We start from the raw sequence: 121,896 nt of genomic DNA, 5'->3' as shown, positions 1-121,896 counted from the left end.
CAATTTTAATGGATACATGGGTTGTTTTAAAAATGTTGTGTTTTGTGGTTTTAGATTGTACGCCGCAGGCAGGTTTTATCTTGTTCTGGATGATTATGTAAAGCGCTGTGCAAAACTTATGGCGCTATATAAATAAACTTCAATAGTAATAATAATAAAGTACAATGACTTACTGTGAATCCAAGTTGTTAGAATGAAGCAGCACAGTCTGGACAGATGTGCGACAAGAATGATTTCTTTTGCGCGATCAGTGCTGTTTAAAAACCGAGGCCGGCTATTTCTCACAAGAGGAAGAAGTTGCAAACTCCAAAATGACCTCCCGACCCTGAAAAACAGAATCTATGGGAAAGAGAAATAGTTGTGCGCTTTTTCATATCTGTTTCACAAGGGAACATACTGTTCCGGCATGCCCTGTGCATTAGCATTAAGCTGGCAAGGACTTTGCACATAGGCTTTTAACAAACGCTGCCTGGCTTTCCTTTTGTGTTCCTTGTTCACACAGCGTCCACCCTTCCTTGAGAGATACCAAGCGCATGTTAGGCGCATAGCCCCAAGGTTAACATGCTCAGGCACATACCAGGAAAGGGCTGGGGCTTTTTTGGCTAGCGCCATGCAAAGAAAGCATGTTCCAGTGGCTGCAAGTGGCTGTGCGCTCTGTGCATGCGCGAGTGTGCGAGCATCTTTGTGCAACTGAAACATGCACACACCCAGTTTTGCAACAACAAAAAGTGGGAAAACTCCTGAAATGTTGAAGAATTACTTTATTTTTTACCAAAACGAAAAGAAAAGTCGATAAGCATCTCCTTTTCTATGCTTTTACTTTGCAGAGGAAAGCAAGGAAGTCATAAAAGAAGACAATGATAGCAAATAGTTGTACGGTTTAGATGTATTATTAGTATTAATATGTATGTTAAAATGTATTTTTTTAAAATATGTAAAATGATTGTCTGAAAATTGTCAAGAAACCCCCCCAAGAAAACATGCACACTCCCCATGCATAACAACACAGCATCTATATATCTATATAACACAGATATATATATGTCTCCTTGCTTGGGAAGGGCAAGCAGGAGATATAAAGTGGGGTAAAGCGATACCCGGCTTCTGCGGAGACCAGCTTAAGTTGCCTGTTGCAACAGGAGAAGTTCACTCCGGGTGTCCCTTGACTTCAGCAATGCCTCCTTTGGCATTTGACCTGGCAAAAGGGCAACGGATCGGAAGTTGAGAGAGAGAGAGAAAGAGCAATGGGAAGCCCTTGCGTTTTGTTTTGCTGCTCAGGCCGTGTCTGCACTGCAGATACAATCCAGTTTGACACCGCTTTAATTGCCATGGCCCCATGCTATGGAATCCTGGCATGGTTTGAGTGTTGGGCTCCGGCTCTGGAGACCAGGGTTTGATTCTCCTGATCAGCCCGGAAGCCCACTGGATGACCTTCTCATGTCACACTCTCTCAGCCTCAGAGGATGGCGATGGCAAACCTCCTTTGAGCAGATCTTGCCAGGGGAAAAGAAACAGGATAGGTTTGCCTTAGGGCCATCGCTGTAAAACAGAAGCCACTGGAAGGTAATGTGAAGAAGTCAAAGGCTTTTGTGGCCGGCATCCATAGTCTTTTGATGGTGTTTTGGGGCTCTGTGGCCAATGTTCCAGAAGAGTGTCTTCCTGACGTTTCGCCAGCGTCTCTAAAGATAGTCTATGGCATTTCTCTCAAGATGCCAGTCACAGATGTTGGCGAAATGTCAGGAAGACACTCTTCTGGAACATTGGCCACAGAGCCCCAAAACACCCTCAGAAAACTAACACTGAAAGGCACACGACAACAGACTGTAGTGTTGTTGGAATGAAAGCAGCAACATGACTGCAAACAGCAAAAACACACATATACAACCACTGGAAGGCACACAACAAACTGTAGCAGTGCTAGGATTAAAACTGCAACGTGATTGTAAACGATGAAAATACTTAAATCTGAGGGTGTGTGTTTGGACTGTTTGCAATTGTGTTGCTGTTTTCATTCTAACAATCCTATACTCTGTTGTTGTGTGCCTTCCAGTGGGTTCTCACTTATGGCAACACAGAGATCAATATGGCAATATAAAAACCACACCCCATATATATATATATATGTGTGTATGTATATGTGTGTCTGTGTATATACAGACACAAAATAATAGTATACACATGTGCATACACTATCTGGAATATATATGTGTATATGTGTGTGTGTGTGTGTGTATATATATATATATATGTTCATGTATGTGTACATATGCACACACACACTATCTGGAGTGTGTGTGTATCTGAATATGCATGAATACATAATACACACACACACACATACATATATATATATATATATATATACACATACATGCATATGCTATTGAATGTGTGTGTGTATGAATATATCAATACATAACCTAATGTGTGTATTTATATCATGTGTGTGTATCAAGTATATGAATATGTAACACAGACATCATATTTATACACAGAGGCATATACTATCTGGAATATATAGATATGAATACATAATATGTGCATGTATATAGTGTGTATTATATATATATATATATATATATATATATATCTATGTGTATGTATATTGTATAATATCTATCTCTCCATCTATATGTCTGTCTATATAATATACGTGTATCTTTATATATGTGTGTGTGTGATATATGCCCATGTCCATATCCATATCTATGATCTCTCTCTATGCTGTGACCAGGCCCACACTCTTAGGATCCGGAGGAGCTCTTCTTCCTTTTCCAGGCCAGACCCCCTAAACCCTGGGCTCCTCTCCTTTCGGGGCTGAGGAGGAGGAGGAGTGTGCCTCCTGGGCGAAGCGCGCGCTCTCCTCCTCCTCCTCTTTCTGCTGCTCGCTCCCGACCGAGGCGCGCCCCCGAGGCCCGCTTGGCTCCTCCTCTTCTTTGCCGGCCGGCGCTTCAAAAGCCCTTCTTCTCCTTCTTCTTCTTCAGCCCCAGCAGCAGCAGCAGCAGCATCTGCATCGTCGGGGGGAGGCGGCCTTTGGAAGCGCGCAGCGGGCGGGTCGGAGGAGCCCCGCGGCCGCGTGCTTGGTGCCTGGGGCCCTCCCGAGAGGCCGGGCCTCCTTCTGCCTCTCCGGGGCCCGCTGTGCGCCCTGCGCCTTTCGACGCCCGAGGCGGAGGCGGAGGCGGCATGGCGCTGGGCGGCGAGGGCCTGAATCGGCGCCCCTGCTCGTCCTCTGGCCGCCCTTCCGCCGCCCAGGAGCCCGAGGAAGAAGGGCAGGGCATGCTGGGGTCCGAGGGGGCCGTGGAGGGGCGGGAGAACGTGGCTCTGCGGCGGAGCATCACACTCTCCAACGGCGTGGCCATCATCGTGGGCACCATCATCGGCTCGGGCATCTTCGTGGCGCCCACCGGGGTGCTGCGCGAGGCCGGCTCCCCGGGGCTCTCGCTGGTGGTCTGGGCGGCCTGCGGGCTCTTCTCCATCGTGGGCGCCCTCTGCTACGCCGAGCTGGGCACCACGCTGGCCAAGTCCGGGGGCGACTACGCCTACGTGCTGGAGGTCTACGGGCCCCTGCCCGCCTTCCTCAAGCTCTGGGTCGAGCTGCTCATCATCCGGCCCTCCTCCCAGTACATCGTGGCCTTCGTCTTCGCCACCTACCTGCTCAAGCCCCTCTTCCCCGACTGCCCCGTCCCTGTGCCCGCCGCCAAGCTCCTGGCCGCCCTCTGCGTCCGTGAGTAGAGCCAGAGGGAGAGCGAGAGGGAGAAGGAGAGGGAGAGGGAGGGGAGAGGGAGAGGAGGAGGAGAGGGAGAGGGAGAAGGAGAAGAGAGGGAGAGGAGAGGGAGAGGGAAAGGGAGAAGAAGAGGGAGAGGAGAGGGAGAAGGAAAGGGAGAGGAGAGGAGAGGGAGGGGAGAGGGAGAGGAGAGGAGAGGGAGAGGGAGAAGGAGAGGACAGGGAGAGGGAGGGATGGGCAGCAGAGGGAGAAGCCTCTTCACAGGGTGGGAGGGATGGCAGGAGTAGTAGGAGTAGTAGTAGTAGTAGTAGTGGGCTGCCTGGAGGGTCAGTAATCAATCCTCAGCCTTCTCTGCCCAAAAGTGCTGGCGGTGCCTCACCAAACTACAAATCCCAGGATCCTGTAGGACGGAGCCCTGGAAGTGCCACCATTCTCCCGGCAGCCAGCGCCAGATGCACCGCAGGACCTGCCTGCCTTGCCCTTAGCACTCATCTTCTGGAGAAAGGGGTACCTTCTCCTCCAAACTTGGGGGACTGCAGCTCCCAGAATCCTGCAGCCGTCTGCCAGGAGAGTTGTCAAAGGAAGGCCTCTGAGGCTGGCTGCTAATCATGCGCATCTGGTTCACATCCGAGGAAGTGGATGTTGGTCATGCTGCTTGCAGGAGTCTGCAGAGTTGGAGTCCACAAGAAAGGATGCTTGGCTTGACTGGGCTGAAAGGAGTTCCACAACTAGCGCAGCCCTTGCGTGTTGAGCATGTGCGAGAGCGCCTTTCCATCCTCACCAAGTAACCGCAGGTTGGGAAGAAGTAGGACCTTCAAGCCAAATACTCCTGGACCCACCAGCAGAATTGGGGGAGTGTGTGGCACAGAAACCGACCCAACCTTTAGATCTTGTACTTGCCTTCTATAAGGAGTAAGTCTTGGAGGGAAGACTCCCAAGTGTAGCCTAAAGGAAGGCTACTCAAAGTCTTGGTCCATGGACCAGTAATGCTCTGAACTGCAAGGCATTGGTTGCAAGTCTGTGCAAATCTCCAGGGAAGGCAGAAGGAGCTGTGGGCACAAATGTGGGCACAAATGTGGCCCAGTAGGGCACAAAAACAGCTAGTCCACCAGATAGCATGAGAAGCATAGAAGGCAGGTAGGTACTCAACATCCTGGACCATAGCCATATCTGAAGGATATGACAGTAAGAGGGTCTGTTTCTGTGCCAACGGACGGTTTCGGTCTCTTTCTGCTGTCGTCTGTGAAATAACCAGAATGTTTTGCAACGAAGAGGAGCTGCCAGGTTAGTGCAGTTTAAAAAGGAAATGTCTTGATGGGAAAGAAAGAAACATAAGAGGGAAAAAAAACCTCTGTTGTGAAACTGGGGCAGGAAAGTCAAGATGGGTTATAGGTGTTTCCGGACACGTGTCTAGTAGTAGTAATGCTGCAAGCGGTCTCATCTTAAGGGCAGACCTGTTGCAAAACATGACCGACTCTTCAATAGGACTGGCAGGGCTCCCTTGTTATAAAGGATGTCCCTACTTTGAGAATCAGAAAACATGTCTCTTGTAGGGCTGTCAGGTGTCTCTTTTTATAAGAGATGTCCCCTTATTTGAAGGTTGGGAAGCGTATCCTTTTGTATAGACTGAACAAGATGCCAAAGATAAAGATTCCTGTTCTTTTGAGTGTGGACAGTATGTTAATTTCACAGAGGAACGTAGGTTGCTCAATGGGCTGGAATTAATACTTTTGTTAGGCATTTGGCTAGAACACAGCCTTCTTCGTAGCTCTTTGCTGCACAAAGCTATTTTGAAAACCTGGCAATACAGGTTCTCTGGAATTGGGAAAGACTCCAAAATTGCCCAGGTGGGCGGCTGAGCGAGTGGCACCTTTGCTTTCTGACGCTTTGCCCAAACTTTGTTTCATGCACAAAATGATTTTTAAATATTGTGTCTAAAATTATGTCCAGGCTGTGAGTATAAACATCAGTGAATTGCGTGGGTCCCGTCTCCAAGTTGTTTCATGATGTATGTGCAAATATTGCCAAATCTGAACAACTCTGAAATCCCAAAACAGTTCTGGTCCCAAGCATTTCGGAGAAGGGAGACTCAGCCTGGATTACTGAGAGCTGGAAACAAACAGGGCCTGAAGGGAAGAAGCATTAGTAAACTACTAGGTCTATTGCTACCTGCTGAGCCAGCTGGAGAAAGAATGTAGGTTGTTTGGTGTTTTCTGGAAAGGCAGATTGGTCTAGTGCCTTAAAGCATGGACTGCATTCTCCCCCTTTGAGGAATCATCTTGTATGTTCTGAGTTTGTTCCTATGTAAAGCTGTCCTTCATACCGAAAACCAGTTGGATTCCTTTATTGATTCTGCCCACAACTAGCAAAAATATAACAGTGTGAAGTGGTTAAGCCCTGGCACTTAGAAGGTCAGCCCTTACCCTCTTTAGGTCAGTTTTCAGAGAAGGAGCTTAGTCCACACTCATTCTGTCTCAACCTGTCCTACCTCCCAAGGCTGGTGTGAGGCTGGAGAGTGGCGATGTCAAGCCCCTTCAACTCATTGCTGGAAAGGCAGAATGTAAACATGACAGATAAAGATAGCAAACCAACTATGTCAGGATTTGGGGTACAGTGATGCTGAACATACTTTCATTGGTGCCCAATGGAGTATGCCTTCATCTTGTGAAGAAGGGTGAGAAGGATGTGTTAAATAAACTTCTTCTTCTTGTTGTTGTTGTTGTTGTTGTTGTTGCAGTTGGCCCTCTATATCCACAGATTCAAGCATCCATGGCTTGAGAATATATATATATATATATATATATATGTTATTCCAAAAAGCAAACTTTGTTTTTGCCATTTTATGTAAGGGATATCATTTTGGTATGCCTTTGTATTTTATGGGCATTCTCCAGATTTTGGTACCCAAGGGCATCCTGGAGTCGAATTCCAGTGGATACCAAGGGCCCAGTGTGTTGTTGTTGTTGTTGTTGTTGTTGTTGTTTGAATGGGATCCCAGTTCCACTCAACTCGAAAACTTACACTACAACTTTTCCCACTCAGTTAGTCCCAAAGATGCTACAAGATCCCTTTGCATACTGCTATTCCAGACTAAAATGGCTGGGTCTCTGAATCCCTTTGCCATGGGCACATAAGGGAGGGGGACTTGTCCTCCCATATCAGAATCTTATCCTCCTAATGAAATCTTCCTTGAGCCCAAATTTCTAGCATTGCACCAAATTAGATATTATTTTAAAATGACGTTCACACCTAGAAGCCTTCGTTTTGCAGCGTCCTCTTTCCTTGGGTCACTTGGCCTGCCTCTTTTCTGAACTGTGTTTCCAAAATGCTCACCTGAGATTTTAAGTTATTGCAATGCTAGAAATTTGGGGACTTGAGGAAAGTTTCTGGAGAGGGGCAGAAGTCTTATTTGGGGGGCGATATTCTCATCTTTCTCCCCTGCCCTATAGCTTCGCCCCTGGATAATATGCAAGGGTTTTTTCTAGATGTTTGTCTATCTCTGCTCCAACCTCCCAACCCAAGTCTTTTATCAGTTTTCAAACCATTTTTGTATCTTAGAGAGGGCTTTGTTTCTTGGAGAGGGGGACTGTCCTCTTCTATCTCCCCACTTTGAATTTCCAGCCCAGATGGTGTTTGTCTGGAGGCAAAAGGTGCAAAGGAGAACCTTGGTCCTAAGAAGTTAAAAACTTTGACACCAGACTCTTTGTTATTGTTGTGTCCCTTCAAGTCATTTCTGACTTATGGTGACCCTATGGCAAAGCTATGATGGGGTTTTCATGGCAAGGTTTGTTGAGATGGGGTCTGCTTTTGTCTTCCTCTGAGGCTGAGAGAGTGTGACATGCCCAAGGTTACCCATGGCCAAGAGATTCGAACTCTAGCCTCCAGACCTAGTTCAATGCTCAAACCACTTACAGAAATTGAAACCGATGCGCTTTAAATTAATTAAGCGGCACACATTTAAACAACCAAAGTTATATTGCTAAAACACAGGTCAAGCAGTGTTTGGTTTGGTGGACAGCACCAAACTCCTCTTCTTCTTCTGGTTTATTTATACAGGTATAGCGTCATCCATTTTACATAGAATAAAACATTTATAGCTGTATAAAATTCTAAAATAAAATAAACACACTACACACAAAACAATGCAGAATAAAACCATATAGTCAATATAGATAATCAAGTATATTAAAGATATTTAATATAGTATTTATAAGATACTTACATTCCATAAAAACATTTATAAGACACTTTTATATGTGTGTGCATGGTGTGCCTTCAGGTGCGTTTCAGACTTATGGCAACCCTATTGCCTTTGCCATCCTCTGAAGCTGAGAGAGTGCGACTTGCCCAAGATGACCCAGTAGGTTTCATGGCCAAGCCAAGATTCGAACCCTTTCTCCAGGGTTATAGTCCATTGCTCAAACCACTACACCATGCTGGCTTCTTGGAACATTTGCATCTATATAATGAGTTATCCTGGATATGGGACCCAAATCCACACACAAAATTCATTTATGTTTCCTATTCACTTTATATCCATTGCCTGAAGGTAATTTCATGTGCAAAAGTTTAAAGAATTTTGTGCATGAAACCAAGTTTGTGTACACTCACACTCTTTGGAACAAAAGAACTGGCAAAACCACTGCTGAGCATTTCTTACCTAAGAAAACCTTAGTCAAACTACTACACCATACTGGCTCTTGCATTCCTTTAAAACAAACCCACAACTTTGCTTAGCATCCAGTAAGTTGCCAAAAGGCCAAACCGGTGCTTGCTTGGGTATCTTTTCTTCCCATTTTTCTCAGCTCATTTATGGGCTTTTCTTTCTTCCCTTGTTGGAGAGCTGACCTAGTAGGAACTCAACTTTGCTCTCCTCTCTTCCTTTTCAGCTTGCTGGGGAGGATTTTTTCGGCAGCACCCAACAGCTGTCAGCTCTGGCTTTGCAGATAGCCTTGGGCAAGTCTTGTTGGGTGGATGGGCGGGTGGCATATTTCATGTGCTCTCTGCCTCCTAGGAAACGCTTAAAAAGGTCCCTTGGCCAGCGTTTCTGGAGGCAAGACTTGGCACCCTTGTCCTTTGCCAGCCCAACAACGGCTCTACCCACGTGCCTCTTGGCACTGACCACGCTAAGAATGAATGCTTTTCTTGCAACTTGCTTTTATGCTCCCAGATGGAGCAAAAGGCTCTCTTCTCCTTCCTCTTTTGCTTTTAGGACTCATCTGCACTGCAGAAATAATGCAGCTTGACACTACTTTCACTGTACAGTGGGTCCTTGTTATCCGCTGGCATTTGTTTCCAGGATCCCCCGTGGATAACCAAACCTGTGGATTCTCAAGTCCTATTAAATGTAATACTATAGCAAAATGGTGTCCCTTATATAAAATGGGAAATCAAGGTTTGCTATTTGGAATTTATACCTTTTTTTGAATAGTTTCAAGCTGTGGAGGCTCAAATCCTTGGATAAGGAGGACCAACTGTCCTTTACATTTCTCCCTGTTAAAACTAATTTTGTTAGTTTCGGACCAACTTTCTAATCTGTTATTAGAAATTTTGAATTCTGACCCTGTCCTCTGGAGTATTATCTATCCCTCCTCATTTAATGCCATCTGCAAATTTTATGTCCCCTTTTCCATCATCCAAGCGATCGATGGAGATGTTGAACAGCCCTGGTCCCAGAACCCCACTAGTCTCGTCTCTCCAGGATGAAAAGGAGCCACGGATGAGCATCTTTTGGGTTTGGTCGGCCAACCAGTTGCAAATCCACCCAACAGTAGCCTCATACAGCCTGCATTTTACTAGCTTATTTGCAAGACTACCATGGGGGGACCTTGCCAAAGGACTTACTAAATCAAGACAGGCTGCAGGGCATCCAGGTTGGGGAAAAGCCGTTGCCCCAAACCGGCTGATCTGGAAAGAGCATGAGATTGTGCAACGTTTGGGCTGCAAGCCTCCCTTCTTTGCGGGAACAATAAACAGGCCTCAAAGAATAAGAGTCTGGTGCGGTTGTGATGTCACGGCCCTTTCTCTTTTCTTTTGCAAGCTTAATTACTTGTCAAATAAAAATGCAGGCTCCCTTTGCCTCCCCTGGCCTTTTTTCTCTCTAGCCGTTGAGGTCAGGGTTGTCAGATTGAGCAATGTCCAAAACAGAGGAAAGTGGAGGGGGGGGGGCGTGAAGGCGGGGATGGGATTGCCTTGATATTTTGCAATGGGTGACAGGGAAGGAATAAGAAATGGGGCAGAGACGCTGGTTGCATCCGCAGTGCAGAAATAATCCAGTTTGACCCCAGTTTAGTGCCGCAACAAACTGCACATTCCAGAATTCCATAGCATTGAGCCACACCAATCAAACTGGGACCAAACTGGATTATTTCTGCCCTGCAGATGCAGCCATTGAATGGGGGCTAGGATGCTGGAGCCAAGCTTAATATATAGCATCTGTTCTTCCTCACTCCATGGTTTGTTTTTATGTCCTCTACAAAAGTGAGAGAATAGTGCATATATAATATCGTCTCCCCTCCCCTCCTCTGTAATATTTTGGATGTTTTCCTACCTTGCAGGGTTGTTAAAACTCCTTTCATAGGACCCACTGAAGAAATGTCATAAAAGGGCATTTCTTACATTGACTTCTGTACCTTAGCAGATGAGCATCCCTTAAAATGAGCCATAGTTTGGCTTGTTGAATTTATTGCAATTTGTGGCTCCATCTTTCTTCCACAAACTATTGTTTGTTAGCTAGATGCAGGTTGGGTCTCCCTTTTCCGAAATGCTTGGAACTGAACGTGTTCTACATTTTGGAATATGTGCAAATACATAATGAAGTCTAAACAGGAAATTCATTTATTTTATAAAAACACCTTATATTCATAGTGTTGGACTGCGACTCTGGAGACCAGGGTTCGATTTTCTGCTCAGCCATGGAAACCCATTGGGGGTCCTTATGCAAGTCACACTCTCTCAGCCTCAGGGAAAGGCCATGGCAAACCACCTCTGAACCAACCTTACCATGAAAACCCCATGATAGGTTTGCCAGAAATCGGAACGGCACACAACACCCACGAAATAAATCTGATAGGTACCATTCCTGTATGCTTTTAATTGTACTGTTTTTAATGTTGTGAGTCGCCCTTAGTCCCAGTTTGGGGAAAGGGTGGGATATAAATAAATAGAAGAGGTAGTAGATAAATAAATACAATGATATCCTAGTTGTCAAGTGTAAGACTTAAGTACCATTTTTTGCCCTGAAGCCCTGCCTTATCAATAGATTTCTGTTCTAGGAGCTGGGTGAGATTTCCACATCTCTTGAACCCAGCTTTGAAAGATGGGTCAGCCTTTGCCCAGGATGCTATTGAGACATCCCTTGTGTTGTTGTGACCCGCTCCCTCCCATTGCATGATGTGGGATTATTGCTATGGCCATTGATTTTCCTGTGGCTACTGATGTGGGATTGCTGCCATGGACATTGATTTTCTTGCGGCCCCTGCCATTATAAATGCATGTGCCTCCGCTGCATCAGCGACAAGCCCCAAGTTCAAGATGTTTGGAGAGAGTGAGCCATGAAATGCTATGGGAGACACTAAGCATGTGCTAGGGCCAGAGCGGAACCGTGTGCTGTTGCTAGGCAACCCCGCACGGGTTCCGTGTTGCTCCTGGATTATAAAGGGATCAATAGGAGGCAGTGGCGCAGTCGCTCGGAGGCCACGCATGTGACCTCTCTGCTCAGCTTGCCGTCTTCTATTTTTATATTTATTTATTTTTCAAGGCTTCACCGGCTCCTCTCCCTATTCCCTTGCCCTGCGGGGTCTTTTTACCTTGGAAGAACCCTTGCAACCATTTTCTCAGGGAATCCCCCTGCATTTAAAAAATACATATACAGTCAGCCCTCTGTATCCATGGATTTTTGTTTTTAATCCATGGATTCAAGTACCGCGGCTTGAAACTATTTTAAATATATATACATTCCAAAAAAGCAAGCTTTGATGTTGCCATTTTATATAAGAGACACCATTTTACGATGCCGTTGCATTTAATCAGACTTGAGCATTCACAGATTTTGCTATCCATGGGGCTCCTGGAACCAAACCCCAGCGGATACCAAGGGCCCACTGTATATTTATATATCTATGGTGTACTGTAGCGGATTGTATGATTCTATGCATTTAGAGACTGGGGTTCAATTCTCAGCTTGGCTGTGGAAACTCACTATGGGTGACCACTGTATTCAGTGGGACTTGAGCATTCACATGCTCTCAGCCTCAAGGGAAGGCACTGGCCAACCTCCTCTGAACAAATGAATCCCATATGCAAAAGTTGTTATATGTAGTATAATTTTACAGGATATTGTGTTAATGCTTTCTGCATAACAAAACAAAAAATAACGAAAGACTGAAGCCATAAAAAAGCTATGACAACAGATGCAGAAGTTCTTTAATATAATTAAGCAAAATATTTAACACAAAGGAGCAGAAGGATGTTAAAAAATTGTAAAGACTGTGCAATAAGAAATAACAGTGTAAATAACATATATTGCTTATATTTTTTTAATGTGTATAAAAATAAAGTTAAACAAAACAAACGAATTTCATAGGTTTTTTGGGCTCTGTGGCCATGTTCTAGAAGAGTTTATTCCTGACGTTTCGCCAGCATCTGTGGCTGGCAAGATTTTTATTTATTTATTTATTTATTTTATTCATATTTCGTCTCTGAAGATGCCAGCCACAGATGCTGGGAAAACAGCAGGAATGAACTCTTCTAGAACATGGCCACATAGCCTTAAAAACCCACAAAAAACTATGGATTCTCACCACGAAAGCCTTCAACTTCACAGTGAATTTCATGGGGTTTTCTTAAAGGTGGTTGTGCCAGTTCTTTCCTCTGAAGTAGAGCCTACTGCACTTGGGATTCATTAGCAGTCTCCCATCCAAGTGCTAACCATGGATGACCCTCCTTAGCTCCCAAGATCAAGCCATGTATGTGAGAGCGTGCGCCTTCAAGTTGCTTGTTGACTTGTGGCCACCCCCTGGTTTTCTTAGCCAAGGAATGCTTAGAGGTGGGTTTGCCATTGTCGCCTTCTAAAATGCAGCCTACATGAAATGCTCCAGGTATTTATTGTTGTTGGTCTCCCACCCAGGTACTAACCAGAGTTGGTCATGTTTAGCTTCCAAGATCAGGTGGGAATCTGGTACCTTATGCTTGTGTGCGCATGTGTCTTCAAGTCACCTGTCAACTTATGCCAACCCCATAAATTTCAAAGGGTTTTCTCAGGCAAGGGGTGGAAGCCATAATGAAAGTTCAATGAAATCTTGCATGGTATATTTACCCTTCATTCAGGTTTCTTCCATTCCCTTCCAGTTCCTCAAATTCCATCAATTTCTAGAACTCGTTTGAAGGGTTTTCCAGTAACAGCTGAGAAAGGGTTGCATTGTAGGATGGAGGTTTTTGGCCCTGTGTCTTTGCTGTTTGCTATGCCAGCGTGGCGTAGTGGTTGGAGCGTTGGACTAGGACACTGGGTTCAAATCCTGGTTTGGCCATAGAAAGCCATTGGGTGGCTTTGGACAAGTCATACTCTCTCAGCCTCAGAGGCTGGCAATGGCAAACCCACTCTGAAGAAACTTGCCAAGAAAACCCCAGAATGAGTTGAAGACACGCAACAACAACATTGTGAACTGCTCTGAGTCCTAGTTCTGGGGAAAGAGCAGAATATAAATAAATATAATAATACTGTAATAATAATAATAATAATAATGCTGGAGCATCCATCTCACTGCCCCATTCCTTTCCAGCCCTCTGTCTTCCCCATCCTTTCCTAACCAGCTTTTCAAGGGACTGTGTAGCCACCTTCCTTGTGCCGACTTTGTACCTTTCTCAAAGCAATTCCTTCTGTTTATATTTCTTGGCCTGCTTTCTCCTTTCTTTTAAAAGAACCTTTTTACAGTCCCATAAAGCCAGGATCCCAATTGTACCCATAATCTCCCCTGTTTCAAAATCCTCAAATCTTGCAGTGAGCGGTGGATTTAACCGACCATGTGCAGAAGGGATAGATAAATATTTGCCTGGTTTCCAGGGAGTGGCAATTCTGCTTTTGACCATAATAGGGGGTCCTGATCTACTCCTCTGCCGGCACAATAGTTCAGAGCTGCTGCTCTCCTTGCAGCAGAACGATAAAAGTTTTTTTGCAGCAACGTACCTGTCTGCAGAAACACCTGTGCAGGGAAATGATGCGAGAATGTCTCCTGCAAATGCAACAGTTACCCAAATGTTGACTTCTTTGCTGACATGTCTTCAGCTGAGATTCTTGGAACAAAGATGGGGAACCTCTGCCAGCCGGAGAGCCAAATGATCTCAGAGAAATTTGGGAGGCTGTGTTCCAGTGGTAGGCAGGGGCAAAGGCAAAGGAGGTGGAGGCAGAAATACCTGTCTATTTTAACTGCCAAGAACTAAGCTTTAGGATGCAGTGCCACTCAAAGTGGTGGTTCATGGGCCAATGCTGTTGCAGTGGCCATTGGCTGCTGATTCCTGGTGAGTTTCCAGAAAAGAAAGAAAGATAGATACGGTACCCAACAGGCACAAATCATAGAATCCTATTGTTGGAAGAGACCTTAAGGGTCATCCAATCCAGCCCCATTCTGCCATGCAGGAAGACACTATCAAAGCAAGGCTAAAGCATCCAGGGATGGTTTTTTCTTTCACCAGACCCCACTTTTCTTATTGTTTCCATTTTGGAATTTACAGATCTACGTGTTTTTTTAACATGCTGGACAACATAGTACAGGTAGAGTGGTTTGAGGGTTGGGCTATGACTCTGGAGGCCAGGGTCTGAATCCCAGCTCGGCCATGGAAACCCACTGGGTGTTTTTGGGCAAGTCGTACTCTCAGTCTCAGAGGAGGGCAATGGCAAGCCACCTCTGACCAACTCTTGCCAAGAAAGCCCTATGATAGTTTCGCCTTAGGGTCGCCATAGGTCAAAAACCACTTGAAGGCACACAACAAAGGGTTGCATCTGCACTGCAGAATTAAGGCAGTTTAACACCGCTTTAACATCCATGTCCCAATGTTATGGAATCCTGGGATTTGTAATTTGTTGTGGGACCAGGGCTATCATGGAGAAAGGATAAATACCTCACCAAACCTAGGATTCCATAGCCTTGAGCCCTGGCTGTTAAAGCGGTGCCAAACTGTGTTATTTCTGCAGTGCAGATGCAGCCTAGAAGCTGGAGGTGCCCTTTGTAACGCAATGCTATTCAGACCCATGTTCGAAAAGTTAGGCTGACAAAAAGAAATGCCTTCCTTTGTTTGTTTGTCCCTTTGTTTCTTCCTGAGCGATGCAGCTCAGGAGGCCCCTTGGAGGCAGTCTAATGAGATTCAGGATTGAATTTGATTAGAAATCCCCCCATCCCCCTGTTAAAAATCCTCCATGCCTTCAGAGCAACCTGCTTCCTAGGGATTATAGTGGTTTAGAAACTGGGTCATGAGTGTGTGGAGGCAAAAGGTAGACTTGCAGGGAGCAAAACAAAGCCGACGTGTTGAGAGTTTTATAGCAAAAACAGAGAGAGGTGAGGAGGAAGTAATGGGATCACGCACACCTTGGTGCAGCTTGCACCTGCCAGGATAAGAGCAAGCATCCTCATCTTGGAAGCATACCTTCAAGAGAGCCAGCATAGTGTAGTGCTTTGAATGGATTCCTTACCCACAGATTCAACTTCCCTATGTCTTAAAAATTATACACACACACACACCTTTCTTTCTTTATTCAAAAAAGCAAACCTTGATTTTGCTATTTTATATAAGGGACACCATTGTATATAAAGTGACTTGAGCATCCGCACATTTGGGTATCCAAACTCCAGCAGACACCAAGGGCCCACTATGATGATGATGATGATGATGCTAATGATGATAAACCCCACTGTATTTAATGGGATTAAATACCACAGTGGGCCCTTGCTATCTGATGGGTTTGGTTCCAGGACACACACACCCCCCCCCCATGGATACCCAAATCCGTGGATGCTTAAGTCCCATTATATACAATGGGGCATTTTAGTTTATTTTATTTTCCCTCTGAATACTGCAGGGCTCAGTGGATAAGATCAAATTGACTCCTTGCTGGAAGATGACACTCTGAATAAATGCCTTAAATTACTTTGCAAATATTCCCCGGAAACCCTGTAGGTTGCAAGGGACGGCAAACAAAACAGACAGGTAAAACCACTGACAGAATACATGGTTGGTGCCGCATACACTTATTCTGAGTAAGAACACCTATAGATATAATTGACACAATTGGTCCTTTCTCTGGGATTGCACATCTTCGCGTTTGTCCATGTAGATGGAAGATTTTGGGGGAGATTTTTTAAGCAGAGCAGGTGATGTGACTTGGCTAAGATTTCTTTGAGCAAGTGATGTTGCAGGTCAAGGATGCTCTGAGCCAGTGGTTCCCAAACTTTGGTCCTCTGCATGTTTTGGACTTCTGCTGACAGACGTTCGAGCCAGCATGGCCAACAGTCAGGAATTTTGGGAACTGAAATCCAAAAACCTTGAGGACCAAAGTTTGGGAACCACTGTTTCTAAGCTCTGGATTCCTCCCTTAGGTGGCATCTGGAGTTTCCTCCAACTCTGCCGTTCTGCCATTTGGTTTAACTTGTTGCTCAGCAAGCTTCCAAAATCTATAGGCTGCAAAACTTTTAGTAAAAAAAAGAGAATTGAGATTGTCATAAAGCCAACATCTGTACCCCTGTGGTTTCCCGTTTCTGGTGTGGCATTATGGCAGGAGGCCAAGCCAACGGTGCTTGCCTTTTCCTCTTGATCCGAAGCGTCTTGCTTTGCAATTCTTCGAACGGCCCTTGCTTCATTTGCAAGTCTCAGTTGTGGTTGCCATTGTGTGTGTGTGTGTACCTTCAAGTTGCCTATTGACTTAATGCAGCCCCATGAATTTCAGAGGGTTTTCTTTGGCAAGGGATCCTCAGAGGTGGTTTTGACAGTTCTTTCCTCTGAAATAGAGCCTCCAGCACCTGGGATTCATTGGCTGTTTCCCATCCAAGTACCAACCAGCAGTCACCCTGCTTGACTTCCAAGACCAGACAAGATCTTGCCATTGTCCTCCTTTAATAATAATAATAGTAATAATAATAGATTTTATTTATATCCTGCGTTTCCAGAAGGATCAAGGCGGGTTACAATAGAATACATAAATAAATACATAACACATACATAACTAAAATTACATATCCCCCTTAATTCTTCATCCACTTGCTTTTCTCTTTGACCCCTTGTCAACATGTATATATGCATGTGTGTCTGTGTAATTTTTATTTCATTACATTCAATGGTGTGTTGTTGTTGTTGTTGTTACAGTGGGCCCTTAGTAACTGCTGGAGTTTGGTTCCAGGTCCCCCCATGGATGCCAAAATCGGTGCATACTCAAGTCCCATTACATTCAATGGGGTATTATTATTATTATTATTACTATAGTAGGCCCCTGGTATCTGCTGGAGTTTGGTTCCAGCACCCTCTGTTGATACCAAAATCCATATATACATTCCAGGACCATCAGTGATGTTCAATGCTGTATTATTATTATTATTACAATGGGCCCATAGTATCTGAGTTTGATTCCAGCACTCTCCTTGGATACCAAAATCCATGGATGCTCAAGTCCCATTATATACAAAGGTGTATGTTGTTGTTGTTACTACGGTAGGTCCTTGGTATCTGCTGGGTTTGGTTCCAGGACCCTCTGTGAATACCAAAATCAATGGATACTTAAATCCCATTAAATACAGTGGGGTTTATCATCATCATCATCATCATAGTGGGCCCTTGGTGTGTGCTGGAGTTTGGACCCCTATGGATACCAAAATCTATGCTCAAATACCATTAGATACAATGGTGTCCCTTATATAAATTGGCAAAAATCAAGGTTTGCTTTTTGAAATGAATATATATATATGGAAGAAGGTTGAATCAGTGGGTAAGGAATCCACTCAGACCACTACGCTGTGCTGGCACTCTTGAAGGCATGCGTGTGACACACATTTCAGTCTTTCTTTTGCCACCGGAGTGCTTCAGTCGGCTCCCAGCCTTCTTAATCTGGTTCGGCGCAGTGTTTACTCATGCTTCTATCTCAAGCAAGAACTGCTGCCTCCTTCTCACACTGACACACAAACACATACACACCCCTTTGCTCCTGGGCCAATGGGCAATGCACGCAGGGGATCGGCAGGAGTAGCGCATGGATGATGCAATTGTGCTTCCTCCTTGCGTCTCGACTGCCTTTGAGTCATCTGGAAACCGTAGGAGGAAATTTAATCACTCCTTCGCCTCCATTCATTCATTCATTCATTCATTGAACCAGAGTGCCCAGATGTCAAGCATGTCAGAGGGCAATTGTGTATCCAAGGGTGTTATTTTTCTTCCCCACCTACACAAACACACACACACTAATTGCATCAGAAAGACGACAGATGCTGCTTGCCTTCAAATCGCCTTTCTTTTAAGGAACTAGGCCCTGGCACCAAATGATGCAACCTTGCTTCCCTATTTCAAATCCTGGAATGCCTCCAGGGATTTGGCAAAAGAGGGGCAGGAATCATGTATCCCCTCCCCTGCCCCTATGGTTGGATTGCAGCTCCCAGCAGCCCTGGTGAAGAATGGATTGAAAGAAGAGATTGGGTTGAGTCTTGCTGCAACATTAGGGTCACATGTGGAACATACAATGGTAAAACAGCCATGGTGGATCAAACTTGAAGGTATTCTGTTAATGAGAAACCTTATGGAAATCGGGGATTTGTAGTTTGGTGAGGCACCAGCGCTCTTTGGAAGAGAAGGCAAAAGAGCTTGTAAAACCAAGATTCCATAGATGAAGCTGCAGTACTTAAAGTGGGGTCGAACTGCATTATTTCTACATTGTAGATGCTCCCTGAGGCATACCTGTAATTTTATAGTCTTGTAGGGACTTGGTTTTGAGAGTGTGCATTCAGTGTGACATCTATTTGGAGCCCTGGGATTGCAGTTGTACTAGGGTTGCCATCCCTGAGGACCTCCAAACCGGGAAAAATGTAGGACAAGGTTTAAAAAATGTAGGACTTTTTCCCCCCTGGCAAAAAAAAAAGGTCCTACATTTTTAAACCTTGTCCAAGGCCTCGCTGGGGCCTGGGAGACAGCATCTCCCAAGCCCCAGCCAGGCCTCGGAGGACTCCGCGATCGCGGAGCTGCCTCCAGAGCCTCGCTGGGGGGGAATCCCAGGGGCGGGGCCAAACCGGGGCGGGACCGTGCGGACCCACCCCAAACTGGGAAAGTCCCGCCCCCAGGCGGGATATGGCAACCCTAAGTTGTACCCATGAGTTTGCTCCCACCCTGCCTTTAAGCTGCATCCGCACTGCAGAAAAAAATCAGTTTGACATCACTTTAAGTGCCATGACTCAGTGCTATTCAATTTTGGGATTTGTACTTTGCTGTGGCACCAGAGTGCTCTGACAGAGAAGGCTAAACATGTCACAAAACTACTGTTCCCAAAATTTCATAGCATTGAGCCAGCGCAGTTAAAGTGTTGTCAAATGGGATTATTTCTGCAGTGCAGAGGCAGCCAGACACAGAAGGTGCTTGCAAAGCGTTTGCACCAGAGATGAACTGACATTTCTCTCCTTGTGTTTGCTTTCCAGTCCTGCTCACAGCGGTCAACTGCTACAGCGTGAAGGCGGCCACCCGGGTCCAAGACGGCTTTGCGGCGGCGAAACTCCTGGCCCTTTCCTTGATCATCATCCTTGGTTTTGTGCAGCTGGGATTGCGTGAGTGTGTTTCCTTCCTGCTTTTCCCAAAGAGGTTGGAGGTGGGTGGGGAAGTTAGTATGAAATTTGGGTTTAGACAGCTTTAAAACTGTGTGCTTTATTCTTGCCTGCTCCAAGTTCCAAAAAGGGCAGCGTGGATAGAATCACGTCTCATTTTTATTCTAACGCCCCTGCAAGGTAGGCTGGCCTGAGCAGCAAGTGGCCAGAGATGACCCAGGGAGCTTCATAGCTGGATGGGGACTTTTCTGCTTTTCATTTTCATGGCAGAAAATGATTTGCATCATTTTGGGATAATGGGATATCCTATTTCTAGGATAATGTTTGCAACCGTTCTCCCATTTCTGGAATAATGTGTGCAACCATATTACTCTTATTTCTGGGATAATATGTTCAATATCACATCGCCTGTTCAGTTCTATTCAGTGCATCTCTTCCCCTTTGTTCTTAGTTTACTGAAATATTTCCCCCAAAATTTTCAGCACTGGAAAAAACACTACAGTTAGTTCTCTGCATGCAGCAGCCGAGAGGAATTTTGGAAAACCTCTTCCTATATTGACGGCTGAAGGGGAATTCAGCATTCAGTGCCAAGTCCCAGCTGCCAGTGACATGCAGTGATAGATTGTGGTTTCGTGTTACATGTAAACACAGTCATCGTCATTGTTCTGACCTGGTTTTACTCTTTTCTGAGGAAAGATTTAGCCAGGAGGAGAAATGGACTATGTCTTATAGAAATCAAGGAATACAGGGGGCCCTTGGTATCTGCTAGGGTTTGGTTCCAGGACCTGCCGTGGATGCTGAAATCTGTGGATGCTCAAGTCCCATTGCATTCGGTCAGATAGTATAATGGTGTCTGTGATATAAACTGGCAGAATCAAGGTTTGCTTTCTGCAATATATGTGTGTGTGTGTTTTTAATATTTGTAAGCCACAGATGATTGAATCTGTGGATATGGAGGGCTGACCGCACTACTCTTAAATTCCCTGAAGGGATCCGATCCTCTCTATCTTGGAAGCTGAGCAGGGCCAGGCCTGGCCAGCACTTGGATGGAAGACTGCTGACAAAAAACAGGTGCCGGTGGCTACTCAAAGTGGTGGTCCCTGGACCAGTACTGGTCTCCATGCCCTTGTCTCTGGCCAAGTTTGCAGGGAAGGAAGCCAGCCAACCAGTTAGTTAGTTAGTTGGCACAAATATAGTGCTGGTTCCTGGCATACTGGGAGGGGAAACTGCCAGCCTTACATGGCAGACATCCTGAAAGCATTGCTGAGGGTTTTATTTCAGATGCAGATAATGGCAAGTCACCTCTGAGTTTTCCTTGTCCGAGAAAACTCTATGAAATCCACGGGGTAGCCATAAATTGACAGGTGACTTTAAGGCACACACGCATGTATTCGCACCTGTATTTCCTGACTTTGCAGGACTTGAGCAGGGCACTTGGAGGTCCTGTATCCAGAGGATCACCTTAACTTGATAGCACTTAACAACAGCGCTCATCCAGACCTGAATAAGAGGGAATTCCCTGTTCTTTTCCACCTAGGGACAGCTATCCAACTATAACTTCCTCAGCTTGTCATTGCTGGGGATGTGATGGGACTATCACAAGATGGTAACTTGCCACCCCTAAAACAAATCCCTCTGCAATCCAACTCCATCAAAGGATCCGTAGCTGTCCTGAGTTTTGCAAGACCCAAACAGGGCTGTTGATGACTGAGGCTCCCAGAAGTCTCCCATTCATAGGGTTGCCATAAATCAGCAATGAAGGCAGGGGTTTAGATCAGATAGCATCTAGGGTTCCTTCTGACTCTGCAGTTTAGTAATTTTGGTCATCCCTCTGCGTCTCCATCGTTCTTTTGCACCTGAGCATACCGCTCATTCAGCAGGGGATCCAGCCGGGCTGTTGTCGCTGTTTTTCTTGGGAGCAGATTGGAGGCCAGCCGGTGTTTTGCTTGGGCCGCGTTCTCTTGTTTTCAGCAGCCTAGCAGGACTTGTTTGGTGTGAAATAACACGCCTGCCCCTTCGGTTCCCCTTCCCGCCCCCGCCTGCTGGGTATTTGGATATCTGGCAGATGACTGACGCATGTGTGCATATGCGTGCATTTGTATATTTGTGTGTGGGCATACGTATGCACCATTTATGATGAGCCTGCGCCCCCTCCTGTCCTTTCAGGGTAAACTAGAAAGTATGTGGAATTGGGCCCTCCAGTGTATGCAATCTTTGGTCCTCCAGATGTTTTGGACTTCAGAATTCCTGACCAAGTTGGCTGGGGCTACTGGGAGCTGAAGTCCAAAACACCTGGAGGACCAAAGTTTGGAAATCATGACTGACTGGGAGAGAGTGTCTGCTCTGCATGCAGAAGGACTCAGGTTCAATCCCAAGAATCTCCAATTCAACAGATCAGGTAGGAGCAAACAATGGGAAAGGTATTCCTCTGCCTCTGAGAGCCATTGTCAGTCAGGGTAGACCAGTGGTTCCCAACCTTTGGTTCTCTAGATGTTTTGGACTTCAGCTCCCAGAATTCTTGACTGTTGGTCAAGTTGGCCAGGGCTTCTGGAAGCTGATGTCCAAAACACCAGGTGGACCAAAGTTTAGGAATCACTGCTGTAGAGGGTCAGAGCTTGAAAATGTTATGGGGGGAACTCCACATCCTAGAATCCCCGACCATCTTGGCTGTCATGAGATTCTGGAAGTTGTAGTCCTCCCCCAAAGTAACTTTACTGTGGAGGACAGATATTTGTAGAAGCCACTAAGTGGTATTTTCTGGATGGTCTTTGGTTTTGGTGGGGATGCTGCTGGCTTTGTGCTGTTGTTTTGTTCATTGTATGTGTTTGTGTGTTGCCCTTTTGCAACCAGAAGTCATTCTGCTGTTCCTCTTTGCAGTGTTTAGTTTTAAATAAATACATAAATAGATTTGCTTTTTTCTCTCTCTTGCAAGCTGCCTTTGAATGCCTTTGGTTTTTAAAGCGACTTGGAAATTAGTTAATTAATTGGAGTTTGAATTAATGATGATAATATAAATAATGATATACAGTCGCTCCTCCATTCTCACGGACTTGAGATCTCCGGTCTTGAATATTCACGGAGGGGTGACTTCTGTTAATATCAATGAGGCACCCAACCCGCAACTCATGCCCCTCGCATGTGCTCCATTCAGGCCTATGGGGCTTGAATATCAGCGAGTGTCCATTTTCGCAGGGGTCCAGAACGGATCCCCCATGAAAACGGGGGGCCGACTTATGTAAATAATGTAGATAACACTTAAATTTAAATAATACCCATAATCATTTTATACACACATACATATGCAAGACAGATACAGGTTGAGTCTCCTGTATCCAGAATCCCAAAATCTGAAATAGTCCAAAATCCAAAATCATTCACATGCATAGCTGAGAGAGTGACACCTTTGCTTTCCGATGGCTCAATGCACACAAACTTTGTTTCATGCACAAAATCATTTTAAATATTGTGTATAGAATTACCGTCAGGCTATGGGTATAAGGCATCTATGGAACTTAAATGAATTCCATGTTTGGACTTGGTTCCCATCTCCAAGAGATCTCACTTTGTATGTGCAAATATTCCAAAATCTGGAGGGGAAATCCGAACTCCAAAACGCTTCTGATCCCAGGCATTTCGGATAAGGGAGAATCAGTCTTTACTAGCAATAAAGAAAGACATAATGTGGAAGGAAATATTCAAATTCCAGGGTTTCAGGGCATTTTTCTTAAACCATCTTTGGGGGCGAAATTGGGGTCAGCTACTAATTCAGCCCCACCTTCTAATTTCGAAGCTTGCATAAATGGAAGAATTTCCCTCTTTTTTCAAATAGCGTTTCAGTGTTTTAAAAGAATAAAGCTAACTTTATTACTTGTGTTTGCTCCCTCCGAATGATGGAGCCCTCGTGACACAGAAGTGCTGGGAAAGGTCTTGCCATCAAGGATGCGGTGGAGGTGTTGGCATAAATCGCACTCGGGCCTTTTAAAACGTTTTCTTGATGCAGCAATAAAGCCGTTGGGAATGTTTGGGGGAGGAAAAATACCTCCTTCTGTGAAAACAAAACCGAGGGCATGAACCACTGTGGGGCAAAACAAGCGGCACTTATTTAGGAACAAAAGAATGGAAAGGAATTTTTCCTCCTCCTCTTCTTCTTTCCTTCCTTCTCTCTTTCTCCCCCACTTATTCTTTTCCTTCTCTTATTTTTCTTTCTCTCCCCCCGCATGATCCTTTGCTTGACCTTTGAGAGAAACCTCCCCAAACAAGACATTTTTTATTAGGGCTGAAAGGCAGGATGGATATATATCTCCCATCTGTTTTGTTTCTGGATCCTAACTTGAGAAAGTGATTTTCGGGGGGAGGCTACAGTTCCCAGCATCCACATGGTGGCTGGGGAGTGTGGGAGTTATAATCCAGAGTATCTTCTGCTCTGAAGGGTCTGTTGTACCTCTGGATATTAGAGTGGGACAAAGAAGAGGAGGGGGACCATAAAATCAGATAATCCTTATTCTTCTTTTTTAGAAGAGACTACCCTCTGAGAACAGAGCGCAGGCCAATAAATCTGGCACCTTTCATGTTTTTATGTCGCCCGAGTTAAGGAACTTCTAAAAGAAACATTTACATGGAAAAATTTGTCTTGGCAAAGGCATAAAAGAAAATTGCCCTGAAGCTCTGGCCACCTCTGTTGGACATCTTTGAACCATTTCTCTAACTATGGCCTCATTCCCACTTACAAATAAATTGGTTTGCAATCTGAATTGATGGATAGGTTCAACAGCGGAGCGTGGTTCACACTACATTTGCTCTGATCGCATTTTTTCCCTGTAAAATAAGCCACTTGTGGTTCACATTGACGAATTAATTGATTCAAAATGGACCCACCCCCACTGTCTGAAGGTCAAATTTAAATCGATTCTGATCCTCATCTGGTTCACACTTGCGCGGAATTGATTTATCCAAAAAGATGCGGGGGGAAAACAGCATCAAAAAGACGTGGGTTAAATGGGTCTAGCGCATGCCCCCCCTCTCCGAATCGCTTCAGTGATTGGGTTCAAGTGGGAACCAGGGTCATTTGAACCAGTTCAGACTAATTTGCGATCTGGTTTAAAAGGTAGTGGGAATCAGGCCCATAAGTGAGTCCCTTCACCTCCCCTCCAGCTGCTATTAGACCCACCTTGTAGGAAAAATCCATATAGATGGGGTAAGTGTACCTTTTTAAAGTAATGTGACTGGTCAGGGGATACCTTGGTTATCCCCAGTTACCTTCACCAGTCTGTTTGGACTGCTGAATTTGGTACTCCCCTACCTTGACCGTTTTGGCAGAGTGTGCCTTCTTTGTAAAGTTTTGTCCTCGAAGGGGAAGGTAAAATACTGGCTTCTGCAGTAGGAGTTTTAATGAGAAGCCCCCGAGCAATGAGTAAGGAGGGACGAGCGGTGCCAAACCCCTAAACCTATCCATTTGCCAACTTGAGCTGGCACCTTGTCCTATCATGTTTTCTGCCATGCCCACCAGGCACCGGTTGCTGGCATGCACGCCTTTGCCAGCTGGGCACGTCTGGCTCTGTCACCTCTGATAGGACAACTTAAAGTGGTAATTAAAAGTGCCGACGGGCTCTATATAACACACGTTGGCACACAAATGGTGTGTAATTATAATTGTGTGTAGCCCTCCAGTGCAAGAGGCTTCAACGTGTGACTTATCTAACAGGGATAAGGCTAGTGCGAAGAGCACCATTCTTAGGCACTTGGCATCCTTTAGTGTTGTCTCCATGCCACTGGAGAACAGCTGTAAGCATTCCTTGAAATTTGCCCCATCTTAATTTGCTGCTCCAAATTTGATATTGTCACACAAGAACATCTATGTTACCATTGGGCTGCCTTCTCCTTTATTCATTTCTTTACATTGGGCCTTTGGTATCTGCTGGGATTTGGTTCCAGGACCGACCCCCGACCCGCATGGATACCAAAATCCATGGATGCATAAGTCCTGTTATAGACAATGATATAGTAAAATGGTGTGAGACCCAGCATGGTATAGTGGTTTGAGCATTGAAATCTGACTCTGGAGACCAGGGTTCAGTTCACTGTTTGGCCATGGAAACCCATTGGGTGATCTTGGGCAAGTTGCACACTCTCAGCCCAAAAAAGCTCATGATAGGGGTCACCTTAGGATTGCCGGAAACGGCTTAAAAGTACCCATCCCCCCCAACTACAGCTCTAGAAATCTACATATGAGTAACGGCTCTTTGAGCTCAGACTTGTTCTGGCGTCCTGCCGCAAGTGAGAACAGCCAGCGTTCCCTCATTTGGCAAATTTGTACAGCAGACGAGGTGCTTTGCCTTGTTGTTTTTTCCGCTTCTGTTTCTGGATTTCTTAAGAGCCAAGCATTAATGCAAACTCTAATTAGCTTGCATTCAGCCAGATTTGGGAGCCCTAGTTGAATGATGTCTTCAGTTCTTCATCCCATCGGCGGCATGTTTCTGCTGCCTCTCACTGAAATCTCCCCTGAGCTGCTGAGAGACCGAAAGAAATAGGCTTATGTGAGAGCAAAGTTGACCACCGTGGGGCATTCGGCCAGGCCAGAAGGGTATGGGGAGGTGGAAAGCAAGTCACGTTCCTCCAAAGGCAGGTGGAGATGAGGTAGAGGAAGCACAGGGGTGGCATCCACATGGAGGAAAAGAAGCGTTCCCACTCCATTCCCACACTGGCATGTTTAGATGATGCACAAAGCCAAAATGGGTGGAATATGGATCTGATCAACACTCAACAGTCCCCTTTTACTCAGGATTAGAGGGAAACTCTTGAAGAGCATGCAGACTGTATGCCAGTGTGAGGATGGGGGGCATCAGTGGGTAAATGATCCCACTGACTACTGTATATAATCGTGTATAAACCTAGGAAATTAAGTCTAAAAATCAACCCCAAAAACTTGGGTGGACTTATCCATGGGTCAATGTAAGTACTGTGCTTTTACTCTTATTTTAAAAAGAACCATCCCTCGTGAAAGACAAGAATGTAATCTGTCATGGAAGCACTGACTCCTGTCTATTCTCTCATCCATCCAGCTTTTAGTGTGAGCACAAACAATTATGCCTGCTGGGATTTTTGCAAGTTCTTTGGCATTTGTTTTCCTTTGCTTCATTCTTTCCTTTGCTACATTCCCTTAAGTTTTACCCTCAACTTATCCTTGGGCCATATCAAAATCCATAATTTTGTCCCCTAAACCTGCCCTTGACTTATACATGAGGTCGACTTATAGTTGAGTATATATGGTACTTATTCTTATTCCTATTCCCACCTGGAATTCCCAGCTCCCCACCACAGAGGCTTTGGTTTCAAGTTTGCACAGTTCCTCTGGTGCCATTCCTTGTGCAGATGAGCAAATTCATCACACAAATAGAGTACAATGTGTCCAGTAGACTGGCTGTTGAGTGTGCCAACAGGGTTATAGGTACGGACCAGTTGCGGGTGCCGGAAACCGAAACCAAAGAAGGTGGCAGCATCCTGGATTTGGTTGGTTCTTCTTGAAGAAGAACAAGGCTTGAGAAAGCCCCTTTTTTCCATCACCATCTTTCTTGATTTCTGAACCATCCTGGCTGAGAGGTTTCTATGAGTTTGGGATCAGAAATGGAACCAGAGAAGATGACAATGGCTTGGGTTTGGGTATCTTCTCTTGAGAATGAGCAGGAGTTGTTGGTTCAGAAGAAAGTGACAATGGCTTGAATGTGGTCCTGGCTTTGGAAAAAGATCAGAGCTTTGGGAATAATTCCTGCTCACAAAATGATGGGATTCTGGAAGTCACTGGTCCAAAGAAGATGATGATCAGAGAAGGTGATGATCCCACATTGGGTGCTTCCTCTTGTTTGTTTGGGGTTCCTTTTGGACCCTCTGTATCCAGAATTTCCTCAGCCAACATGGATTCTGGGAGTTGCTGGCCCCCAAAGGGAACTTTTCCAAGCTCTGGGAAAGATCTCTTTTTCTTTAATTGTCGGTTTTCATTTGGAGGGTTGGATGTGGCTGAGACGGTTGGGCTGAGGTGGGGCCACGGCCCTAACTTGTTTTTTCCAGGTCCTTCCAGATGGAAATCTTCGTGGGGAGATCAGGGCATGGTGTGCCCAGTGTGTTTTGGTTCCCATCGTTGGCTCTTCAACTTGAGTTAATAATGCATTTTTAGCCCAGCAGGGAAGGAGGAAATCTGGCAGCCCGTGCTCCCGTTTTTTGTGGTTCGCGTCTCTGTAAATTTAATAATAGCGCTTCACAAGTGTTAACAGACTCCGATCTCCGTACCTACTCCGCAGGGAAAAGTGAGGAAATTGGTTTGTTGTCTTTTTGTGAAAGGGGGAGGTTGGGAAAAAGTTACACCCTGAGATTTCCCACACCTCCTTAGGGTTATAGTCTTTTCTTCCGGCACTTTTCATTCTGGACCAAAGCTTTGAAAAGTTCCTTTACCACTCCTAAAATCTCATAGAGAGCCCTTCTGGTTCTTCTGGGAAATGTGGACCAAAACAAGAACTTTCCAACGCTTTTATTTGGAGAGCACTGAACTTGATAGGTTTGAGCAACTCATGAAGGGTGGTAGACCATGTAGAAAACCTGTTTTACGTGTAGAAATTCCCAGCTTCAACCCCTAGTGTGTCTTGGGTAACTTTTCCAAGCTGTTGTTCATTGTCCAACTCAATTATCACCAGTGAGGTATTCAAGTCTTTTATTCCAAGTCCAGTCTCAAGTCTCTGCCTTCCAAGTCTCAATTCAAGTCTCAAGTCTTTGCAAGGTACTTTAAATAAACTGTCAAGTCTGGGTACTAACTTTAACTGAACAAAAAGGAGGTAAGGCAGAGGGAAGTTTCAATAGCTAGAGAATCAAGAAGAGACGCATAAAGTTAGGTTATATATCACCAGAACCTATATATTCGATGCATGGTCAAATGTGAATGAAAGCTTTAGATGCATCTATTCTCTTCAAGCCCATTGCTTAACACATTTGCTATTCTCTTCCATTATGTTGTTGAACCAAGGCCAGCAAGTCGGCTGTTAAAAATATACAAGTTGCGAGTCGAGTTGAGTCAGTACATCATTTATTGCCGAGTCAAGTCCAAGTTGTGTCACTGAAGTAACTTGAGTCATAAGTCAATGGACTCCTAGTTACCATCTGTAGGGAGGTGGATACAGGAGGTTTGATGGAGCTTTGATCCGATCCAACATCCATGATCCATTCCACAACTTAGAACAATTATACCTGTGAATTTGGTTCAACGTGACATCCTTCATCTGCCCCATATTGAATTCCTGTTGCAGCATCATTAAGTCAAGGGTAGCTTTTGGCATTTGTTGAGGACTCTGGGATTTGCTGGTTTCATAAATAAATAGTGAACATTATACTTGCTGTTAAGATCAAGTTGTAAAAGTTAGAAAGGTAGAAAACCTTCAGCCATTCTGAACCTGGAAAGACACCATGTTTGGGCCAACCATCCCCGTCTTCCCTGACCACTCACCATGCTCCCCAGGAGTGATGGGACTTGTTGGCCAAAGCATTTGGTAAAAGCCACCAGGCTGGGAGGGGGAAAAACGGATCAAGATACACATCCGTTGCATTTTATTCCTGCCTCTCTGCCCCAAAGGTGCTCAAGACCAACCCATCCTGCATTCCTGGGCACAAAATGGGTTGAGCCTGAACCTGCCCAGCATCAGAGATTAAAGGACTCCAGACCACTAAACCACCCTTTGAAACAATGCCCCCCATGCCCACAGTTTGCCTTTTATCATGCCAATTACATCAGCTCCTCCAGTCCTTGCGTGCCGACCTTCCGCCCTAATTTTACGTGATTCAGTCATCACTGTTAATAGCCTTTTTTTCCTTGCTGACTACCTTGCCTTATTAGAACTGGTGCATACATGACTTGGAAATTAAATGTTATGAGCACAAAACAACACAATTATTTCTCTTTCTTCCCCCACCTTTCCTTGCCGAGTTAATTTCCAGATGGTGATTAAAAAGGGCACGTCGTCCATTGCCAGCGGCTTGACCACTCAAGAACTGCAGGCGAGAGACTGTGTTGGAGCTTGCAACTATTGGTTAATTTTAGAGCTGGCTGTGGTTGAAGAGGCATTCAATCTTGGCGCCATGACGGGGGGCACCACCCCAAAGAGCAGCTGGCAGTGTGTTCGGGGGCACGTGTGGCAAACCGGTTGAATGGAGAAGAAGGCAGGGGAGATGGATCAGGGGAGCGTAACTAGAGAAGGCCATCTTGAATTGCGACAGGAGCCTTCAGTGCCTGTTCGTCTGTCAGTCTGGTGGTATTATAGCAATCTGGTGGCAATTGACCTTCTCTGGCAGTTTAAGTGGCAGCTGTTTTTTACATGGGTTTTTCAAGAACCTGTTTCCAAAAAGAAAGCAAATGCAAAGTCCAAAAGTCATGGGTTGGACAAAGAGCCTTTGTGGGTTGTTTGGCACGTGGCAGACTTTGGTAAACTTAGTAGGGACCACAGAGGGATAAAAGCTCTCCTTGCATTGTGCTAGATCCTTGATTTGTCTAGTTTAATGTTGTCAACTCCGACCAACAGAATTGCCTTTCTTGGATTTCAGGAGGATCCTGTTCCATCCCTATTAGAGGTTGAACCCACTTACTACATCGAAAGTGCATGCTTTACTGTTGAGCTATGGCCCATCTAATGGATGGCCTCCTTTTTGCATTTACAGCTCCCAGGACATCCCCTTTCTGCCACTAACCTTATTGCCTACATGCTTCTGAAAGTAAGAATAATGCTCATAACTTGATCTCAGAATCTGGCTCAGAGGGATGAGTTGCTTCTTCAGAACCAGAAAGTAGCAGGACCACCTGAAGATCTCCCCACACCTCTTTCAGCAAGGCACCATTTGGAAATAACAGCACCTAAATACCCTAAATGCACCAAATCCTGTCTGTTCTTGGAAGCCAAGTAGGGTCAGCCCTGGTTAGTACTTGGATGGGAAATTGCCAATTGAATCCAAGCGCCATAGATAATATTTCAGAGGAAGAAACGGGCAAAAGCATCTCTGTGTGCTGCTAAATTTTGTCCTTGCTGTAAAGGGACAAAAATGGAGTTGCTTTATTAAACAGCCCTATTGGAGGGTAAGGTTAAGACCCAAGCAGTCTGCTACTAGGTCTAAACATTTAAGGAGGGGTCCTTACCCATGCTTTTTTTAATGGAAAAAAATTCTGTTGCTTTCTGTTCTGATGCAATACAGAAAGGACAACTGCTGACTTGTTTCTTTGAAATCGGATCAGCCCCACACCTGCAGTCCTCTCCATTCGCTTTCTCTTTCAGGAGGACTCAACGCCCTTCCAAAGAAAATGCTGCAGAACCAAACCCAACTGTTCTGCCAAAAGTACAGTAGTCAAAAGTAGTTCCTAAAATCAAAAGCAGAAGCAGGAGAGAGAAAGTTTCTACTGCCAGAAGTCCTTAGGTTGCACAATTTATTCAGAACCATGCCAGAAAGAAATAAAAGAGTTCATATGTTAACAACGGGTCAAAAAGAAGAGCGAGCGGAGAAAGGATTAAAGGAGGGCAATGGCAAGATCCTATCTGGTCTTGTAAGCTAAGCAGGGTCACAGCTGGTTAGTACTAGGATGGGAGACTATCAATGAATCCCAGGTGCTGGAGCCTCTATTTCAGAGGAAGGAATTGGCAAAACCACCTCTGAGGATTCCTTGCTGAAGAAAACCCTATGAAATTCATGGGGTTGCCGTAAGTTGACAGGCGACTTGAAGGCACATAATAACACAATATAGGTATTATCACCACAGTACAGATTTCCCTAAAGGCACCAGATTCCCATCCGATCTTGGAAGCTAAGCAGGTTCAGCCCTGGTTAGTACTTGGATGGGAAACTGCCAAGCAATCCCAGTGCTGGAGGCTCTGTTTTAGAGGAAGAAATGTTCAAAACCATCTCTAAAGATTCCTTTACTAAGAGATGTCTATGAAACATGAAGGCACATAGCCCCCCCCCCAATGGCTTGATCTTAGAAGCTACTTAGGGTCAGCCCTGGTTAGTATAGGATGGGAGACCGCCAACGAATACCAGGTGCTGTAGGCTATATTTCCAAGGAAGGGACTGGCAAGGAATTTGGGGACTCCTTGCCTAAGAAAATTTATGAAACTTACGGGGTCCCCATAAGTCTATGGGCAATGTGAAGATACACGCTCTCCACACCCCTGGTTTGATCTTGGAAACTAAGCAGAATCAGCTGTGGTTAGCATTTGGATGGGAAACTACAACATATACCAGGTGCTACTGTATATATTCATGTGTAAATCTAGAAATTTTAGTCAAAAAATTGACCCAAAAAACCTGAGTCAACTTATCCATGGGTCAATGTAACTTATAAAAAGGGAACCATCCCTTGGTGAAAAGCAAAAGCTCTCTCATCCATCCAGCCTTTAGTAGGAGCACAAACAGTTATGCCTGCTGGAATTTTGTTAAGTTCTTCAGCATCATTTTTCTTTGCGTCGTCCTATAGATCCTTTGTAGCATGCCCCTAAATTTTACCCTCAACTTATCCATGGGTTGTATCAGAATCCATAATTTTAGCCGCCAAACCTGCCCTTATACATGAGGTCGACTTATAGTTGTGTACTGTATATACAGTATATTTCTGAGGAAGGGACTAAGAAAACTCTATGAAACTCTGTGCCCATAAGTCTAAGGGCAGCATGAAGGCACATAGACATATATGTGCTCCTTCCAGCCAACCTTTCCCTGCTTCTCCCTTTGCATCGCTATTGATGCTGGCAGCAGGCTCCTTGTTGAGGTTAAATGCCTACTTTGTCCTTTGTGGAAGAAAAGCTGCTTTTGTTTCAAATGTTTCCCCAGTCCCGACAACTTTGTTCCCCCTCCTCTTTTCCTTTCTTGATGTGAATCGCTGGAATGTTATAGTTTGGGAAAGGGCAAAGAGTTAAACCCTTATGGTCGGTCAGTCCAGGCGTAAGAAGGCATGTGACGTGTTTCTCCCAAGCTCTTAGCACCCTAAGACAAGTCACAAGGGAGGTCAGATGGGTCCCAGCAACCTTCCCAGGCTGCCTTTCCTATCCCCTCTGGGTGCACCTTTGGGTTATCCATCTTCAGAAGAGGACTGGGGAAATGGCACGGCTTTTTCCCACCCGTTGAAGGCTTCCAGATCAAAGGGTATAGAAACGGATCTTATTGCTGCAACAAAAATAAACGCCGCTGGAAGTGTTCTCCAGAAATACACCATTGAAGGCGCCCCGTCCCTCCCTTTATGCATTTATAAATATTGTTATTGTTTATTATTGTTGTTCTTTGGGCTGCTTTCATTCAGCAACGGAGTTCCTGTCGTTGCATCTTCCGGTTTCTCGGGGGGGACCTTCTCACAATGGACTCCTGGAGACGTGAGGACTTGCAGGTGTCTCTCCAACATTTGGCAGGAACACACCAAGTACAGGCACAAAGCCTGTCCTTTTTAATTTTTGTTTTTTAATTGCAACCCTTTGGCAAGGAGCGCACTTTGCTAGTTTCCTAAAAGCCCTTGCAAAATTGGGACCCAAAGCAGCTTACAGTCTAAAAACGTCCAACTGAAAACTTAGAAAAATACAGTTAAAAAATTACAAAAGTGATGATTGAGATAGAATTAAACTGCTGCAAAATTAAAACAGTTCAATTGTTTAAAAAGAGAATAAGATTTAAATTTCGGCCTCAGTTTAGCCAGGAGTTGTGAGTACCATCACCAAACTAGAAATCCCATAATTCTGTAGGATGGAGACATAGTGGTTAAAGTGGGATAGGACGGCACATATTGGCAGGCAGCTGGTTGTGACTGTTGCGCGTGAAATCCAGACGTGATGTGTTGGCTAACTTCTGGCACTTCGCGATGGTACATCCTGAGCTTGGCGCATGGCTGCTGAAGCCAGCGCGTGCGCGTCTTGTTTCGACCCGTGGCACAGATCCTGGCACAGACCGGCTTAATTTCTTTTCTCCTTATGCCAACTTTTGTCATGTGAACTGGCTTTTTAACCCCAGCGGCCAAGTCACCTTTGGAAGTATTACGACTGGCTCCTGGTCAAGGATTGGGAGAACTGTACTTGTTCGAGGGCATGGAGAGGGGTTTTAAGTTTTATTTTTATGAAATCGCAGGCTGCATCTGCACTGCAGAATGAATGCAGTTTGACACCGCTTTGACTGCTACGAAATCCTGAGAGTTGCAGTTCGGCTTGGCACCAGAGCTCTCTCGACAGTGAAGGCTCAGTAGCTCACGAAACTACATAGCATTGAGCCATGGCAGTTAAAATAGGGACAGACTGGATTATTTCTGCAGTCCGGATGCAGCCATAGTAGAATAATTGTGTTGTGCAGAAGAGCCCCAATGGATTTTTACTGTTGTTCAGCGTTGGAAAAGGGCTATGTTTGAACACCTTGTCCTTTTTCTGTGCTTTTGTTTATTCCATACAGATGATGTTCCAAACCTGAGCCCCGAACACTCCTTTGAAGGCACAAACACAGATGTTGGGAACATCGTCCTGGCCTTGTATAGTGGTCTTTTTGCCTACGGAGGCTGGTAAGTCCCATGGGCCAGAAAGAGAGAAATTGTCATCCCTCTTTCACCCCTTCCCCTGTTTGCTAGTGAATCGATTGTATTTTATTTATGATCACATTGTTCTCCTAGGATGAGACCCAAAAAGGACCATTGATTTGGCTAAATATATAGCCATTTTCTCAATTCCTAGAAGAGAATTTCAGACACGCACCCCTCTTGCATGCACAAAAAGGCACTAAAAAGAACATCACACAGTAGACCTTCCTGGTTTCCGCACTACAGAGTTAATGCAGTTTGACACCACTTTAACCAGCATGATTCTATCCTGGGATTTGTAGTTTTGTAGTTTGGTGAGATATTCATCCAGGTCTGTCAGATCACTCTGGTGCTTCACCAAGCTACAAAACCCAGGATTTTTTAGGACAGAGTCGTGGCAATTAAAGTGGTGTCAAACTGCTTTATTTCTGCAGTGTGGATACACCCCTTGCTGTCTTGGTGGGTGGATTGCTTTGAGGATTTTACTACACAGAGGAAGTATTTTTTTAAAATGCAATATTAATTTAATTATGTTTGAATGCCCATATTTGTATATTTCTAACTGTATTTTTTTAATTACCCTTTCTTATTTGTGTGTCCTTTTTCTTTTAAAATGCAGGAATTACTTGAATTTTGTCACAGAAGAGATGATTAATCCTTACAGGTGAGTTTTTATAAACCAAATTCTTCAGTACCATGAAAGGGAAGTCTTTGTCTGCGTCCGCACTGCAGAAATAATCCCGGTTGATACCACTCAATGCGATGGAATTCAGGGAACTGTAGTTGTGGCACCAGATCTCTCTGACAGAGAAGGCTAAATGTTTCACTAAACTACAAATCCTAGATTTCCATAGCATTGTGGATCATTGCATGATCCATAGCCAAGGGTGAGGGATGCTGGGAGTTGCAGTCCAGCAACATCTGGAGAGCTGCATGATTCCCACTGCTGCTGTGCCCAAAGAAAGCAACAAACGCTCTGTTCATGAACATGTCCTTGCTTTGCTCCTTCCCCAGGGCTGAGTCCTTTCCCAACTCCCTGTGGGGCTTGGCTCAAACTACAAAGCTTCCTAGTTCATCTAACCTGGACCTTTTTACAACTTGTAATCCAACCTGGAGACTTTTACAACCTATAAAGTCTTCTTTTACTTTGGCTGAAATTAATTTGTCAAATACAGCTGTTGTCTTTTGCTCCAGCAGTTCCAAAAGGTATTTCTTTCTTTCTTTCTTGATGGGGAGAGATGGGCCTGCATCTTTGTATATCATGTGTAAGTCGAGGACAAGTTTTGGGGCCAAAATTATGGATTTTGCTATGACCGGTGGATAAGTCAGTGGTAAAACTTCTGGGCATATAGCAAAGGATCTAAAGGATGAAGCAAAGCAAAATAGTGTCAAAGAACTTACGAAATTGTGCTTACTCTTAAGGCTGGGTGGATAAGAGAGTAGTGCTTCACATATTATACTCTTGCTTTTCACCAGAGGACGGTTCCTTCTTTTAAATAAGAGTTAAGATACAGTACTTACATTGACCCGTGGATACGTCAACTCAGGTCTTTTGGGTCAATTTTTTAACCTAAATTTCTAGACTTATAGATGCGTATATGCAGTAGTTGCCTGCTCCCTGCATGCACCCTTTCCACAAATGGCTCTGGCAGACTTTTGGAGTTAAAAATGGACCCCTGCCTCCATCCCCCATTTCTCTGAGAATTGGATCATGTTCTTAATATTGAGCTCAGTGACTTTTAAGTGCTGTAGCGCCATACTCTGGGATCCTGGGATTTGACGTTTTACAAGGTCTTTAGCCTTCTTCTCTGCTCAAAAGTGCTGGTGCCTCACCAAACTGCAGATCCCAGGATTCTGTAGGATGGTGCCATGGCAGGTAAAGTGCTGTCAAACCACATTATTTATGCAGTGCAGATGCATCCCCAGCTTTTCTTTGCCTGTTAACGGTCAACATCAGAGTTGCAGGAAGTGACCTCTTTGGACTACAGCTTGGCTGGGGGATTCTGGGAATTGTGGTCCAAAGAGGGGGGCAAAGTACAATATCAGTGTAACATATTCCAAGCTGTAGGCAAGAGCAAAATCTACTCAGCAGCCAAAAGGCTATCTTAGAATCAACTTGGGGGGGGGGGGGGGAGAGACTCCCTGTATAAACAGATGACTCTGGGTTGCATCTGCACTGCAGAATTAATGCAGTTTGGCACCGCTTTAGCTGCCATGGCTCCATCCTATGGAATTCTAGGATTTGTCATTTTGGGAGATATTTAGCCTTCCCTCACAGAGGGCTCTGGTGTTGCAGCAAACTAAAAATCCCTGGATGCCACAGGATGGAGCCATGGCATTTAAAGCGGCATCTAAGTGCATCAATTCCACAGTGTAGATGCAACCTTGAAAGTACGTGACTCCATCCCTTGCTATCCCTTGCTACCTGCTTGCTGTTGCTACTTGCTATTGCCGTGCCGTGAGTTAACAAGTCCTGTTTTTCTTCCTTCAGAAACCTGCCTCTGGCTATCATCATCTCTCTCCCCATTGTCACCTTGGTTTATGTGCTGACCAACCTGGCTTACTTCACCACCCTGTCGGTGGATGAGATGCTGTCATCCGAAGCCGTTGCCGTGGTAAAGTGAAACGGGTCCAAACGGCTCCTTATCTACATGACTACATAGTTATTTCTCCCCCCTTCACATTACGCTCCCTGCTCCTTTGTGCTCATCCCTCCTCCCCATTGCGCTGGCTGAGCAAGCTGTGCGCAATCTCAGAGGTCTGTCCATCTCTGTGGTTGAGTCAGGCATTCACATGATGATGAGCTGGACGCATGGGGAGGTATGAACCGGATGATGTGCCCAGTCTCGGAAGGAGGGGAACCTCTGGTTTTGAATGGGAAGCAGCGCCACAGGGCTGTGTTATCTCACAATCTGTTGCCACAGTGACATCTTGCAAAAAAGCATTGACGTGAGCTGCCCTCCTTTTTTAGTTTTTAAACAGGTTTTACTGTAGGAAGAGCACACCATACAGAAGCAAGATAAATCCTAATATATTTATTTTTATTACTGTATATAAGTTGACCTTGTGTATAAGTCAAGGGCAGGTTTTGGAACCAAAATTATTTATTTTGATATAACCCATGAATAAGTTGATGTGACAAAGGATGTGAAGAATGAATCTAAGGAAATCCATGCCAATGAATGTACAAAATTCCAGCAGGCATAACTATTTGTGTTCGTACTACAGAGTGGATGGATGAGAGAGTAGAAGGCATCAGTGGTTTCAGGTCACATTACACGCTTGTCTTTCAACAGGCAATGGTTCCTTTTTATATATATGAGAGTTAATGTAAAGTATTTACATTGTTCCGTGGATATGTCGACTCAGGTTTTTGGTCTCAATTTTTTGACTAAAATTTCTAGACTTATACATGAGTATAATACAGTATTTATATACTGCATTTACACCCCACTCTTCAGCCAGAAAGACTCTCGGAGCGCCTTACAGATAGTGAATTAGACATTTCCCTGCCCTCAGGCTTACAATCTAAAAAAGACATGGCACAAAGGGAGAAGGGAATGGCAGCGGGAGGGGAATAAGTCCAGTGGTTCTTCTCTCCCTCCGAGGCAATACAATACCAAGGCAACTGGTAGCCAGGCGTTCCAATTACAGGATGTGGAAGCTGCATTTTACAAGATAACTAGTTACCTAACTAGTCTAAATGCATCTGAGGAAGTAGGCTGTAGTCTATGAAAGCTCACGCTGCCAGCTTCTTTCAGTTAGTCTCAAAGGTGCTACAAGATCTCTCTACATAGAAACCTAACTAGTTATCTAACTGTGTTCGACGAGATAACTAGTTACACTCTAGATGCCATCTTGTTTTGCCTGTGATTCCCCTGGTAAGGCCAGTATGTAGAGTGATCTTGTAGCACCTTTCAGACTAACTGGAAGAAAGAAGTTGACAGCATGAACTTTCATAGACTGAAGTCTACTTCCTCAGATGCATATTACTAGTACTACTATTATTATTATTAGCCATCCTCCCAGGTGAATTTTTGACCGTCTCTTTCCTCCTCTTTTACTAACAGGACTTTGGGAACTATCACTTGGGCATCATGTCTTGGATCATCCCTGTCTTCGTTGGGTTGTCGTGTTTTGGTTCTGTCAACGGGTCTCTTTTCACTTCATCTAGGTACGTTTCTAGCTCCAAGTGGATTCTTTTGGGGCAGTTGACAGTCGGGTGCCATAATGCGGTACCCCAAACCAAACTTGGAGCAACCTGGCCTTATGCTGGCCAGAATCCATCAGTCCCAACCAGCATGCCCAGTTGTTGGGGATTATGGGTCTTGTACTTCAAAAATCTAAGGGGCACCAGTTTGCTTATTTTTTATGGAGCAAGGGGGGGTGTCTTTACAGATAGGGGGGGAGTGAGCAGAAATATCTCTTGCCACAGAAAAACTGGGCAACTATGAGTATGAACTACCATTGATGAAATCCTGATAATGTCTGTCTTATTCATGTCTGAATTTCGCTATGGAAGCGGTTGGATATTTTTAATCAGTACCATAAAATTCACATTCATTTCCAAAGTTGCAGAAGCAGTGTTATACATGCAATGCGTACAGCCGTGCATTGCACATGGATGTGCTTGTGCATTTGGTTGTGCATTGGATTGCACATTGGCCAACTTAGTAGTTCAATTGCACAACATGGCTCTTTAACACGAGGGCTGCATAATGTAATTCCTGGGTAACCCCTGCGTATGGAGGTTTATAATCTTGGCTGCTGGGTTAGAAGTGTATAATAAGATCTGGGCCTCTGATAAGCTACTCAGCAGTTTTAAATTAAAAGAGAGCTCTTTGAATTGACAGCCGGTTCTTTCCTTCAGGCTGTTCTTCGTTGGCTCTCGGGAGGGTCACCTGCCATCTGTACTCTCCATGATCCATCCCAGACTCCTCACGCCAGTGCCTTCCCTCATCTTCACAGTAAGGATTGTGTAAATCTTTCTTTTCATAGTATTGGCATAGTATTAATAATGGATATTTTTTATTGATGCACCCAGTAACAAGACAAAAGACAAATCAGAAATAGGCCAGTAAGTCCAGTAGAGGTACGAGAGGAGGAGGAAGATGCCTGCATCTGCATTCATGATTTTTGTTCATGTGCTTTCAAGTCAGATCTGACATAGAGCGACCCTTGGCAGGATTTGATTCTGAGGAAGTTTTGCCATGGCTTTCCTCTGAGGCTGAGAATATGTAGCCTGTCGAAGGTTACCCAGTGGATTTCCATGGCTGAGCAGAGATTCTAAACACTGGTCTCCTGGACCCAACATTCAAAACATTACATCAGGCTGGCTTTCAAGGTTTATTTATTGCCTTCCTCTAAGACTGAGAGAGTATGGGTTTCCACGGTTGAGAGGAGACTTGAACCCTGGTCTCCATAGCCCTAGTTCAACACTCAAACCATTAAATCATATGGGCTCTTTTACACACTCCAACATACCAAAGAGGGCCTAAATATCCCAAAGGGACAAGATCCCATCTGACTTTGGAAGCTAAGCAAGGTCAGCCCTGTTTAGTACTTGGATGAGAGACCACCAAGGAATACCAGCTACTGTAGTTTATATTTCTGAGGAAGGAACTGGTAGAGCTACCTCTGAATATTCCTTGCCTGAGGCTTCATCTGTGCTGCAGAAATAATCTAGTTTGACACCACTTTAACTGCCATGGCCCGGTGCTGGGATTTGTAGTTTGTTGTGGCCTTAGAGCTCTCTGACAGGGAAGGCTATATATCTCACAAAATTACAAATCCCAGAATTGCATCACATTGCATTGAGCCATGGTGGTTAAAATGGTGTCAAACGCAGCCTAAGAAAAACCCTGCAGGATTCATGTTGGGGCCATAAATCGACAGATTACTTGAAGGCACATGTTCACGCAATAGTACCATAGATTATGCTAGAATCTGAGCAAGCAGTTCTTAACCTTTGAATCATGGTCCCTTTGAGAATAAGATGAAAGCTATGGATGCCTTTCTCAGCAAAACGTGTTCAAACACAGTATTCAAAATAACAAGAAGGAAATTGGTTTTCATTCATGATTTGAGTTACCTTATGTGCCGTGTAAGACGGAAGCTGGTGTGTATCTGTGTGTGTCTTTGAAGATGGAACACCCGCTCCTATACCAGGGATTAAGACCCCTTATTATCTATATTGCTTCTGGCCAGTAAAGTTGCTCATATATGTCCACCATTTTAGGATGGAGGATGCCTTCCCTTTGCAGCTTGCTATCGTAAAGGTTGCAGTAAAGCTTAGAAGGGCTTTTACCATTGGGTTTTGCTGAGATCCCTGGTTTTCAGATGGCACAGCAGCAGAGAAGATTTAAAAAATCATCACTTAAACTCACAGCTGTCTTCTCCCGCATTTTGGCTGTCTTGAAATTTGGCGTCACTTTCTCTTTATGAATAAATCATTAAAAACCAGTCTGCAAAGGGATCTTGCAGCACCTTTGAGACTAACTTGAAAGAGAGAAGTTGGTAGCCTGAGCTTTTGTAGACTTGAACCTACGTCTTCAGATGCATGGACTGAAAAACCAAGGTCTGCAGAAGCTTTGTAAATGTCTATACGCATTTGCAAACATGACTTTTGCTTTACATGCAATGCAGAGGCTGTTAGAGATTCCTTCATAAGAAGAAAATCAAAGAGGGCAGGTTAGTCTTAGGAAAAGAAAAAGCAGGAGAGTAGGGGATCTCCAATTCCAAAACATTTACTATATCTGGATAGAGTATACCACGTTCATTCTAAAGACTGTGGTGACGGAGACTCTAATCCTGTTCACACCCAGCTTCCCCATATATTGATCTTTTGCCAGTTGCTGCTGCTGCTTTTATAACAGCAGGGACATGATTTTTTCAACACCAGCATGCTTTGACGCGAGAGGAATTGGCAGCCGTCACAGATACGGGGCCAGATCGCCTGCTGACTTGCACATGGTTTCTGCAACTTTTCTGGAATCATGGAAAGCATCAAGTTGCAAGAGGATTCCCAAGGGTCAACTAGTCCACCATCCCCCTCCAGTACTGGAGTCCATATAGTTGAAGTATCCCCAACAGGCATCCATCCTACTTCAGAATTGGAAAATGCACCGCTTTCCAAAGAGTCTTTCCCATTCTTGCAAGAGTTCTTCCCATCAGGGAGTAGTTCCTAATCTTCAGTTGGAATCCCCTTTTTGTGATTTGCTTTCATTGGGGTTTTGGTTGTACCGTCTGGTGCAGCAGAGAGCAAATGTGAAACTGTATTTGTAACGGTGGATAACAAATAAGGTTAAAACCAGTCTATAAGTAACATCATATCCCAGTTTTAGAACAATAAATAAATTAATATCCCAGCTGGTAGGTCTAAATCAGTGATACCCCAAACTGCAGATGTTTTGGACTTCTGCTCCCAGAATCCCTGAACTTCATCCAAGGTAGCTGGGGCTTCTGGGCACTGAAGTCCAAAACACATGGAGGACCAAAGTTTGGAAACCACTGGTCTAAAGCCTTTTATGCATCAGTGTTTCCCTGGTGCATACCTTTTTTGTATGGATTTCGCTTCTTTTATCTTCCACCTATAGGTTTCTGTGACATCCTGCCATTAGTTAGAGGAACAGTATTTACCCATTCTTTATGCATTGGAAGTAAACAGACCAAATACCAACCCAAAAAGGCATCTTTGCTTGGTCTCCATCCCTGCTTTGACTGTGTCTTCTTGCATAGCCCAAGGGGGTTGGATTGGATGTCCCTTGGGGTCTCTTGTAACTCTATGGCTCTATAGACTCCCAGCTCAAAATGACCATGTTTTGTTAATCTTGTTAATCAAATTCTTGGCATGGGAATAAGGAGAAAGAATAGCTGTTTGGGTCAGTTGCCTTCACTCATGATTTTTCGTTGGCATATTTTTTTTATCTCCACTCTCCAGTGCATCATGACTTTGCTCTACGCCTTCTCCAACGACATTTTCTCGGTCATCAACTTTTTCAGCTTTTTCAACTGGCTCTGTGTGGCCCTGGCTATTATCGGGATGTTGTGGTTGCGTTACAAGAAGCCAGAGCTGGAGAGGCCTATAAAGGTGAGGACACTGTGATGTCAAGACGTCTTGGGATCCCTTCTTCTTGGGACTGAAATGGTCCGTTTTAGGACTGCAATCTGGATTGCAACGTTGCGTCAGTGCAGCCACCATTTTGCACAACCGGAAATCATGTTCTGTCACTCCCCATCACTTCCGGGGGCTTTGGTGGCCTTCTCTGGGAGGCTTCCCAAAATGTAATTATTTACTAAAATCTGCACTGGATCAGTGTTACAGTGGGTCCTTGTTATCCAATGGGGTTTGGTTCCAGGACCCGCCGTGGATAACAAAATCCGTGGATGCTCAAATCCCATTAAGTAGAATTTCATAGCAAAATGGTGTCCCTTATATAAAATAGAAAATAAGTTTTGCTATTTGGAATTTACACTTTTGGGGAATATTTTCAAGCTGTGGATGCTTGCATCCGTGGATTTAAAAATCCATGGATAAGGAGGGCTGACTGTACTTGGCAAGCCATGATTTTCTTTCCCACCCTCCAAAAAAAGAAACATTTGAAGGAATGCCTTGGGGTAGTTGGGAGTCTCAAAGGCTGCACAAGATGTCTCCAAGAGCCATAGGTGACCCTCATGATTCCCACCTTTGATTTAGAAGAAGCCATATTTGATCCCGTTGAAAATGGGCTTCGTTTAGGGTAGAAATCATCTGAGTTCTCTGACCTATTCAACCTTGTTGGCTCAAAGCTTTCATTTCTAAATATTTCTTTCTTTCCCGTGAGCAGGTTAACCTCATTCTGCCCGTCTTCTTCATCCTTGCCTGCGTCTTCCTTATCGTCGTCTCCTTCTGGATGACCCCAAAGGAGTGCGGCATTGGGTTCGCCATCATCCTCAGCGGGATCCCCATTTACTTCATTGGCGTCTGGTGGCAAAACAAACCCGAGTGGCTTCTTCAGGGCATACGTGAGTACAGGAGGAATGCAAAGAAATGTTACTCATAGGCAAGAATGGATTATTTATTGATCTTCTTCCCTGGTGTAAGAATGTATAACTCAAAAGAATGTATGACTTTCAAGGACCGCTCACAGTTGGTGATTTATTCTGTGAGAAATCTATAATATATTTTGGTGTAGAAAATCTTTGGTGGACACTTCATCCATGTGCAGAAAGCCATATGTTTTTGTTACAGGAAATCATGTATTCTGCACAGGACATTTGCTTTCGGCGCAGGAAAGGCGTATCTCTGCAGAAAACGTTTTCAGTGCAAAGCAACCCCCATGTGTGTGTTTTTCACAAAGAATAAGTCCTGAAGTGCAAAGTTTCTTGTCTGTCCCAAATTCTGCTCATCCGATTTTCCTAATGTTTGGGGAAATGCTATATTGAATATTTATCTCTGATCTTACCTCTCCTAGAATACAGCGATTATAATATTATGAGGCACAATATATGGGCGAGGAGAGATTTACCAATGTGTAAATCTACAGCGCTATATAAATAAAGTATAATAATGATAATAATAAGTACAAAACGCAAGGTCTGGTTGGCAAACAAAATGCAGCCAAAATATGCCAAAGGCATCAGATCTTGTCTCATCTTGGAAGCTAAGCAGGCTCGGCTCTGGTTAGAACTTGGATGGCAGACCGCCAATGAAAGCCAGATGTAGATTATTTTTCAGAGGAAGGAACTAGCAAAATCACCTCGAAGTATTCCTTGGTTAAGAAAAAGCTATTAAATTTGTGAGGTTGCCATAAGCCAGCAGGCGACTCGAAGGCACATAATAATACAATGTAGGTATTATCACCACAGTACAGATTTCCCTAAAAGATAGTAGATTCCCATCTGATCTTGGAAGCTAAGCAGGTTCAGCCGTGGTTAGTACTTGGATAGGAGACTGCTATAGGCTTTATTTCAGAGGAAGGACTAGCAAAACCAGCTCTTTAAGTATTCCTTGCCTAAAGAAACCCTATAAAAATTCATGGGATCGCCATAAATTGACAGGTGACTTGAATACACATACACACCTATATGCAATGTTCTTCCATAAGGGGGAATATAAAAGCAGTGATGGTGCATGTGGTTCTTCAACCACATTTGTCATCCCCTTGTGTCTACACAAGACCAGGCGTCGGGAGCCTTTGAGATGCTCTTGTCCTGGATTTCTTTAATCCGTAACCCAACAAAAACGGCAACTCTGAGCAGCCAAAATGAAGAAACGTCTTGTTGGATGGCAGCTCCATAACTAAACACCAGCCTTTGTCCTTCCGGTGTTCAAGGCAACGACAATAACAACGGGCCTGACCTAGAAATGCAGACAAGCAGAAGTGCCAGGGTTTTATCTCTCTTTATGTTACTTGGGAGGAGAGGAAAAACAGGTTTTCACCCCCGTCTTCAACTCCAGGAGACTGTCTACACACACACACACACAATCTGTCTCTCCTCTTCTCCATCCCTCCTTTCTTCTTCTTCCAAGTATTGCTCTCAGTTCTTAGAAAAGCCATTTTTCCTTCAGCCGCCGGGTGACAGATTAGCATGTTAATTCCCTCAGCTGTTCTGCAAGCCTCTTTCACCCGAAAAATACTTGGTCAGACAGGAGGGAAGGGTGAGCCGGGGAATATTCCAAGAAGGACAGAATTAATATCTTGCAAACACCTTAATTAATTAGAAACTGCCAGCCCTCGGTCTGTCTTGGGTAAACCACCATAACCTTCGCCTGCCCTCTCATGCGTGCAGAACAGAACAATTGTGCCGCCATGGGCAGGAAAGAGACGTGAAATGGGCCACGAACCAAATGGTCAAGAGTGAAAGCCCTACGGAGGGAGAGCATCACTTCTCTGCCCATTGGGGATTCTGGAAGCTGCAGTCCAATGCATCTGGTTGCAAAAAGCCTGTACATACACATACACACATATGCACACCTATGTTCCTTTTGTCCTTTGGGAAATGTGATGGGAAAGACCTAGCGCTTGGGAGAGTTATTTTGAGGGAATTGCACATTCCGTTGCAGGCCTATCCCAGGCAGTTTTTAAATCATGATTTTTCAATGTGAATTTTGTATTTCATTATCGTCCTACGTATTGTAATACAAATATTGTGTAGAGATGTGATTTAATATGTGTTTTGACTGTATCGTAACCCACCTCGAGCCGTGAGGAGAGGCGGGTAAGAAATAAAAATTATTATTATTATTATTATTATTATTATTACTACTACTACTACTACTACTACTATTCTCTGAAGATGCCAGTTACAGATGCCAGCGAAATGTCAGGAATAAACTCTTCTAGAACATGGTCACATAGCCTGAAAAACCCACCCAAAAATTATTAATTAATTAGTTAATTAATTAATCACTTAATTAAAAGACCTCTGGAATAAGAGTTTGCTCATCTCATTTTCCTTTCCTCCAACAGAGTCCACAACAGTCTTGTGCCAGAAGCTGATGGAGGTCGTCCCCCAAGAGTCTTAAAGGAAACCTGGGGGAAGCATCAACATTTTTTGGTTCAAGCCAACGCACAATATTCTTTTTCGGAAGAAAACAAAAACCCATGAGTATGTCCGATTCCTCCGTTTTTTTTTTTTCCATTATGCTTTTGTTTTTAAAATCAAAGTCGGGGGATTGAGCAGAGAGCAGTCCCTAGACACCTTGCCACCGGAAAGTCCTTGCTTCCGCCTTTCACTCCATCCAGGCAGCTGTGACAAAATGGAGATGGAGGGAGAAGTTAAAAATTACTCCCAAGAAGAGAAGCTTCTGCTGGGAGCCTCCAAAGGCCTCCAGACAATCTACAGGGACATTTAGGTTTCCATGCTCAGCTATGAGCGTAGACTCTTAGCTCTGATCTTGACCAGTCCTCTTTTTATTTAGTTCACCGCTTTGCTCCTCCAAAAGTTTGCTTTCCTTTCCAAAAGTTCACCAAGAGCCGCCTGCTTCCCATAGAGCTGCCTCCAGGTTTTGCAGGAAAAAAACACCACTACAACAACAAAAAATCCAATGGAACTGATTCATCCGGCAATGCAGGGTTTTCTTGGGAGGAGAAAAATAAAAAAGCCAAGGTTTTCTTTAGCGTTACACTCCTTTGTGCAAATGGACGGGGCACTCCCACAAGTGACAGACACGAATCTGTCATGGACCTACTTTGATATCAACTAGTTCTGATTCTGAAATAGTTGGATGCCCCAACATGAACTTTTAAAACATTGTCTTGGTTGTTTATTATTATTATTATCATCGTTATTGTTTTTTAGGGATCTACTTTTTTTATTTTTCAGACTTTTTTGTCTCTTCTTTTAAAAGACTCCCAGCCTAATTCTGTTATGACCTAACAATAAACATTTTACATGTTGCTGTGTTTGCAAAAACGCCGTGATTGTTCTGAGCAAGCCTGAGCCAATGCTTTTTGGTACGTGGGTAAAGAAGCAGTGCTCCGGATCGACACAGCAGCCACAATGTGGGAGATAGGACCGAAATTTGCAGGTTTTTGGCTGGACAGGCGGATTGCCGAGCTTTGATGCCGAAAGTGAAATCCAGCTTCCTTCATTTGCCTTGCTTCGCCTTTGTACCGCCTAGAAAACCATCAGTTGGCATGTTCCGATTGTATCTGATGGCTATGCGAACCGAGTTGCTTTCCTTACTAGAAAGAATGTTGAAATGTAGTTCCGTAAATATTTAGGGTTTGAGGGGTGGGTTATGGGGAGGTGGGTTCCAGAGACTGGGATTGTAGAGGACTTGGGGAGAAAATGATCCGAAAGTAGTATTTATGGGAGGATTCTGTGATAACTTGGCTCTGGTTGAGCGAACGTAGAATCTAGGAGAGGCTTTGTTACTGGTCCAGTATGCAACGGTAGGTTCTCGTGAACTTAAAAATGAAAAGGCTTGGAGGTTGTCCTCCAACCTTTTTGGGTTTTGCTCTTGGTAGCTGCCATGTTGCTTTACTACTTAACCCCCATAAAGAATGGGACCAAGTAGCTCATATTTAAGATGGATGTGTGGTCCCTAGAAACCCATTAACACAAGTTTCATGGGTTTTTCCTTCCTTTCTCCTTCCCATCCAGAGTTGTTCCTGTGTAGCAACAGGGTGACTAGAAGGTAATTCTCATTAACATTTGCTTCATGGCCTCCTTTCTGTGTATTGATGGATGGGAATTAAACTTGACCGCTGGAAGTCCCACCTTCCAGGACAATAGACCTTTACAGTCTAATCCCAACCTTTGGTCTGCCATATGTGTTGGACTTCAGGTCCCAGAAGCCTTGGCATTCAGGGATTATGGGTGCTGATGTCCAACACATCTGGAGGACCAAGGCTGGGAACTATTGGTCTAACCAATAGGACCAACGTTTGGAGAGGAAAATCCCAGATCGTGGCGCAGTCAGATTTTTCTCTCCGCAGTTATCCACACATCAGATCTTTTACGGGATTTAAATGGTGACGCTACTACGTTTTGTGGGGATGGTGCCTTTTTTGACCCTTCTCTTTTATTTATTTGTTTTTAATGCCATGTTGGGTATGGGGGGGGGGGAAGGCTGCTGAAGGTGAAACTTCCACCATTTTATCTTAATCTTAGGGGGAAATACGGGATTCCAAACTCCAACCTTTACACTTGCAGCAGTCCTACAATGAGGTTTCTTTCCTCCCTGGTAAAGAAATCTTAACTGATGGATCAAATCTGTTTTGAGGAATTAATTGTGCATGTGATTAAAAGGATAATTTGGGACAAGAAAGTGTGGCTTTCCTTTAAAACAGTGTTTTTAACCAACTGGCACAGTGCATGTGTTCGTGATGCTCCATCTTCTGAAATAGTGCCTACCACCAACAAGAATTTTTTTTAATGAATATTTGGCTTTAACATCGTGTGTTTCGCTGTCAAGCAGAGAGTGCGTATTCCATCTTATTTTTGGTGTCTACCCTATTATAACAAACCTAATTAGTTGATTTAGTGGCCATTTAATTGATCATGTACACTGTGGATGTGAAGTGTGTGTTTGTGTTGGCAGTACCCAAGTATCCTTGGAAGGTTTCGGTTGAGCAAGAATTATGATAGTCTTCCAAAGTCACTTCCGTGGGGGAAAAGTAGGTGTCTCTTTGGACCCAGAAGGCCAAAACAATTGGGTATTTGGAAGGATTATGCTGGCCGTAAGCCATAATCAGTCAATCAATTGGAAGGATAGGGTTGACTTGGGTCTCTCATGCAACACAGTTGTACCACTGTGGTTCCTTGGAAAATTACAGTTGACCAAGAATTACAATGGTCCTCCAAAGTCCCTTCCATGGGGAAAGAGTAGTCGTTTCTGTGGGCCCAGATGTACAAAACAGTTGGGTAATTGGAAGGATATGGCTGACATGGGTCGCTTTCACAACAACACAATTATACAGTGGGTCCTTGTTATCCGCTGGGGTTTGGTTCCAGGAGCCCTCGTGAATAACAAAATCCATGGATGCTCACATCCCATTAAATATAATGGCACAGCAAAATGGTGTTCCTTATATAAAATGGAAAAAATCAAGGTTTGCTATATGGAATTTACACTTATTTGGAATATTTTCAAGCCAAGGATGCTTGAATCCGTGGATAAAAAAATCCATGGATAAGGAGTGACGACTGTATCGCTGTGATTCCACTTTAACTGCAGTGGCTGCATCTTGCAAAATCCTTGGACTTATGTTTGAGTGAGGTACTAGAGCTCCCTAACAGAGAATTGTAAATATGGAACTACAAATCTCAGGATTTGACAGTGACTAAAAGTGCTGATATCAAACTGCTGCAGTTGTTCGATGTGAAAGAGATCCTAGTGTCTAAATCTTTCTTCTAGAAGTTAGGTCCTGTGAATAAAACAGGACATGCCTAGTGAACCCCAGTCCTTGGCACTTGTGGCTATCCCATTTCATATGGTAGACATATTTTTTGTGGAGTGGGGACATGCAAAAACAACCCTTGGGATGCCTATGAGCATTTTCCCTCTTTCCTGTTTCAGGTTAATGTCAAAAAGATTGGTTTCAAATTTTAGACAGTACATCTGTCTCCAGACACAAACTGTGTTATCCGATCACGTTTTCTTTTTGGAACCCATTAACTTATTAATACTGTGTTTTCCTTTCCTTTTTGCTTTGTTTTTGCTTTTCTATTGAGTTTTGTAGCGCAAGGATATTGAAATACAGCAGCCGTTCTTCCCGAGTTGGAGATGTAATTGTGCTTAAAGCAGAACAGGCCAGCGGTTGTGGGTCGACATCTTGTCTGTTGCGGTGCCAAGAACGGCACATTTCTCGTAACCAGGGCGCCACATTCAATGGGACGTATTTGTAATTCTTTGTTGACTCTTGGGCATTGTTTATGGAGCCTTCTGGGTCACTTTGTCCCAAATGCCTCCCTCCATCTTCAGTGTTGCAGAGCCGCCTTTGTTCTTCCCGTTCTGTTTTTTCCAGAATATTTAAAAGGAAATTAGTTGCCACTGTATTTACAATTCCCAAATGGCATGGCAAGTCAAAGACACTGACGTCTTGTAGCATATTGTCTGGCGGAAGATGGATGGGGACCTTTTTTTACAGAGTTTCTTGCACACACGTAGTATATTTACTCCAAGTACATGTGGGATTAATAATGCTGTTACCTAACTGGAGTAATTGGCCACAAATATTTCATAACTGTTTACTTAGAAGGGGAAAAGAGTTGTATTACAGAAAAGCATCCTCCCCAATAGTTGAATCTAGAGCATATGACTGGGACCTATAACCAAATACCTGTGTGGCACTCGATGGTGGCACTATGTTTCCACATTAACTGTGTCTTGTGGAAACCTGGGATGTGTAGTTTTGGTGAGACAACTAGGGCTCTGGCTGAGAACTAAACATCCCTCCTTAAATTGCAGATCCCAGGTTTGCATGGGATGGAACCATGGCAATTTAAGTGGAAGCATAGCACTATGATTGTGTAATTCAGTCAACCCTCCGTATTCAATTATCCATGGCTTGGAAATGCTCTCTCTCTCTCTCTCTCTCTCTCTCTCTCTCTCTCTCGCTCTCTTCCAAAAAGTGAACCTTGATTTTATGATCCTTTATTAGGGACACCATTTTACCAGGCCATTGGATTTAATGGGACGTGGGCATCCATAGATTTTGGCACCCACAGAACCAAACCCTAACGGATACCAAGGGCCCACTGTAGTGTCAAAGGGCCCCAAACTTTTGACCCAAAGACTTAAATGCAACCTGACATTACATGCTACAGCAGTACTTTGCTCTGAATTGTCCCAGAAACGAATCTCTCTCTTTGTTAAGCTGCTAGCTGGCTTGCTAGTTGAGTAGGAGCTTGTGACATGCCATGGCTGTATCTTATGGAAACCTGGGGTGTTTAGGTTGGTGTGGCATTAGGGGTCTCTGGTTGAAAATTTCAAATGCCCCCTCTGCAAATGCTGCAAATCCCAGGTTTTCATAGCATGCTGCCATGCCAATTAAAGGGACCCTGATAGCTATGCCATCCGCTGATAACCTTACCAAGGATATTGCATTCCATTTTGTGGGTACTGGGCATATTAAGTTTTCAGTGGGCCTTTTTAAAAGATGGGGGGTTGCTTCTTATTTTGCCCCCTTTAAGTTTTTGGTTTTGGGGGGCCGTGGATTTATTTTTCCCTGTTATGTTTTTGCCAGATGGATGGATGGATAGAAGTGTTGGTGGATAGATGAGTGGATGGATGGATGGATGGATGTGTTGATGAATAGATGCGTGGATGGATGGATGGATGGATGGATGGATGGATGGATGGATGGATGGATGGATGTGTTGATGGATAGATGAGTGGATGGATGGATGGATGGATGGATGGATGGATGGATGGATGGATAATCTTTGGTTATATTAGGGTTACCTGAGCATCCATCCTCCTGTATCACACTGGTCCTGTTCTGGCCACAGGTCCTTTTAGGACTCACCAGCCAAGTTTGCCATGACATAAAGGGCATTTGGCATAAAAACTCAGGAGGTGGCCGACTTGAGTAGATGTTTAAGACCTGCTGAGCGAAAATCAGACTCCTGAGAAATCTCTATTTTCTTTTTAACATAGATATTTAAAATATATATATAATTTTTTTAATGTAAGGAAAAATGTAAACCTAATTTAAAAAGCTTTTGTTGTTGTCACTTGAAAAGAAATATTTTTTACTAATTTAACGATTTATGCTAGATTTTTAAATGGGAAAATGTCTTAAGTGTCTCAGTACGTTCTTCTGCGCATTTGTCCATAGAGCTTTGCTCTAAGATGTTCTGTTGCTTTTAGTATTATTATTATTATTATTATTATTATTATTTTATGAGTTCTGCTCCATTTTTGCCTTGTACCAAGATGTGTAATACACTGCATTTTCTTCCCTCTCTTTCTCTCTTTGTGCGTTTTCCTTTGGGACTCTTCGGCAACCATTTGCTGTTACATTTTGGATGTCTCTTTTTACATTGGAACGAAGTATTCTAAATGACAAAGTGTGGTCTTTTGGCTTGAAGACTCTTTATTAAAAAAAGAAATACACAATAATAATTACCTCGATCTGGTGTTTTCACAAACTTCCAGTTTCAATTCATATATATACACACATACATACACATACCCAGTTTCAGTTCATATAGACAGACTGATAGATAGATGGATCTATCCCATTTTGTCCGAAACCCTGGAGAAACATTGCTGCCGGTCAGTGTAAGCAATACCGACAAATAAGGATCCAATTCAGTTTAAGGCAGCGCCATAAATTCCTAGAGGAGCAAGTTTATCATGTAAATGGGTGAAATGCAACCAGATTTTTGTGATCGCTTCGGCTGTTACTCTCTTTCCAGCCGGTAAACATTTCCAAGCTGAAAGAAACATAGACGTTTATCACACTAGCGAGTTTCCACGGGCAAACGGGAGTTAAACTACATTTGGATTTAAAGAAGACTTGTAACTTCGGATAGCTTTTCACAGCGAAATAACGCAGTGTGCAATAACACGAAGTTAATCTGCAGTTAAAGTGGAGGAAACCAGACACTTTTCAAATTCGGAACTCAACCGAATTTAAAAAGTTGCCAGTTTCCTCCACTTTAACTGCGGATTAACTTCGCGTCGTGTCGCGTTAACTGCGATGTCGTGTGAAAACTTCAGGCATTTCCGGGTTTCCTTTGTGTTATATTGCATTTAAATCCTGTCTGCCGGCGGGATCTTGCAAGTGTGATAAACTTGATAGATAATGATGGATATCATAGCTTGTTTTGGTTGCCATCTCAATGGTCAGCGGTCATGCTATCTGGGGGCTTCTAGGAGCTGGTGCCACCAAAAGTAACTTTTCTCAGCTCTGGGGGTATCCAGTCTATAGTTACCGCATGTGTACCTTTTCCTTATATCAAGTACGGAAAAAGTTGTGACTCTATCACAACGGTGCGAGTCCTATCACGGATGCTCAGAAATGTATCCTTGCCGTGGGAGCCTCTTGGCACATGTGTGTTTTTAATATCGAACCCAGCCTCAAGAATTTTCTTTAAGATGTGAAAGTTTCACCCGGGTGTCATTTGCACACTTTTTGCTCGCTTTTTGCAGATTGCAGTGTTTCCTTGGTCAAAGAGCCTTAAACCGGAGAGGCAGAAATGGATAATTTAATAAATCTCTACACAAGAGATCCATTTGGTTTCCATTAATGCAAAAGATAGAAGCTAGAAGGTGCGATTTGGGTGCTCTTTTTGCAGCTCGTGGGAAAGGATCCATTTCATTAACAATGCAGGAGAGCTCTTAATAGTAATAATAATAATAATAATAATAATAATAATAATAATAAAACTTTTATTTTTATCCCGCTTTTCTGTGATCAAACAAAGCAGCCAATGACAGCTTAAAACAACCTATACAATATTCTGTCTAAACATCCCCCCTTAAAAAAAATTAAACATAATGCAGTTAAAATAAGTATTAAAATATCTATCAATAATCAAATAATTAATAAATATAACATAGCGAGTGTACTCTGCCACTTACTTTTTGCTTATGCTAAAGAAGCTCACTGGAATCCTATATAATGATGAAGAGCAAGAGTGTGCAGTGTGCACTGAGCATTAGTGAGTGTTCAGTGTGCATTGGTGCACAGTGCATATCGCTACGCAATGTACATTGGTGAACAATTGTGCCCTGATGAGCATTGTGTGTTGATGTGCATTGTGCACCAATCCGCATCAGGTACTTTGCCAGCTCTACTAAATAGTGATATACCAGCAGCATTACTAGTAATGGACTTTACACAATTGTGCAATTCTAATTCCCGCAGACATAAGTCCACTTATGAAGACATAAGGCCCCAGGAGGATCCTGGAGGCTATTTTCAGATCACATTTTATTTTATGTGCCAAGCATAGGGAGGAATCAGGGATGTTCCAAGTGAGTTTGCATCTTTTAGCACATTCCTAAATCAAATTGACACTTGCTTTCCGCATACCTAGCAATTTGCGCTGATTCCTGGATTTACTCTTTAATCGCTTTGCTTAGACTCCACCTGCGTGCAACAAATAAGGATCTTTGTAACAGATGCCACATGAAAATGGAAACTGGGAGGAGAGAGATGCTCCTTTTCATTTTCTTCTAATCCCTTCTCTAGTCGCAGGTATTAAGAAAAGTTGCACGGACGATTTAACTCTTATTACTGCAGCAGTGGAAGCCTGGTGACAGATGCACATCTTGTGAAGTCGAAGGCTTTCATGGCTGGCATCCATAGCTTTTTGTGTGTTTTGGGGGCTATGCGGCCATGTTCTAGAAGAGTTTATTCCTGACGTTTCTCTGAAGATGCCAAAGCCACAGATGCTGGCAAAACGTCAGGAATAAACTCTTCCAGAACATGTCCGCATGGCCCCCAAAACCCACAAAAAAACTAAAAATCCCATTATAGGTTCTTCTTAGGGTCGCCATAAGTCAGAAAGGCAAATAACAACAAAGTTAGGAAAGACTTGAAGGTAGGCAGCGACAACAAAGAATGATTTAATTTTAATACTAAAGTTCTTCATTTCCTTGCTTGATCTCTGTATCAATGCTGTATCTCACATTTCACAGTTAGAGCATTATTCTATACCTTTAGATCAATTTCTGCTTTTAGAGATCTCTACAATCTATGTGCTGCTTTTACTATACTCAGTTTAGAGATCTCTATAATCTATGCGCTACTTTTACTATACTCAATCTACTATTAGAGATCTCTACAATCTGTATTCTACTTCTAGATCAATACTATTCATCCTTGCTTGTGTATATTATTGCAGCACTGCAATAAAAAACATGTCGGTGGAAGAAACCAAGAGAAAAGGGGAGCATAGATGTGAACCTGTAGGCAAGGGAGACAAATGCCAGTCAGTGAGCCGTACATTGAGTACATTGGGGCAGGTTTGCACAGGTGCTCCTTCTGCCCCACCCTGTGACCCATGGTTTGCTTCCAGATGCAATCACCTTTGCAACCGAAGCCTCCAGTGCTGGCAAAAAATGTATGTGGGGGCAGCATTTGGACGGGTGGTGGTTTGTGGCAAGGGAACCGCACCAGGTGTTGGCAGACAAAAATCCAGTTTGTCTAGTCTCGAAATGCCCGTTGGCGAAGGGAAAGGGAGCAAGAAGGCAATAGAAGTAGAGCAATGGAAGTAGAACTAGAGTGAGAGGAGAAACGCTGGGCTTGGAAACCCCTGATGCAGCTGTAAAGTTGAAAGTCTAGGCAAGGAAAGTGTTGCCTGTAGGCTACATATGGCCCTCAACCCCACTTTTGTGGCCCCAGAATCCTAGCATTCCCCCAAAGCACCCAACTTGTCCATTTATTTTTAGGGCAATTTTCAGATGATTTTGCAAGAAAGATGTAGCAGTTCAGCATTTCTGCCTTCCCCAAACCAACCAACCCCTTGCAGAGCCTGGTTTCCAAATGGCCAAAATGTTGACTGGATTGCTTCCAGGGCACCATGATGCGCCAGTGCAACCCAAATGGAGGGGCTGTTTGGGGCAAAAGTCCCAATCCTATGTCTCTTACCTCTTTTAATCTCACAGCCCTGCATGGCCATTTCTCTCTCCAGCATGGCCACATGCAAACGACATTCAATATTCACAGGTTTCATTTGGCATATCCAGAGACCAGGACGCAAACTGTTGGATTCAAATGATAAAAAAGAGCTCTGACCCAAACATTAGGAAGAACGTCTTGACATTAAGAGATGTTGGACCATAGAACAGACTGTGGATTCTTCATTCGGAGATCTTTAAAACAGAGGAGTGCTAAAGCTATGTATTGCTGCATGGCAGGAGTTCAGATTAGATGGCCCTTGGGGTCCCTTCTAACATTTCAAATGCAATTATTCCACCTTTCACGTTATTTTGAGGTTTTCACAGCAACCCACTCACCTAGTTAACCCATTGAAACAAATGCACTCTATTGCCTCTCCTGAAAGTGTTGAAAAGCAGCAACCCGTCTTTTAAATAAGGCTGCATCCACACTGCAGGATTAGTGCAGTTCGACATTGCCATGGCAGTTAAAGCGGTGCCAAACTACTTTAATTCTGCAGTGTGGCAGAAACCTGAATTGCGGGAAACTTTCTGCCCTCATACCAACAAATCCCTGTTTTTTAAAACTAGAGTTTCAGCCAGTTGCAGGCAGGTATGCGCATGTTGTGTGATGACGGCTTCATTACAGATAAATCGGTGTGCGGTCCAAATCGATGGATCGATTCGACAGCGGAGCATGGTTCACACTACATTTACCCTAGCCACATTTTTTCCCTCTAAAATAGTCCGCTTCTGGTTCATATTCATGCACAAATCAGTTCAAGATGGATCCTCTCCAGCCGGCCGAAGGGTGAATTTAAATCGATTCCGATCCACATCTGGTTCACTCTTGCGTGGAATCGGTTTATTGAAAAAGACACAGGAAAAATCAGCAACAAAATATGTGGGTTAAATGGGTCTGGTGCATTGCCCCCCTCACCGAATCGATTTAAGTGGGAACTAGGTTCATTTGAACCAGTTCAAACCGAAATGCAATCTGATTTAAAAGGTAGTGGGAGTGAGGCCCATGTTTTTGGTAGCCTATGTGGTCCCACTCAAAGGGTCCTAAAGTCCAGAAAGAAGTTGACCTCCGCAATGTCCATCCCTTCTGTAGGCCAAGGGAGCTTGCAAGCTTTAGGGACATCAGAGCTTGTCGCGAAGGTTGTTTCGTTTGGCCAGGATCGCTCATTGTGCAACCGTCAGATCGGTTAAGGACATCCAGCATCATCCCAAGGGCCCTTTTTTCCTCTGGGAGCCAAAGGAAACACAAATGTCAGAGATAAAAGGGATTGTGTGCCTGCGATAACAACCTCATCTGCGCAGGGTTGGGGGAAAGGCACATCAAGATAAGAAGCAGCCTAGAACTAGGATCCAGTGGCATTTCCTCCTCCTGAATCATTGTTGGTTGTTTGGATTGCCTTCCCGCCTACTTTGCAGTTGCTATAATCTGTAACAACCACAGCAAAATATTTAGGGAGTCTTTCTTTTCTTGGAAGTCCTTGTGGTTCAAAATCTCTTTGTAACCCCCTGCGGAGCCATCAGGATGTCTGCGGTCCTCCTTCCTAAGCCTCCCATCATATTTTGCACAATATTTATTCTCTCAGATCTTGGAGATGGAGCACCTTTCAAGGAAATTGGGAAACCTTCAGCCGATAGGCCACATGCAGCCCCAGTCCTTAAGTCTTCCCTGATCAAATCAGTTTGAAATAAAGAAAAATTGAATTATGTTTGGTGAAAAACCCATGTTTGCTCTTCACTATCCAATGTTTACCTGGAGACTGAACCTAGGATGTCGGAGTCAGCCAGATTTCTGTGTTGGTAACCATTTTTCAATGAGAGCCAGTATGGCGTAGTGGTTTGAATGTCCAACTACGACGCTGGAGATCAGGGTTCGAATCTTAGTTATGCATTCGGGGTTTGTTATTCCCAGTATGGACTCTCATCTCTGCGAATTCAGGTAGTCACATGTGCCAGCAGCACTCAAATAAAGATGGAGGCGACCATGCAAATGTATTCGAAGCACATTCAAAGCATGCAGAGTTTTATCCCAGGTCCATTCGGATCGGTTATCCATTCTGTCAACGATGCAAATCTTTTAGCAAAACTCTAAGGAAAATCTCGAATATCAGTTATCCCAGGTTATGTGGGGTTTTTTGGCAACCTCCTCAAACTTAATTGGATGCATTCGAAATGCATCTGAACAACAAAGCTTCAACCCAGATTATTAACCCCTATTATAAATCTAGCTTTTTAAAATCTGCCTTCTGCTGCAAAGACTAAACTGAAGGGGTTTTCAAAGAAGCAGAAGGTGGTTTCTTCTCCTCTTTGTGGTTTGCCTTTCCGCTTCTTTGGTTCCCGGACACACTGCCTGTGTTTGTCTACAGAAGCCAGACGTTTCTGATGCAACATCACAACTGAAGCACTGTGCCAATGTCTCTCTCCATCCCCACCCCAAGCAACCAGGCTCTCGCAAGGATGGAAAAGGCCATGCATAAGTCATTCCTTGGCTACAACATGTGAAAAAGTGGCTATCATGTTTGGGCCAAGATTTTCATCCAAATCGGGTGGGGAGAGACATCAGAGAAAGGTGCTCAGAAAGAATGTGGCAAATGCAAAAAATACAATTCATCCATTCTCCATCGCTCAATGCTCTGAAATTCTGGGATTTGTAGTTTGGGGAGATACTGACCCTTCTCTGTCGGAGAGCTCTGGTGCCACAACAAACTACAAATCCAAGGATTGCATAAAATGGAGCAGATGTCATAACTGCAAAGGAGGACCAAGCACCCTAAAATGTACAAAATGTAGGACATTACAAAATAAAAGCTAAAAACACTACTATAAATATAAATTCGTGCTTTTTCACTATGCTCAAAATGGAAGACATTTTGGAATTCCTCTTGGACACAAGGCTGAAATGTATGACATGTCCTGGAAAAGGTCTGGTCACCCTGGCATTTATATATACATGACAATTAAACTATCACACAGCATTATTTCCACCATGGACTAGGACTCCGGGAGGCCAGGGTTCAATCTGCTCTTCTCAACCACAGAGAGCCATTGGGTATCCTTGGGCAAGTCACACTCTCTCAGCCTTACAGGAAGGTTGTGGGTGGCCAACCTCCTCTGTGCCTTGCTAAAATTTATGCAGTCAATGTTTTGCTTGCTCTTTCACTACTTAACGAAATGCACATCATTTTCAGCAGTTGTGTGCCAGCCAAATTCCACACGTCGGCATTGAATTTCTCTCTCCTCCTTTTGCAGCGTTGGCATCCAATACCTGGCTTGATGCCCATTTGATAGTCCCACCTCAGTGGCCACACCAAATGGGGGATTCTGGAAATTGCAGTCTAAATATATATATAGGTACTTCATTTCCCAAGCTATGACCCCACTCACCATCTGGATGAAAGTGTCCGTTGCACGAAACTGACCAATGCTGCCAAATTGTTGCCAGGTTTTCTAAATAGCAATAAGGGAGATAATAACAATAATAAATTTATTTATTTATACCCCGCCTGTCCATCAGGATCAAGATTAAGAAGTCATGACATGCATTAAGAATCAGAAAACAGCTATTAGCAGGTATTGACTTCACTCAATTTAGCAGTGCATTTCTCTGACAAATTAACATAAATTACATTATACAGTCGGGCGTAAATTAAATCCCTGTCTTTACGAAGGGGCATTGTTGTTGTTGTGTGCCTTCAAGTTATTTATGACATATGGCGACACTAAGGCAAACCTATCATGGGTTCTCTGGGGCTGAGAGTGTGTGACTCACATAAGGTCACCCAATGGGTTTCCATGGCCAAGTGGGGAATTGAACCCTGGATTTCAGAAACTGTAGGGCTGTATAGACAGGTGGCAGGACAACACCCCTTTTCGCCCCAGATTGGGGTTGCGGCAACCGCACGCCACGGCCCCATCCTGGCCTCCGCAAGATGCAAAAAGGAACCACCCCAAGCAGCACCTTTTGTGTCCTGGAAGGGATTCCTGTGGCACGGTGTTATTATGACACCACTTCCACACTGTGCCATTTGGGCACTGTGCCGGAGATGCGTCATCATGGCTTGCACCGTCTAGAAGGATGCATGCCAACATGGTGCCCGGGCAGCAGCGTATGGGCTTGGAGCATGTGGGCTGTATAGCCCCTGTGTTCAAAACATAAATGTGTTTTTCACTCCATTAACTCAGAGAGTCGAGAAGGGGTCTGAGTCTTGCCCTTCCCAGTTGGTTCAGGCAAAAGCAAACTGCTGCCGCCCTTTTTAAAGCTGGTGTGTTCTTCCTCATGAATAACTTTTGCAATCTTGACCAAACTGCTACAGACTTTTTTAGCTAGTGTGTCCATCCTCATTGACAACCTTTGGCATCTTGACCACACTCCAATGTTGCTTGGCCACACACGTCCCCATTTTCATAAACGATGCAGAATAGGCAACACAGCCGAGGTTTGGTTGTCTGTCCTTTCTCTCACAAGGCTTTTTGTCTTTCGACACAGGGAAGAAGCAGCAAAACTGCCACTCCATCGCCCAGTGTGGGGCAATTCTCCCGCAGTCTTTGCTCCATCATCTCCTGGAGCTGAAAGGAGAACTCTACTTTCTTGCAGTTTTGCAATTTGGAGAGGTCTGATCCTGTCATTTGCAGAATGCTGACATCTGGCGCGAAGGAGACGTCATTGCAAGAAGCTGCCTTTCTCGCCACATCTGAGCCCAAGTTGCATCAGCCACATGGCTTTGAGTGCATTTTGCCTTGCGTTGCATTTAGGATCCCCATATCTCAAGGCCCTGGATCCCTAACTCAGAGCGAGAGGGAGGAATCTCAGGGCAAGAGTGGTGTCTTGAAAAGTGTGTAGGAGGGCTGTGCATTTTCCTCCTATGTTAGGCAATGGGGTTCATCACATGGGAGGCATCCTGTGCAGAAGCGTGATTTAAAATCAGATTTAAACCCTCCCCAAACCCTAAGAAGACACACAAAAGCTGGATTGATTTTCAGACACATCGGGGTTAATGCAACATTAAACCGTTTAGAAAGTCGACAAAACACAATTCTTTTTGTACTTTGGGGATTTTCCGGAATACAAAGCGTTATCAGAATGTGTCATTTCCGCAGTGCAGATGCAGCCATAGTTAAAGGCTGCAACATGAACTGATTAATTAGGTTTATGAACCAATTTTAATTGACCAAGGCTCAAGGAAAAAGGTATCCCTGGAGAAGCAGATTTGGCCATTTTTTTAAATTTAAAAAATGGTTAATTATGTTTTAATGCAAGTATTTAGTCAGTCCTGGGTGGCCGGCGTTCTTTAGTTTGATCCAGTTTAGTCAGGAGTTTGGCTATTTTTTCAAATCTTATTCACAGAGACACATTGGAGCCTCATTAGGGTCCCATTGCTTCTATTGCACACCCTTTGCATTCCTAAATGGCACATGAAAACAGCTCACTTTCTCAACTTTGAGTCTCCATCCATCCTGGGCTTCTGGACCTGCGACGGCTTAATGAGGAGTAGAGATTTAATGCTTCTTAAGGAGCTTTGGGTCGCTTAATTGGGGTTTCTGTCTCGTCTGGTTATAATGAAGAATTCAGGATGGTTTCCCTGGGAGTCTTTGGACAATCCAATAAATCAGTTGAAATATTGAACTAGAACAACAGAGTTCTTGTTGCTGTTGGGTGCCTTCAAGTCATTTCCACCTTATGGCAACCCTAAGGCAAGGTTTTCTTTCTTTCTTAAATCCAATCATAACACACACATGGACAGGTTGCTCACCTGTAACAGTATTTCTTCGAGTGGTCATCTGCGAATACATACAAATGGGTTGTACTGCGCCTGCGCAGTGCCTTCGGAAACTTCTGGAATCACTAGGCAAAGTACTCTTTGCAACATATAGAAACTTTTTGGCGGTAACTCCGCCCATCCCTTATAAAGCCCCTGCTTTCCCGCTCTTTCCCCAGTTCCGCAATTTTCCGCCAAGTAGGCGATAAGGATGAGCCAATAGAGAGCAGGACACTGAGGGGAGGATGGGCGGGATTTGTATGTATTCGCAGATGACCACTCAAAGAAATACTGTTACAGGTGAGCAACCTGTCCTTCTTCTTCGTGGTCTCTGCGAATCATACAAATGGGTTGAGACTAGCAAGCTAAGGTTGATGGAGGAGGGAGTGTCAGGTCACCTGTGTCTCCAAACACTGTTATCACATCTCAATAAAGTGAAAGAGAAAAAACCAACACAAGGAAGTGGTCTAAGTGGTGTTCTTATTATTATCACCACAAAACAGAGGTAAAAACCAACCAGAGCTCCACGAACTCAACCAATAGGTCCATGAGCTCATAAACCTAGCAGTTAGAAATAACTATTTTGGTATGAAGTGATGCAATAGAATACAACATAATGTACCCAAGTCCATAGTCAGTGTAACCCAGACAATAAGACAGCCCTCCCAAAGGCCGCATCCCTTCTGGCCCTGGCGTCCAACCTGTAATGCTTGATAAAGGTAAGGGGTTGAGACCATACTGCAGCCTTGCAGATGTCATCCAGGGGCACACCTGACAAAAAGGCAGAGGATGCTGCAACTGCCCTCGTGGAGTGAGCACGAACCCTAGCTGGCAAAGGTTTACCCAAAAGCTCATAGGATAAACAAATGGTGTTAGAAACCCAGTTAGAGAGTCTCTGAGCCGAAACGGGCAGTCCCTTTTTGGACTCCGAATAGCACTGGAACAGTCTCTCGGAGCGGCTAGAGTCTCTAGTCCTGTCAAGGTAAAAAGCCAGGGCTCTACGAACGTCCAGGGTGTGCAGGGCCCGTTCGGCATCGGTAGTCGGGTTCGGGGCCAGGGTCGGGAGAATAATGTCCTGACACATGTGGAACATAGAGACAACCTTGGGCAGGAAGGTAATGTCTGTTCTGAGGACTACCTTGTCCCGGTGAAACCTCAGGTATGGTTGGTCTCGGCGGAGGGCACAGAGCTCGCCCGCACGGCGGGCAGAGGTGATGGCCACCAGAAAAACCGTTTTCCAGGTTAAAAGTCTGATGTCCGTGGTGGCTAAAGGTTCGAAAGGTTTAGATTGCAATGTTTCCAACACCGCATCAAGGCTCCATGCCGGAGGTGGTAGAGATGCCTGCGGATGGAGGTTGTTGCATCCCTTAAGGAAACTCTTCACCAAGGGGTCCTTGAAAAAAGAGGGTCTCCCATCGAACTGGAAGAAGGAACAAATGGCCGACAAGTAGCACTTGACCGAGGTGAGGCAGAGGCCTGAGTCAACCAAGGACATCAAAAAGTCCAAGACCACCGGTGTCGTGACTTGGGATGGAGACAGTTGTCTGTCGGTCAGGAACCGAAGGAACTTGTTCCATTTTAGAGTGTAGGACTTCCGAGTAGCTGGCTTGTGAGCAGCCAGGATGACTCTGCGTACGGGAACCGGTAGTTGAGCTAGGGATGGATCCTCCATGCCACCAGGGGAAGGGTCTCGATGTCCGGGTGTCGAACCCGACCTTCTTGAACCGTGAGGAGATCCGGTCTGTGCTCGATCCGGAGAAAGTTGGACCGAGAAAGGTGAAGGAGGCAAGGGAACCAGGGCTGTCCCGGCCACCATGGGGTGATCAGGATGGCATTGGTACCATCCGATGTCATCTTGGAGACTGTCCTGGTGACCAGCGGGAAGGGGGGAAAGGCGTAAATCATAACCCCCGACCACTGGAACCCGAATGCGTCCCCGAGGGAGTGTTTGTTCGGCGTCCGGGAGCAGAACTGGGGACAATGGGTGTTGTGGACAGTCGCGAACAAGTCTATTTGTGGGGTTCCCCATCGACTGAAGAGGTCGAGCACCGTGTCGGGGTGCAGTCTCCATTCGTGGCATTGAGACGGAGATCTGCTGAGAAGATCCGCCAGGTCGTTCTGAGTACCCGGCAGGTGCACTGCCTGGAGGAGAATGTTCCGATCTATGCACCAGTCCCAAACCTCGAGAGTGATGTCGAGAAGAGTGCGCGATCTGGTTCCTCCCTGTTTGTTCAGGTAATACATAACGGTGGTGTTGTCCGTCCTGAGCTGAACAACCTTGTTGGATAGGGAGGACTCGAAAACTCTCAGAGCCTTTTGTACTGCCAGTAGCTCTAGGGCGTTGATGTGTAGCATCTTCTCGTTCTGGGACCACTGGCCTTTGGCCCACAGGTCCAGGGTGTGGGCTCCCCACCCGTCTTCCGATGCATCGGTGGTCAACACAACCTCTGGTTGGGGTTGCAGAAAAGGCATGCCGGCGCAAACGTTCCGGGAGTCGAGCCACCAGTGGAGGAAGCGGGCGACCGGCCTCGGGATCGTGAGACGACGTGATGGATGGTCTGTCTCCGGGTCGAAGACGGACAGAAACCAGGACTGGAGGGGCCGAGACCGAAGTCTTGCCCACGGTGTGACAAAGGTTGTTGATGCCATGTGTCCGAGGGCTACCTGGATATCTCTGGCGACGACCCTTCTTTGGCCGACACACCTGCCTATAGCTCGGGCGAGAGCTCGGAAACGGTCGGAGGGCAAGGATGCTACACAAGTGTTTGAATCGAGGGTCGAGCCGATGAATCTTATGCGCTTGGTGGGCAGTAGTTGGGACTTTTCGAGGTTTACGACCAGTCCCAGGCTTTGCAGGAGCTCTAAGGTTTCGGCAATGTGAGACTGAGCTCTCGGTTCGAGGGCGCTACAATTAGCCAATCGTCCAGGTACGGAAAAACTCTGATGCCGCGGCGATGCAGGTGGGATATTACAGGCGCCATGCATTTGGTGAAAACTCGAGGAGCTGTGGACAGGCCGAACGGGAGGACGTTGTATCTGTAAGCGTCGGTCCCGACGGCGAAGGCTAGGAACCTGCGGTGGCTCTCGCGGATGCTCACGTGGAAGTAGGCGTCCTTTAAGTCGATTGTCGCAAACCACAAGCCCTGGTACAACAAAGGCAAGATAGAGGCAAGCGTTACCATACGGAAACGTCTGTAGGACATGTAAACATTTAAGGCTCTCAAGTCTAGTATGGGTCTGATACCACCATCAGTCTTCGGGACCGTAAAATAACGGGAGAAAAAACATCTAGGAATGTCTCTGGCGTCGACCGGTGAGATGGCGCCTTTGGCTAGAAGGGTGCGTACTTCGTCGAGAAGGGTGTCCGAGGGTAGGGTGGAAAGGAAAACTCCAGTTGGTGGGAGTTTCTCGAATTCAAGGGCGTAACCCCTACGGACGATGGTGAGTGCCCAAGAATCGGTGGAAATTGAGGCCCAGACGGTGGAAAATGGCCTCAGTCTATCCAGGAAGACAGGGAAGGAGGGAACGACGGAGTACGCGGCGTCCCCTCAGTTCCTCTTCTTAGTTTGTTCGGGGTCCTGTCTCCTGTAGTTCTTTTTATATTTAGAACCAGGGCGACGGCCCGAGGAAGAAGAGGATTGCGAGGGGTAGCGCTGCCTGGGCTGGTCCTGGCGTTGGAATGGACGGTCCTGCTGATAGGGCCTCTGGCCCTGGCCATACCACTGACGGACGCCCGTAAAGCGTTTACGGGAAGCTTGAGGGGAGGCCGACATACCGTGTTTCTTGGCTGCGGTCCTCATCCTGTATTTGAAGTTCAACTTCTCATCTGTCTCACGGTGGAAGAGGCCGTCTTCGTCGAAGGACATGTCCTCGATGGTGGAGCGGGCGTTTTGGTTCAAGTCGGAGGACCTCAACCATGCGTGTCACCGTAGGGCGATGGCCGCCGACATGGATCTTGCGGCACAATCAGTGGAATGTCTGGCTGATGTAATAATCCAGCTTCCAATTGAATGTGCCTCGTCTCGGACTTCAGAGAGGATGCCCTGGGAGTCGTCCGGAAGGTCCGGGATGAGAGGGGAGATCTTCTCCATAAGCCATTGTATGTATGCGCCCATACACGCATTGTAATTGGCTACCCTCATCCCCAGAGCCGAAGAGAAATAGGCCTTCTTAGCGAGGGCATCAATTTTCTTAGCCTCTCTATCCGAAGGCATCAGAGAAGCTTTCGGCGTGGAGGTACGCTGGGAACCCTCCACGATGGCCGAGTTCTGGCGCGGATGTTCCAACAGCCATGTCGGGTGTGGGGCCACTCTGTACAGGGATTCGATCTTCCTGTTACTGGCAGCTGTCGATGCGGGGGCTGCCCATGAGCGTCTGGCCAGCTTTTCCAAGGAGGGGAGAAGAGGGATGGCAGGCGGTGTGGGAAGCTTGCCGTGAATTCTCCTTTCAATCGGATCCGAGGCCTCATCCTCCGCCTGAGAGAATTGGATGTCCAGAGCATTCCCCATTTTGATCACATGCTTGGCAAACGTGCGTACGTCGTCCGAAGGGGACACTGCACCCGGCTGGGCGAACTCCTGATTAGACGGCCGGTAGTCGTCGTCCGACGAGGCCTCCGAGTCGTCCCTGGGATGGTAGCGAGCCTGGGAAGATGTCTCCTGTCTTGCGTCAAGATCAACGACCTTGAGATCGGTGGCTGTCGAAATGCAGCTAGGCGGAGCTGTAGTGGCGCGGGAGGGCCTGGAGGATGCGCGTGGTCTAGACCTCTCGACAGGTGCACCGAAGCGGGACCTGATGGAGTCACGGGAGACAGCCATGTAGTAGGTGTTAGTCTCCTCGTCATAAAAATAGTCGGGCTCTGAGGGACGTGGAGGAGATGGTGAGGCGACCCGATGTACCAAAGCACGGTGGACCACCGACGTGGGCATCGGGGTGGGGGAGCGCCTGTCGTCTCTCGGGCTGGCAGGTGAGGCTGGCTCGGAGAGGGCCATGATGATGTCCTCCGGAGCATGGCGGAATGTCGAGAGAGGCCGGGTCCCAGATGGGGAAGAACTCCGACGTCCGGGACGGGTGTCAACGGCCTCGGAAGTCAGGAGAGTCCGTGCCGCGGAGTGGGGATCAGAAGGCCTTCGGTCGACATCCGATGGCTCTCGGGGGGCCTCCTTGTGTCTCGACCCATCCAAATCCCGTTTCTCGGAGCGGTGGCGCTTGGCGGCCGAGTGTCCTCCCTCCGGGGACCTCGTACGGGATTTCTTGGAGGCCGAAGGCGCCTGTGGCACTATGGCCTGGGCCTTGGCAGGGTCTGGAGATTTCACAGCCTTGGCAGTAGAGGCTTGAGAGACAGAGGATTTCGAGGCAGAACCCTTATGGGAGCTCGAATCCTTGTCTGAAGCGCGGCTCTCCTTCGAGCCCTTCTTGCGCTTCTCCTGCTTGTCCTTCTTGGAGGATCGAGGGGCGCCTTCCACTGGGGCCTCAGTCTCCGGAGCATCCGGGGAGGTTCGGGGCGCAGCTGAGGAAGTGGTGGCGACCTCCCCAGCCATCCCAGCTTCGGCGGGCACAAGTTGGGCCGGAGTCTCAGGCAGGGTCGGCAGTGGGTTGGCGGCCGTGGATGAAGATGATAGGGACATAGTGCCCGCGGTGAAGACCTTCGTGTAGATAGCGGCCTTCAGCCTAGTCTCCCTATTTTTCCTGGCCTGAGGTGTTAGGGATTTACACAAGGCACAGGATGAGGGAATATGTGCCTCGCCCAGACAGAGAAGACAAGCGGAGTGAGGGTCTTGACCGGGAATCTTACCCCCGCAAACAGAACATTTCTTGAAGGGGACCGATGGCATGGTCCACATAGAACTCGTAGTCAGACAGTCCGATGGTCAATGCCGGTCCGGGAAGATTGCCAAATCAGAAGGAGCGGGCAGAAAACGGAAGTCCAAAGTCAAAGCCAAGTGGTCAGTTGAGGGTCAAGCAAAGAGTGGTCAATAACAGTCCGAGGTCAGGTCCGTGATTCCAAACTGAGATTTCTCAAGAGCGAAGTTCCCTAAGCATCTAACGCAGCGGAAAAAAGGAACTGGGGAAAGAGCGGGAAAGCAGGGGCTTTATAAGGGATGGGCGGAGTTACCGCCAAAAAGTTTCTCTATGTTGCAAAGAGTACTTTGCCTAGTGATTCCAGAAGTTTCCGAAGGCACTGCGCAGGCGCAGTACAACCCATTTGTATGATTCGCAGAGACCACGAAGAAGAATTACATCTCACACTTTTTACACTTTACAATATCTTTTACACTCTGCAATTCTTTCTTTCCCCTTCATTCTTCTTTCCCGTCTCTTTTCCTTATATCCTTCCTAACCACATTCAAACTGGGGGGATAGTTTACATTTCCATCGTACGTCTTCCTTCCTTTCTTTCTTTCTTTCTTTCTTTCTTTCTTTCTTTCTTATCTTTTAAATTATACATTTTAAAATTATATTCCTGTCCTTTAGCTTTTCTGGAAAAAAACAACAAAGAATATCCCATCAGACTTTAGTTCCATTAATATTCTCATCTTTTTATATATGTCAGAATCGGTTTCCGCTTCTTGTCCAAATAATTTCCAACTATTATTAAGTTCTTTTCCCCATAATATTTTTTTACTTCTTTCCATCGTTCCTCATCGTCTTTAAGAGATTTGTTATTTAGTGGATTGGTGATCTTTTCCGCTATTGATAAGTCCATGACTTTTGTGATCCATTCTTCCGTGTCCACTTTTTAGAGTATATTCCCAACTTATGGCAACCCTAAGGTGAACCTATATATCACCATTTATAAGAGAATATTCCCATACTTCTTGTTAGTATGTTCATCCACCTCAGAAAACATGTTCAGTAAATAAAGGTTTGTTCAGAGGGGTTCTTTGCCTTTGCCTTCCTTTGAGGGTGAGAGAGTGTGACTTGTCCCAGGTCAGCCAATGGGTTTCCATGTGGGAACCAATGGGAATGCTGTAGCTCTGGGTTCCTAATTTTTAAGATGTGCAAAATTAGACAAGAAACCATGGCCAAGATGCTTTTAATTTGCACTGATGGGAAAAGACTCTAATCCTCTTGTCATTCTTGCCGTTCGGTAAAGCATTATACATTGGGATAATTAATTATAAATAATATTAAAGCCGAGGGCAACTTAAATTGATTTTGAAACCAAAGGGATTTGCCTTAAGTTGACATTTCGGCATTAATGTTTCTTCTGAAGTAAGTCATTAATGGTTGCTCTTATTGCAAATAGTCGTTTCCAACTTGTGGCGATTCTTAGGCAAGTCACACTCTCTCAGCCTCAGGAGAAGGCAATAGCAAACCTCTTCTGAACAAATCTTGCCAAGAAAACCCCAGGATTGGTTCAACTTAGGGTTGCCATAAGTTGGAAATGACTTGAAGGTACACAACACAGAGACACTGACACTTGGCATTTCGGAGGCGGGCAGCAGTGGTCCGAGAGAGGCCAGACATGTGTGTTATTCTTTGGATTTGCTGACCCTGCACAAAGTCCCCAAACTATTGAAAAGCTACGTATTTCCAGGCGGGAAACTGGAATAACAAACCTCTGTGCTCAGATCCTCCAGCGCCAGGGAGGATTGCATTGGGCCAGAGTGGTTTGCAGCCACGGGCATTAATAATTTGGGCACAAATGGGTGTCTGGCTTATTTCCCTCCTTGTCAGCAGATTCTCTCATGTGTGTCCATGAGGACAAAAGAAATCTGGTATGTCTAGTGATGCGCAGAGCATCTCATGCCAAGCATGCAGACAATGGCTGGGATGAGGCTGAGACTCCCGAACCAGGGAGTGACAAGCACCCGAAATCTTCTGCGGCTCCTTCGGGCCCCAAGAAAGTCACCTCCAAGGGATCCAAACACAATACCCCTGCCAGCTCCAAGGGGTCCAGGCATGACGTACCGGCTAAGAAATCCAGACATGACATGCCTTCTGGCGACATGACAGCCCCTGAAGGGCGCGTGACATCGCCTTCCTCCACACCGCTGCAGAAATCGGGCGGCCCTTCCTCTAGCGAGCCTCGTCTGTCGACTCTCGCGACGATCCCGCTTCTTGACTCCGATGATGAACCCGGCTCCCCCAGGTGCCGCTCACCCACTCTGGTGCCTTGCCCCTCGGCAGAGCCAGACGCTATTACGTCTCGGTATCGAGAGAGGATGCTTTCCAGCCAGGCCCAGCCCCTCTACGGCGCTCTCGCGCCCACCTCCTCCGACCCCAACCCGGCAGGTGTCCAACCAGACTATAGATCCGATGTCGGCGTCCACCCACCATCAGCAGGTCATCCATCTCAACTCAGCTTCTGATGATGACAACCAGCCCTCGGATGAGTCCGACCATGAAATGTCTCCTCCAGCCTCCCCGCAGGAACTCCATCACCCGGAACCGGCCTCTCCCACGGATGACGTGCGCTCGTTTAACGAGCACATTATTAAGATGGCCAATGCCCTCGGAATCGAGCTTTCATACCCGGACTAGGGCGCCAAAGACCCGGTCGATAGGAGGGTGCATGGTAGAGTCCCCACGCCACCTTCCATACCGCTCCTTCTGTCACTTGAGACCATAGCGAAGTGGTCTTGGGACTCCCAGTCGTCGGTGGCTGGCTCTTCGAAGAAGATAGAGTCCCTGTATAGGATTTCTCCAGCCTGTTGCGAATGGTCGGCGAGCCATCCCAAGCAAAATTCGGCCATTGTTGAGGGTTCACAGCTGGCCTCAACGCATAAGCTTGCCACCTCACCTGGGGATTGAGAGGCTAAGAAGATAGATGCCTTAGCCAAAAGATCCTATTCGGCCTCAGCTTTGGCGATTAAGGCTTCCAACTATGCCACATGCATGGGTGCATATGTCCAAGCCCTCATGGAGGACATATCACCGCTGGTCCCGGACGTGCCGGATGAACTACAAAGAAAGTTAGTCGAGATCCGGGATGAGGCCCACTCTATCGGGAGCTGGATCATCACCGCTTCGAGGAACATAGTCGACTGCTCCGGCCGCGCCATGAGAGCCACCATCGCCCTCCGGCGCCATGCCTGGTTGAGGGGCTCAGACCTGAACCAGAATGTCAGGGCGACGATCGAGGACATGCCCCTGGATGACTCCGGCCTCTTCCATTCGGAGACAGATGAGCGCCTGAATAGGAAGTACCGGATGAAAGCGGCGGCAAAGAAGCACGGTATGTCCTCTGGTCCCGTGCCACCTTTCAGGAAGAGATCACGTCCCTGGCAGTTCCACTCCCAAGGCCAGAGGCCATTCTACCAAGATCGCCCTGCCCAACAGCAAGGGCAGCAGAGGCAACGCTATCCTTCCCAATCCTCTTCTTCTTTGGGCCGGCGGAACGGCACCCCGGGCAGGTACCGCAAACCTCGCCGCCAAGAGCCTGACCACTCAAAGAAGAGGTCTTGAACGCTTCTAGCGCACTTCGCCTCTCCCGATCCTTTCTTCTTAGATAAGCTATAGCCCTTCTCTAATACCTGGGCATCCATCACCAATGACTTGTGGGTCCTACGAATAGTCCGTAGGGGTTATGCCCTCGAGTTCAAAGAGCTCCCACCAACTGGAGCATGGACTTCCACCTACCCCTCGGACACCCTTCTCAACGGAGTGCGCTCTTTATTGGACAAAGGGGCAATTTCACCTATCGACCCCGACTCTTATCCCCGTTGTTTTTTCTCCGGATACTTTACGGTGCCCAAGGCTGACGGTGGCATCAGGCCCATCCTAGATTTGAGGGACCTGAACGAGTTTTTGTGTTATCAGCGTTTCCGTATGGTAACCCTTGCTTCCATTCTTCCTCTGCTCCACCAGGGCCTCTGGTTTGCGACCATCGACCTGAAGGACGCCTATTTCCACATAGGGATCCGCAGCTCCCACAGGAGATTCCTCGCATTCGCCATCGGTTCCAACGCATACCACTACAATGTCCTCCCCTTCGGTCTTTCCACGGCTCCAAGGGTCTTCACAAAGTGTATGGCCCCAGTGGAGGCATACCTCCACCAAAGAGGCTTCAGGGTCTTCCCATACCTGGACGACTGGCTGTTGGCGGTTTCATCCAAGGAAGAATTGCGGGAAGCAACTTCCTTCACCCTAGGCCTCCTGACATCGCTCGGATTGGTGATCAACAGGGAAAAGTCTCATCTCACCCCGTCGAAGCGGGTCAAATTCATAGGCGCCGTCCTCGACTCAGAAGACTGTGCTGCTTATCTCCCCCCAGAACGGTTTCAGGCCTTGACATCAGCCGTCCTTGCCTGCTCAACCCACAGGAGAGTGAGAGCTCGGGACGTCCAGGTAGCCTTGGGCCACATGGCCTCGACGACCTTCGTCACCCCTTGGGCGAGACTCTGGTCCAGACCGTTACAAGCATGGTTCCTCTCGGTCTTCAACCCGACATCGGACCGCCCTTCCAAGCGTCTATCCGTACCGAGGCCGATTGCCCGCTCGTTGCAATGGTGGCTAGACTCCCAAAACGTCTGCGTCGGCTTGCCTTTTTCTCCGCCCCAACCAGAGGTAATCCTTACAACAGATGCATCCCTGGAAGGTTGGGGAGCACACCTGTTGGACTTTGTAGTAAAAGACAGGTGGTTCCTGAAGGAGGGGCTCCATCACATCAACGTGCTCGAGATGTTGGCAGTCGGAGAAGGCCCTGCGGGCGTTCGAATCCATGCTCTGCAACAAGGTAGTCCTTCTCCAGACAGACAACACAACTGTTATGTACTACCTGAACAAACAAGGCGGCACCAGATCCAGGACTTTGTTGGAACTCACCATACGAATCTGGGACTGGTGCATCCCAAGGCGGATTCGGCTCCAGGCAGTCCACCTGCCGGGGAAGGACAATGTATTGGCGGATCAACTGAGCAGGTCCTCCTCCACCTGCCACGAGTGGAGGCTCCACCCCGACGCAGTCGCAGACCTCTTCCATCGCTGGGGGACTCCTCAGATAGACCTTTTCGCGACGGTGTACAACAGCCATTTTCCCCAGTTCTGCTCCCGGATGCCCTCCGACGGATCCCTCGGAGATGCATTCGCATCAGCCTGGATGGGGGAGATGCTGTATGCCTTTCCCCCGTTCCCCTTGCTCACCAGAGTGCTGTCCAAGATGCAGTCGGACAACTCGGACGCAATCCTCATCACTCCCTGGTGGCCGAGACAACCCTGGTTCCCGTCTCTACTCCATCTTTCCGAGAGGAACTTCTTGAGGCTCGACCCCCGCCCCGACCTGCTCATGATCCGGGATGGGCAAGTCCAACACCCGGACATCGACAGCCTACCGCTGATGGCGTGAAGGATCCATCCCTAGCATCACTTCCTGACTCGGTGTGGACGGTGATCCTCGCTGCACAGAAACCTTCCACCCAGAGGTCCTATGTTTCCAAATGGAACAAGTTTTTGTCATTCCTTGCCGTGAAGGACCTCTCTCCAGCCCAGGTCACGGTACCGACAGTGTTGGAGTTCCTTATGGCACTTTTGGATGAGGGTTTATGCCTCACCTCCATTAAGTGCTATCTCTCCGCTATTTGTTCACATTTCCAATTTGGGGGGAAGCCTTCCTTTTTCAGGGACCCTGTGTTGAAGAGCTTCTTGAAGGGGTGCGCTAATCTCTACCCTCCCGCCACGATACCGATCCCGGCTTGGAGTTTGGACGCTGTACTGTCTGCCCTGCAATCCAGGCCGTTCGAACCGTTGGCCATCACGGACTTGAGACTGTTGTCTTGGAAGACTGCTTTCCTGGTGGCCATCACCTCCGCCCGCCGGGCGGGCGAACTCTGTGCCTTGAGGAGGAATCAGCCTTTCCTCAGGTTCCATAAGGATAAGGTTGTCCTCCGTACCGACATTACCTTCCTGCCAAAGGTGGTGTTGGTCTTTCATTTATGTCAGGACATTGTACTGCCTACCTTGGCCGCGAATCCAACCACGGACGCTGAACGAGATCTTCATGCACTGGACGTTCGGAGGGCTTTGGCCTTCTATTTGGACAGAACTGCACTTTCTAGCCGTTCCGATAGACTCTTCCAGTGCTAGTCGGAACCGAGGAAAGGACTGCTCATATCACCGCAGAGGTTTTCCAAATGGGTGGCTGGTACCATCCACCTCTGCTATGAACTTTTGGGCAGGCCTCTCCCGACCAGGGTCCGTTCCCATACAACCAGAGCGGTGGCTGCGTCCTCCGCCTTTTTAAATGGGATTTCCCTTGAGGACATTTGTAAGGCTGCGGTTTGGTCCCAACCAATGACTTTTATTAAGCATTATAGACTAGATGTCAGAGCCAAATGAGATGCAGCCTTTGGCAGGGCAGTGTTGGTTTCGGGGTTGCATTGAATGCTATTTCATGTGTTATTCAAATTGTCTGCATGCTATTTCATGTGCCGTTCAAATTACTTGCTCCCTTTGGGTCACATGGCCTTGATTTCTGTCTGAAAGATTTCTGGAACAAGTTCCAGGTTATGACTGGGACATCCCTTGATGGTTTCTCTAAACCAGTTCAGGCCCAAGAAGGGCTTTTCTGCTCATTTACATTGGCCCTCAAGTGCTCATGTTCAATATGTTCACTTTGCTAGCTCTCAGGTGCTAGTGGGGGCTACCTACACAAAGTAATGTGTTGTTGTTCTCTGTGCATCAGGTATTGAATTTGGTTTACAATGACTGACACAGGTACTTGGTTCTAATGTTTATTGTTCTAATAAACCAGCTCTGATTGAACCACAATATGTCTCAGGACCCTTCCTCCGCCACTTACCTAAGCTTGTCAGTCTAACCCATTTGTATGATTCGCAGAGACCACGAAGAAGAAGGACAGGTTGCTTACCTGTAACAGTATTTCTTCGAGTGGTCAATTGCGAATACATACAAATCCCACCCGTCCGTCCCCTCAGTGTCCTGCTCTTATTGGTTCATTCTCATGTCGCTCACGCGGCGTAAAACTACAGAACTGGGGAAAGAGCGGGAAGGCAGAGGCCTTATAACGGGTGGGCGAAGTTACCGCCAAAAAGTATCTATATGTTGCAAAGGGCAAGCAATCTCCAATGAATCTCTATGGGCAAGTAATCTCCATTATTTCTTATGGGAAAGCAATCTCCAATGATTGTCTATGGGCAAGCAATCTCCATTATTTCCTATGGGCAAGCAATCTCCAATGATTCTCTATGGGCAAGCAATCTCCATTATTTCCTATGGGCAATCAATCTCCAATGATTCTCTATGGGCAATGAATCCGCATTATTTCCTATGGGCAAGCAATTTCTTATGTTTCCCTAAGGTCAGGTAAATACTAAGTTTCCCAAAGGGCAAGCAATCTCCATTAGTTCCTTTGGGCAAGCAATATCCAATGATTCTCTATGGGCAAGCAATCTCCATTATTTCCTATGGGCAAGCAATCTCCAATGATTCTCTATGGGCAATCAATCCGCATTATTTCCTATGGGCAAGCAATTTCTTATCTTTCCTTATGGTCAGGTAAATACTATGTTTCCCAAAGGGCAAGCAATCTCCCATGAATCTCTATGGGCAAGAAATAACCATTATTTCCTATGGGCAAGCAATTTCTTATGTTTCCCTACGGTCAGGTAAATACTATGTTTCCCAAAGGGCAAGCAATCTCCAATGAATCTCGATGGGCAAGCAATCTCCATTATTTCCTATGGGCAAGCAATCTCCAATGATTCTCTATGGGCAAGCAATCTCCATTATTTCCGATGGGCAAGCAATCTCCAATGATTCTCTATGGGCAAGCAATCTCCATTATTTCCTATGGGCAAGCAATCTCCAATGATTCTCTATGGGCAAGCAATCCCCATTATTTCCCATGGGCAAGCAATTTCTTATCTTTCCTTATGTTCAGGTAAATACTATGTTTCCCAAAGGGCAAGCAATCTCCACTGATTCTCTATGGGCAAGCAATCCGCATTATTTCCTATGGGCAAGCAATTTCTTCTCTTTCCCTATGGTCAGGTAAATACTATGTTTCCCAAAGGGCAAGGAATCTCCAATGAATCTCTATGGGCAAGCAATCCCCATTATTTCCTATGGGCAAGCAATTTCTTATCTTTCCCTATGGGGAGGTAAATACTATGTTTCCCAAAGGGCAAGCAATCTCCCATGAATCACTATGGGCAAGAAATAACCATTATTTCCTATGGGCAAGCAATTTCTTATGTTTCCCTATGGTCAGGTAAATACTATGTTTCCCAAAGGGCAAGCAATCTCCAATGATTCTCTATGGGCAAGCAATCTCCATTATTTCCTATGGGCAAGCAATCTCCAATGGTTCTCTATGGGCAAGCAATCTCCATTATTTCCTATGGGCAAGCAATCTCCAATGATTCTCTATGGGCAAGCAATCTCCATTATTTCCTATGGGCAAGCAATCTCCAATGATTCTCTATGGGCAAGCAATCTCCATTATTTCTTATGGGCAAGCAATCTCCAATGATTCTCTATGGGCAAGCAATCTCCAATGAATCTCTATGGGCAAGCAATCTCCATTATTTCCTATGGGCAAGCAATCTCCAATGATTCTCTATGGGCAAGCAATCTCCATTATTTCCTATGGGCAATCAATCTCCAATGATTCTCTATGGGCAATGAATCCGCATTATTTCCTATGGGCAAGCAATTTCTTATGTTTCCCTAAGGTCAGGTAAATACTAAGTTTCCCAAAGGGCAAGCAATCTCCATTAGTTCCTTTGGGCAAGCAATATCCAATGATTCTATAGGGGCAAGCAATCTCCATTATTTCCTATGGGCAAGCAATCTCCAATGATTCTCTATGGGCAATCAATCCGCATTATTTCCTATGGGCAAGCAATTTCTTATCTTTCCTTATGGTCAGGTAAATACTATGTTTCCCAAAGGGCAAGCAATCTCCCATGAATCTCTATGGGCAAGAAATAACCATTATTTCCTATGGGCAAGCAATTTCTTATGTTTCCCTACGGTCAGGTAAATACTATGTTTCCCAAAGGGCAAGCAATCTCCAATGAATCTCGATGGGCAAGCAATCTCCATTATTTCCTATGGGCAAGCAATCTCCAATGATTCTCTATGGGCAAGCAATCTCCATTATTTCCTATGGGCAAGCAATCTCCAATGATTCTCTATGGGCAAGCAATCTCCATTATTTCCTATGGGCAAGCAATCTCCAATGAATCTCTATGGGCAAGCAATCTCCATTATTTCCTATGGGCAAGCAATCTCCAATGAATCTCTATGGGCAAGCAATCTCCATTATTTCCTATGGGCAAGGAATCTCCAATGAATCTCTATTGGCAAGCAATCTCCATTATTTCCTATGGGCAAGCAATCTCCAATGATTCTCTATGGGCAAGCAATCCCCATTATTTCCCATGGGCAAGCAATTTCTTATCTTTCCTTATGTTCAGGTAAATACTATGTTTCCCAAAGGGCAAGCAATCTCCACTGATTCTCTATGGGCAAGCAATCCGCATTATTTCCTATGGGCAAGCAATTTCTTCTATGGTCAGGTAAATACTATGTTTCCCAAAGGGCAAGGAATCTCCAATGAATCTCTATCGGCAAGATATCCCCATTATTTCCTATGGGCAAGCAATTTCGTACCTTTCCTTATGGTCAGGTGAATACTATGTTTCCCAAAGGGCAAGCAATCTCCAATGATTCTCTATGGGCAAGCAATCCCCATTATTTCCTATGGGCAAGCAATTTCTTATCTTTCCCTATGGGGAGGTAAATACTATGTTTCCCAAAGGGCAAGCAATCTCCAATGAATCACTATGGGCAAGAAATAACCATTATTTCCTATGGGCTAGCAATTTCTTATGTTTCCCTATGGTCAGGTAAATACTATGTTTCCCAAAGGGCAAGCAATCTCCACTGATTCTCTATGGGCAAGGAATCCGCATTATTTCTCATGGGCAAGCAATTTCTTCTCTTTCCCTATGGTCAGGTAAATACTATGTTCCCCAAAGGGCAAGGAATCTCCAATGAATCTCTATCGGCAAGATATCCCCATTATTTCCTATGGGCAAGCAATTTCGTACCTTTCCTTATGGTCAGGTGAATACTATGTTTCCCAAAGGGCAAGCAATCTCCAATGATTCTCTATGGGCAAGAAATAACCATTATTTCCTATGGGCAAGCAATTTCTTATGTTTCCTATGGTCAGGTAAATACTATGTTTCCGAAAGGGCAAGCAATCTCCAATGATTCTCTATGGGCAAGCAATCTCCATTATTTCCTATGGGCAAGCAATCTCCAATGATTCTCTATGGGCAAGCAATCTCCATTATTTCTTATGGGCAAGCAATCTCCAATGATTCTCTATGGGCAAGCAATCTCCAATGGTTCTCTATGGGCAAGCAATCTCCATTATTTCCTATGGGCAAGCAATCTCCAATGAATCTCTATGGGCAAGCAATCTCCAATGATTCTCTATGGGCAAGCAATCCCCATTATTTCCTATGGGCAAGCAATTTCTTATCTTTCCCTATGGGGAGGTAAATACTATGTTTCCCAAAGGGCAAGCAATCTCCCATGAATCTCTATGGGCAAGAAATAACCATTATTTCCTATGCGCAAGCAATTTCTTATGTTTCCCTACGGTCAGGTAAATACTATGTTTCCCAAAGGGCAAGCAATCTCCAATGATTCTCTATGGGCAAGCAATCTCCATTATTTCCTATGGGCAAGCAATCTCCAATGATTCTCTATGGGCAAGCAATCCCCATTATTTCCTATGGGCAAGCAATTTCTTATCTTTCCCTATGGGGAGGTAAGTACTATGTTTCCCAAAGGGCAAGCAATCTCCCATGAATCTCTATGGGCAAGACATAACCATTATTTCCTATGGGCAAGCAATTTCTTATGTTTCCCTAAGGTCAGGTAAATACTATGTTTCCCAAAGAGCAAGCAATCTCCAATGAATCTCTATGGGCAAGCAATCTCCAATGAATCTCTATGGGCAAGCAATCCCCATTATTTCCTATGGGAAGCAGTTTCTTATCTTTCCTTATGGTCAGGTAAATACTATGTTTCCCAAAGGGAAAGCAATCTCCAATGATTCTCTATGGGCAAGTAATCCCCATTATTTCCTATGGGCAAGCAATTTCGTCTCTTTCCCTATGGGCAGGTAAATACGATGTTTCCCAAAGGGCAAGCAATCTCCAATGAATCTCTATGGGCAAGCAATCCGCATTATTTCCTATGGGCAAGCAATTTGTTCTCTTTCCCTATGGGCAGGTAAATACTATGTTTCCCAAAGGGCAAGCAATCTCCAATGATTCTCTATGGGCAAGCAATCTCCATTATTTCTTATGGGCAAGCAATCTCCAATGATTCTCTAAGGGCAAGCAATCTCCATTATTTCCAATCGGCAAGCAATCTCCAATGATTCTCTATGGGCAAGCAATCTCCTTTATTTCCTATGGGAAAGCAATTTCTTATCTTTCCTTATGTTCAGGTAAATACTATGTTTCCCAAAGGGAGGGCAATCTCCAATGAATATCTATCGGCAAGATATCCCCATTATTTCCTATGGGCAAGCAGTTTCGTACCTTTCCTTATGGTCAGGTGAATACTATGTTTCCCAAAGGGCAAGCAATCTCCAATGATTCTCTATGGGCAAGCAATCCCCATTATTTCCTATGGGCAAGCAATTTCTTATCTTTCCTTATGGTCAGGTAAATACTATGTTTCCCAAAGGGCAAGCAATCTCCCATGAATCTCTATGGGCAAGAAATAACCATTATTTCCTATGGGCAAGCAATTTCTTATGTTTCCCTACGGTCAGGTAAATACTATGTTTCCCAAAGGGCAAGCAATCTCCAATGATTCTCTATGGGCAAGCAATCTCCAATGAATCTCTATGGGCAAGCAATCTCCATTATTTCCTAAGGGCAAGCAATCTCCAATGATTCTCTATGGGCAAGTAATCTCCATTATTTCTTATGGGCAAGCAATCTCCAATGATTCTCTATGGGCAAGCAATCTCCATTATTTCCTATGGGCAATCAATCTCCAATGATTCTCTATGGGCAATGAATCCGCATTATTTCCTATGGGCAAGCAATTTCTTATGTTTCCCTAAGGTCAGGTAAATACTAAGTTTCCCAAAGGGCAAGCAATCTCCATTAGTTCCTTTGGGCAAGCAATATCCAATGATTCTCTAGGGGCAAGCAATCTCCATTATTTCCTATGGGCAAGCAATCTCCAATGATTCTCTATGGGCAATCAGTCCGCATTATTTCCTATGGGCAAGCAATTTCTTATCTTTCCTTATGGTCAGGTAAATACTATGTTTCCCAAAGGGCAAGCAATCTCCCATGAATCTCTATGGGCAAGAAATAACCATTATTTCCTATGGGCAAGCAATTTCTTATGTTTCCCTACGGTCAGGTAAATACTATGTTTCCCAAAGGGCAAGCAATCTCCAATGAATCTCGATGGGCAAGCAATCTCCATTATTTCCTATGGGCAAGCAATCTCCAATGATTCTCTATGGGCAAGCAATCTCCATTATTTCCTATGGGCAAGCAATCTCCAATGATTCTCTATGGGCAAGCAATCTCCATTATTTCCTATGGGCAAGCAATCTCCAATGATTCTCTAGGGGCAAGCAATCTCCATTATTTCCTAAGGGCAAGCAATCTCCAATGATTCTCTATGGGCAAGCAATCCCCATTATTTCCCATGGGCAAGCAATTTCTTAACTTTCCTTATGTTCAGGTAAATACTATGTTTCCCAAAGGGCAAGCAATCTCCACTGATTCTCTATGGGCAAGCAAACCGCATTATTTCCTATGGGCAAGCAATTTCTTCTCTTTCCCTATGGTCAGGTAAATACTATGTTTCCCAAAGGGCAAGGAATCTCCAATGAATCTCTATCGGCAAGATATCCCCATTATTTCCTATGGGCAAGCAATTTCGTACCTTTCCTTATGGTCAGGTGAATACTATGTTTCCCAAAGGGCAAGCAATCTCCAATGATTCTCTATGGGCAAGCAATCCCCATTATTTCCTATGGGCAAGCAATTTCTTATCTTTCCCTATGGGGAGGTAAATACTATGTTTCCGAAAGGGCAAGCAATCTCCCATGAATCACTATGGGCAAGAAATAACCATTATTTCCTATGGGCAAGCAATTTCTTATGTTTCCCTATGGTCAGGTAAATACTATGTTTCCCAAAGGGCAAGCAATCTCCAATGATTCTCTATGGGCAAGCAATCTCCATTATTTCCTATGGGCAAGCAATCTCCAATGATTCTCTATGGGCAAGCAATCCGCATTATTTCTCATGGGCAAGCAATTTCTTCTCTTTCCCTATGGTCAGGTAAATACTATGTTTCCCAAAGGGCAAGGAATCTCCAATGAATCTCTATCGGCAAGATATCCCCATTATTTCCTATGGGCAAGCAATTTCGTACCTTTCCTTATGGTCAGGTGAATACTATGTTTCCCAAAGGGCAAGCAATCTCCAATGATTCTCTATGGGCAAGCAATCCCCATTATTTCCTATGGGCAAGCAATTTCTTATCTTTCCCTATGGGGAGGTAAATACTATGTTTCCCAAAGGGCAAGCAATCTCCAATGAATCTCTATGGGCAAGAAATAACCATTATTTCCTATGGGCAAGCAATTTCTTATGTTTCCCTATGGTCAGGTAAATACTATGTTTCCCAAAGGGCAAGCAATCTCCAATGATTCTCTATGGGCAAGCAATCTCCATTATTTCCTATGGGCAAGCAATCTCCAATGATTCTCTATGGGCAAGCAATCTCCATTATTTCTTATGGGCAAGCAATCTCCAATGGTTCTCTATGGGCAAGCAATCTCCATTATTTCCTATGGGCAAGCAATCTCCAATGGTTCTCTATGGGCAAGCAATCTCCATTATTTCCTATGGGCAAGCAATCTCCAATGATTCTCTATGGGCAAGCAATCTCCATTATTTCCTATGGGCAAGCAATCTCCAATGGTTCTCTATGGGCAAGCAATCTCCATTATTTCCTATGGGCAAGCAATCTCCAATGGTTCTCTATGGGCAAGCAATCTCCATTATTTCCTATGGGCAAGCAATCTCCAATGATTCTCTATGGGCAAGCAATCTCCATTATTTCCTATGGGCAAGCAATCTCCAATGATTCTCTATGGGCAAGCAATCCCCATTATTTCCCATGGGCAAGCAATTTCTTATCTTTCCTTATGTTCAGGTAAATACTATGTTTCCCAAAGGGCAAGCAATCTCCACTGATTCTCTATGGGCAAGCAATCCGCATTATTTCTCATGGGCAAGCAATTTCTTCTCTTTCCCTATGGTCAGGTAAATACTATGTTTCCCAAAGGGCAAGGAATCTCCAATGAATCTCTATAGGCAAGATATTCCCATTATTTCCTATGGGCAAGCAATTTCGTACCTTTCCTTATGGTCAGGTGAATACTATGTTTCCCAAAGGGCAAGCAATCTCCAATGATTCTCTATGGGCAAGAAATAACCATTATTTCCTATGGGCAAGCAATTTCTTATGTTTCCCTACGGTCAGGTAAATACTATGTTTCCCAAAGGGCAAGCAATCTCCAATGAATCTCGATGGGCAAGCAATCTCCATTATTTCCTATGGGCAAGCAATCTCCAATGATTCTCTATGGGCAAGCAATCTCCATTATTTCCTATGGGAAAGCAATCTCCAATGATTCTCTATGGGCACGCAATCTCCATTATTTCCTATGGGCAAGCAATCTCCAATGAATCTCTATGGGCAAGCAATCTCCATTATTTCCTATGGGCAAGCAATCTCCAATGAATCTCTATGGGCAAGCAATCTCCATTATTTCCTATGGGCAAGGAATCTCCAATGAATCTCTATTGGCAAGCAATCTCCATTATTTCCTATGGGCAAGCAATATCCAATGATTCTCTATGGGCAAGCAATCCCCATTATTTCCCATGGGCAAGCAATTTCTTATCTTTCCTTATGTTCAGGTAAATACTATGTTTCCCAAAGGGCAAGCAATCTCCACTGATTCTCTATGGGCAAGCAATCCGCAATATTTCCTATGGGCAAGCAATTTCTTCTATGGTCAGGTAAATACTATGTTTCCCAAAGGGCAAGGAATCTCCAATGAATCTCTATCGGCAAGATATCCCCATTATTTCCTATGGGCAAGCAATTTCGTACCTTTCCTTATGGTCAGGTGAATACTATGTTTCCCAAAGGGCAAGCAATCTCCAATGATTCTCTATGGGCAAGCAATCCCCATTATTTCCTATGGGCAAGCAATTTCTTATCTTTCCCTATGGGGAGGTAAATACTATGTTTCCCAAAGGGCAAGCAATCTCCCATGAATCACTATGGGCAAGAAATAACCATTATTTCCTATGGGCAAGCAATTTCCTATGTTTCCCTATGGTCAGGTAAATACTATGTTTCCCAAAGGGCAAGCAATCTCCAATGATTCTCTATGGGCAAGCAATCTCCATTATTTCCTATGGGCAAGCAATCTCTAATGATTCTCTATGGGCAAGCAATCTCCATTATTTCTTATGGGCAAGCAATCTCCAATGGTTCTCTATGGGCTAGCAATCTCCATTATTTCCTATGGGCAAGCAATCTCCAATGATTCTCTATGGGCAAGCAATCTCCATCATTTCCTATGGGCAAGCAATCTCCAATGGTTCTCTATGTGCAAGCAATCTCCATTATTTCCTATGGGCAAGCAATCTCCAATGATTCTCTATGGGCAAGCAATCTCCAATGATTCTCTATGGGCAAGCAATCCGCATTATTTCTCATGGGCAAGCAATTTCTTCTCTTTCCATATGGTCAGGTAAATACTATGTTTCCCAAAGGGCAAGGAATCTCCAATGAATCTCTATCGGCAAGATATCCCCATTATTTCCTATGGGCAAGCAATTTCGTACCTTTCCTTATGGTCAGGTGAATACTATGTTTCCCAAAGGGCAAGCAATCTCCAATGATTCTCTATGGGCAAGCAATCCCCATTATTTCCTATGGGCAAGCAATTTCTTATCTTTCCCTATGGGGAGGTAAATACTATGTTTCCCAAAGGGCAAGCAATCTCCAATGAATCTCTACGGGCAAGAAATAACCATTATTTCCTATGGGCAAGCAATTTCTTATGTTTCCCTATGGTCAGGTAAATACTATGTTTCCCAAAGGGCAAGCAATCTCCAATGATTCTCTATGGGCAAGAAATAACCATTATGTCCTATGGGCAAGCAATTTCTTATGTTTCCCTACGGTCAGGTAAATACTATGTTTCCCAAAGGGCAAGCAATCTCCAATGAATCTCGATGGGCAAGCAATCTCCATTATTTCCTATGGGCAAGCAATCTCCAATGATTCTCTATGGGCAAGCAATCTCCATTATTTCCTATGGGAAAGCAATCTCCAATGATTCTCTATGGGCACGCAATCTCCATTATTTCCTATGGGCAAGCAATCTCCAATGAATCTCTATGGGCAAGCAATCTCCATTATTTCCTATGGGCAAGCAATCTCCAATGAATCTCTATGGGCAAGCAATCTCCATTATTTCCTATGGGCAAGCAATCTCCAATGATTCTCTATGGGCAAGCAATCCCCATTATTTCCCATGGGCAAGCAATTTCTTATCTTTCCTTATGTTCAGGTAAATACTATGTTTCCCAAAGGGCAAGCAATCTCCACTGATTCTCTATGGGCAAGCAATCCGCAATATTTCCTATGGGCAAGCAATTTCTTCTATGGTCAGGTAAATACTATGTTTCCCAAAGGGCAAGGAATCTCCAATGAATCTCTATCGGCAAGATATCCCCATTATTTCCTATGGGCAAGCAATTTCGTACCTTTCCTTATGGTCAGGTGAATACTATGTTTCCCAAAGGGCAAGCAATCTCCAATGATTCTCTATGGGCAAGCAATCCCCATTATTTCCTATGGGCAAGCAATTTCTTATCTTTCCCTATGGGGAGGTAAATACTATGTTTCCCAAAGGGCAAGCAATCTCCCATGAATCACTATGGGCAAGAAATAACCATTATTTCCTATGGGCAAGCAATTTCCTATGTTTCCCTATGGTCAGGTAAATACTATGTTTCCCAAAGGGCAAGCAATCTCCAATGATTCTCTATGGGCAAGCAATCTCCATTATTTCCTATGGGCAAGCAATCTCTAATGATTCTCTATGGGCAAGCAATCTCCATTATTTCTTATGGGCAAGCAATCTCCAATGGTTCTCTATGGGCTAGCAATCTCCATTATTTCCTATGGGCAAGCAATCTCCAATGATTCTCTATGGGCAAGCAATCTCCATTATTTCCTATGGGCAAGCAATCTCCAATGGTTCTCTATGTGCAAGCAATCTCCATTATTTCCTATGGGCAAGCAATCTCCAATGATTCTCTATGGGCAAGCAATCTCCATTATTTCCTATGGGCAAGCAATCTCCAATGATTCTCTATGGGCAAGCAATCTCCATTATTTCCTATGGGCAAGCAATCTCCAATGATTCTCTATGGGCAAGCAATCCGCATTATTTCTCATGGGCAAGCAATTTCTTCTCTTTCCATATGGTCAGGTAAATACTATGTTTCCCAAAGGGCAAGGAATCTCCAATGAATCTCTATCGGCAAGATATCCCCATTATTTCCTATGGGCAAGCAATTTCGTACCTTTCCTTATGGTCAGGTGAATACTATGTTTCCCAAAGGGCAAGCAATCTCCAATGATTCTCTATGGGCAAGCAATCCCCATTATTTCCTATGGGCAAGCAATTTCTTATCTTTCCCTATGGGGAGGTAAATACTATGTTTCCCAAAGGGCAAGCAATCTCCAATGAATCTCTACGGGCAAGAAATAACCATTATTTCCTATGGGCAAGCAATTTCTTATGTTTCCCTATGGTCAGGTAAATACTATGTTTCCCAAAGGGCAAGCAATCTCCAATGATTCTCTATGGGCAAGAAATAACCATTATGTCCTATGGGCAAACAATTTCTTATGTTTCCCTACGGTCAGGTAAATACTATGTTTCCCAAAGGGCAAGCAATCTCCAATGAATCTCGATGGGCAAGCAATCTCCATTATTTCCTATGGGAAAGCAATCTCCAATGATTCTCTATGGGCAAGCAATCTCCATTATTTCCTATGGGAAAGCAATCTCCAATGATTCTCTAAGGGCAAGCAATCTCCATTATTTCCTATGGGCAAGCAATCTCCAATGAATCTCTATGGGCAAGCAATCTCCATTATTTCCTATGGGCAAGCAATCTCCAATGAATCTCTATGGGCAAGCAATCTCCATTATTTCCTATGGGCAAGGAATCTCCAATGAATCTCTATTGGCAAGCAATCTCCATTATTTCCTATGGGCAAGCAATCTCCAATGATTCTCTATGGGCAAGCAATCCCCATTATTTCCCATGGGCAAGCAATTTCTTATCTTTCCTTATGTTCAGGTAAATACTATGTTTCCCAAAGGGCAAGCAATCTCCACTGATTCTCTATGGGCAAGCAATCCGCAATATTTCCTATGGGCAAGCAATTTCTTCTATGGTCAGGTAAATACTATGTTTCCCAAAGGGCAAGGAATCTCCAATGAATCTCTATCGGCAAGATATCCCCATTATTTCCTATGGGCAAGCAATTTCGTACCTTTCCTTATGGTCAGGTGAATACTATGTTTCCCAAAGGGCAAGCAATCTCCAATGATTCTCTATGGGCAAGCAATCCCCATTATTTCCTATGGGCAAGCAATTTCTTATCTTTCCCTATGGGGAGGTAAATACTATGTTTCCCAAAGGGCAAGCAATCTCCCATGAATCACTATGGGCAAGAAATAACCATTATTTCCTATGGGCAAGCAATTTCCTATGTTTCCCTATGGTCAGGTAAATACTATGTTTCCCAAAGGGCAAGCAATCTCCAATGATTCTCTATGGGCAAGCAATCTCCATTATTTCCTATGGGCAAGCAATCTCTAATGATTCTCTATGGGCAAGCAATCTCCATTATTTCTTATGGGCAAGCAATCTCCAATGGTTCTCTATGGGCTAGCAATCTCCATTATTTCCTATGGGCAAGCAATCTCCAATGATTCTCTATGGGCAAGCAATCTCCATCATTTCCTATGGGCAAGCAATCTCCAATGGTTCTCTATGTGCAAGCAATCTCCATTATTTCCTATGGGCAAGCAATCTCCAATGATTCTCTATGGGCAAGCAATCTCCAATGATTCTCTATGGGCAAGCAATCCGCATTATTTCTCATGGGCAAGCAATTTCTTCTCTTTCCATATGGTCAGGTAAATACTATGTTTCCCAAAGGGCAAGGAATCTCCAATGAATCTCTATCGGCAAGATATCCCCATTATTTCCTATGGGCAAGCAATTTCGTACCTTTCCTTATGGTCAGGTGAATACTATGTTTCCCAAAGGGCAAGCAATCTCCAATGATTCTCTATGGGCAAGCAATCCCCATTATTTCCTATGGGCAAGCAATTTCTTATCTTTCCCTATGGGGAGGTAAATACTATGTTTCCCAAAGGGCAAGCAATCTCCAATGAATCTCTACGGGCAAGAAATAACCATTATTTCCTATGGGCAAGCAATTTCTTATGTTTCCCTATGGTCAGGTAAATACTATGTTTCCCAAAGGGCAAGCAATCTCCAATGATTCTCTATGGGCAAGCAATCTCCATTATTTCCTATGGGCAAGCAATCTCCAATGATTCTATATGGGCAAGCAATCTCCATTATTTCTTATGGGCAAGCAATCTCCAATGGTTCTCTATCGGCAAGCAATCTCCATTATTTCCTATGGGCAAGCAATCTCCAATGGTTCTCTATGGGCAAGCAATCTCCATTATTTCTTATGGGCAAGCAATCTCCAATGATTCTCTATGGGCAAGCAATCCGCATTATTTCTCATGGGCAAGCAATTTCTTCTCTTTCCATATGGTCAGGTAAATACTATGTTTCCCAAAGGGCAAGGAATCTCCAATGAATCTCTATCGGCAAGATATCCCCATTATTTCCTATGGGCAAGCAATTTCGTACCTTTCCTTATGGTCAGGTGAATACTATGTTTCCCAAAGGGGCAAGCAATCTCCAATGATTCTCTATGGGCAAGCAATCCCCATTATTTCCTATGGGCAAGCAATTTCTTATCTTTCCCTAAGGGGAGGTAAATACTATGTTTCCCAAAGGGCAAGCAATCTCCAATGAATCTCTACGGGCAAGAAATAACCATTATTTCCTATGGGCAAGCAATTTCTTATGTTTCCCTATGGTCAGGTAAATACTATGTTTCCCAAAGGGCAAGCAATCTCCAATGATTCTCTATGGGCAAGCAATCTCCATTATTTCCTATGGGCAAGCAATCTCCAATGATTCTATATGGGCAAGCAATCTCCATTATTTCTTATGGGCAAGCAATCTCCAATGGTTCTCTATCGGCAAGCAATCTCCATTATTTCCTATGGGCAAGCAATCTCCAATGGTTCTCTATGGGCAAGCAATCTCCATTATTTCCTATGGGCAAGCAATCTCCAATGGTTCTCTATGGGCAAGCAATCTCCATTATTTCCTATGGGCAAGCAATCTCCAATGATTCTCTATGGGCAAGCAATCTCCATTATTTCTTATGGGCAAGCAATCTCCAATGATTCTCTATGGGCAAGCAATCTCCAATGAATCTCTATGGGCAAGCAATCTCCATTATTTCCTATGGGCAAGCAATTTCTTCTCTTTCCCTACGGTCAGGTAAATACTATGTTTCCCAAAGGGCAAGCAATCTCCAATGAATCTCTATGGGCAAGCAATCTCCAATGATTCTCTATGGGCAAGCAATCTCCATTATTTCCTATGGGCAAGCAATCTCCAATGATAATCTATGGGCAAGCAATCCCCTTTTTTTCCTAAGGGCAAGCAATTTCTTATCTTTCCTTATGTTCAGGTAAATACTATGTTTCCCAAAGGGCAAGCAATCTCCACTGATTCTCTATGTGCAAGCAATCCGCATTATTTCCTATGGGCAAGCAATTTCTTCTCTTTCCCTATGGTCAGGTAAATACTATATTTCCCAAAGGGCAAGGAATCTCCAATGAATCTCTATCGGCAAGATATCCCCATTATTTCCTATGGGCAACCAATTTCGTACCTTTCCTTATGGTCAGGTGAATACTATGTTTCCCAAAGGGCAAGCAATCTCCAATCATTCTCTATGGGCAAGCAATCCCCATTATGTATTTCCTATGGGCAAGCAATTTCTTATCTTTCCCTATGGGGAGGTAAATACTATGTTTCCCAAAGGGCAAGCAATCTCCCATGAATCTCTATGGGCAAGAAATAACCATTATTTCCTAAGGGCAAGAAATTTCTTATGTTTCCCTAAGGTCAGGTAAATACTATGTTTCCCAAAGAGCAAGCAATCTCCAATGAATCTCTATGGGCAAGCAATCTTCAATGAATCTCTATGGGCAAGCAATCTACATTATTTCCTAAGGGCAAGCAATCTCCAATGAATCTCTATGGGCAAGCAATCCCCATTATTTCCTATGGGAAGCAGTTTCTTATCTTTCCTTATGGTCAGGTAAATACTATGTTTCCCAAAGGGAAAGCAATCTCCAATGATTCTCTATGGGCAAGTAATCCCCATTATTTCCTATGGGCAAGCAATTTCTTCTCTTTCCCTATGGGCAGGTAAATACTATGTTTCCCAAAGGGCAAGCAATCTCCATTGAATCTCTATGGGCAAGCAATCTCCAATGAATCTCTAAGGGCAAGTAATCCCCATTATTTCCTATGGGCAAGCAATTTCTTCTCTTTCCCTACGGTCAGGTAAATACTATGTTTCCCAAAGGGCAAGCAATCTCCAATGAATCTCTATGGGCAAGCAATCTCCAATGATTCTCTATGGGCAAGCAATCTCCATTATTTCCTATGGGTAAGCAATCTCCAATGATTCTCTACGGGCAAGAAATCTCCATTATTTCCTATGGGCAAGCAATCTCCAATGATTTTCTATGGGCAATGAATCCGCATTATTTCCTATGGGCAAGCAATTTCTTATCTTTCCTTATGGTCAGGTAAATACTATGTTTCCCAAAGGGCAAGTAATCTCCATTAGTTCCTTTGGGCAAGCAATATCCAATGATTCTCTATGGGCAAGCAATCTCCATTATTTCCTATGGGCAAGCAATCTCCAATGATTCTCTATGGGCAATCAATCCGCATTATTTCCTATGGGCAAGCAATTTCTTATCTTTCCTTATGGTCAGGTAAATACTATGTTTCCCAAAGGGCAAGCAATCTCCCATGAATCTCTATGGGCAAGAAATAACCATTATTTCCTATGGGCAAGCAATTTCTTATGTTTCCCTACGGTCAGGTAAATACTATGTTTCCCAAAGGGCAAGCAATCTCCAATGAATCTCGATGGGCAAGCAATCTCCATTATTTCCTATGGGCAAGCAATCTCCAATGATTCTCTATGGGCAAGCGATCATCATTATTTCCTATGGGCAAGCAATCTCCAATGATTCTCTATGGGCAAGCAATCTCCATTATTTCCAATGAGCAAGCAATCTCCAATGATTCTCTATGGGCAAGCAATCCCCATTATTTCCCATGGGCAAGCAATTTCTTATCTTTCCTTATGTTCAGGTAAATACTATGTTTCCCAAAGGGCAAGGAATCTCCAATGAATCTCTATCGGCAAGGTATCCCCATTATTTCCTATGGGCAAGCAATTTCGTACCTTTCCTTATGGTCAGGTGAATACTATGTTTCCCAAAGGGCAAGCAATCTCCACTGATTCTCTATGGGCAAGTAATCCGCATTATTTCCTATGGGCAAGCAATTTCTTCTCTTTCCCTATGGTCAGGTAAATACTATGTTTCCCAAAGGGCAAGGAATCTCCAATGAATCTCTATGGGCAAGCAATCCCCATTATTTCCTATGGGCAAGCAATTTCTTATCTTTCCCTATGGGGAGGTAAATACTATGTTTCCCAAATGGCAAGCAATCTCCCATGAATCACTATGGGCAAGAAATAACCATTATTTCCTATGGGCAAGCAATTTCTTATGTTTCCCTATGGTCAGGTAAATACTATGTTTCCCAAAGGGCAAGCAATCTCCAATGATTCTCTATGGGCAAGCAATCTCCATTATTTCCTATGGGCAAGCAATCTCCAATGATTCTCTATGTGCAAGCAATCTCCATTATTTCTTATGGGCAAGCAATCTCCAATGATTCTCTATGGGCAAGCAATCTCCAATGAATCTCTATGGGCAAGCATTCTCCATTATTTCCTATGGGCAAGCAATCTCCAATGATTCTCTATGGGCAAGTAATCTCCATTATTTCTTATGGGCAAGCAATCTCCAATGATTCTCTATGGGCAAGCAATCTCCATTATTTCCTATGGGCAATCAATCTCCAATGATTCTCTATGGGCAATGAATCCGCATTATTTCCTATGGGCAAGCAATTTCTTATGTTTCCCTAAGGTCAGGTAAATACTAAGTTTCCCAAAGGGCAAGCAATCTCCATTAGTTCCTTTGGGCAAGCAATATCCAATGATTCTCTAGGGGCAAGCAATCTCCATTATTTCCTATGGGCAAGCAATATCCAATGATTCTCTATGGGCAATCAATCCGCATTATTTCCTATGGGCAAGCAATTTCTTATCTTTCCTTAAGGTCAGGTAAATACTATGTTTCCCAAAGGGCAAGCAATCTCCCATGAATCTCTATGGGCAAGAAATAACCATTATTTCCTATGGGCAAGCAATTTCTTATGTTTCCCTACGGTCAGGTAAATACTATGTTTCCCAAAGGGCAAGCAATCTCCAATGAATCTCTATGGGCAAGCAATCTCCATTATTTCCTATGGGCAAGCAATCTCCAATGAATCTCTATGGGCAAGCAATCTCCATTATTTCCTATGGGCAAGCAATCTCCAATGAATCTCTATGGGCAAGCAATCTCCATTATTTCCTATGGGCAAGAAATCTCCAATGATTCTCTATGGGCAAGCAATCCCCATTATTTCCCATGGGCAAGCAATTTCTTATCTTTCCTTATGTTCAGGTAAATACTATGTTTCCCAAAGGGCAAGCAATCTCCACTGATTCTCTATGGGCAAGCAATCCACAATATTTCCTATGGGCAAGGAATTTCTTCTATGGTCAGGTAAATACTATGTTTCCCAAAGGGCAAGGAATCTCCAATGAATCTCTATCGGCAAGATATCCCCATTATTTCCTATGGGCAAGCAATTTCGTACCTTTCCTTATGGTCAGGTGAATACTATGTTTCCCAAAGGGCAAGCAATCTCCAATGATTCTCTATGGGCAAGCAATCCCCATTATTTCCTATGGGCAAGCAATTTCTTATCTTTCCCTATGGGGAGGTAAATACTATGTTTCCCAAAGGGCAAGCAATCTCCAATGAATCTCTATGGGCAAGAAATAACCATTATTTCCTATGGGCAAGCAATTTCTTATGTTTCCCTATGGTCAGGTAAATACTATGTTTCCCAAAGGGCAAGCAATCTCCAATGATTCTCTATGGGCAAGCAATCTCCATTATTTCCTATGGGCAAGCAATCTCCAATGATTCTCTATGGGCAAGCAATCTCCATTATTTCTTATGGGCAAGCAATCTCCAATGGTTCTCTATGGGCAAGCAATCTCCATTATTTCCTATGGGCAAGCAATCTCCAATGGTTCTCTATGGGCAAGCAATCTCCATTATTTCCTATGGGCAAGCAATCTCCAATGATTCTCTATGGGCAAGCAATCTCCATTATTTCCTATGGGCAAGCAATCTCCAATGGTTCTCTATGGGCAAGCAATCTCCATTATTTCCTATGGGCAAGCAATCTCCTATGGTTCTCTATGGGCAAGCAATCTCCATTATTTCCTATGGGCAAGCAATCTCCAATGATTCTCTATGGGCAAGCAATCTCCATTATTTCCTATGGGCAAGCAATCTCCAATGATTCTCTATGGGCAAGCAATCCCCATTATTTCCCATGGGCAAGCAATTTCTTATCTTTCCTTATGTTCAGGTAAATACTATGTTTCCCAAAGGGCAAGCAATCTCCACTGATTCTCTATGGGCAAGCAATCCGCATTATTTCTCATGGGCAAGCAATTTCTTCTCTTTCCCTATGGTCAGGTAAATACTATGTTTCCCAAAGGGCAAGGAATCTCCAATGAATCTCTATAGGCAAGATATTCCCATTATTTCCTATGGGCAAGCAATTTCGTACCTTTCCTTATGGTCAGGTGAATACTATGTTTCCCAAAGGGCAAGCAATCTCCAATGATTCTCTATGGGCAAGAAATAACCATTATTTCCTATGGGCAAGCAATTTCTTATGTTTCCCTACGGTCAGGTAAATACTATGTTTCCCAAAGGGCAAGCAATCTCCAATGAATCTCGATGGGCAAGCAATCTCCATTATTTCCTATGGGCAAGCAATCTCCAATGATTCTCTATGGGCAAGCAATCTCCATTATTTCCTATGGGAAAGCAATCTCCAATGATTCTCTATGGGCAAGCAATCTCCATTATTTCCTATGGGCAAGCAATCTCCAATGAATCTCTATGGGCAAGCAATCTCCATTATTTCCTATGGGCAAGCAATCTCCAATGAATCTCTATGGGCAAGCAATCTCCATTATTTCCTATGGGCAAGGAATCTCCAATGAATCTCTATTGGCAAGCAATCTCCATTATTTCCTATGGGCAAGCAATCTCCAATGATTCTCTATGGGCAAGCAATCCCCATTATTTCCCATGGGCAAGCAATTTCTTATCTTTCCTTATGTTCAGGTAAATACTATGTTTCCCAAAGGGCAAGCAATCTCCACTGATTCTCTATGGGCAAGCAATCCGCAATATTTCCTATGGGCAAGCAATTTCTTCTATGGTCAGGTAAATACTATGTTTCCCAAAGGGCAAGGAATCTCCAATGAATCTCTATCGGGAAGATATCCCCATTATTTCCTATGGGCAAGCAATTTCGTACCTTTCCTTATGGTCAGGTGAATACTATGTTTCCCAAAGGGCAAGCAATCTCCAATGATTCTCTATGGGCAAGCAATCCCCATTATTTCCTATGGGCAAGCAATTTCTTATCTTTCCCTATGGGGAGGTAAATACTATGTTTCCCAAAGGGCAAGCAATCTCCCATGAATCACTATGGGCAAGAAATAACCATTATTTCCTATGGGCAAGCAATTTCCTATGTTTCCCTATGGTCAGGTAAATACTATGTTTCCCAAAGGGCAAGCAATCTCCAATGATTCTCTATGGGCAAGCAATCTCCATTATTTCCTATGGGCAACCAATCTCTAATGATTCTCTATGGGCAAGCAATCTCCATTATTTCTTATGGGCAAGCAATCTCCAATGGTTCTCTATGGGCTAGCAATCTCCATTATTTCCTATGGGCAAGCAATCTCCAATGATTCTCTATGGGCAAGCAATCTCCATTATTTCCTATGGGCAAGCAATCTCCAATGGTTCTCTATGTGCAAGCAATCTCCATTATTTCCTATGGGCAAGCAATCTCCAATGATTCTCTATGGGCAAGCAATCTCCATTATTTCTTATGGGCAAGCAATCTCCAATGATTCTCTATGGGCAAGCAATCCGCATTATTTCTCATGGGCAAGCAATTTCTTCTCTTTCCATATGGTCAGGTAAATACTATGTTTCCCAAAGGGCAAGGAATCTCCAATGAATCTCTATCGGCAAGATATCCCCATTATTTCCTATGGGCAAGCAATTTCGTACCTTTCCTTATGGTCAGGTGAATACTATGTTTCCCAATGGGCAAGCAATCTCCAATGATTCTCTATGGGCAAGCAATCCCCATTATTTCCTATGGGCAAGCAATTTCTTATCTTTCCCTATGGGGAGGTAAATACTATGTTTCCCAAAGGGCAAGCAATCTCCAATGAATCTCTACGGGCAAGAAATAACCATTATTTCCTATGGGCAAGCAATTTCTTATGTTTCCCTATGGTCAGGTAAATACTATGTTTCCCAAAGGGCAAGCAATCTCCAATGATTCTCTATGGGCAAGAAATAACCATTATTTCCTATGGGCAAGCAATTTCTTATGTTTCCCTACGGTCAGGTAAATACTATGTTTCCCAAAGGGCAAGCAATCTCCAATGAATCTCGATGGGCAAGCAATCTCCATTATTTCCTATGGGCAAGCAATCTCCAATGATTCTCTATGGGCAAGCAATCTCCATTATTTCCTAAGGGAAAGCAATCTCCAATGATTCTCTAAGGGCAAGCAATCTCCATTATTTCCTATGGGCCAGCAATCTCCAATGAATCTCTATGGGCAAGCAATCTCCATTATTTCCTATGGGCAAGGAATCTCCAATGAATCTCTATGGGCAAGCAATCTCCATTATTTCCTATGGGCAAGCAATCTCCAATGATTCTCTATGGGCAAGCAATCCCCATTATTTCCCATGGGCAAGCAATTTCTTATCTTTCCTTATGTTCAGGTAAATACTATGTTTCCCAAAGGGCAAGCAATCTCCACTGATTCTCTATGGGCAAGCAATCCGCAATATTTCCTATGGGCAAGCAATTTCTTCTATGGTCAGGTAAATACTATGTTTCCCAAAGGGCAAGGAATCTCCAATGAATCTCTATCGGCAAGATATCCCCATTATTTCCTATGGGCAAGCAATTTCGTACCTTTCCTTATGGTCAGGTGAATACTATGTTTCCCAAAGGGCAAGCAATCTCCAATGATTCTCTATGGGCAAGCAATCCCCATTATTTCCTATGGGCAAGCAATTTCTTATCTTTCCCTATGGGGAGGTAAATACTATGTTTCCCAAAGGGCAAGCAATCTCCCATGAATCACTATGGGCAAGAAATAACCATTATTTCCTATGGGCAAGCAATTTCCTATGTTTCCCTATGGTCAGGTAAATACTATGTTTCCCAAAGGGCAAGCAATCTCCAATGATTCTCTATGGGCAAGCAATCTCCATTATTTCCTATGGGCAAGCAATCTCTAATGATTCTCTATGGGCAAGCAATCTCCATTATTTCTTATGGGCAAGCAATCTCCAATGGTTCTCTATGGGCTAGCAATCTCCATTATTTCCTATGGGCAAGCAATCTCCAATGATTCTCTATGGGCAAGCAATCTCCATTATTTCCTATGGGCAAGCAATCTCCAATGGTTCTCTATGTGCAAGCAATCTCCATTATTTCCTATGGGCAAGCAATCTCCAATGATTCTCTATGGGCAAGCAATGTCCATTATTTCTTATGGGCAAGCAATCTCCAATGATTCTCTATGGGCAAGCAATCCGCATTATTTCTCATGGGCAAGCAATTTCTTCTCTTTCCATATGGTCAGGTAAATACTATGTTTCCCAAAGGGCAAGGAATCTCCAATGAATCTCTATCGGCAAGATATCCCCATTATTTCCTATGGGCAAGCAATTTCGTACCTTTCCTTATGGTCAGGTGAATACTATGTTTCCCAAAGGGCAAGCAATCTCCAATGATTCTCTATGGGCAAGCAATCCCCATTATTTCCTATGGGCAAGCAATTTCTTATCTTTCCCTATGGGGAGGTAAATACTATGTTTCCCAAAGGGCAAGCAATCTCCAATGAATCTCTTCGGGCAAGAAATAACCATTATTTCCTATGGGCAAGCAATTTCTTATGTTTCCCTATGGTCAGGTAAATACTATGTTTCCCAAAGGGCAAGCAATCTCCAATGATTCTCTATGGGCAAGCAATCTCCATTATTTCCTATGGGCAAGCAATCTCCAATGATTCTATATGGGCAAGCAATCTCCATTATTTCTTATGGGCAAGCAATCTCCAATGGTTCTCTATCGGCAAGCAATCTCCATTATTTCCTATGGGCAAGCAATCTCCAATGGTTCTCTATGGGCAAGCAATCTCCATTATTTCCTATGGGCAAGCAATCTCCAATGGTTCTCTATGGGCAAGCAATCTCCATTATTTCCTATGGGCAAGCAATCTCCAATGATTCTCTATGGGCAAGCAATCTCCATTATTTCTTATGGGCAAGCAATCTCCAATGATTCTCTATGGGCAAGCAATCTCCAATGAATCTCTATGGGCAAGCAATCTCCATTATTTCCTATGGGCAAGCAATTTCTTCTCTTTCCCTACGGTCAGGTAAATACTATGTTTCCCAAAGGGCAAGCAATCTCCAATGAATCTCTATGGGCAAGCAATCTCCAATGATTCTCTATGGGCAAGCAATCTCCATTATTTCCTATGGGCAAGCAATCTCCAATGATTCTCTACGGGCAAGCAATCTCCATTATTTCCTATGGGCAAGCAATCTCCAATGATTTTCTATGGGCAATGAATCCGCATTATTTCCTATGGGCAAGCAATTTCTTATGTTTCCCTAAGGTCAGGTAAATACTAAGTTTCCCAAAGGGCAAGCAATCTCCATTAGTTCCTTTGGGCAAGCAATATCCAATGATTCTCTATGGGCAAGCAATCTCCATTATTTCCTATGGGCAAGCAATCTCCAATGATTCTCTATGGGCAATCAATCCGCATTATTTCCTATGGGCAAGCAATCTCCAATGATTCTCTATGGGCAAGCAATCTCCAATGAATCTCTATGGGCAAGCAATCTCCATTATTTCCTATGGGCAAGCAATCTGCAATGATTCTCTATGGGCAAGCAATCTCCATTATTTCTTAAGGGCAAGCAATCTCCAATGATTCTCTATGGGCAAGCAATCCGCATTATTTCTCATGGGCAAGCAATTTCTTCTCTTTCCCTATGGTCAGGTAAATACTATGTTTCCCAAAGGGCAAGGAATCTCCAATGAATCTCTATCGGCAAGATATCCCCATTATTTCCTATGGGCAAGCAATTTCGTACCTTTCCTTATGGTCAGGTGAATACTATGTTTCCCAAAGGGCAAGCAATCTCCAATGATTCTCTATGGGCAAGCAATCCCCATTATTTCCTATGGTCAAGCAATTTCTTATGTTTCCCTACGGTCAGGTAAATACTATGTTTCCCAAAGGGCAAGCAATCTCCAATGAATCTCGATGGGCAAGCAATCTCCATTATTTCCTATGGGCAAGCAATCTCCAATGATTCTCTATGGGCAAGCAATCTCCATTATTTCCTATGGGAAAGCAATCTCCAATGATTCTCTATGGGCAAGCAATCTCCATTATTTCCTATGGGCAAGCAATCTCCAATGAATCTCTATGGGCAAGCAATCTCCATTATTTCCTATGGGCAAGGAATCTCCAATGAATCTCTATGGGCAAGCAATCTCCATTATTTCCTATGGGCAAGCAATCTCCAATGATTCTCTATGGGCAAGCAATCCCCATTATTTCCCATGGGCAAGCAATTTCTTATCTTTCCTTATGTTCAGGTAAATACTATGTTTCCCAAAGGGCAAGCAATCTCCACTGATTCTCTATGGGCAAGCAATCCGCATTATTTCCTATGGGCAAGCAATTTCTTCTATGGTCAGGTAAATACTATGTTTCCCAAAGGGCAAGGAATCTCCAATGAATCTCTATCGGCAAGATATCCCCATTATTTCCTATGGGCAAGCAATTTCGTACCTTTCCTTATGGTCAGGTGAATACTATGTTTCCCAAAGGGCAAGCAATCTCCAATGATTCTCTATGGGCAAGCAATCCCCATTATTTCCTATGGGCAAGCAATTTCTTATCTTTCCCTATGGGGAGGTAAATACTATGTTTCCCAAAGGGCAAGCAATCTCCCATGAATCACTATGGGCAAGAAATAACCATTATTTCCTATGGGCAACCAATTTCCTATGTTTCCCTATGGTCAGGTAAATACTATGTTTCCCAAAGGGCAAGCAATCTCCAATGATTCTCTATGGGCAAGCAATCTCCATTATTTCCTATGGGCAAGCAATCTCTAATGATTCTCTATGGGCAAGCAATCTCCATTATTTCTTATGGGCAAGCAATCTCCAATGGTTCTCTATGGGCTAGCAATCTCCATTATTTCCTATGGGCAAGCAATCTCCAATGATTCTCTATGGGCAAGCAATCTCCATTATTTCCTATGGGCAAGCAATCTCCAATGGTTCTCTATGGGCAAGCAATCTCCATTATTTCCTATGGGCAAGCAATCTCCAATGGTTCTCTATGGGCAAGCAATCTCCATTATTTCCTATGGGCAAGCAATCTCCAATGATTCTCTATGGGCAAGCAATCTCCATTATTTCTTATGGGCAAGCAATCTCCAATGATTCTCTATGGGCAAGCAATCTCCAATGAATCTCTATGGGCAAGCAATCTCCATTATTTCCTATGGGCAAGCAATTTCTTCTCTTTCCCTACGGTCAGGTAAATACTATGTTTCCCAAAGGGCAAGCAATCTCCAATGAATCTCTATGGGCAAGCAATCTCCAATGATTCTCTATGGGCAAGCAATCTCCATTATTTCCTATGGGCAAGCAATCTCCAATGATTCTCTACGGGCAAGCAATCTCCATTATTTCCTATGGGCAAGCAATCTCCAATGATTTTCTATGGGCAATGAATCCGCATTATTTCCTATGGGCAAGCAATTTCTTATGTTTCCCTAAGGTCAGGTAAATACTAAGTTTCCCAAAGGGCAAGCAATCTCCATTAGTTCCTTTGGGCAAGCAATATCCAATGATTCTCTATGGGCAAGCAATCTCCATTATTTCCTATGGGCAAGCAATCTCCAATGATTCTCTATGGGCAATCAATCCGCATTATTTCCTATGGGCAAGCAATTTCTTATCTTTCCTTATGGTCAGGTAAATACTATGTTTCCCAAAGGGCAAGCAATCTCCCATGAATCTCTATGGGCAAGAAATAACCATTATTTCCTATGGGCAAGCAATTTCTTATGTTTCCCTACGGTCAGGTAAATACTATGTTTCCCAAAGGGCAAGCAATCTCCAATGAATCTCGATGGGCAAGCAATCTCCATTATTTCCTATGGGCAAGCAATCTCCAATGATTCTCTATGGGCAAGCGATCATCATTATTTCCTATGGGCAAGCAATCTCCAATGATTCTCTATGGGCAAGCAATCTCCATTATTTCCAATGGGCAAGCAATCTCCAATGATTCTCTATGGGCAAGCAATCCCCATTATTTCCCATGGGCAAGCAATTTCTTATCTTTCCTTATGTTCAGGTAAATACTATGTTTCCCAAAGGGCAAGCAATCTCCACTGATTCTCTATGGGCAAGTAATCCGCATTATTTCCTATGGGCAAGCAATTTCTTCTCTTTCCCTATGGTCAGGTAAATACTATGTTTCCCAAAGGGCAAGGAATCTCCAATGAATCTCTATGGGCAAGCAATCCCCATTATTTCCTATGGGCAAGCAATTTCTTATCTTTCCCTATGGGGAGGTAAATACTATGTTTCCCAAAGGGCAAGCAATCTCCCATGAATCACTATGGGCAAGAAATAACCATTATTTCCTATGGGCAAGCAATTTCTTATGTTTCCCTATGGTCAGGTAAATACTATGTTTCCCAAAGGGCAGGCAATCTCCAATGATTCTCTATGGGCAAGCAATCTCCATTATTTCCTATGGGCAAGCAATCTCCAATGATTCTCTATGGGCAAGCAATCTCCATTATTTCTTATGGGCAAGCAATCTCCAATGGTTCTCTATGGGCAAGCAATCTCCATTATTTCCTAGGGGCAAGCAATCTCCAATGATTCTCTATGGGCAAGCAATCTCCAATGAATCTCTATGGGCAAGCAATCTCCAATGAATCTCTATGGGCAAGCAATCTCCATTATTTCTTATGGGCAAGCAATCTCCAATGATTCTCTATGGGCAAGCAATCTCCAATGAATCTCTATGGGCAAGCAATCTCCATTATTTCCTATGGGCAAGCAATCTGCAATGATTCTCTATGGGCAAGCAATCTCCATTATTTCTTATGGGCAAGCAATCTCCAATGATTCTCTATGGGCAAGCAATCCGCATTATTTCTCATGGGCAAGCAATTTCTTCTCTTTCCCTATGGTCAGGTAAATACTATGTTTCCCAAAGGGCAAGGAATCTCCAATGAATCTCTATCGGCAAGATATCCCCATTATTTCCTATGGGCAAGCAATTTCGTACCTTTCCTTATGGTCAGGTGAATACTATGTTTCCCAAAGGGCAAGCAATCTCCAATGATTCTCTATGGGCAAGCAATCCCCATTATTTCCTATGGTCAAGCAATTTCTTATGTTTCCCTACGGTCAGGTAAATACTATGTTTCCCAAAGGGCAAGCAATCTCCAATGAATCTCGATGGGCAAGCAATCTCCATTATTTCCTATGGGCAAGCAATCTCCAATGATTCTCTATGGGCAAGCAATCTCCATTATTTCCTATGGGAAAGCAATCTCCAATGATTCTCTATGGGCAAGCAATCTCCATTATTTCCTATGGGCAAGCAATCTCCAATGAATCTCTATGGGCAAGCAATCTCCATTATTTCCTATGGGCAAGCAATCTCCAATGAATCTCTATGGGCAAGCAATCTCCATTATTTCCTATGGGCAAGGAATCTCCAATGAATCTCTATGGGCAAGCAATCTCTATTATTTCCTATGGGCAAGCAATCTCCAATGATTCTCTATGGGCAAGCAATCCCCATTATTTCCCATGGGCAAGCAATTTCTTATCTTTCCTTATGTTCAGGTAAATACTATGTTTCCCAAAGGGCAAGCAATCTCCACTGATTCTCTATGGGCAAGCAATCCGCAATATTTCCTATGGGCAAGCAATTTCTTCTATGGTCAGGTAAATACTATGTTTCCCAAAGGGCAAGGAATCTCCAATGAATCTCTATCGGCAAGATATCCCCATTATTTCCTATGGGCAAGCAATTTCGTACCTTTCCTTATGGTCTGGTGAATACTATGTTTCCCAAAGGGCAAGCAATCTCCAATGATTCTCTATGGGCAAGCAATCCCCATTATTTCCTATGGGCAAGCAATTTCTTATCTTTCCCTATGGGGAGGTAAATACTATGTTTCCCAAAGGGCAAGCAATCTCCCATGAATCACTATGGGCAAGAAATAACCATTATTTCCTATGGGCAAGCAATTTCCTATGTTTCCCTATGGTCAGGTAAATACTATGTTTCCCAAAGGGCAAGCAATCTCCAATGATTCTCTATGGGCAAGCAATCTCCATTATTTCCTATGGGCAAGCAATCTCTAATGATTCTCTATGGGCAAGCAATCTCCATTATTTCTTATGGGCAAGCAATCTCCAATGGTTCTCTATCGGCAAGCAATCTCCATTATTTCCTATGGGCAAGCAATCTCCAATGGTTCTCTATGGGCAAGCAATCTCCATTATTTCCTATGGGCAAGCAATCTCCAATGGTTCTCTATGGGCAAGCAATCTCCATTATTTCGTATGGGCAAGCAATCTCCAATGATTCTCTATGGGCAAGCAATCTCCATTATTTCTTATGGGCAAGCAATCTCCAATGATTCTCTATGGGCAAGCAATCTCCAATGAATCTCTATGGGCAAGCAATCTCCATTATTTCCTATGGGCAAGCAATTTCTTCTCTTTCCCTACGGTCAGGTAAATACTATGTTTCCCAAAGGGCAAGCAATCTCCAATGAATCTCTATGGGCAAGCAATCTCCAATGATTCTCTATGGGCAAGCAATCTCCATTATTTCCTATGGGCAAGCAATCTCCAATGATTCTCTACGGGCAAGCAATCTCCATTATTTCCTATGGGCAAGCAATCTCCAATGATTTTCTATGGGCAATGAATCCGCATTATTTCCTATGGGCAAGCAATTTCTTATGTTTCCCTAAGGTCAGGTAAATACTAAGTTTCCCAAAGGGCAAGCAATCTCCATTAGTTCCTTTGGGCAAGCAATATCCAATGATTCTCTATGGGCAAGCAATCTCCATTATTTCCTATGGGCAAGCAATCTCCAATGATTCTCTATGGGCAATCAATCCGCATTATTTCCTATGGGCAAGCAATTTCTTATCTTTCCTTATGGTCAGGTAAATACTATGTTTCCCAAAGGGCAAGCAATCTCCCATGAATCTCTATGGGCAAGAAATAACCATTATTTCCTATGGGCAAGCAATTTCTTATGTTTCCCTACGGTCAGGTAAATACTATGTTTCCCAAAGGGCAAGCAATCTCCAATGAATCTCGATGGGCAAGCAATCTCCATTATTTCCTATGGGCAAGCAATCTCCAATGATTCTCTATGGGCAAGCGATCATCATTATTTCCTATGGGCAAGCAATCTCCAATGATTCTCTATGGGCAAGCAATCTCCATTATTTCCAATGGGCAAGCAATCTCCAATGATTCTCTATGGGCAAGCAATCCCCATTATTTCCCATGGGCAAGCAATTTCTTATCTTTCCTTATGTTCAGGTAAATACTATGTTTCCCAAAGGGCAAGCAATCTCCACTGATTCTCTATGGGCAAGTAATCCGCATTATTTCCTATGGGCAAGCAATTTCTTCTCTTTCCCTATGGTCAGGTAAATACTATGTTTCCCAAAGGGCAAGGAATCTCCAATGAATCTCTATGGGCAAGCAATCCCCATTATTTCCTATGGGCAAGCAATTTCTTATCTTTCCCTATGGGGAGGTAAATACTATGTTTCCCAAAGGGCAAGCAATCTCCCATGAATCACTATGGGCAAGAAATAACCATTATTTCCTATGGGCAAGCAATTTCTTATGTTTCCCTATGGTCAGGTAAATACTATGTTTCCCAAAGGGCAGGCAATCTCCAATGATTCTCTATGGGCAAGCAATCTCCATTATTTCCTATGGGCAAGCAATCTCCAATGATTCTCTATGGGCAAGCAATCTCCATTATTTCTTATGGGCAAGCAATCTCCAATGGTTCTCTATGGGCAAGCAATCTCCATTATTTCCTAGGGGCAAGCAATCTCCAATGATTCTCTATGGGCAAGCAATCTCCATTATTTCTTATGGGCAAGCAATCTCCAATGATTCTCTATGGGCAAGCAAGCTCCATTATTTCCTATGGGCAAGCAATCTGCAATGATTCTCTATGGGCAAGCAATCTCCATTATTTCCTATGGGCAAGCAATCTGCAATGATTCTCTATGGGCAAGCAATCTCCATTATTTCCTATGGGCAAGCAATCTCCAATGAATCTCTATGGGCAAGCAATCTCCATTATTTCCTATGGGCAAGCAATCTCCAATGAATCTCTATGGGCAAGCAAGCTCCATTATTTCCTATGGGCAAGCAATCTCCAATGAATCTCTATGGGCAAGCAATCTCCATTATTTCCTATGGGCAAGCAATCTCCAATGATTCTCTATGGGCAAGCAATCCGCATTATTTCTCATGGGCAAGCAATTTCTTCTCTTTCCCTATGGTCAGGTAAATACTATGTTTCCCAAAGGGCAAGGAATCTCCAATGAATCTCTATCGGCAAGATATCCCCATTATTTCCTATGGGCAAGCAATTTCGTACCTTTCCTTATGGTCAGGTGAATACTATGTTTCCCAAAGGGCAAGCAATCTCCAATGATTCTCTATGGGCAAGCAATCCCCATTATTTCCTATGGTCAAGCAATTTCTTATGTTTCCCTACGGTCAGGTAAATACTATGTTTCCCAAAGGGCAAGCAATCTCCAATGAATCTCGATGGGCAAGCAATCTCCATTATTTCCTATGGGCAAGCAATCTCCAATGATTCTCTATGGGCAAGCAATCTCCATTATTTCCTATGGGAAAGCAATCTCCAATGATTCTCTATGGGCAAGCAATCTCCATTATTTCCTATGGGCAAGCAATCTCCAATGAATCTCTATGGGCAAGCAATCTCCATTATTTCCTATGGGCAAGCAATCTCCAATGAATCTCTATGGGCAAGCAATCTCCATTATTTCCTATGGGCAAGGAATCTCCAATGAATCTCTATGGGCAAGCAATCTCCATTATTTCCTATGGGCAAGCAATCTCCAATGATTCTCTATGGGCAAGCAATCCCCATTATTTCCCATGGGCAAGCAATTTCTTATCTTTCCTTATGTTCAGGTAAATACTATGTTTCCCAAAGGGCAAGCAATCTCCACTGATTCTCTATGGGCAAGCAATCCGCAATATTTCCTATGGGCAAGCAATTTCTTCTATGGTCAGGTAAATACTATGTTTCCCAAAGGGCAAGGAATCTCCAATGAATCTCTATCGGCAAGATATCCCCATTATTTCCTATGGGCAAGCAATTTCGTACCTTTCCTTATGGTCTGGTGAATACTATGTTTCCCAAAGGGCAAGCAATCTCCAATGATTCTCTATGGGCAAGCAATCCCCATTATTTCCTATGGGCAAGCAATTTCTTATCTTTCCCTATGGGGAGGTAAATACTATGTTTCCCAAAGGGCAAGCAATCTCCCATGAATCACTATGGGCAAGAAATAACCATTATTTCCTATGGGCAAGCAATTTCCTATGTTTCCCTATGGTCAGGTAAATACTATGTTTCCCAAAGGGCAAGCAATCTCCAATGATTCTCTATGGGCAAGCAATCTCCATTATTTCCTATGGGCAAGCAATCTCTAATGATTCTCTATGGGCAAGCAATCTCCATTATTTCTTATGGGCAAGCAATCTCCAATGGTTCTCTATGGGCTAGCAATCTCCATTATTTCCTATGGGCAAGCAATCTCCAATGATTCTCTATGGGCAAGCAATCTCCATTATTTCCTATGGGCAAGCAATCTCCAATGGTTCTCTATGTGCAAGCAATCTCCATTATTTCCTATGGGCAAGCAATCTCCAATGATTCTCTATGGGCAAGCAATCTCCATTATTTCTTATGGGCAAGCAATCTCCAATGATTCTCTACGGGCAAGCAATCCGCATTATTTCTCATGGGCAAGCAATTTCTTCTCTTTCCATATGGTCAGGTAAATACTATGTTTCCCAAAGGGCAAGGAATCTCCAATGAATCTCTATCGGCAAGATATCCCCATTATTTCCTATGGGCAAGCAATTTCGTACCTTTCCTTATGGTCAGGTGAATACTATGTTTCCCAAAGGGCAAGCAATCTCCAATGATTCTCTATGGGCAAGCAATCTCCATTATTTCCTATGGGCAAGCAATTTCTTATCTTTCCCTATGGGGAGGTAAATACTATGTTTCCCAAAGGGCAAGCAATCTCCAATGAATCTCTACGGGCAAGAAATAACCATTATTTCCTATGGGCAAGCAATTTCTTATGTTTCCCTATGGTCAGGTAAATACTATGTTTCCCAAAGGGCAAGCAATCTCCAATGATTCTCTATGGGCAAGCAATCTCCATTATTTCCTATGGGCAAGCAATCTCCAATGATTCTATATGGGCAAGCAATCTCCATTATTTCTTATGGGCAAGCAATCTCCAATGGTTCTCTATCGGCAAGCAATCTCCATTATTTCCTATGGGCAAGCAATCTCCAATGATTCTCTATGGGCAAGCAATCCGCATTATTTCTCATGGGCAAGCAATTTCTTCTCTTTCCATATGGTCAGGTAAATACTATGTTTCCCAAAGGGCAAGGAATCTCCAATGAATCTCTATCGGCAAGATATCCCCATTATTTCCTATGGGCAAGCAATTTCGTACCTTTCCTTATGGTCAGGTGAATACTATGTTTCCCAAAGGGCAAGCAATCTCCAATGATTCTCTATGGGCAAGCAATCCCCATTATTTCCTATGGGCAAGCAATTTCTTATCTTTCCCTAAGGGGAGGTAAATACTATGTTTCCCAAAGGGCAAGCAATCTCCAATGAATCTCTACGGGCAAGAAATAACCATTATTTCCTATGGGCAAGCAATTTCTTATGTTTCCCTATGGTCAGGTAAATACTATGTTTCCCAAAGGGCAAGCAATCTCCAATGATTCTCTAAGGGGAAGCAATCTCCATTATTTCCTATGGGCAAGCAATCTCCAATGATTCTCTATGGGCAAGCAATCTCCATTATTTCCTATGGGCAAGCAATCTCCAATGGTTCTCTATGGGCAAGCAATCTCCATTATTTCCTATGGGCAAGCAATCTCCAATGATTCTCTATGGGCAAGCAATCTCCATTATTTCTTATGGGCAAGCAATCTCCAATGATTCTCTATGGGCAAGCAATCTCCAATGATTCTCTATGGGCAAGCAATCTCCATTATTTCTTATGGGCAAGCAATCTCCAATGATTCTCTACGGGCAAGCAATCCGCATTATTTCTCATGGGCAAGCAATTTCTTCTCTTTCCATATGGTCAGGTAAATACTATGTTTCCCAAAGGGCAAGGAATCTCCAATGAATCTCTATCGGCAAGATATCCCCATTATTTCCTATGGGCAAGCAATTTCGTACCTTTCCTTATGGTCAGGTGAATACTATGTTTCCCAAAGGGCAAGCAATCTCCAATGATTCTCTATGGGCAAGCAATCTCCATTATTTCCTATGGGCAAGCAATTTCTTATCTTTCCCTATGGGGAGGTAAATACTATGTTTCCCAAAGGGCAAGCAATCTCCAATGAATCTCTACGGGCAAGAAATAACCATTATTTCCTATGGGCAAGCAATTTCTTATGTTTCCCTATGGTCAGGTAAATACTATGTTTCCCAAAGGGCAAGCAATCTCCAATGATTCTCTATGGGCAAGCAATCTCCATTATTTCCTATGGGCAAGCAATCTCCAATGATTCTATATGGGCAAGCAATCTCCATTATTTCTTATGGGCAAGCAATCTCCAATGGTTCTCTATCGGCAAGCAATCTCCATTATTTCCTATGGGCAAGCAATCTCCAATGATTCTCTATGGGCAAGCAATCCGCATTATTTCTTATGGGCAAGCAATCTCCAATGGTTCTCTATGGGCAAGCAATCTCCATTATTTCCTATGGGCAAGCAATCTCCAATGATTCTCTATGGGCAAGCAATCTCCATTATTTCTTATGGGCAAGCAATCTCCAATGATTCTCTATGGGCAAGCAATCTCCAATGAATCTCTATGGGCAAGCAATCTCCATTATTTCCTATGGGCAAGCAATTTCTTCTCTTTCCCTACGGTCAGGTAAATACTATGTTTCCCAAAGGGCAAGCAATCTCCAATGAATCTCTATGGGCAAGCAATCTCCAATGATTCTCTATGGGCAAGCAATCTCCATTATTTCCTAAGGGCAAGCCATCTCCAATGATTCTCTACGGGCAAGCAATCTCCATTATTTCCTATGGGCAAGCAATCTCCAATGATTCTCTATGGGCAAGCGATCATCCTTATTCTCTATGGACAAGCAATCTCCATTATTTCCTATGGGCAAGCAATTTCTTCTCTTTCCCTACGGTCAGGTAAATACTATGTTTCCCAAAGGGCAAGCAATCTCCAATGAATCTCTATGGGCAAGCAATCTCCAATGATTCTCTATGGGCAAGCAATCTCCATTATTTCCTATGGGCAAGCAATCTCCAATGATTCTCTACGGGCAAGCAATCTCCATTATTTCCTATGGGCAAGCAATCTCCAATGATTTTCTATGGGCAATGAATCCGCATTATTTCCTATGGGCAAGCAATTTCTTATGTTTCCCTAAGGTCAGGTAAATACTAAGTTTCCCAAAGGGCAAGCAATCTCCATTAGTTCCTTTGGGCAAGCAATATCCAATGATTCTCTATGGGCAAGCAATCTCCATTATTTCCTATGGGCAAGCAATCTCCAATGATTCTCTATGGGCAATCAATCCGCATTATTTCCTATGGGCAAGCAATTTCTTATCTTTCCTTATGGTCAGGTAAATACTATGTTTCCCAAAGGGCAAGCAATCTCCCATGAATCTCTATGGGCAAGAAATAACCATTATTTCCTATGGGCAAGCAATTTCTTATGTTTCCCTACGGTCAGGTAAATACTATGTTTCCCAAAGGGCAAGCAATCTCCAATGAATCTCGATGGGCAAGCAATCTCCATTATTTCCTATGGGCAAGCAATCTCCAATGATTCTCTATGGGCAAGCGATCATCATTATTTCCTATGGGCAAGCAATCTCCAATGATTCTCTATGGGCAAGCAATCTCCATTATTTCCAATGGGCAAGCAATCTCCAATGATTCTCTATGGGCAAGCAATCCCCATTATTTCCCATGGGCAAGCAATTTCTTATCTTTCCTTATGTTCAGGTAAATACTATGTTTCCCAAAGGGCAAGCAATCTCCACTGATTCTCTATGGGCAAGTAATCCGCATTATTTCCTATGGGCAAGCAATTTCTTCTCTTTCCCTATGGTCAGGTAAATACTATGTTTCCCAAAGGGCAAGGAATCTCCAATGAATCTCTATGGGCAAGCAATCCCCATTATTTCCTATGGGCAAGCAATTTCTTATCTTTCCCTATGGGGAGGTAAATACTATGTTTCCCAAAGGGCAAGCAATCTCCCATGAATCACTATGGGCAAGAAATAACCATTATTTCCTATGGGCAAGCAATTTCTTATGTTTCCCTATGGTCAGGTAAATACTATGTTTCCCAAAGGGCAGGCAATCTCCAATGATTCTCTATGGGCAAGCAATCTCCATTATTTCCTATGGGCAAGCAATCTCCAATGATTCTCTATGGGCAAGCAATCTCCATTATTTCTTATGGGCAAGCAATCTCCAATGGTTCTCTATGGGCAAGCAATCTCCATTATTTCCTAGGGGCAAGCAATCTCCAATGATTCTCTATGGGCAAGCAATCTCCATTATTTCTTATGGGCAAGCAATCTCCAATGATTCTCTATGGGCAAGCAATCTCCAATGAATCTCTATGGGCAAGCAATCTCCATTATTTCCTATGGGCAAGCAATCTGCAATGATTCTCTATGGGCAAGCAATCTCCATTATTTCTTATGGGCAAGCAATCTCCAATGATTCTCTATGGGCAAGCAATCCGCATTATTTCTCATGGGCAAGCAATTTCTTCTCTTTCCCTATGGTCAGGTAAATACTATGTTTCCCAAAGGGCAAGGAATCTCCAATGAATCTCTATCGGCAAGATATCCCCATTATTTCCTATGGGCAAGCAATTTCGTACCTTTCCTTATGGTCAGGTGAATACTATGTTTCCCAAAGGGCAAGCAATCTCCAATGATTCTCTATGGGCAAGCAATCCCCATTATTTCCTATGGTCAAGCAATTTCTTATGTTTCCCTACGGTCAGGTAAATACTATGTTTCCCAAAGGGCAAGCAATCTCCAATGAATCTCGATGGGCAAGCAATCTCCATTATTTCCTATGGGCAAGCAATCTCCAATGATTCTCTATGGGCAAGCAATCTCCATTATTTCCTATGGGAAAGCAATCTCCAATGATTCTCTATGGGCAAGCAATCTCCATTATTTCCTATGGGCAAGCAATCTCCAATGAATCTCTATGGGCAAGCAATCTCCATTATTTCCTATGGGCAAGCAATCTCCAATGAATCTCTATGGGCAAGCAATCTCCATTATTTCCTATGGGCAAGGAATCTCCAATGAATCTCTATGGGCAAGCAATCTCCATTATTTCCTATGGGCAAGCAATCTCCAATGATTCTCTATGGGCAAGCAATCCCCATTATTTCCCATGGGCAAGCAATTTCTTATCTTTCCTTATGTTCAGGTAAATACTATGTTTCCCAAAGGGCAAGCAATCTCCACTGATTCTCTATGGGCAAGCAATCCGCAATATTTCCTATGGGCAAGCAATTTCTTCTATGGTCAGGTAAATACTATGTTTCCCAAAGGGCAAGGAATCTCCAATGAATCTCTATCGGCAAGATATCCCCATTATTTCCTATGGGCAAGCAATTTCGTACCTTTCCTTATGGTCTGGTGAATACTATGTTTCCCAAAGGGCAAGCAATCTCCAATGATTCTCTATGGGCAAGCAATCCCCATTATTTCCTATGGGCAAGCAATTTCTTATCTTTCCCTATGGGGAGGTAAATACTATGTTTCCCAAAGGGCAAGCAATCTCCCATGAATCACTATGGGCAAGAAATAACCATTATTTCCTATGGGCAAGCAATTTCCTATGTTTCCCTATGGTCAGGTAAATACTATGTTTCCCAAAGGGCAAGCAATCTCCAATGATTCTCTATGGGCAAGCAATCTCCATTATTTCCTATGGGCAAGCAATCTCTAATGATTCTCTATGGGCAAGCAATCTCCATTATTTCTTATGGGCAAGCAATCTCCAATGGTTCTCTATGGGCTAGCAATCTCCATTATTTCCTATGGGCAAGCAATCTCCAATGATTCTCTATGGGCAAGCAATCTCCATTATTTCCTATGGGCAAGCAATCTCCAATGGTTCTCTATGTGCAAGCAATCTCCATTATTTCCTATGGGCAAGCAATCTCCAATGATTCTCTATGGGCAAGCAATCTCCATTATTTCTTATGGGCAAGCAATCTCCAATGATTCTCTACGGGCAAGCAATCCGCATTATTTCTCATGGGCAAGCAATTTCTTCTCTTTCCATATGGTCAGGTAAATACTATGTTTCCCAAAGGGCAAGGAATCTCCAATGAATCTCTATCGGCAAGATATCCCCATTATTTCCTATGGGCAAGCAATTTCGTACCTTTCCTTATGGTCAGGTGAATACTATGTTTCCCAAAGGGCAAGCAATCTCCAATGATTCTCTATGGGCAAGCAATCTCCATTATTTCCTATGGGCAAGCAATTTCTTATCTTTCCCTATGGGGAGGTAAATACTATGTTTCCCAAAGGGCAAGCAATCTCCAATGAATCTCTACGGGCAAGAAATAACCATTATTTCCTATGGGCAAGCAATTTCTTATGTTTCCCTATGGTCAGGTAAATACTATGTTTCCCAAAGGGCAAGCAATCTCCAATGATTCTCTATGGGCAAGCAATCTCCATTATTTCCTATGGGCAAGCAATCTCCAATGATTCTATATGGGCAAGCAATCTCCATTATTTCTTATGGGCAAGCAATCTCCAATGGTTCTCTATCGGCAAGCAATCTCCATTATTTCCTATGGGCAAGCAATCTCCAATGATTCTCTATGGGCAAGCAATCCGCATTATTTCTCATGGGCAAGCAATTTCTTCTCTTTCCATATGGTCAGGTAAATACTATGTTTCCCAAAGGGCAAGGAATCTCCAATGAATCTCTATCGGCAAGATATCCCCATTATTTCCTATGGGCAAGCAATTTCGTACCTTTCCTTATGGTCAGGTGAATACTATGTTTCCCAAAGGGCAAGCAATCTCCAATGATTCTCTATGGGCAAGCAATCCCCATTATTTCCTATGGGCAAGCAATTTCTTATCTTTCCCTAAGGGGAGGTAAATACTATGTTTCCCAAAGGGCAAGCAATCTCCAATGAATCTCTACGGGCAAGAAATAACCATTATTTCCTATGGGCAAGCAATTTCTTATGTTTCCCTATGGTCAGGTAAATACTATGTTTCCCAAAGGGCAAGCAATCTCCAATGATTCTCTAAGGGGAAGCAATCTCCATTATTTCCTATGGGCAAGCAATCTCCAATGATTCTCTATGGGCAAGCAATCTCCATTATTTCCTATGGGCAAGCAATCTCCAATGGTTCTCTATGGGCAAGCAATCTCCATTATTTCCTATGGGCAAGCAATCTCCAATGATTCTCTATGGGCAAGCAATCTCCATTATTTCTTATGGGCAAGCAATCTCCAATGATTCTCTATGGGCAAGCAATCTCCAATGATTCTCTATGGGCAAGCAATCTCCATTATTTCTTATGGGCAAGCAATCTCCAATGATTCTCTACGGGCAAGCAATCCGCATTATTTCTCATGGGCAAGCAATTTCTTCTCTTTCCATATGGTCAGGTAAATACTATGTTTCCCAAAGGGCAAGGAATCTCCAATGAATCTCTATCGGCAAGATATCCCCATTATTTCCTATGGGCAAGCAATTTCGTACCTTTCCTTATGGTCAGGTGAATACTATGTTTCCCAAAGGGCAAGCAATCTCCAATGATTCTCTATGGGCAAGCAATCTCCATTATTTCCTATGGGCAAGCAATTTCTTATCTTTCCCTATGGGGAGGTAAATACTATGTTTCCCAAAGGGCAAGCAATCTCCAATGAATCTCTACGGGCAAGAAATAACCATTATTTCCTATGGGCAAGCAATTTCTTATGTTTCCCTATGGTCAGGTAAATACTATGTTTCCCAAAGGGCAAGCAATCTCCAATGATTCTCTATGGGCAAGCAATCTCCATTATTTCCTATGGGCAAGCAATCTCCAATGATTCTATATGGGCAAGCAATCTCCATTATTTCTTATGGGCAAGCAATCTCCAATGGTTCTCTATCGGCAAGCAATCTCCATTATTTCCTATGGGCAAGCAATCTCCAATGATTCTCTATGGGCAAGCAATCCGCATTATTTCTTATGGGCAAGCAATCTCCAATGGTTCTCTATGGGCAAGCAATCTCCATTATTTCCTATGGGCAAGCAATCTCCAATGATTCTCTATGGGCAAGCAATCTCCATTATTTCTTATGGGCAAGCAATCTCCAATGATTCTCTATGGGCAAGCAATCTCCAATGAATCTCTATGGGCAAGCAATCTCCATTATTTCCTATGGGCAAGCAATTTCTTCTCTTTCCCTACGGTCAGGTAAATACTATGTTTCCCAAAGGGCAAGCAATCTCCAATGAATCTCTATGGGCAAGCAATCTCCAATGATTCTCTATGGGCAAGCAATCTCCATTATTTCCTATGGGCAAGCAATCTCCAATGATTCTCTATGGGCAAGCGATCATCCTTATTCTCTATGGACAAGCAATCTCCATTATTTCCTATGGGCAAGCAATTTCTTCTCTTTCCCTACGGTCAGGTAAATACTATGTTTCCCAAAGGGCAAGCAATCTCCAATGAATCTCTATGGGCAAGCAATCTCCAATGATTCTCTATGGGCAAGCAATCTCCATTATTTCCTATGGGCAAGCAATCTCCAATGATTCTCTACGGGCAAGCAATCTCCATTATTTCCTATGGGCAAGCAATCTCCAATGATTTTCTATGGGCAATGAATCCGCATTATTTCCTATGGGCAAGCAATTTCTTATGTTTCCCTAAGGTCAGGTAAATACTAAGTTTCCCAAAGGGCAAGCAATCTCCATTAGTTCCTTTGGGCAAGCAATATCCAATGATTCTCTATGGGCAAGCAATCTCCATTATTTCCTATGGGCAAGCAATCTCCAATGATTCTCTATGGGCAATCAATCCGCATTATTTCCTATGGGCAAGCAATTTCTTATCTTTCCTTATGGTCAGGTAAATACTATGTTTCCCAAAGGGCAAGCAATCTCCCATGAATCTCTATGGGCAAGAAATAACCATTATTTCCTATGGGCAAGCAATTTCTTATGTTTCCCTACGGTCAGGTAAATACTATGTTTCCCAAAGGGCAAGCAATCTCCAATGAATCTCGATGGGCAAGCAATCTCCATTATTTCCTATGGGCAAGCAATCTCCAATGATTCTCTATGGGCAAGCGATCATCATTATTTCCTATGGGCAAGCAATCTCCAATGATTCTCTATGGGCAAGCAATCTCCATTATTTCCAATGGGCAAGCAATCTCCAATGATTCTCTATGGGCAAGCAATCCCCATTATTTCCCATGGGCAAGCAATTTCTTATCTTTCCTTATGTTCAGGTAAATACTATGTTTCCCAAAGGGCAAGCAATCTCCACTGATTCTCTATGGGCAAGTAATCCGCATTATTTCCTATGGGCAAGCAATTTCTTCTCTTTCCCTATGGTCAGGTAAATACTATGTTTCCCAAAGGGCAAGGAATCTCCAATGAATCTCTATGGGCAAGCAATCCCCATTATTTCCTATGGGCAAGCAATTTCTTATCTTTCCCTATGGGGAGGTAAATACTATGTTTCCCAAAGGGCAAGCAATCTCCCATGAATCACTATGGGCAAGAAATAACCATTATTTCCTATGGGCAAGCAATTTCTTATGTTTCCCTATGGTCAGGTAAATACTATGTTTCCCAAAGGGCAGGCAATCTCCAATGATTCTCTATGGGCAAGCAATCTCCATTATTTCCTATGGGCAAGCAATCTCCAATGATTCTCTATGGGCAAGCAATCTCCATTATTTCTTATGGGCAAGCAATCTCCAATGGTTCTCTATGGGCAAGCAATCTCCATTATTTCCTAGGGGCAAGCAATCTCCAATGATTCTCTATGGGCAAGCAATCTCCATTATTTCTTATGGGCAAGCAATCTCCAATGATTCTCTATGGGCAAGCAATCTCCAATGAATCTCTATGGGCAAGCAATCTCCATTATTTCCTATGGGCAAGCAATCTGCAATGATTCTCTATGGGCAAGCAATCTCCATTATTTCTTATGGGCAAGCAATCTCCAATGATTCTCTATGGGCAAGCAATCCGCATTATTTCTCATGGGCAAGCAATTTCTTCTCTTTCCCTATGGTCAGGTAAATACTATGTTTCCCAAAGGGCAAGGAATCTCCAATGAATCTCTATCGGCAAGATATCCCCATTATTTCCTATGGGCAAGCAATTTCGTACCTTTCCTTATGGTCAGGTGAATACTATGTTTCCCAAAGGGCAAGCAATCTCCAATGATTCTCTATGGGCAAGCAATCCCCATTATTTCCTATGGTCAAGCAATTTCTTATGTTTCCCTACGGTCAGGTAAATACTATGTTTCCCAAAGGGCAAGCAATCTCCAATGAATCTCGATGGGCAAGCAATCTCCATTATTTCCTATGGGCAAGCAATCTCCAATGATTCTCTATGGGCAAGCAATCTCCATTATTTCCTATGGGAAAGCAATCTCCAATGATTCTCTATGGGCAAGCAATCTCCATTATTTCCTATGGGCAAGCAATCTCCAATGAATCTCTATGGGCAAGCAATCTCCATTATTTCCTATGGGCAAGCAATCTCCAATGAATCTCTATGGGCAAGCAATCTCCATTATTTCCTATGGGCAAGGAATCTCCAATGAATCTCTATGGGCAAGCAATCTCCATTATTTCCTACGGGCAAGCAATCTCCAATGATTCTCTATGGGCAAGCAATCCCCATTATTTCCCATGGGCAAGCAATTTCTTATCTTTCCTTATGTTCAGGTAAATACTATGTTTCCCAAAGGGCAAGCAATCTCCACTGATTCTCTATGGGCAAGCAATCCGCAATATTTCCTATGGGCAAGCAATTTCTTCTATGGTCAGGTAAATACTATGTTTCCCAAAGGGCAAGGAATCTCCAATGAATCTCTATCGGCAAGATATCCCCATTATTTCCTATGGGCAAGCAATTTCGTACCTTTCCTTATGGTCTGGTGAATACTATGTTTCCCAAAGGGCAAGCAATCTCCAATGATTCTCTATGGGCAAGCAATCCCCATTATTTCCTATGGGCAAGCAATTTCTTATCTTTCCCTATGGGGAGGTAAATACTATGTTTCCCAAAGGGCAAGCAATCTCCCATGAATCACTATGGGCAAGAAATAACCATTATTTCCTATGGGCAAGCAATTTCCTATGTTTCCCTATGGTCAGGTAAATACTATGTTTCCCAAAGGGCAAGCAATCTCCAATGATTCTCTATGGGCAAGCAATCTCCATTATTTCCTATGGGCAAGCAATCTCTAATGATTCTCTATGGGCAAGCAATCTCCATTATTTCTTATGGGCAAGCAATCTCCAATGGTTCTCTATGGGCTAGCAATCTCCATTATTTCCTATGGGCAAGCAATCTCCAATGATTCTCTATGGGCAAGCAATCTCCATTATTTCCTATGGGCAAGCAATCTCCAATGGTTCTCTATGTGCAAGCAATCTCCATTATTTCCTATGGGCAAGCAATCTCCAATGATTCTCTATGGGCAAGCAATCTCCATTATTTCTTATGGGCAAGCAATCTCCAATGATTCTCTACGGGCAAGCAATCCGCATTATTTCTCATGGGCAAGCAATTTCTTCTCTTTCCATATGGTCAGGTAAATACTATGTTTCCCAAAGGGCAAGGAATCTCCAATGAATCTCTATCGGCAAGATATCCCCATTATTTCCTATGGGCAAGCAATTTCGTACCTTTCCTTATGGTCAGGTGAATACTATGTTTCCCAAAGGGCAAGCAATCTCCAATGATTCTCTATGGGCAAGCAATCCCCATTATTTCCTATGGGCAAGCAATTTCTTATCTTTCCCTATGGGGAGGTAAATACTATGTTTCCCAAAGGGCAAGCAATCTCCAATGAATCTCTACGGGCAAGAAATAACCATTATTTCCTATGGGCAAGCAATTTCTTATGTTTCCCTATGGTCAGGTAAATACTATGTTTCCCAAAGGGCAAGCAATCTCCAATGATTCTCTATGGGCAAGCAATCTCCATTATTTCCTATGGGCAAGCAATCTCCAATGATTCTATATGGGCAAGCAATCTCCATTATTTCTTATGGGCAAGCAATCTCCAATGGTTCTCTATCGGCAAGCAATCTCCATTATTTCCTATGGGCAAGCAATCTCCAATGATTCTCTATGGGCAAGCAATCCGCATTATTTCTCATGGGCAAGCAATTTCTTCTCTTTCCATATGGTCAGGTAAATACTATGTTTCCCAAAGGGCAAGGAATCTCCAATGAATCTCTATCGGCAAGATATCCCCATTATTTCCTATGGGCAAGCAATTTCGTACCTTTCCTTATGGTCAGGTGAATACTATGTTTCCCAAAGGGCAAGCAATCTCCAATGATTCTCTATGGGCAAGCAATCCCCATTATTTCCTATGGGCAAGCAATTTCTTATCTTTCCCTAAGGGGAGGTAAATACTATGTTTCCCAAAGGGCAAGCAATCTCCAATGAATCTCTACGGGCAAGAAATAACCATTATTTCCTATGGGCAAGCAATTTCTTATGTTTCCCTATGGTCAGGTAAATACTATGTTTCCCAAAGGGCAAGCAATCTCCAATGATTCTCTAAGGGGAAGCAATCTCCATTATTTCCTATGGGCAAGCAATCTCCAATGATTCTCTATGGGCAAGCAATCTCCATTATTTCCTATGGGCAAGCAATCTCCAATGGTTCTCTATGGGCATGCAATCTCCATTATTTCCTATGGGCAAGCAATCTCCAATGATTCTCTATGGGCAAGCAATCTCCATTATTTCTTATGGGCAAGCAATCTCCAATGATTCTCTATGGGCAAGCAATCTCCAATGAATCTCTATGGGCAAGCAATCTCCATTATTTCCTATGGGCAAGCAATTTCTTCTCTTTCCCTACGGTCAGGTAAATACTATGTTTCCCAAAGGGCAAGCAATCTCCAATGAATCTCTATGGGCAAGCAATCTCCAATGATTCTCTATGGGCAAGCAATCTCCATTATTTCCTAAGGGCAAGCCATCTCCAATGATTCTCTACGGGCAAGCAATCTCCATTATTTCCTATGGGCAAGCAATCTCCAATGATTTTCTATGGGCAATGAATCCGCATTATTTCCTATGGGCAAGCAATTTCTTATGTTTCCCTAAGGTCAGGTAAATACTAAGTTTCCCAAAGGGCAAGCAATCTCCATTAGTTCCTTTGGGCAAGCAATATCCAATGATTCTCTATGGGCAAGCAATCTCCATTATTTCCTATGGGCAAGCAATCTCCAATGATTCTCTATGGGCAATCAATCCGCATTATTTCCTATGGGCAAGCAATTTCTTATCTTTCCTTATGGTCAGGTAAATACTATGTTTCCCAAAGGGCAAGCAATCTCCCATGAATCTCTATGGGCAAGAAATAACCATTATTTCCTATGGGCAAGCAATTTCTTATGTTTCCCTACGGTCAGGTAAATACTATGTTTCCCAAAGGGCAAGCAATCTCCAATGAATCTCGATGGGCAAGCAATCTCCATTATTTCCTATGGGCAAGCAATCTCCAATGATTCTCTATGGGCAAGCGATCATCATTATTTCCTATGGGCAAGCAATCTCCAATGATTCTCTATGGGCAAGCAATCTCCATTATTTCCAATGGGCAAGCAATCTCCAATGATTCTCTATGGGCAAGCAATCCCCATTATTTCCCATGGGCAAGCAATTTCTTATCTTTCCTTATGTTCAGGTAAATACTATGTTTCCCAAAGGGCAAGCAATCTCCACTGATTCTCTATGGGCAAGTAATCCGCATTATTTCCTATGGGCAAGCAATTTCTTCTCTTTCCCTATGGTCAGGTAAATACTATGTTTCCCAAAGGGCAAGGAATCTCCAATGAATCTCTATGGGCAAGCAATCCCCATTATTTCCTATGGGCAAGCAATTTCTTATCTTTCCCTATGGGGAGGTAAATACTATGTTTCCCAAAGGGCAAGCAATCTCCCATGAATCACTATGGGCAAGAAATAACCATTATTTCCTATGGGCAAGCAATTTCTTATGTTTCCCTATGGTCAGGTAAATACTATGTTTCCCAAAGGGCAGGCAATCTCCAATGATTCTCTATGGGCAAGCAATCTCCATTATTTCCTATGGGCAAGCAATCTCCAATGATTCTCTATGGGCAAGCAATCTCCATTATTTCTTATGGGCAAGCAATCTCCAATGGTTCTCTATGGGCAAGCAATCTCCATTATTTCCTAGGGGCAAGCAATCTCCAATGATTCTCTATGGGCAAGCAATCTCCATTATTTCTTATGGGCAAGCAATCTCCAATGATTCTCTATGGGCAAGCAATCTCCAATGAATCTCTATGGGCAAGCAATCTCCATTATTTCCTATGGGCAAGCAATCTGCAATGATTCTCTATGGGCAAGCAATCTCCATTATTTCTTATGGGCAAGCAATCTCCAATGATTCTCTATGGGCAAGCAATCCGCATTATTTCTCATGGGCAAGCAATTTCTTCTCTTTCCCTATGGTCAGGTAAATACTATGTTTCCCAAAGGGCAAGGAATCTCCAATGAATCTCTATCGGCAAGATATCCCCATTATTTCCTATGGGCAAGCAATTTCGTACCTTTCCTTATGGTCAGGTGAATACTATGTTTCCCAAAGGGCAAGCAATCTCCAATGATTCTCTATGGGCAAGCAATCCCCATTATTTCCTATGGTCAAGCAATTTCTTATCTTTCCCTATGGGGAGGTAAATACTATGTTTCCCAAAGGGCAAGCAATCTCCAATGAATCTCTATGGGCAAGAAATAACCATTATTTCCTATGGGCAAGCAATTTCTTATGTTTCCCTATGGTCAGGTAAATACTATGTTTCCCAAAGGGCAAGCAATCTCCAATGATTCTCTATGGGCAAGCAATCTCCATTATTTCCTATGGGCAAGCAATCTCCAATGATTCTCTATGGGCAAGCAATCTCCATTATTTCTTATGGGCAAGCAATCTCCAATGATTCTCTAAGGGCAAGCAATCTCCATTATTTCCTATGGGCAAGCAATCTCCAATGGTTCTCTATGGGCAAGCAATCTCCATTATTTCCTATGGGCAAGCAATCTCCAATGATTCTCTATGGGCAAGCAATCTCCATTATTTCCTATGGGCAAGCAATCTCCAATGATTCTCTATGGGCAAGCAATCTCCATTATTTCCTATGGGCAAGCAATCTCCAATGATTCTCTATGGGCAAGCAATCCCCATTATTTCCCATGGGCAAGCAATTTCTTATCTTTCCTTATGTTCAGGTAAATACTATGTTTCCCAAAGGGCAAGCAATCTCCACTGATTCTCTATGGGCAAGCAATCCGCATTATTTCTCATGGGCAAGCAATTTCTTCTCTTTCCCTATGGTCAGGTAAATACTATGTTTCCCAAAGGGCAAGCAATCTCCACTGATTCTCTATGGGCAAGCAATCCGCAATATTTCCTATGGGCAAGCAATTTCTTCTATGGTCAGGTAAATACTATGTTTCCCAAAGGGCAAGGAATCTCCAATGAATCTCTATCGGCAAGATATCCCCATTATTTCCTATGGGCAAGCAATTTCGTACCTTTCCTTATGGTCTGGTGAATACTATGTTTCCCAAAGGGCAAGCAATCTCCAATGATTCTCTATGGGCAAGCAATCCCCATTATTTCCTATGGGCAAGCAATTTCTTATCTTTCCCTATGGGGAGGTAAATACTATGTTTCCCAAAGGGCAAGCAATCTCCCATGAATCACTATGGGCAAGAAATAACCATTATTTCCTATGGGCAAGCAATTTCCTATGTTTCCCTATGGTCAGGTAAATACTATGTTTCCCAAAGGGCAAGCAATCTCCAATGATTCTCTATGGGCAAGCAATCTCCATTATTTCCTATGGGCAAGCAATCTCTAATGATTCTCTATGGGCAAGCAATCTCCATTATTTCTTATGGGCAAGCAATCTCCAATGGTTCTCTATGGGCTAGCAATCTCCATTATTTCCTATGGGCAAGCAATCTCCAATGATTCTCTATGGGCAAGCAATCTCCATTATTTCCTATGGGCAAGCAATCTCCAATGGTTCTCTATGTGCAAGCAATCTCCATTATTTCCTATGGGCAAGCAATCTCCAATGATTCTCTATGGGCAAGCAATCTCCATTATTTCTTATGGGCAAGCAATCTCCAATGATTCTCTACGGGCAAGCAATACGCATTATTTCTCATGGGCAAGCAATTTCTTCTCTTTCCATATGGTCAGGTAAATACTATGTTTCCCAAAGGGCAAGGAATCTCCAATGAATCTCTATCGGCAAGATATCCCCATTATTTCCTATGGGCAAGCAATTTCGTACCTTTCCTTATGGTCAGGTGAATACTATGTTTCCCAAAGGGCAAGCAATCTCCAATGATTCTCTATGGGCAAGCAATCCCCATTATTTCCTATGGGCAAGCAATTTCTTATCTTTCCCTATGGGGAGGTAAATACTATGTTTCCCAAAGGGCAAGCAATCTCCAATGAATCTCTACGGGCAAGAAATAACCATTATTTCCTATGGGCAAGCAATTTCTTATGTTTCCCTATGGTCAGGTAAATACTATGTTTCCCAAAGGGCAAGCAATCTCCAATGATTCTCTATGGGCAAGCAATCTGCATTATTTCCTATGGGCAAGCAATCTCCAATGATTCTATATGGGCAAGCAATCTCCATTATTTCTTATGGGCAAGCAATCTCCAATGGTTCTCTATCGGCAAGCAATCTCCATTATTTCCTATGGGCAAGCAATCTCCAATGATTCTCTATGGGCAAGCAATCCGCATTATTTCTCATGGGCAAGCAATTTCTTCTCTTTCCATATGGTCAGGTAAATACTATGTTTCCCAAAGGGCAAGGAATCTCCAATGAATCTCTATCGGCAAGATATCCCCATTATTTCCTATGGGCAAGCAATTTCGTACCTTTCCTTATGGTCAGGTGAATACTATGTTTCCCAAAGGGCAAGCAATCTCCAATGATTCTCTATGGGCAAGCAATCCCCATTATTTCCTATGGGCAAGCAATTTCTTATCTTTCCCTAAGGGGAGGTAAATACTATGTTTCCCAAAGGGCAAGCAATCTCCAATGAATCTCTACGGGCAAGAAATAACCATTATTTCCTATGGGCAAGCAATTTCTTATGTTTCCCTATGGTCAGGTAAATACTATGTTTCCCAAAGGGCAAGCAATCTCCAATGATTCTCTAAGGGGAAGCAATCTCCATTATTTCCTATGGGCAAGCAATCTCCAATGATTCTCTATGGGCAAGCAATCTCCATTATTTCCTATGGGCAAGCAATCTCCAATGGTTCTCTATGGGCAAGCAATCTCCATTATTTCCTATGGGCAAGCAATCTCCAATGATTCTCTATGGGCAAGCAATCTCCATTATTTCTTATGGGCAAGCAATCTCCAATGATTCTCTATGGGCAAGCAATCTCCAATGAATCTCTATGGGCAAGCAATCTCCATTATTTCCTATGGGCAAGCAATTTCTTCTCTTTCCCTA

At 43.9% G+C, this 121,896-nt stretch overlaps 1 protein-coding gene across 1 annotated transcript; it reads left to right on the top strand.

Annotated features, from left to right (window-relative positions):
- The first annotated feature begins 3,149 nt into the window (after positions 1 to 3,149).
- SLC7A5 (solute carrier family 7 member 5) lies at positions 3,150 to 51,457 on the top strand. The gene is made up of 10 exons (XM_089476762.1): positions 3,150 to 3,724; positions 19,381 to 19,506; positions 33,940 to 34,045; positions 34,680 to 34,724; positions 36,552 to 36,675; positions 38,131 to 38,234; positions 38,931 to 39,027; positions 42,000 to 42,149; positions 42,886 to 43,063; positions 45,511 to 51,457. Exons 1-10 carry the CDS (start codon positions 3,184 to 3,186, stop codon positions 45,564 to 45,566), a joined length of 1,527 nt encoding a protein of 508 aa, XP_089332888.1. The 5' UTR covers positions 3,150 to 3,183; the 3' UTR covers positions 45,567 to 51,457.
- Positions 51,458 to 121,896: the final 70,439 nt, after the last annotated feature.

This window comes from Sceloporus occidentalis, unplaced genomic scaffold (assembly GCF_023333645.1).
Source record: "Sceloporus occidentalis isolate IW3139 unplaced genomic scaffold, rSceOcc1.0.p SCAF_10, whole genome shotgun sequence".
In the NCBI taxonomy this organism is placed as follows: Eukaryota; Metazoa; Chordata; class Lepidosauria; order Squamata; family Phrynosomatidae; genus Sceloporus; species Sceloporus occidentalis.
Note: the sequence above shows the minus strand (reverse complement) of the source record. Positions and strands in the feature narration are given on the sequence as shown.

What these genes read in the sequence shown, in the direction of transcription:
- SLC7A5 (XM_089476762.1), top strand. Translation starts at nt 3,184, where the DNA reads ATGGCGCTGGGCGGCGAGGGCCTGAATCGGCGCCCCTGCTCGTCCTCT. An exon ending in TGCCTTCCCTCATCTTCACA is followed by an intron (nt 39,028 to 41,999) that starts GTAAGGATTGTG and finishes TCCACTCTCCAG; the next exon opens with TGCATCATGACTTTGCTCTA. An exon ending in GTGGCTTCTTCAGGGCATAC is followed by an intron (nt 43,064 to 45,510) that starts GTGAGTACAGGA and finishes TTCCTCCAACAG; the next exon opens with AGTCCACAACAGTCTTGTGC.